We start from the raw sequence: 144,179 nt of genomic DNA, 5'->3' as shown, positions 1-144,179 counted from the left end.
TGTACAGGGATCAGAAGTTTTTCTTCTCTGTATCCACCTATGCGAAAAAAAGTCAACTTTTAATGCCTTTGTAAACTCTGGGTAGGTGAAGTTCTGAGGTCCCCAGCCATGGGTCGCAAAGCTGGGGTGGCAATAATTTTTCATAAATCATTTCCATATATGCCATTTGCTCAGTCGACACTGATCAAAGGGAGTGAAAATGTACAATTCACCTGACTGTGGCCTCTCTGGAGCAGGCTATAAGAAATTTGCTGTGCAAATGTCTAAAATATTTGCCCAGCTGTCATGTACATTCCTTTATTTTGCCCAATACGTTTATTTTCTAACAATATCAGTCTAGTGGCCATAATGCATTATTTTCCTGATTAAGATATTTCAGGAAGACACTGCATTATGCATTAACTAGATAGAGCTAACAATAAAAGCAGATACACATATTAAGCAAACAATGGGATTATTTGTGAAAGCTGAGTGAATGCATGAAACATTCTCACTGAGATTGTATGTTGTAAGGCTGGCCGCAGGCCAGCCTGTATTTATAGGAGGAGCCTGAGAGGGCTATTTAAACCTCCTCCTCTGTCAGGGCCAGTGTCGTTAGGTTTTCTGGGTTCCCACTCACCCATTCCCCAGTTTCATACATTCTCATAGTATTTTGTTCTTATTCTTACATTCAGGGTATGCCCTCTTCTCAGGCATACTGACTAGCTAGGCCAAGGCACACCTCAGGCCTTGGTTCTTAGGAGTATCGCATTTCCCGCTTGAAGACTCTGACTACAAATATATATATATAAATATATATATATATATATATATATATATATATATATATATATATATATATATATAAATGTATATGGTTATTAAATAAAACAATGCAACCAGGTTAGTGCATCAACTTCTATACATCACAGACAGGGCAGGACTAGGACCCAATCAGGTGAGCTGCATGCAAATGTGTTGGAAAGGAACATGCTGAGCAGAGGGATGACCTCATCTGCCTACTGCTGCTCTTTCAATACTCAACAGGATGTGGGCAGAGAGAAAACACCACTGTATTCCTCAACTGTAAGTGGTGTCATCCACCTAGTTGTGCTGTGTGAGGGGGTTGTATAATGCCACGTACACACAACCGGACTTTCCGGCAGGCTAGGACCTAGAAATAGAACATGTTTCAAATCTGTCCGACAGACTCAATTCCTATCAGGAAAACCGTTCATCTGTATGCTGGTCCGACGAACCAAATACGACGCAAGGGAAGCTATTGGCTACTGGCTATTGAACTTCCTTTTTTAGTCCCATCTTATGTCATCACATTCAAAACGAACTGACTTTCGAACGGACTTAGTCCATTTGTGTGTGGGCAAGTCCGTTAGTTTAGGAAGGTCTGTCAGAACTCCTCTGAAAGTCCATTGGGAAGACTGTCGGACCTAGTCTGCTGGAAAGTCTGTTTGTACGTGGCATAAATCTCACAAACAAATCTTTTGGCAGATAAGACAGTTCCCTTATACATATTTCAACTGTGTATTTGACCGGTTGCCTGGAATGCAGCTTAAAGCAGGCAAAACTGTTTTGTATATGTGATTCAAACACTAAATTATGTAAAGGTCTATTAATTTTTTTCATATTATCTAGCACATTGTCCTATCCGACTATGATAAAATATGTTAGTTGTAATCATTTATTAATATTCCAGAAACATAAATTGTGTCTCTTTGTAAGCGCTTGAAATAAGATCTAGGCAGCCTTCCCTAGGACTAGGTGCCATCATTCCTCATAAATTAAATGGCCAAATGAAAACCTGGCAGGGGAATCAGAAATAAACGGCAATTAATGTCCAATTTTCATTGTACCTGGCAGCAATTTTCATAGCAGAGGAGAATATAATAGGTCTAATTATTGTTGGGAGCAGAACTAAAAAACCTGTTCACGAATATGGAACATCATTTCTCATAGGCAGACTGAGACTCTATAACATTGGATGTGGACTACAGCAAGCTAAACCAATAGTCCAAAGGAGGGCAGAGCTATAGGGTTAGAGAAGGAAGATGTTTAGCATTTGCTTTAAATGGTAATTCTGATCCTTTATTCAAATAATTGGCAAGCCATGTTCTGAACAGTTCTAAAATCTTTGAATGGATTTGTCGGTTTAGACACAAAACCAAAACGTAGTTCTGCCACTGTAACAGCAAAAAAAGCTGCTGACAGGTATAAAGTGCAGACACATAGAGGCGCAGCAGTTTTTAGTATCCCCGCTCTGCCTATTGATATTTCAGCATCCAGTAGTGTCAATGCTTGCCCGCTCACTAGGGAGAATACAGTTATTTTTAACCACTTAAAGCGGATTTTCATCCAAAAATTTAACTTCCGCTTTTCTGATTCCTCCCCCCCTCCGGTGTCACATATGGTACCTTTCAGGGGCGAGCCGATACCTGCCTAATACAGGTATTTTGCTCACACTACCAGGCACCCGAGCCACCCATGAGTATCTATGCCCCCCCCCCCCCCCGCTGTATTCTGGGAGACACACGGGTCCCAGAAAACAGCAAGGTCCAGTGGGATAACACAGCACTATAGGGAAATAGGGAATAGATGTATGGCATTTTATTATTTATTAATTTTTTTTACTACTAACGACAGTGATCTGTGTTTTTTGGCACAACTGCGACGTTGTGGCGGACTGATCGGACACTTTTGACACTTTTTGAAGACCATTGACATTTATACAGCGATCAGAGCTAAAAATAGCAACTGATTATTGTATAAATTCCACTGACAGGGAAGGGGTTAACACTTTTTATTGTAAGGATGGCTTCTTGGCGTGTAGGGTCCTATGGATCCCTGCTAGAGCCATGTACAGCAGTGGTCATCAACGCTGTGCTCAGGGCCCACTAACAGGCCAGGTTTTATGTATTACCTTGGTAAGATACAGACTAGAATACTGCAATCACTGAGCAGCAAATGATATCACCTGTGATGTATTTAAGTTATCTTGCCAACCTGGCCTGTTAGTGGGCCCTGAGGACAGGGTTGATGACCACTGATGTACAGTATTTATTTGTGTTCCGTGGAAGAGGACTATGGCCCTAAGTAAAAAAGTGGCCTGCACTGACACCCACAGGCAGCCAAAGAGGACAGCAAACAAAAGGCATTTCTCTTTTCCTTCGCAAACAGAAGGCATGCCTTACCTCTTACCAGCTGTTATTTTAGGCTACCTGTGGGTGTCAGTGTCCTCACATTGGTTAACATGGAGTGTATGCACAGTAAGGATGAGGTTTGGTCCAATGCAGGTTTCAACCCAAAATCAGTGCTTCGACTGAACAGTTCTGATAGTTAACCAGCTCAAACATCCTGCTGCTTTTGCAGCAGAAAGTCATTCATTTATTGGTGGCACTATTACCACCAATAAGTGAATACTTCCTGCTGTACAGGCTGCACAGTGTAGTTGGTTTCTAAGATGCCCGCAGCAACCAACGTCTTAGCAACCACAATTCCACGGCTTACTGGCTTGTAGACAAGACAGCCGGCATCTCAAGAGATGTCATTGAACAATTATGGTCATAACTATATTTTATCAATGATGTCAGATAGCTCCCGGCCACTTTGTTTACATCGGGGGCTGTCAGTTGCCAGATAGATGACTTCTCTAGGCGGACTTTTGTGTATTCTTCACAGACCAATCCACATTCCTTCTCATGGGAGTAGGAATTGGGCACATACTCATGGGCATTCACATGCAAATACACATGTGCACATCTGTGCGCATACACATGCACATTGGTGTGCTGACGCACGCTAGTGACAGATGGCAGCAACAAATGGGTTACTTAAACTGAGCCAGTGCTCAGGTTCAGTACTGCTTTGTCTTCAGCCTTCTGTGTGCCCTGGGAACCTGTGATCCTGTATCCTGACTCCAGTTGCTCACCCAGCTCATCTTGATTACTCCCTGAACCCTGCCTGTATTGACCTCGGCCTGCCTTCTGACCACCGCTTATGCCTTCTCCATTTACTACTGCTCTGTTGATTGGCTCCTGACCCGGATTGTACCTTGACCAAGTTTTCACCTGTGCCTCTGTGCCTGATCTGCCTTACCAGTGTATGACCTGGTCTGCTTGACTCTGCTATTTCTCCTGCTGTCACCAGTATCTGCCTGCCATCCAGCAGTGTCTGCTTATCTACAGTCTGCTACTAGTATATGCCTCTCGTGCCCGCTGTCGCTAGAACTAGCCTGCCTCAGTTTTATTCTCACCAGCTATCACCCAGTTTGTCTGCTTAAAAATACATTGGAAAGAAGGCGCTCCCATGCTAAAGTAGGTATGGTGGAAAGAAAAAATCTGCTGCCACAATACTCAGATGGAGTATCACAATATATAACCCAGGAAAAGTGCAGCACTGATATATCAAAAATCATATGTGAGCTAAACCCAATTGGTAATCACCATTGGGCTCACTATGCCATCCTCATGCCTCACTGTGCCATGTGCATGCCCCACTATGCCATCTCCATGCCCCACTGTGCCATCTTCATGCCCCACTGTACCATCTGCATGCCTCACTGTACCATCTGCATGCCCCACTGTGCCATCTCCTTGAAGCCTCATATACCTGATCTCCTGGTGCTGTGACATGCAGTCTAGTCGGCGACCCTGCAGTGTAACAAAGTCCGGCCTCCTCCTCATTCTCGTCCGCGATGGAACACTGATTCAGTTTCCCAGCAGTGAGTCAGTGTTCTGCCTATCACAGACGAGAATGAGGAGAAGGTGGGGCTTTGTTGCACTGCATGGCCGCTGACTAGACTGCATGTCACAGTGCCAGGAGATCAGGTGCATGAGGCTGCAGATGGGCACAGTGACTCAAGTATAAGCCGAGGGGGCTTTTTCAGCACAAAAAATTGTGCTGAAAAACTCAGCTTATACTCGAGTATATATGTTTTTTTTTCTTGTTTTTTTTTTAATGGGTCTCCTGATTTGTCATTCATCATAATTGACAAGGAACTGTATTGCTGGAAAATGTGATTAAATAAAAAAACTTTCTCAAAGTTGGTGTGTATTTATTTATTTTTTGTGAATGGGGAACCAATTGTACTATGTATCCTGTACTCATTCAGGCAGCAAGTGAATATCTGTGAGATCCCTTATTTGCAAGACCCCATCTCCAGACTCCCACTGACTAAGCCAGTGTTGTGGTTAAGAGGCCTTTGTCCTTATTAAGACTGGGACAGGGTGCTTTGCCAGGGGGGGCCCCCTTGTAAGGTACCCTTTCTATGTTGAGGGCATGTGGCCCGGTATGATAAAGGAATCTCCACTGAGAGTGGAAGCATCAGTGGGTTGGCACATTTTTTATTTTGGATGGTCAGCAGATATCATTCATCATCATTGGCATGGATCCACATTGCTGGATGACGTGAGTAATGGTGGACTTTGTCAAAAGTCTGTATTTTTGGAGTCTCTTGAAATAGGATCCAGGCAGCCTTTCTTCATCTGGAGTTGACAACGGAGGTTACATAGATGGGTCTGTGCAACCACCTTGGAGAGGAACAGATTGTTTCCCTACAGAACTTTGCAGGCCAGTTGCCCTTGGTATTCTCACTTTCTCTCCTGGACAGTCATACTTTCTCCAGTACAGAGTAAGTCCACATGGCAGTTTCTATCCAGAGTTGTCACTCTCTATGTGGCAAATTTAATCTTCTTGAGTGGCAGTAGCTTCATATGGTAGACACATTTCTCCATGGTATGCTTTATATAGTCCTATGCTGCTTACTCTTTGCTCTAAGTTTCTGAGCTGCAAGCAAAGGAACATCAAAGTTTTGCCATGGGACTCCATTAATTATGCTTGAACCTTTGCTAATCAGACTGGCAGTGGATAAGTGCCACTTTAATGAACAAGAGGACCTGTCAAAGAGCAGTTAACAAGATCATTTTATTATCTTTCCATTTAAAAATGTGAACTCTTAAGTATATTTAGAAAATGGCTTGAAAGTATGATTGATCTCAGTAATAAGTCCAGCTTCAATCCAATTCAACTGAAGGATCTCAAAACATTTTTATTAATTTTTCAATTTACCTCCCGAGACATAAAATGCAGTATTCCTGCTTCGAGTGTTATTAAGCCCCTATTACCAATCGTGAAATTTGCCATAATTTTTCTCTTGCAGCCTTAACCACACTTTCCTATCCAAGCGGGGCTAAGTGTATGTTTAAATGCAAACATTATTTAAGATCACCAAGCTGACGTTGCTTACAAAGCTATCCCTGTGATTTACAGGCAACTCGATGGATAGTTTATTCACTGAAAGGATAAACAGTCACCAGCTTAAAAATGTTGCTTAGCTGGCCTTGGGAATAGTGAGATCCTCAGGGGAACATATTGACAAGCAGTAAAGCATTCATTACAATTACTAAGGCACCTCTGTGACAATATTGGCCCTGAAGGCTATTTCTTATCTTAAAAAAAAAGAATAAAAGGAAAAAAAAACAAGGAAAGGATGAATTGTCACAGTCAGGCTGCTAAATTATTGCTAGGCAGCAGATTGTACTATGACAGGTAATGCTTGTTTCTTTACAGCTCAGGAAAGTTAGCTCTAGAATAAAATTGTAAAGCAAATTCGTTAGAGTGGAATTGTGATCTACCAATAGTCATGTTCATAGAGAATGCCAAATCCCAGGCATTTTTTTGTCTATTGAAGGGGGCCTCCAGATCAATTAAAAAGAAATACAAAAATGTCAGGCTGCGATACTCACCGCAGTTCCAAAGCTTTAAGTAGAACTTTTTTTTTGGGGGGGGGATAGAGCAAGGAGGGTTATAACCACAGTCAGATTTTTTTTTCACTTCCTGTTCCATAGCCAACCAGGAAGTGAGAGTAAATCCCTGCAAATTAGAGGAATTCCTTGGGGACCCCCAGGTCACCAGAACTAGTGTCCCCATTGGAAGATTTCCCCTTTATTAATTTTCTGGGGATAACCCAAAATTGGCAGTTTTCTGTACTTTCACTTTGAATGAGGAAAAAATAGAGAGGGTGAATCTCGTTAATGGGGGCACAGGCAGCATTAGAGAGTGACAAGCTTTCCAATCCCTCTGCACTCTATCCAAACTGAAAAAAAACATTTTGCCTTTCGTTATACTTTAATAATACCCGGCATCATTCAGACCAGAAGACTGAGGACACACTATACTATGAATGAATGGGCATTATGGCCGTAATCCCTGAAGAAAAGGTGAAGGGGAACAAGACCAACTTAGTCCTGTGACTGTCCTGAAGACATCCAGTGGTGGCTGGTGAAGTTTTAGGATGGGGGGGCGCCACACTCCACCCCTCCTTTTTGAGCTATCCCACTTCTCATAAGCCCCACCCCTTATATAATCCACCCACTCCGTCCCCTGTATTCCACTAGCTTCCACCCATTGGGGGTTATTTACGAAAGGCAAATCCACTTTGCACTGAAAGTGCACTTGGAAGTGCAGTCGCTCTAAATCTAAGGGGTAGATCTGAAATGAGTGGAAGCTCTGCTGATTTTATCATCCAATCATGTGCAAGCTATAATGCTGAGGGGTTTTTTCCTTGCATGTCGCCCTTGGATCTACAGCGACTTTACTTCCAAGTGCACTTGCAGTGCAAAGTGGATTTTCCTTTAGTAAATAGCCCCCATTGTGTCAGGAGTATTTAGCGAGAGAAAAAAATCAATGCAATTAAAAATTAAGACATTTCTACATTGCTTTAAATAGCTTTACAAAACAATGATCTAACATCATAAGTGACAGAATCAAAGACTGCAAATAAAAATGTCAATATAAAACATCATACTCAAATTAAAGAAGAATTTTTAAATATTTTAAAATCAAATATAATTTAAATCCAATTGGTTAGGAAACAAGTGGGGTTTCATAATACAAACAGCAATGTGCAAAATACTGTAGCCCATAGCAACTAATCAATAAACACCTTTAATTTTTCTGGTATAAATTATGCATTACATATTGTATGTGCTCCTTTAAATGCCCATATATTCATTGGTAAAAGTGATGTATGGCGGTGGGTGGTACATGTAAGAGAGGGGTGCAGAGTGTATGGCGCTGAGTGGTACATGTAGGAGAGAGGTGCGGAGCGTATGGCAGTGGGTGGTACATATAGGAGAGGGGTGCGGAGAGTATGGCAGTGGGTGGTACATGTAGGAGAGGAGTGCGGAGTGTATGGCGGTGGGTGGTACATGTAGGAGAGGGGTGCAGAGTTTATGGCGGTGGGTGGTACAGGTAGGAGAGGGGTGCGGAGTGTATGGCGGTGGGTGGTACATGTAGGAGAGGGGTGCAGAGTGTATGGTGGGGGGTGGTACATGTAGGAGAGGAGTGCGGAGTGTATGGCGGTGAGTGGTACATGTAGGAGAGCGATGCGGAGTGTGTGGCGGTGGGGGTACATGTAGGAGAGGGGAGTGGAGTGTATGGCGGTGGGTGGTACATGTAGGAGAGGGGTTCGGAGTGTATGGTGGGGGTGGTACATGTAGGAGAGGGGTGTGGAGTGTGTGGCAGTGGGTGGTACATGTAGGAGAGGGGTGCGGAGTATATGACGGTGGGTGGTATATGTAGGAGAGAGGTGTGGAGTGTATGGCGGTGGGTGGTACATGTAGGAGAGGGTTGTGGAGTGTGTGGCAGTGGGTGGTACATGTAGGAGAAGGGTGCGGAGTGTATGGCGGTGGGTGGTACATGTAGGAGAGGGGTGCGGAGTGTATGGTGGGGGGTGGTACATGTAGGAGAGGAGTGCGGAGTGTATGGCGGTGGGTGGTGCATGAAGGAGAGGGGTGCAGAGTGTATGGCGGTGGGTGGTACATGTAGGAGAGGGATGTGGAGTGTATGGCGGTGGGGGTACATGTAGGAGAGGGGTGTGGAGTGTATGGCGGTGGGTGGTACATGTAGGAGAGGGGTGCGGAGTGTATGGTGGTGGGTCGTACATGTAGGAGAGGAGTGCGGAGTGTATGGCGGTGGGTGGTACATGTAGGAGAGGGTGCGGAGTGTATGGCGATGGGTGGTATATGTAGGAGAGAGGTGTGGAGTGTATGGCGGTGGGTGGTACATGTAGGAGAGGGGTGTGGAGTGTGTGGCAGTGGGTGGTACATGTAGGAGAGGGGTGCAGAGTGTATGGCGGTGGGTGGTACATGTAGGAGAGGAGTGCGGAGTGTATGGTGGGGGGTGGTACATGTAGGGGGAGAGAGCATATAATATATATTCTGAGCAGTTGGAACGTTGGGATCGGCAGAGAGATAGGATGGTCTGATAAGAGGGGGAGTACAGGGGTGAAGGACTGCAGGGAATGGGAGACTAAGCCAGTACAATCAGTGGGACTGAGAAGAGCAGAGGATCGGAGCAGCTTTGCAGAGACAGAGGGTCTTTAACGCAGGCCGAACAGGGCATCTGCCCAGGGCCTAGCCATTGTAGGGGGGCCCCAAAGCAGCTGAGCTACCCCTGGAGTCCGCGCTGTCTTACGGGTTTTTTTTCAATCGGAGTTCTGCTCCGATGCTTGTCACTTTGCTAGATCAGCTGCTCGTTACTTTCACTTGTTAATACAGAAGCGCTGCTTCCCTATTTACAAGTGACAGTGCTCCTCTCCCGGCTGCCGTTAACATCCCTCTCTGCTCTACACACATTACCACTCAACTTTGCACTCCATACAAAGCGCACCCCTCAATCCTGCACTCTATATGTAGCGCACCCCTCAATCCTGCACTCTGTATGTACCGCACCTGTCAACCATGCACTCTGTACGTAGCTCACCTCTTAGGCCTGCATTCTGTACATAGAGTACCACTCAACCTTGCACTCCATACAAAGCGCACTCCTCAATCCTGCACTCTGTACGTAGCTCATCCCTCAACCCTGCTCTACTGCAGGCGGCATGACTAGTCATTTATTTCTGAGAGCCTGTAGTTAAGGATACTGCTCACATTGGACTCTGTGCCTATCTGCAGTCAGTTAACCTTCATAGTTGTGTTCTCTGCTCTGCTCATTGCTAATAGCAAGTTCTAGGAGTTTTCTGTCTATTGGTGTGTCCCCTCACCTCCCCAATCTATGGTGTGCAGGCAGTGGGGAGATGTGCTGTAACCTCTAGCAACCAATAAGTGGTAATGATGCACAGTAACCTCTAGTAACCAATGAGTGAGCAGTAAGCATGTAACCTCTAGCACCCAATCGATTAGCAGTAATGATGTGCAGTACCTTCTAGCAACCAATCAGCAAGCAGAAATGATGTGCTGTAACAAAACATTCAGTCAGTGAATGGTAATGATATGCTATAACCTCTGGCAACCAATCACAATCACTGCCTGATCTGCTACAGTAAATTGATTTTGAGTGGGGGGAGGAAGCTGGGGTGCCCAAAGAAAATGTTTGCCCAGGGTCCAATCAATATTAAAGACAGAGGGGAGATATATGACAGGGAGCACGAGTGGAGAAGCATTTGGAGGTAGGAGGGGAGTGGGGTGAGAAATTAAGTTAGAGAAACAGAGCAGGTGGAGTCAGACTGAGCATAGCAGAGCCACGCTGCGAGGGAATGACAGGAGGAATGAAATCTCTCTCAGCTGGAGAGATAGACAGAACCTCCGATCCCCGCACTCACCTTCAGGCTCTTGTTCACTGAACTCGGGCTCAGCACTGTCAGCTCTGCGCCCATCCACTGCATCAGCAATCCGCTCCCCACCTGACACCAGGTCCTGGTGTCATCACACTCAACGCTGTCTCCACAACACTGGAAGTGATGCCATGGTGCCGAAAAAGCACCGTCTTGTTGTCCACCGGCAATTAAAATAAGGGACAGGAGTCAGAAACAAATGAGTGGGGAGTGGGAGTGTTTGCGGGCGCAGAGTTTAACCACTTCAGCCCCGGACCAATAAACACCTTAAGGACCAGAGGTCTTTTTCCAATTTCGCACTGCGTTGCTTTAACTGGTAATTGCGCGGTCATGCAATATTGCACCCAAACGAAATTTGCGTCCTTTTCTTCCCACAAATAGAGCTTTCTTTTGATGGTATTTGATTGCCTCTGCGATTTTTTTTTTTTGCGATATAAATGGAAAAAGAGCGAAAATTTTGAAAAAAAATGATATTTTCTTCTTTTTGTTATAAGAAAAATCGAATAAACTAAATTTTAGTCATACATTGAGGGCAAAATTTATTCAGCCACATGTCTTTAGTAAAAAAAATGTCAATAAGCGTATATTTTTTGGTTTGCGCAAAAGTTATAGCGTCTACAAACTAGAGTACATTTTCTGGAATTTACACAGCTTTTAATTTATGACTGCCGATCTCATTTCTTGAGGTGCTAAAATGGCAGGGCAGTACAAATCCCCCCCAAATGACCCCATTTTGGAAAGTAGACACCCCAAGGAAATTGCTGATGGGTATGTTGAGCCCATTGAATATTTATTTTTTTTGTCCTAAGGGATTGAATAATGACACGGCACCCCGAAAACCAATCACCACCTTCAGGATTTCTAAGGGTGCAAATTTTTGATTTAACTCCTCACTACCTATCACAGTTTCAAAGGCCATAAAATGCCAAAATAGCACAAAACCCCCCAAAATGACCCCATTTTGGAAAGTAGACACCCCAAGCTATTTACTGAGAGGCATGTTGAGTCCATGGAATATTTTATATTTTGCCACAAGTTGCGGGAATATTACAAACTTTTTTTTTTTTGCACAAAGTTGTCACTAAATGATATATTGCTCACACATGCTATGGGCATATGTGAAATGACACCCCAAAATACATTCTGCTGCTTCTCCTGAGTACGGGGATACCACATGTGTGGGACTTTTTGGGAGTCTAGTCGCGCACGGCACCCCGAAAACCAATCACCACCTTCAGGATTTCTAAGGGTGCAAATTTTCGATTTAACTCCTCACTACCTATCACAGTTTCGAAGGCCATAAAATGCCAAAATAGCACAAAACCCCCCCAAATGACCCCATTTTGGAAAGTAGACACCCCAAGCTATTTACTGAGAGGCATGTTGAGTCCATGGAATATTTTATATTTTGCCAAAAGTTGCGGGAAGATTACAAACTTTTTTTTTTTTGCACAAAGTTGTCACTAAATGATATATTGCTCACACATGCTATGGGCAGAAGTCATATTACACCCCAAAATAAATTCTGCTGCTTCTCCCGAGTACGGGGATACCACATGTGGGGGACTTTTTGGGAGCCTAGCCACGTACGGGACCCCGAAAACCAAGCACTGCCTTCCGGATTTAAATATAAAATGCTACCAAAAAACCTGTTAGCGATGGCAGGGATCAGGCCTGACTCTGCGATCGCTGCAGTTATGTGTTTAGTGTTTTGTAAGTGACAGTAATCGATCGATACTGCACTTGGGTGGGCTGGGCAGAGGGGCAAAACGCAGGTCCTAGCAGGTATCTGGGCTGATCCTGCTAACAATGCGTTTTTTTGGAACCCTAAACTGCTGGGGACGCTAGTATAGATCTGATCAGATCAGATATTGATCTGTTCAGATTCTATAGCACTACGGGAGGTGTATGCTTTGCGTGTGGGTGTTAGCGGTACTGGCACTAACCTAGCGCTGCCTGGGGCGACGCAGACCCTGACCCTAAAACCTAATTGATATCACCCGCCGGGTGATCAGGGGGTTAAACCTTTATTGGGTAATAAATGGTGGGTGCCCTGATGCTATAAAAAACAAACTAACCAGAGTCACCCGTAACACTTATACGGTGATCAGTGGTGAAAGGGTTAACTAGGGGCAATCAGGGGGTTCAAATTTTTATTAGGTAGTATATGGGGGTCCCTGGCGCTATATAAAAACCTGACGGGGAACCTAAATAACTAACTGGCTAACCAGCGTCACCAGTGACACTTATACTGTGATCGCTGGCAAAAGGGGGTGAAAGGGTTAACTAGTGGCAATCAGGGGGTTAAAACCATTATTGGGTAGTATATCGGGGTACCTAGCGCTATAAAAACCTGGCGGTGAACCTAAAAAAATAACTAGCTACCTAGCGACACATGCAGCGATCAGAAAAATGATCGCTTAGTGACACTGGCAAAAGGGGGTGAAAGGGTTAACTAGCGGCAATCAGGGGGTTAAAACCATTATTGGGTAGTATATCGGGGTACCTAGCGCTATAAAAACCTGGCGGTGAACCTAAAAAAATAACTAGCTACCTAGCGACACTAGCGACACTGATGCAGCGATCAGAAAAATGATCGCTTAGTGACACTGGCAAAAGGGGGTGAAAGGGTTAACTAGCGGCAATCAGGGGGTTAAAACCATTATTGGGTAGTATATCGGGGTACCTAGCGCTATAAAAACCTGGCGGTGAACCTAAAAAAATAACTAGCTACCTAGCGACACATGCAGCGATCAGAAAAATGATCGCTTAGTGACACTGGCAAAAGGGGGTGAAAGGGTTAACTAGCGGCAATCAGGGGGTTAAAAACATTATTGGGTAGTATATCGGGGTACCTAGCGATATAAAAACCTGGCGGTGAACCTAAAAAAATAACTAGCTACCTAGCGACACATGCAGCGATCAGAAAAATGATCGCTTAGTGACACTGGCAAAAGGGGGTGAAAGGGTTAACTCTAGGGGCAATCAGGGGGTTAAATCTTTATTGGGGGGTGATAGGGGGCTACCCTGGACCTAACACTAACTGTCCTGACAGTTTTTACTGTCACAACTGACACTGAATGCATTGATCAGTAAAGAAATGATCAATGCAATCAGTGACACTGTGACTGGGGGGGGAGGGGGGGCGGGGGGGGATCGGGGGGCGATCGGGGGGGGGATGGGGGGGGGATGGGGGGGGGGGTTTGTGTGCCTGTGTGTACCTACATGTCAGTGTAGTGTTGGTGCACACTTACTATTAGTCTTCTCCTCGTAGTCCGGTCAAAAAGACCGCCCCGAGGAGAATGACATCACTTCCTCCTTCCTGTGTAAACAATACACAGTGGGAGGAAGCTTCTCATTGGCCAGGAGCGATCCAGAGGGGGTGGCCGAAAACCAACGGCCATCCCCTCATCACGGAGCGCTCCTGGAGCGAACCGGACCGTCGTATCCAACGGGAGGGGGTCCGATCGGACCCCCCACCCGCTGGAAGGCAATCACGTACATCTACGTGATTGTGCCTGCCTGTGCCATTGTGCTGACGTACATTGGCAATACGGCGGTCCTGAAGTGGTTAAACATGGGCAAATCAGCTTCCCAGCTTGCAATCAGCTGATTGCAAGCTGGAAAGCTTCCCATAGACCACTGTGTGAGTGGGCTTGGTCACTCTTATGCCGCGTACCTGACCTTTTGACAGCAAAGGTCCGACAGAACGAGTTTCCGTCCGACAATTTGATCGTGTGTGGGCTCCATCGGACCTTTGCTTGCCAAAAATCTGGCGGACTTTAGAAATAGAACATGTTTTAAATTTTCCCACTGGAACTCCGCCGGACCGAGAAATACTTTTGTGTGTATGCTAATCCGACGGACAAAAAACTACGCTAGGTCAGCTATTGGCTACTGGCTATGAACTTCCTTTTTCTAGTTCGGTTGTACGTCATCATGTTCGAATCCGTTGGACTTTGGTGTGATTGTGTGTGTTCAAGTCCGTTCATTCAGAAAGTCCGCTGGAACTCTGTCGAAAGTCCGTCAGGAAGACTGTCGGACCTAGTCCATCGAAAAGTCCAGTCTTGTGTACACAGCATAAAAGTGAAGTGAAGTTTTTTTAGAACAGCTTGGGGGGGGGTTGGGGGGTGTCAGCGTCCTGACGCCCCCTATGGATGGGCCCCACTGAGACATCTGAAAAAGGTAAGTATAAAAAAACAAAGCAAATAACACCATGGATGGCAGGGAAGTGGGGTTGTTCGGGGTGGGAGGCAGAGCCCAAAGTTTGGTTTTAAAGTATATCTAAATAAAAAAAAAAATCTTAGTTTAGAATACTGTAAGCAATGTTTTACTGTGTATGTGTTCCTTTAAGGAGAATGTCCTACACTACCTGTCTTGAGACAGAACAAGTGAAAATAGATTTCCTATTAGGAAAAATTATCACTTTCAGCCATTGCAACAATGGTCACCAAGACAAATAATGGGTGAATGTCCCCAGTGGGAACACAGAGATCAGTAAAAACCTGACAGGGGCTATTTTAAAGATTTTTCTGTAGCTGGACCATGCTTGATCAGAGAATCAGATCAAGAATGTACCCTGTTTCCCCTAAAATAAGACCTAGCGTGATTGTCGGTGTTGGCTGCAATATAAGCCCTACCACCCAAATAAGCCCTACTCTGTTTCCTCAAAAATAAGCCCTACCCTGAAAAGAAGACCTACAAAGACTTTAACTAGGGCTTATTTGGGGGGTAGGGCTTTTATTGCAGCTATCACCGACAATCACACTAGGTCTTATTTTGGGGGAAACAGGGTATGTGCCTTATGTACTGTATGTCTGTGCTTTAAGTCATACATATTTACCATTTAAGATATGTTTTTTTTTGCTAGTATATGCAAAATACAAGGAATGGAAAAGTGAAATGCTTGTTAATGCAAACGATGATGGTTCTAGCCATATTTCTACTACAGCCTTCATTTGTCCAGTAAATGTGGATACATTCACCTTTCCTATCCCACTATTTTTTATATATCTTCTAGCTTGCAAACATTAGACCTTATTCGATCCAGAACTTCTTTTGTTTCCCAGCTACCTAAATCTGATTAAGCGAAGTTTGGGACAAAGAATAGATGGTCAATAGAGAAATAGAGAAAGGTGTACACCCTTTAAGGAATACGTGGTTTCTATTGTGTATTTGGTGATTTTATAGGCTAGAAGTAGTACACACGATCGGAAATCCTGCCAGAAAAAGTCAGATGAGAGCTTTTGGTCGGAAATTTCCACCAGCAAAAGATTGAGAGCAGGTTCTCTATTTTTCCAACGGAAAAAGTTCCGATCAGAAATTCCGATCATCTGTAGCAATTGCGACACACAAAATTCCTGCGCATTCTCGGAAACAATTGGATGCATGCTCAGAAGCATTAAACTTAATTTTATCGGCTCGTCGTAGTGTTGTACGTCACTGCGTTCTTGAAGGTCGAAAGTTCAGAGAACTTTTGTGTGACTGTGTGTATGCAAGACAAGCTTGAGCAGAATTCCATCGGAAAAACTATCCAAGATATTTCAGATGAAAACTCTAAGCGTGTGTACGCGGCATTAGTGTTAGGGTTGAGTCACAGGGAGAGTTAGATTGAGAGTTTGAGTTACAGGACATGTTAGTGTTGGGTAACAGGAAATGTAACTGTTTGGGATTACAAGTAGGATTTATGTAAAAACTGGAGTTACAGTGAGGGTTAAAGGGGTTGTAAAGCTTTGTTTTTTATTTTCTAAATAGGTTCCCTTTAAGCTAGTGCATTGTTGGTTCACTTACCCTTTCCTTCAATTTCCTTTCTAAATCTTTTTTTTCTTTGTCTGAATTTCTCACTTCCTGTTTCTCCTCAGTAAACTTCACACCATCATCCAAGCGGTGTTTAGTCAGCCAGAACAGCTTACTGAACAGCTTACTGAGGAGGAACAGGAAGTAAGAAATTCAGACAAAGAAAACAAAGAAAAAAAAACAGAAGGGAAATCGAAGGAAAAGGTAAGTGAACCAACAACGCACTAGCTTAAAGGAACCTATTTAGAAAATAAAAAAACAAACCTTTACAACCCCTTTAATGACAGAGTTTTGGTTACAGGGATGGTTTAGTGATGTGACTGGTGATGTGTTACAGAGAGAATTATGCCCCGTACACACGAGCGGATCAAAGTTTTTTCAGACGGAATTCCACTCAAGCTTGGCTTGCATACACATGGTAAGCCTTATAAAAAACAAACCTTTACAACCCCTTTAATGACAGAGTTTTGGTTACAGGGATGGTTTAGTGATGTGACTGGTGATGTGTTACAGAGAGAATTATGCCCCGTACACACACGTCATACTTAGCACAGCATTTACAATTACTGTAGGGTCTGTAAATTATTTATTTCCTAGGGGGTTATTTACGAAAGGCAAATCCACTTTGCACTCCAAGTGTACTAGGAAGTGCAGTCGCTCTAAATCTAAGGGATAGATCTGAAATGATGGGAAGCTCTGCTGATTTTATCATCCAATCATGTGCAAGCTAAAATGCTGTTTTTTATTTTCCTTGCATATCCCTCTCGGGTCTGCAGTGACTTTACTTCCAAGTAAAGAGGCGATTCAGTTCGCATTGTGCGCTATACAAGTATTTCATTCATTCATTCATTCAAGTGCACTTGCAGTGCAAAGTGGATTTGCCTTTAGTAAATAACCTCCATAGAGTTATATATTTAGCCAAATGAGAGGTATCGTATATTATTCATTTTCAAGGAGAAGAAGGCTGAAGGCAAAACATTTCATCTGAGTTTTAAAATCATGGTTACATTACCAGACCCTCGAAAACACAATACTTTTTATGTAAATGTATGAATGTTTTATTCTTTTTATCCTTCTACTTCATTTTAAGTATACCTTCTCTGTATGTAATAACTGACCTGTACTTATTAAAACCTTTTTTCAAGATAATTAATCCTATTCTTTTTCTCCTATAGCAGGCTATACATGTACTGTATTATTTCCATTTTTTTTTTCTTTTGTATTTTTCTTTTAAATGCTTAAACAGAAGAAGGCACATTTTATGTTCTCTCTGCACAAACAATGATTGTAACTTATTTTGAACATTACTATGCAGATTTTTTTCTCTACTTGCTTCGGGACAAATAAAAGCTGTATAACGTCCTGATTTAATTGGAACAGTAGAAAAAAGAGAGAAGATATATAATTTTTTTTTACTACTTAACCCTTCTTATCTTATATTCTAATGCAGAAAAATTACATAAGTACTTTTGCCATTTTTCCTTTTACCCGAGAATTGTAGCTACGTGGTACATAACTAAATCTCTGAAGCAACATGGCTAATTAATTAGATCTGTGCATCTCCCAGAATCCCCTGGGCCTGAAGGAGAGAAAATGCGCTCAAGTATGTTTTGCTAATGAATTATTTGTTTTGTAGGAATTACATATTTTTCTTGAATTATCGATTAGTTGTTGCTGTACATCCTTCACCTGGTTCTGGAAAGAAAAAAAAATGGTTTTGTTTTATCCGGGTACGTGCTTTTCATTTGAATTTGTTCATGGTCTCTAAAGCCCCGATTTGCCGCGGTTGATGTTACAGTTGGAGATTCAGATGAATGGCTGGGCTTAGCTGGAGGGTCTAACTTCAACAAAAAAAAAAAGAATATCCTAATATGTCACTCGCTTTAAAATCTCCTTGTTAGCAGCTGCACAAAAGGCCAATTTATGTGGGTCCGAGTTCATCCAATTACATTAATAGAAGGGTGCATCAGAGAGTATGCCAAATGTAGGAGTTACTTCAAAGCCATAGCCTTTAGTAAAGTTTTCTTTCGATTTTATAGAACAACAAAGTCACACTTCAAATAATTTATTTCTCTAGTAAGAGCCTGCCATCCTGAAAACAAATGTACATACTGCGTGATTTAAGATACTCCACAGTTCTTGAAGTCTTTCTATTCATTGATAGTCATGGTTTGTAAAAAATGAATGAACATATTCATTTACTTTGCTGATGCAATGCAAACTTGCTGCGTATTAGACTACTAAGCCTTAGGCAAATGATCAACAAAGTCATCAGTATTCGTTTTTAAAGGAAAAACATTGGGAAATCTGAAGTGAAAAAATATATACGCCGAAGGAAAAAAAATATATTTTAGGCTGGGTTCACACCATTGCGAATTGGCTGCGGTTCACTGCATGCAATTCGCAAGAGTGGGAGATTTTGACCGGCTCTCTATGGAGCCGGTTCACATATCTCTGCAGTGGGTCCGGTGCGTTTTGCACCAAAAAATTGGGCGTCTTTTGGTCCATTTCAGGTCCGAATTCAGCCCAAAATTCAGGCTGAAATCGGACCTGAAATGATGAACCAGCACGCATCGGACCCCTGTTGTGAGCTGCACGTGGCTCATATGTGAACCGAGCCTTAACATTTGTTTTCTTTAAAAAAGTAGTCACAGTCTGTGACAAAAATCTGGTCCTCTACCAGTATGCTGCAGATTGGGATATTTCCTCTCTGTGGGGAAGCTGTTGTCTCTCTAAAGAGGTCCAACAACCCCCCCTGTTGAGTCAGAACCTAAGCTGTTCAATCAGCAAGAAATATGAGCTTTGCTAATCGTAGAACTATTGGTCTGATTCAACAAGGGGTATGTTGGACCTCTAAAGAGAGACCACTACTTCCCCATAGAGAATCTTAGCCCTTGTACACACGGTCGGAGATTCCGACGGAATGTGTCCTATCGGACCGTTTTGTCGGATATTCTGACTGTGTGTGGTCTCCATCGGACTGTTTCCGTCGGGATATCCAACGGACCAACTTTTCCAACTTGCCGGTAAAATTTTCCGACAAAATGCTCCGATCGGACATACTCCGATCATGTGTAGCCTACTCCGACGGACAAAGTGCCACGTATACTCAGATCAAATTCCTAGACCAAAGCTATTGGCTACTAGCCTGAATGTAGTCCCGTTGTAACAAAATAACGTCATCACGTTATGTAGAATCGGATTTTCCGACAACTTAGTCCGACCGTGTGTATGCAACATCACTTCCGAACCTCTTCCGGAATTAATCCGTCGGAATTACTCAGACGGATTTGGTTGTCGGAATCTCCAACCGTGTGTACAAGGGCTTACTTTTCTGCTGCTGGCAGGAGGCAAGTTCTTCTACTTGGGTTGTAGCTGTTTTAAACTGAAATTCAAGCCCAACACTCTTAAAAAGGTTTCTCCACCCCTCTCCCCTCCCCACCTATCCTGCCAACCCTGTGTAAAAAAAATGCATATACTTATCTTTTTTTTTTCAGTCCGGCCATGTGATCCTGAAGTTCTGGCTCCCCTGTGTCAGTGAGCTGCTGCTGTGAGGGAGGAGTTGTGCTATGTAAACCTATGAGTGATGCTAAGTCTCCGAAAATTAGTTAGTCAGTAGTCCATAGTTGAGCGTTTCATGACACAGGTGTCCAGAGCTGGACCAGACTATAAAAAGTTAAATTAAATACAGATCTTTTTTGCAAAGGGTATGCAGAATAGGTAGGAGATGGGGAAGAGGGAACAATTTTAAGAATAGTTAGTGCTAAACTGGCCATAGATGGACCGAAACTGGGCCAGTTCAGCAGTGACCAGACACATTTTGATTCATCTATGGCTGGTCTCACTCAACAGAAGTCAATCTATTGATCAACATTTGTCGAACAGGATTGTTGGTAAATGGTCATTCGATCAGTGGCTGATCAGTGTATTCTAACAGGGGGAGTCTCCGCTGTCAGAATACAACAACACAGTGGGGGGGGGGGGGGGGGTCCTCCATCCATTCCTTTTGTGTGGATGGGGGAAATCTTCTACTCTCAGCCTTGGGCTTGAATTCCACATTAAGTTTAATTGAGCTTTATCATTTCAGCTTATTAGGCCTGTAGCAGTTAAAGTGGGATTAAACCCAGTATTTAACAAGATTGAGAAGCATACAACAACAATACAGTACCAGGGCCGGATTAACATAGGGGCTATTGGAGCTGAAGCTCCAGGCCCCTTTCTCCAGATAGGCCCATTTGCCCAAAAAAAAAAAAAAAAAAGATCGACTTCGAGGATTTTAGCTCGGTGATCAGGAGTCACAGAGACCCCATATTTGGGGGGTAGGTAGCCGAAGACCCACCCCAGCCCTGGTTAAAATATGGGGCTGCTATCATCTATGGTTCCAGAGATACAGGGCTCCTTGCACAGCCTGTCAGAAGCTACATACAGAGCGGCAGTATATATACAAGCTGGAACACTCTGCAGCAGACTGAGAGGATGACCTCACAGTGCTTATAATAATTATTTGTATATTACTTATGATAATTAACCCCTTGCCACCCAGGCCCATTCTGAGACTTCTCTCCTACATGTAAAAATCATCATTTTTTTTATGCTAGAAAATTACTCAGAACCCTCAAGCATTATATATTGTTTTAGCAGACACCCTATGGAATAAAATGGTGGTCTTTGCAACTTTTTATGTTGGAAAGAAACTGTTTCATTCATAAAAAAAAAAAAAACACTAAAGTTAGGACGATTTTTTGTTGTGTACTAAGCGATGCTTTAAATTTTTTTATAGGTTACATGTTTAGAGTTACAGAGGAGGTCTAGTGCTAGAATTATTGCTCTTGCTCTAACGATCATGGCGTATGTAACCTGTGTGTATCTGGCTCTGATACTAACCAGTGCCTACCCAGGGACTGACTAGTATCTCTCCCCAGCCTGTCCCCACACACCCTCTCACCTGCTGACCTGTGAATGGGGCAATCACTCCCACAGTGTTATTGTGTTCTGCCAGTGAATACAATGATTAGTGTTGCTAATTATAGCTGGCAGCACTGATTATTTTGAGGAAAACCTGACAGGCTGGTTGTACTCAAGTCGGTTAATAGGTTGACTTGTGTAAAACCAGCTAGCCCATACATAGATCGACTATGGCTGGTCTCTGCTTAATTGGTGTAATTTCAGTCCATATCTGGCCCGCTTAACCACTACGCAGTCCCTAAACATCCTTCCACAAACCTTTACATTTTTCCTTCCCAGATTACTTCATCCTCCTCTCCTATACATAGTGCCCACTGTCATACTCTCCACACTTCTCTCCTGTACATAGTGCCCACTGTCATACTCTCCACAGTTCTCTCCTGTACATACTGCTCACTGTCATACCCTCCACACTTCTCTCCTATACATAATGCCCGCTGTCATATCCTACACACTCCTCACCTGTACATAGTGCCCGCTGCCATACACTTCTCTCCTGTACATAGTGTCCACTGTTGTACCCTCCACACTCCTCTCCTATACATAGTGCCCACCGCCATACCCTCCACACTCCTCTCCTATACATAGTGCACACCGCCATACCCTCCATACTCCTCTCCTGTACATACTACTCACTGTCATACCCTCTACACTCCTCTCATATACATAGTGCCCACTGTCATACCTCCACCACTTCTCTCCTATACATAGTGCCCACTGTTATACCCTCCACACTCCTCTCCTGTACATACTACTCACTGTCATACCCTCCATACTCCTCTCCTATACATAATGCCCACTGTCATACCCTCCACACTCCTCTCCTATACCTAGTGCCCACTGTCATACCCTCCACACTCCTCTCCTGTACATACTACTAACTGTCATACCCTCCATACTCCTCTCCTATACATAGTGCCCACCGTCATACCCTCCCTCCACACTCCTCTCCTGTAATTACTGCTTACTGTCCTACTCTCCACACTTCTCTCCCGTACATAGTGCCCACTGTCATACCCTCCACACTCTTCTCTTATACATAGTGCCCAATGTCATACCCTCTACACTCCTCTGCTGTGCATACTGCCCACTGTCTTACCCTTCACACTCCTCTCCTGTACATAGTGCCTTCTGCCATACCCTCTGCACTCCTCTCATGTACATAGTGCCCACTGTTAGACGCTCCACATTCCTCTCCCTCACCTGCACATGCTTCCCACTTTTATACCATCCATACTCCTCCCCTATGCCTCTTACCCACAAAAACTGTTCTTTAAAATTATACTGAATATCCTCAATGTTACCAGCTCTAGAATGGGCACTTTTGTCAGTTCAACTAAAGGAAATCTCACAGTCCTCATATTTGTTCTGCCCCATTATTAGTACTTATTTAATTCCTCTATACATCACTATTGTGATGTATAGAGGAACACGGGGGATGTCAGCTACTCTAAATATAGCACTTGTAAAAAAAGCGTCCCTGAAAATATTTTTGAAATGTTGACAACCATGTACTTAGGCACTGCCCAAGGGCCACAGGGTCAGTAGAGGCCCCATGAGAGGCTCCGGTGATAGTAAAGCGGTAGTAAACTTTTCTAACAGTACTACTTTTTAGAGGCCCTGGGGTAGGTTATGCCATAATGTACAAGTATGCCCAGCATATTAGCACATTAGGGTACACTTAAATTGTCAGACTGAGCCCTCCAGTGCTGTGCTGTGATCAGTCCGGCGGGGCCCGGGCACTTCCATCTTCACCCGGTCTTACTTCTGGGCTCTGTGCCTTCCATCATTTGCCTTGGCCAGGCTGCGTTGATGTCATTCCCACACATGCTCTTGCGCATCCTCTCTCACCCCCCCCCCCTTCTCTCTCATTCTCCCTCCCTTACCCCTCACACCTCTTTCATCCCCTTTCTCTCTCTCTCTCTCATCCTCCCTCTCTCTCTTTAATTTAATTTGTTATAACAAAAAATGGTTAGCATTTTTATTTATTTATTGTTTATAAAAGGCCCCACCAAAATCCTCAGCACCAGGCCCACGATGTTCTTAATCTGGCCCTGTACAGTACGCACTACAGAATCAATAAAAAAAATGTATAAAGTCATGTAATTATCCTTACTGGTGTTCTAGATGTCCTTTAATTTTTTGCCTGCTGCTCGGGTTTCTTCAGCGGCCAGTGCCCTTTTACGCCTTCACCAAGAACCTTTTTCAGTGGGACAATATGCTCTTGAGTTTTGTATCCTCACAGCTGAGTTGAGCTGGAACAATGAGGCCCTGGTTGCAACCTTTTTACATGGCCTCTCTGACCGAGTGAAATACGAATTAGCAGAAAGAGCCATTCCCACCGGTCTGGACGATGTCATTTCCTTGTGTAACCAGATAGACATTCGTTTTCAGGAGAGTTCGCTAGAAAAAAGATGCCAGCACTCCCTGAGTCCTAGCCAGTCTGAGCTTTCCTCCCTTCATCCTGTGGAGCATCTTCTGCCTGCTGAGATACCTATGCAGCTGGGCCGGACCAGGCTAACCTCCAAAGAACATGCTAGGCACAGGACTCTGGGCTTAAATCTCTATTGTGGGGGCAAGGGTCATTTTTGTGACTCCTGCTCGCTTCGGAAATGTTTGGGTCTAATACATCTGGAATGTGGAGTATTGGACTCAGAAACATCACTTTCTCATCTTCTTCTTCCGGTGTTCCTTCATGTAGGCGCTTCTCTTCAATCGATCTTTGCATATCTGGATTCCAGGGCTGCTGGCAATTTTATGGATTGGAGAACTGCTTCTTCCATGAAGCTTACCCTTTTGCCCCTCACTATGCCACTGGTAGTCTCGGCAATTGATGGCACTGTTATACCCCTAACATATATATATATTTGTTTTACATACTGTTCTTGGATGGTTGGGAGAAGTTCCTCTCTGGGGATGTTTTTGTACCATTCTGTATCCATGGCTGTGTTCTTAGGCAAAATTGTGAGTGAGCCCACTCCCTTGGCTGAGAGGCAACCCCACACATGACTGGTCTCAGGATGCTTTACTGTTGGCATAACACAGGACTGATGGTAGCACTCACCTTTTCTTATCAAGACAAGGTTTTTTCCAGATGCCCCAAACAAAAGGGGATTTATCAGAAAAAATTACTTTCTCCCAGTCCTCAGATGACCAATCCCTGTACCTTTTGCAGACTATCAGTCTGCCCCTGATGTTTTTTTCTGGGGAGATGACATCAGGCCATCCTCCAAAAGTCTTTGCCTCACTGTACATGCAGATGCATTCACACCTGCCTGATGCCATTCTTGATCAAGCTCTGCACTGGTGGTGCCCCAATCCGCAGCTGAATCAACTGTATGAGACGGTCCGGGCACTTGCTGGACTTTCTTGGGCGCCCCTAAAGCCTTCTTCACAAATGCAGTGGAAATGTTTTTTATGGGATTGAGTACATTTTCATGGCAAAGAGGGACTTTTCAATTAATTGTAGTTCATCTGATCATTCTTCATAACATTCTGGAGTATATGCAAATTACCATAATAAACACTGAGGCAGCAGACTTTGTGAAAACTATTATTTTATTCTCAAAACTTTTGTCCACAGCTGTACATTAGGCAGTTGTTCCATGCATTAACCTGCAGGCAATTCTATTCATAACAATTGAGACACAGAGGCTGCACAGACACAGCAGCTGCTCCTAATTTGATATCCATGTAGGTGCAGGTGCATGCAGGTGTTGGTCACAGTGGGGAGTTGCGTACGTTCAACTTATTAATGTTTAGTCTCTGGAAGGAGGTTATTTTTCATGTGTGGGCTAGTACCACAAATGGCCAAAGGCCACATCACTACACCAGGTCCTGGCAGTGACTGCAAAGCTGATGTCGATGGTAGTAACATTAAACACTTACGTTACTCCACCAGTTCTTTAACACATGTTATACTTTATACTCTGCCTGAAGGCATGGAGGGGAACTGCTGTATAATTTGAGGTCTCACACACTTGTGGTCCAGGCTCAGTCCACAGAAGAGCTTTGCTATGCAGCGGGCCCAAACATAGGGTCCCTGTTGCTAGATGGGTACGTACACCGCCACCATTGCACTCATCTTATAGAACCACCAACACCTCCTCTCTCGAACTGGCTGCTTCTCCTTCCTTAGTACTCATCACTCTTCATTACCCAGAAAGTTAACACAAGACATGTACTCCATTCCCTGTTCCCATACACTGTAAGATTTCACTCTTTTGTCACTTCCAATAATCAGACCACACAATTCACGTAATTAGCAACTCCATTTACTGACACATTTACAGTGAGCAATCATGTGTACACCTGACAGTTCCTAAAGCAATACATTATGAAAACTAATATCACATTTGAAAATTTCAAAGCAAAGGCATCATGATTTATGTAGAAAAGAATCAAATGACCACGTTTTAAAAAAAAACTACTGGAACTGGGTAATGGAAAATAGAGTTACAAGCGGAGCTTTCTTTATGCTCAATGCAAATTCACATTACAAAATAGCATGCACAGTTAAAGCAAATTGTAGCCTGGCATCTATTTGGCTCCTGACACTCTGATTAATGGCCCCTTCCATGGATTAAGAGCTTCAACAAGAATGCACGGAGTTACAAGTGCGTCCCAGGCTACAGTTTGTGTATCACTGCTGTAATGAATCATAAGAGTCTAATCAATACTATAAGTAATAGAAAGCTTTGTGTTAAATCATTTGTTTTGCTGTTGCAACAGATCTGGAAATACCACTAAGAGCAATGAGGCAAGACGTTCCCAGACAACTATGTTAGTTCTTCATTTCTCTGCACACAGAGTTGCTGGGGCCGCACAAATAAAGTTGATCGATTAAAGAGCACTAAATCAGTGAGTCAACAGCTTCTAAGTGGGCTGAAATATTTGCACTACACAAACTAAAATAGCCATACACCATTTAGAGCTGATGTCATGAATTAAAGTTAGCCTGGAATAAGTTTGTAAAAAGCAAACTGACACCGAAGAGCAGGTACATTAATGCACACAAAACAAATCTCCTAAGAATAGGTTCGCCCTCCAGGTGACTACACTTGTGCCTGATGATAGGTTGTTCAGACTTGGAGTACTGCATTATGGAAGACCAGGGGTAATGTGCATGAGGAAGCCTTACCCAGAAGCTTAGATCCGGTTCTTTAGGGATTTGGTGGAACTGGGCACTTGGGCAGCATTGTTTGGGTACATGCATTGCAGAATCTGTCAGCAAGATCCTGCAAAAAAAAGTTATTTGTCTGTTGTACGCATGTAATGTTTGAGCAACATTTACATGAGTGCAACATCACAGAATAAATGATCTTCTGTTGCTAGGATGCAGATGGCTTTTGCTGCTTTGAGTCCTTTTGTTACAAGGATAATGGTAGGTTCTGAAGGAAACTGCCTAGCATCCTCCTGTTGCAAAGACACTCTAGAGTACATTTGCACTGTACACCTAGGTGTGTGCAGGGGGTGTGTCAAGTGGGGGCTCCCAATTAAAAAGTAAAAAAAAAAAGACAAAAAAAAAAAGATGATATTGTAAAAAAATATATATATAGATACACAAACACACACATATGTGTTTGAGCTTTGGGGTGCACACCCTAATGCCATAGGCTGCACACAGTACACTATGCATGTAAACAATATCACAAAAGTTTACACGCATGTGGTGTAACATAAGATCCTTATGCAGGTGCAGTATTTTTTTTTTTAATCTAAACACAGCATGAGTTTACTGATCTTTAAACTGTGTTAGTGTTCACTTTTTATATATCAATTTTTTTCATTAAAAGTAATACAATTCCAATGGTAAAAAATGTCACATAAAAGAACCCATAGGAGGTTATTTACTAAAGGAAAATCCACTTTGCACTGCAAGTGCACTTGAAAGTGCACTGAAAGTGCAGTTGGAAGTAGAGATCCAAGCGAGACATGCAAGGAAAATAAAAAACAGCATTTTAGCTTGCGCACGATTGGATTATAAAATCATCAGAGCTTCCAATCATTTCAGATCTACCCCTTAGATTTAGAGCAACTGAACTTCCAAGTGCACTTTTGCTGCACTTCCAAGTGCACTTGCAGTGCAAAGTGGATTTGCCTTTTGTAAATAACCCCCATAGATTTATCAGGTATACATAGCAATAAGAACACTGGTACATTAATGGTGCTTGGAATAAGGATTTAAAAAATCAACTATAGAACACTTAATACCAGGGAGCCCTCTGGTAAACACCATTATGCCACGTACACACGATCGGAATTCCGGCCAGAAAAGGACAGATGAGAGCTTTTCATTGGAAAATGCGACCGTGTGTATGCTCTATCAGAATTTAGCTGCTCGAATTCGAATTCCCACCAGCAAAAAATTTATAGCATGTTCTCAATTTTCCTGACAGAAAAACTTTCTATTGGAAATTCTGATCGTGTGTATGCAATTCCAGCACGCCAAAAATCATGCATACTCAGATTCAACTATGAGATGGAAGCTAATAGCTACTGGATATTGACCTTCCTTTTTCTAGTCCCGTTGTACGTGTTGTAAGTCAACGCTTTCTAAAGGATCGGAATTTGGTGTGACCGTGTGTAGGCAAGACAGCTTGAGTGGAATTCCTTCAGAATTCCGTCGGGAAAACAATCAGAACTGTAAGAACAGTGAACAATCATCAATGCAAAAGTTGGTAAATATACAAACTAGGTCCATAGTGAACCAAAATAGCATTAAAAAGTATAACGTGCTGCGGGGAATGCATTGTAAATAGCCATTTCACAATAGGGTTTAGTAGGAAGGGAAATTAAGGGAGGAAGAGGGAGATTGGATAGGAGAATATAGGGAACTCTCACTAGTCAAATTCCTGAGAATAAAACCACAATAATGGTGAAGCAACAATATTTGAGTCGACAAAGAACAAATAAGGAGAGAAAAAAGAAAAAAAAGGGTGAAAAAAAGAGAAAAGATCAAAATTAAGAGAGCCTGCTATGATGTTAAGGGACAGAAAGGTATTGAATCCACGGGTTCCACGTTTTATCAAATTTTTTATAAAAGGTAAGTTTGTCATTAATCATGACCCAATTAAGCTTATTTTTTGTGTAATCAAGAGGTATTGCTGACTGTTTCCAATATTTGCCAATGGTAATTGCCACTGTCAAGAATATGTATGAAACAGGAGAGAACTGACCCATCAGGCCCTCAGGCACTGTCCGGGGGCATTAGGGTGCCCCATGAGAGGCTCTGCAATATAGGCAGTGTAGGACAGGAAGCAGCTGTAATACCTCTCGCAGTGCACTGCTCCCTGCCGGCCCCATCCTTCCCTCCCGTCCACCCCAGGTGTATGTACATGACATCACCTGGGACAGACGAAAAGAGAGGAGGGGCTGGGGAGGAGAAGCCCGCTGTGAGAGGTATTATTACAGGCATCGGGTGAGGGGGGAGGCAGGCAGCCAGAAAATGCAGATGTAGGGGGCCCGGGCTTTGCTTACCTGTGTCCTCCCTCCCGCCCCCCAGACGTCCCCCTGTGTCTTCTGTGCCCCCTATGGCATCCCCATGTCCTCTCCCCCCCACAGCGTCCTTATATCCCCCCCACAGCATCCCTGTGTCCTCCCGCCCACAGCATCCCCATGTCCTCTCCCCCCACAGCATCCCCATGTTCTCCTCCCTCCCCACAGCATCCCCATGTCCTCCCCCCCCCCACAGCATCCCCATGTTCTCCTCCCTCCCCACAGCATCCCCATGTCCTCCCCCCCCCACAGCATCCCCATGTCCCCCCCTTGGCATCCCTGTTTCGTCTCACCCCCACTGCATCCCTCTCTGTCCTCATCACACTGCATTCCTCTCTGTCCTTGTCACACTGTATCCCTCTCTGTCCTCGTCCTGACCTCAACCCTATAGAACACCTTTGGGATGAATTTGAGCAGAGACTGCGAGCCAGGCCTTCTTGTCCACATCAGTGCCTGACCTCACAAATGTGCTTCTGGAAGAATGGTCAAACATTCCCATAGACACACTCCTTTAGCTGCAAATGATGGGCCAACTCCATATTGAACCCTATGGACTAAGACTGGGCTGCCATGTAAAGACAGACATTCCAATACTTTTGGTATTAGTGTATTTTTCAGTGTGGTCATGGGGGTTGATTTACTGAATTCAAATATTTTTGCAAGAGAAGTGAATGTGGTGAAATTTCACTTTGGAAAGGAAAATCCCAATCATGTGCAAGGTAAATGAAAAAAAAAAAAAAACTTTTTTGACTGCACATGATTGGATAATGGAAGTCAGCAGGGCCTTACCTCATGTGCTAAATTCTGGGGAAAATTCCATAGCAAAGTGCAACTACACTTGTAAAGTGAGCAGTCTATTTGCCTTTAGTAAACTAACCCCATTGCATTATTTTTGTATTGATTGATGCATACATGTTGTAAGATGCAAGTCCTCTTTACACCACTTATCACATAAAGTAACTTATTTTTGTTGGTCCCTTAACCACTAGGCGTCCACACTATAGCGTGGCACTCAATTGCCGGGAGGGCGCCCCTGGATGTCCTCCTGTTTACTTCCTCCCTGCGCGCTTCCGTGGCCGCGCATCAGGGGAAATCTGTGTTGGCCGTGTCCCTTGGACACAGCCAATCACAGATCGTGCTAAATGGCCAATCACGGTGGCCATTTAGCACTCTGTCTGAGTGCCCAATAAGAGATGATCTCATATGTAAACATATGACAGCATAGGATGTTACATATGAGATCATCTCTCATTGCTGGCTCTCCCTCCTCACACAGAGACCACGTGTGAGGAGGGAGAGCTTCTGTGCTGCACCGTGTGTGAAAAAATCATAAATTACAGTGCCACACTAACACAACACAGTGCCCACACTACCTATCAGTGCCATCTGTCCCCAGTGCCACCTGTCCCCAGTGCCACCTATCAGTGCAATCTGTCCCCAGTGCCACCTATCAGTGCCATCTGTCCCCAGTGCCACCTGTCAGTGTCACGTGCCATCTGTCATCAGTGTCACATGTCATCAGTGCTATGTATCAGTGCCATCTGTCATCAGTGCTACCTGTCAGTGTCACGTGCCATCTGTTATCAGTGTCACTTGTCATCAGTGCCACGTATCAGTGCCATCTGTCATCAGTGCCATGTATCAGAGCCACGTATTAGTGCCATCTGTCATCAGTGCCATGTCAGTGTCACGTGTTATCAGTGCCACATATTAGTGCCATCTGTCATCAGTGTCACATGTCATCAGTGCCACATATTAGTGCCATCTGTTATCAGTGCCACATCAGTGTCATGTGCCATCAGTGCCATGTATCAGTGCCATCTGTCATCAGTTCCACATCAGTGTCACGTGTCATTGTCCTGGTGCTCTAGGGCCTTCAATAGTGTAATAGGTAGTCAACAAGTTAGATGTGTAATTTATGCCCCTAGAACACATGATGGTGCTCCCTGCATGTTGGGCCTCTTTATGTGGCCAGGCTGTGAAAAAGTCCCACACATGTGGTATCGTAATACTTAGGAGAAGTAGCAGAATATATTTTGGGGTGTCATTTATGGTATACACATGCCATGTGAGAGAAATAACCTATTACAAAGACAATTTTGTGGGGGGGAAAAAAATCTTCATTCTGCAAAGAATTGTGGGAAAAAATGACAACATCAAAATTTTTCAAAATGTTTGTTCTTTTTTCATTTATAGCGCAAAAAATAAAAAACTCAGAGGTGATCAAATACCACCAAAAGAAAGCTCTATTTGTATGAAAAAAAGGATAAAAAATAAATTTGGGTACAGTATTATATGACTGAGTAATTGTCATTCAAAGTGTGAGAGCACTGAAAGCTGAAAATTGGTCTGGGCAGGAGGGGGGTTTAAGTGCCCCGTAGGCAAGTGGTTAATAAGGCAGAATCAAAAGTAATATAATTTTTTTTTTAAAGGCAATTTGTGCTACCCTTATAGTTGGAATGGCTGTCTGTGGATTCTTGAGCTGCTATGAACCTAACTTCATACCATCCAAACTGCTGAAACCAATTAATCTCACAGTATAAAATAATAAAATATCTTCAGTGCAAGATTACCACAGGGAACCACTTCTTGATTTAATATCCACTTGACCATTATTTTTTTATTGAGACCATTGTAAGATTTAATTACATACGCTGTGTATTTCTTAAGGATTCTATAATTATTTCACTCTGAATACTTTTGATGGCGTTTCTTACAGAAATCTATTTAATTATGACTACTGTGGACATGCAACATAAAAATGGAAAAACATGAAAATGTACCAATCATAATAGAGGGTACAGCAAATGTAACTGGCACAACCTTGTGTATGAAGATAACAAAGTACTGCATTAAACCCATTATTATCAATTATATTAGCTTCCTACATAGATCAGTGGTTATCAGCGGTCAAAAGCTTGGAACTGTTTTGTCTTGGAGTGGATCTGGTAGCTTTTGATGCTGATAGCACAAGTGTAGGATAAAATCAACACACTCGCAGGGTTTAATTGTGTGTTAAATTTTAACATTAGGACTAAAATGCATTTACATGTTAAAGGGGAAATATATAAACCATATAAAATCGTCAACACAAGCCATTTTGTATTTTAACCACTTGAGCCCCGGAAGGATTTACCCCCTTCCTGACCAGAGCACTTTTTGCGATTCGGCACTGTGTTGCTTTAACTGACAATTGTGCGGTCGTGCGACGGGGCTCCCAAACGAAATTGACGTCCTTTTTGCACACAAATAGAGCTTTCTTTTGGTGGTATTTGATCACCCCTACGGTTTTTATTTTTTGCGCTATAAACAAAAAAATAGCCACAATTTTGAAAAAAAAGCATTATTTTTTACTTTTTGCTATAATAAATATCCCCCAAAAATATATAAAAAAAACATTTTTTTCCTCAGTTTAGGCCAATACGTATTCTTTTACATATTTTTGGTAAAACAAAATCACAATAAGCATTTTTATTAATAATTTTTTTTCTACTAGTAATGGCGTCGATCAGCGATTTTTATCATGATTGCGACATTATGACGGACATATCGGACATTTTTGACACATTTTTGGGATCGTTGGCATTGATACAGCGATCAATGCTTTAAAATTGCATTGATTACTGTAAAAATGTCACTGGTAGTGAAGGGGTTAACCACTAGGGGGCAGGGAGGGGTTAAGTGTGTCCCAGGGGAGTGATTCTAACTGTAGGGAGGATGGGCTTGTGTGACATGGACACTGATCGCTGCTCCCAATGACAGGGAGCAGACGATCAGTGTGCTGTCATTAGGCAGAACGAGTAGATGCTGTTTACATCTCCCTGTTCCTGAGCTCCTTGACACGATTGCGGGTATCCCTGCAGCGATTGAGTCTGCGGGTCCCGCGGGCACGGTCACGGAGCTTGCGGCAGGCACGCGCATGGCAGGAATTTCAAAGTAACACACGCGTAAGTTACTTTGCCCAGCCGTGCCATTCTGCCGACATACATATGCCGACAGCGGTCGGCAAGTGGTTAAAGAGGAAGTAAACTTCCCTCTATTGTTTGCCCCTATAGGTATATATAATAAGGCTTACCTATAGGAACTGTAAATATCTCCTAAACTTGCACCATTTAGGAGTAGACGTGCAGTTCGTTTTGTTCCAAATTCATTTTTAAACAAATTTCGACAAATGTGTTAGTTCGGAAATATCTGAATTAATGAAAACCCGTTTAATTAATTTTTCCCAAATATTCGTAAATTCTAATGTTTGTAAATTCTAAATTTGAAAATCCGAAAACCCGAAAATTTGAAAATCTGAAATAATAACTAACTAATAGTAACTTAACTATTACTAAATAATAAATTATAGGTATTGGAATTATTTGGAAATTTGGCTGTTAGTGAGCGTAACGAATACGAATTTATCCAAAGTTAAAGTTAAATTATCCGAAATAATGAATGCTGCATCTAAACAAATGGAACGGAACTAATTAATAACAAATAATAATAATAATACAAACGTTTTTATTATTCTTATTGTTACTTATTATTATTAATTTGTTATGTTCCATTCGTTTAGATACGGCATTTGTTATTTTGTAAAATTCGTAACTTCGGATAAATTTGCATTCGTTACGTTCACTAACAGCCAAATTTGAAAGGAAATTCCAATTTCTATAATTTTATAGTTAATTGTTATCAGTTACTCTTTCGATTTTTCGGATTTTCTTTCTTATTTTCAAATTTTTAAATTTATGAATTTTCAAGTTTACAAATGTTTTAATTTACAAATTTTTCCAATTTACGAATTTACAAATTGCGTCCATAACGAATAACCAGAAAACTGGTAAAAAAAATTTATGAAACGAAAACGAATACATGTTTCAGCAGTGTACATGTCTATTTAGGAGATACTTACTGTACACTGTGCCAATTACATAATCGGTGCATGCGCTCTAAAGGAACAGCCGCTGGTGCCGTTTTTTAAGAGCCCTGTGCCGTGACCGTTGGCTCCCAAGCGCAATGCTAGTCACAGAGCTGGAGTCCGCGGACATTATGTATTATACATTATGTATTCTGCTATGCACATTAGTATTCTGAGAAATATTGATGGGCTCATCCCTATGTCACTCTGATTTCTCCTTCTAGCAGCATGCTTTTTGTCAGCACATGCACTGATTCACTCTTACTTCTTCATCTCATCCTCCAGCCCTGATGTACAGGAACTGCAGGAGGCTTATACCAGGTCAAATTCAGGTACATATGCTGCTTGTATTTAAAAAATAAATGTCATTGATGTATTCAAATATTACAGAGCTCTGTATCTTTTATATCCACCTAGGGTTTCGGTTTTAATCTCTCTCATTAACTAAACTAGTAAAGGCTCTTTGGGCTAATGTTCAGGTCAAGTCAACATTAAAGTGACATTAACCACTTAAGGACCGCCTTACGCCAATATATGTTGGCAGAATCTCACAGCTGGGCACAAGCACGTACAGGTACGTTGCCCTTTAAGTGGCCAGCTGTGGGTCGCATGCGCGCCGCTGGCGGCGCACTCGCAACCCGGTCCTGAGCTCCGTGACCGTGGCCGCGGGACCCAGAGCTGAAGAACCGGGAGAGGTAAGTGTAAACAAACCTCTCCTCGTGCTTCCTAGTGAGCCTGTCACTGATCGTCTGTTCCCTGTTATAGGGAAAGACGATCAGTGACGTCACACGCCAAGTGTATGTATATATATATATATATATTACACATTGCTTTAAGATGTTGCCAGATTATAGTTTTAGATCTGCTCACAAGAAAAAAAAACATTTAGGTTCTTCCTGTTTTATAAATATAATATAGATATTTTATAAATATAGTATAAATGCCAATCTGGCAGAGTGCACCAATGTAATAATGTACGGTAGTTTACGCTGCTGCTATGAGGTTCAACATATAAATCTCAGAAAGGTCCACAACAGAGCAAATATGATGAGAATGAAAGGGACGAAGCTTAGTCATGCATGCATACGCAGCAGAGATCAAGGTAAAGAACACAGCATCTACAAGACCGAGGACAGCCCTCTCTGCTGGCTACGGCTGCATAACATGTGAAGGGGCGATCTGAAGCTACCCTTACCCTCATCATCAAACCAGCACCAGATGGGGTGGGCTGGACCTGGGATTGTGCCAACATTCTTAGTTGGAACCACACAGCTACAGTATTCCTGCTTTATATGAACCAAACTATTCAGACACTGAGGTTAAGAACAAAGTATGTTATCCCACAACCTGCCAATAAAAGTCATCTCGGATTTCAAAAAAAAGTCACTTGTTGGAAAATTTCACATGGTATATTTTTGCTGCTATTTATAATGTCATCATATGTTTTTTAATGTATAAAAAAAGTATATTTCATTGGTAACGATTGTTATTGTAGGCCATATTTATAAGGCACCCAAGAATGATGTAAATGATATGGGTAGGTGAGTGGTTTCAGAAAATATAAAGTGCTGTGTGTGTGTGTGTGTATATATATATATATATATATATATATATATATATATATATATATATATATATATATATATATAAATTTAAAATGCCTTCACATAGCAGCTATTAGCTTCTTTTTATAGATCTCTAATTTAGCCAATATACTGGTTCATTGTTAAAGCTGAACTGCAAACAAACAGAATAAGGGATCTTTCACACAGAGCTGTAATGGCTCTATTGGAGAGCTGGTGTAGCGGAGTCATGTCCATTTGGATCAGGCTAGCTCTGATCCATCACCTTTAGGTCTGGAATAATGGAAAAGGATATTTTTTTGCAGACTTGTATGGATTCGGACGTAGGTGGGTGTAAACACACACACACGTCTATTTACATCAGCATGCCCATAGATCTGCAAGGAACTTCCGATCAGGTCCACACATCAAAGTCGAATGATGAAACTAGTCGATAGAATGACAGCATCAGCAGATGCACCCAGAAGTGCTATACTATCATCCTAAAGGGGATTTTCTCATTTACTTTATGAGTAGTATTTTATGAATAAAGCACTTTTGGTTTTAAAAAATTGCTACCCCATGGGTATATTTTATTCTGTAATGCCGGCCCTGCACAGTTGCCTCAAAGTGGAGTTGTATCTGGGCCATATATGGAGATAGGGAGGAGAGGATATTGAAAGGTGGTTCCTACCTATCTGCTGAAGAAGGGAATAACCTGGATGTCTTGAGAAATACTCTCATTTGCAAAAAAAAGTCTGGTGAGCCTTTAATTCATCAAGTATTTGAGGTTCTTTAAGCTTTAAAGGGGTCTGCACAATTTTTATTGTTATGTGAGTATAATACCTTATGAAAAAAACATTTACATTTTTGGAACATACTTCACTATGGTGCTGCTTGTGTTTTAATACTAGTCCTGAGTTTAGGACTGTAAGATGTGAATTTGATCTACAGCTGGAGAAGTGGAGGAGAGTAACTGGAGTCTGTGGCAAATTTCATGTTTACCTACAAGGAAGAAAAAGCTTTAGTGGACAAGGAAATAGCTTGGATGTCCTGGCCTTATTGGTGGAAAAAGTTTTAAGAACGTAAGGAGGAAAAAAGTGCAGAAATATAAATAAATGAATGAAAAACAAGCTAGCTGCACACCCCTAAGTATTCTAGAGAGAATAAAAAGAAGAGTTCCCCTTGGGGTTTTCAGGCAGCAACAAGAAGCAGAGATAGATCCGTAAAAAGTTATATTTATTTTATTGATCCAATGGCTTATTTGCCATCATAGATTAAAAATACAGGCTCTGGTATATAATATTATAGCATATCAGTGGATAAACAGTATATGCAACATTTTTTATTTTTTTTTTGAAAAGGAACGTTTATTGAGCATGAGAAAAAATACAGAGGATTGCAGAAACACATGTGGGGTGCAACAAGCACCAAATATACGGATAAAACAGCTGTTAACAATAGCATGGGCTGAGAAAACAGTTCGTTGTTTACAAGTTTAATAGTACATTAACAAGTAGTGCGATGTGTTCAGGGAGGGGGAGAAGAGAGGACCTCAGAGATTGGGAGTCGCAGGCAAATTTACAGCCCAGGTTGCGTAAGGTTGTTCAGAGGGGGGGGACATGGAACCATCATCTTGGGGCGGGAGCCCCTCCTTCAGCTACGGGGGTCAACAGGTCTCATCAGGCCAGTCCTTAGTAGGTTAGGGGGCATACTAGCTACTGGTTGCACTGGGCTGTACACGTATCCGGATCCCCCACCCACTTATCCCATATCTTAGCAAACTTGCCCGGGCAGCCCCTATGTGTATACAACTTTTTATAGGAGAGAGTGACGTTAACAGCCGCCTTCCATTGCCAGGCAGTGGGGGATGTTGAGCTCAACCAGGTGCGGGCTACCTGCAGCCTGGCAAGATATAGAGTCTCTTGCAGGAAGGTAGTCAGAATTCTTGTCTCTTCGGGTACAAGGAGAATCCAGTATATGCAACATTTAATACAAAATAGGTTACAGGAACAATTTACAAGTACAACACTTTTTCAAAAGTTGCAAATAGCACCCGGGCTGCCCCAATGCATTTCGACCTTCAGGGAGTCAGGGTCTTCTTCAGGGGGTAAAAAGCAACAAAGCCCTGGTGAAAGGAGTAGTTATATTGTATATTCTGCAGGTAATCAAGGAAAAAAGACTTTCAATATAATAGGTTTTAACCGAAAAATTAATGTAATATCAAAACTTGTTTCGATAATATTTACCAGTTCCACCGAACCAATGCTTTTCAACCAGAGACTTCTAATAAAATCTGAAAGACGGAACCAGGGCCGGATTAACATAGGGGCTATTGGAGCTGCAGCTCCAGGCCCCTTTCTCAAGATAGGCCCATTTGTCCAAAAAAAAAAAAAAATCAAAAAAAAAAAAGATCGACTTCGAGGATTGTAGCTCAGCGATCAGGAGTCACAGTGACTCCATATTTGGGGGGTAGGTAGCTAAAGACCCACCCCAGCACTGGTTAAAATGGGGCTGCTATCATCTATGGTTCCGGAGATACGGGGCTCCTTGCACAGCCTATCAGAAGCTACATACAGAGCGGCCAGTTTAAATACAAGCTGGAACACTCTGCAGCAGACTGAAAGGATGAACTCACAGTGCTCATAATAATTATTTGTATATTACTTATGATAATTAACCCCTTGCCACCCAGGCCCATTCTGAGACTTCTCTCCTACATGTAAAAATCATCATTTTTTTATGCTAGAAAACTACTCAGAACCCCCAAACATTATATATTGTTTTAGCAGAGACCCTATGGAATAAAATGGTGGTCTTTGCAACTTTTTATGTTACAGGATATTTGCGCAGCAATTTTTCAAACTTTTTTTTTAAAAGAAACTGTTTCATTCATAAAAAATAACACTAAAGTTAGCACAATTTTTTGTTGTGTACTATGCGATGCTTTACATTTTTTTACAGATTACATGTTTAGAGTTACAGAGGAGGCCTAGTGCTAGAATTATTGCTCTCGCTCTAACGATTGTGGCGTATGTAACCTGTGTGTATCTGGCCCTGATACTAGTCAGTCCCTGGGTAGGCACTGGTTAGTATCTCTCCCCAGCCTGTCCCCACACACCCTCTCACCTGCTGACCTGTGAATGGGGCAATCACTCCCGCAGTGTTATTGTGTTCTGCCAGTGAATACAATGATCAGTGTTGCTAACTATAGGTGGCAGCACTGATTGTTTTGGGGAAAACCTGACAGGCTGGTTGTACTCAAGTCGGTTAATAGGTTGACTTGTGTAAAACCAGCTAGCCCATACATAGATCGACTATGGCTGGTCTCTGCTTAATTGGTGTAATTTCAACCCATGTATGGCCCGCTTAACCACTACGCAGTCCCTAAACATCTTTCCACAAACCTTTACATTTTTCCTTCCCAGATTACTTCATCCTCCTCTCCTATACATAGTGCCCACTGTCATACCCTCCACACTTCTCCTATACATAGTGCCCACTGTCATACCCTCCACACTTCAATCCTATACATAGTGCCCACTGTAATACCCTCAACACTCCTCTCCTGTACATAATACTCACGGTCATACCCTCCATACTCCTCTCCTGTGCATAGTGCCCACGTCATACCCTTCCTCTACACTCCTCTCCTGTAATTACTGCTTACTGTCCTACTCTCCACACTTCTCTTCTGTACATATTGCTCACTGTCATACCCTCCACACTCTTCTCTTATACATAGTGCCCAATGTCATAACCTCTACACTCCTCTCATGTACATAGTGCCCACTGTCTTACCCTTCACATTCCTCTACCTCCCCTGCACATACTTCCCACTTTTATACCATCCATACTCCTCCCCTATGCCTCTTACCTACAAAAACTGTTCTTTAAAATTATACTAAATATCCTCAATGTTACCAGCTCTAGAATGGGCACTTTTTGATAGTTCAACTAAAGGAAATCTCACAGTCCTCATATTTGTTCTGCCCCATTATTAGTACTTATTTAATTTTGTAATTACTATTGTGATGTATAGAGGAACACGGGGGATGTCAGCTACTCCAAATATAGCACTTGTAAAAAAAGCGTCCCTGAAAATATTTTTGAAATGTTGACAACTATGCACTTAGGCACTGCCCAAGGGCCACAGGGTCAGTAGGGGGCCCCATGAGAGGCTCCTGTGATATTAAAGTGGTAGTAAACTTTTCTAACATTACTACTTTTTAGAGGCCCATGGGTAGGTTATGCCATAATGTACAAGTATGCCCAGCATATTAGCACATTAGGGTACACTTACCTGTCAGACTGAGCCCTCCAGTGCTGTGCTGTGATCAATCCGGCAGGGCCCGGACACTTCCAACTTCACCCGGACTTCCTTCTGGGTTCTGTGCCTTCTGTCACTTGCCTTGGCCAGGCTGCGTTGATGTCATTCCCACACATGCTCATGTGCATCCTCTCTCTCCCATCCCCCCTTTCTCTCTCATCCTCCCTCCCTTACCCCTCACACCTCTTTCATCCCCTTTCTCTCTCTCTCTCTTTTTCTCTCTCACATCCTCCCTCTCTCTCTAATTTAATTTGCTATAACAAAAAAATAGTTTGCATTTTTATTTATTTATTGTTTATAAAAGGCCCCACCAAAATCCTCAGCACCAGGCCCATGATGTTCTTAATCTGGCCCTGGACGGAACAGTGCCTTCCCTCAAAGGGTCATCCTGGATCCGCTGCCCCACTATTTTGACCCACCTCAGCCACCCACCAAGATGGACACAAGAGGGGGGGGGGGACAAAAAGGAGGGGAGGGAAAAAAGACGAAACACGACTTCACGGGGGCACCAAACGCTAGCTTACAAGAATTGACAGTGTCTGGAGTTTCCCCAGGGAGATCAGAGGAACAGAGGAGGAGGTTGTTGGCACACCCAAGGTGGCCACACCTAAAAATAATGAAATACAATATGATATGGAGCAAATACATCACAAAAAATGTATTTTATAACTAGTTATTTGACTGGAGTATTGCGTATATTGTGCTAATCTACAAGACCATAGATAAGTGGGAATAGTGAAATGAGAAGGCAATGCCACTTTGTTTCCCAAGTAATGTTTAAACAAATAATAAACAGGTGTGATATTCCATACTGTGACAATCAGTATTATGCTGAATAATGTGAAAGTAGTTAAAAAATAATAACAATAATAATAATAATAATAATAATAAACTAGTGATGCAAATTAACCAAAATATGTGACTGTGTATGAGAGGGAAATAAAAAAATCTATTTCTTCTTCTTGTTGCTGCCTGAAAACCCCAAGGGGAACTCTTCTTTTTATTCTCTCTAAAGTTTTAAGAACTGCCTATTTATAAAGAGTCATTTGAATCTGGTGAGCCTTTCATTTATCTATCGTGTTGAGATTCTGGATTATAATACCACTTGAACTAGACATTTTGGATCATATACATATCACACTATAGAGTTACTTGTGTTTTAAACGTGGTCTGACCTGAGGAGCCTTGGACGTGATCTGAAACCAGAGCCAGGTGATTAGAGGAGTGGGAGATAGTGTGTAACCCTGTTTATACTGTAAATATTTATCTGATATAAGTGTTTCATGGGTCACTTAGTTATAAGGGGTCATGGGAATCCAGTAAGCCTCTCATCTATTTATATCACATTAGATCATGAAGGTGCAAACACAGTTTTGGAGGTGAACACAGACTATTTGGATACTTTTTTTTTACTGATTTTGTATTTTTGTTTTTGGAATTAATATTGCAAATTGCTGGCCCTTTATTAGGTTTAGAGTTGATATAGCGCTGGTATATATAATATTTTGATGTTATTTCTGATCAGATCCACCCGCAAAACAGACAAGCAGAACTGATCGCAATGCCCATGTGAAAGGAGCCTAAAGCCGAAATGTACATCTGTGAACTGTTTTATCTGCCAAAGGTTTGTTCAGATATTTTCATAAGCCAGGCAGCCTATTGGTGACCTAATTTTTCTCTATTACAGTTCAGCATTGCTGCTTGGTCACTGACCCACCTAAGACCTGCTATTTGGACAATGTTGAAGCAACCACACATGGATGAGGATATCTCCTCCCTCACTTTTCTCTCTGCATATGTCATTGAGTTCCCACTGTAAGGTTGGTAGCTCTGCGCAATGCTGAAGAGCCCAGCTGGCACACACTAGTGACCTTTCTTCTACCACTATGAACCCACCTGTGACAAGATAATAGTGAAATATTAAGGTACTTATGCTAGATGCATTTAAAAATATATATATATATTTTTAAGCTGAATTAAAACCTAGCTTAAAGTAGTTAGCACTGAGATCCTCGTATAATAAATAATAGCTCCTTGGTTTGAATCTCAGGTAGAACACTAAATTCATGGAGTTTGCATGTTCTCCCTGTGAAGGCAAGGGTTTCCTCTGAGTATTCTGGTTTCCTTTCACACTCCAAAAACTTTCTAGTAAGTTATTTGGCTCCTGTCTATTTGGCCAATATATATACATTCTGTATACCAGTCCCAAAAATTGTTTGCCAAAAAAATTACACAGAACGTTTTTCAAATTTATCAGATATAAAGAGATGGTCAATGGAAGTGGCGAGTGTTGGATATGACTAAATAGATGTATACATATACAAATGGATTATAGAGGATTCGCTCCCATCATTCTATAAACATGCCAATATTTAAAGGGGAGGGGCAAGTATAATTACCTATGTCCTTGTAACTTTTTCCTCATTTTTACCAATTTTCGGTCTGCATTTGTGCTGCCTGGGTCCCTGTTCCCATTTTAAAACTTTACTTCATACCATACGACTGCAATATAAAGCACATAATGTCAATATTGGTAAGTATCTAACTAATAAGAATTTTTAATATTTTTAGTTTAAATAAATAATTCTTAAAAATATAAAATATAACAAAAAGATAATATTCCCTGTAAACCCACTTTACAGTTCCTTTAATTATAAGTAGGCCTAGAAATAAAATAATAAAATCTTTTTTTGGAGAGAAAATATGGAAATATGGTATCTGAAAATGTATTATAAATTATTATTATTATAAATTTGTGAACATATTTTTTTAGGATTCCCAGATTGCAGATCTGAAACTAGATGCTTGCTAGATTAAACTTAGCTTCTGTTAATAAAAAAATAAAGAGTATGTTACACCAGCATTTTATATTCCTGCTACGTGCCTGTTGTACTATGTACTTGTATTAAAAAGTATAGTATTCTCTTTGTATTGCTTGCTTGTGTGAAATACCTGGTGATCCTGCTAGTCCCCTTGCTTCCTTGTCCCAAACTGACCACACTAGGCATAGAAACTCATTTATTAAAGAGTGGTCAGTTTTCTTGCTGTGCTTTGAGAATAGCTTGCCTTCCCTCTAATGATCAGACTTGTGCTAACCACCCCCCCCCCCCCCCAGCACAGCCATTCAAGATCAGTGTGTTGCTATTTCTCCACCCACTCCTCTCTAAGCCCTTATGCAGCTTTGAACTTAAATGCTTTATTGAAAAAAAAATGGTTGTTTACAAAAGCTAAGGTTATACACACAGCTAAATAAGTCAAAGTGAGTCACACCCGCTGTAACCCCCCCCCCCCCCCCCTTTCCCCCATTCTCCCTTCTAGATCTCCAAACACAGTTTAATATAGATAAAAGTAAAAATTTTATATAAACAGTTAAAACATAGAAAATGCATAAAACATAAAAGAAAATAAAGCTGTCCAAAAAACAATATAATTTCTCTCAGCTATTTTAGTACCTTTGGAACTCCAGTCTGTTAAGAAAGTTTTCCCTTCGTCACTTAATGATCTTGCTTATGCATTCCCTCATCGGTATAGGCTTTTTTCTGCTTTGTATGGAAGTGAGAGCCTTCCATCTATATTATAAATGACTCCTCTTACAAACAAATGACAAAGCATGCCTGCTACTGGACAATTTACACGTGTCGGTATTAGCACTAAATGATTGTTAATTGCTTTTGCAGCGGTTTGTGAAATAAAAGGATAAACAGCTGCTATTCCCCGTTGTGGATGAGAATTGAAGATTATCAGCAGTGCAGCTCTGAATAGAATACCTAATTGGTGTGGTGATAGAGAGGACAATTAGAAGGAAATATGGATTTTACTTGCAGGCGTAGGCATTCTGAAGGAACTTAGTTTCAATACTTTTTCATGTTTTAAGTTTCTTAACTTTATTTATCCACTAAAATAGACTTATCACCACCCATGATAAAAAAAAAAAAATATATATATATATATATATATATATATACTATTTTCTTAGTCTTCCTGCATAATTGTACAAATACTTGTTGATCCTGCCAGTGAAGTCCATCTAATGCAGCTTTCTGTGATGGGGTAACAACATTGCTGCATTGCTCCTGAAGTCAGACCAAAATGTGTCATTCTTGTGTAGGCTGTTCCTGTTTGTGATGTTTCCACCAATATCTTAAATGCTCACTGGTTTGTAAGACCCCTCTTGTGTAATAGATCAAATCACACTTGCGCTCAACAACAATCCAGTGTCACTCTCTCTTCTTCTCTCCTCTGCATGTCATGCCTTCTGTTCAATAATTAGATAGATACTATCAAACCAAAACATGGTCCACACACTTATTTTATTGTGCTCATAGAAATATATAGTGATCTCACACTATACCACCAAACAATCTTCCACCACCAGTTGTCCCCTCATGCAATGGAGCCTCATCTGAACCTTGTGACCACAGTCTGTCTAGAATACACCCAATCTCCCATCTCCTCTTCTCCACTACCTTCAGCAGAGTCAAACCACATCATAAAGAAGAGCTTCCAATATCGTAGTATTTTTAGGTAAAAATATATATTTATTTTCTGATATGCTTACATATACAAGGGAAAGAGCACAAATCCATTCAGTGATAACCACAACGTAACTTGCAGTTTCTGTGATGTGCTTCCGGTTCCTGTAATTACATTATATCCTCAAAATGTTTTGTCTCGTTAGACTTTACCCTCTTGATAAAGTCCACTGGGATGAAACATGTTGAGGAGGTGATGTTATCACAAGAACTGGAAGTTGCAGTGCAGTCATTTTTGATTGAATGTGTGATCTTTCTCTTGTAAGCATATTGGAAAATACATGTATGTAAATATATATAAAAACATATGTTTTTACTTACAAATACTACAATGCAACTAGAAAACAACAAACTACAAAAATACTACTAATGGAAGCTCTTTTTTATGAGGTGGATTGCAGAGTCTGGAGAAGGTAGCCGAGAAGAAGAGAGGGAAGATCGGGTGCATTCTAGACCGATTAGGGTCGCTAGGCTCTGGTGAGGCTCCATTGGAAGAGAGAGTGACACTGTTGAGCACAAATTTTATTTGACCCATAATAAAAGAGGGGTCCTACTATCTGGTGAGCATTTAAGATATTGGTGATTACTTGAAGAGAGCTGTTGATTAAGGAACTTTGCACATCCCACCATGGGATTTTTAGAACACCAAGCACTATTAGGATGCGATCACATTGTACGATTCTGTGAAGAGTCTTTTGATCAGATTGTTATGTATATGGTCACCTGGCTGTGATATTATATTGGAGCTTATTGGGATGGTCTAGTGGAGGAAACCTACAATTGGAGAAGTTACTCTTGGCTATGGTATTAATGCATGAAAGCAGGAAAAGGATGCCGTTGAGAGTCCCGTCAATTCAGTAATGTGTTTTTCTTCTATTAATGAGGTGGGAGTTTTGTGAGGCTGTTATTCTGGGAGGCAACTTGTGGAGCTGATTGTGGACAATATATTGCCATCTATTGATAAGAGAAAAGGGGGTAGGTGCGCTATGAACCCTAAATGTGAAATAAAATTAAGATACTATATATGAACAACTGAAAAATGGAATTAGAACCCTAAAATTGAAAAGGGGCTGCCACTACCATGTAAATTCACCCGGAAGGTGAAAAAAGTGAATATGTGCCCAAAGTGGTAGTCACGGCGCTCACCTACTATTAATTGCACATAATGCAGGCTCACCTGCTATTAATTTGCACTTTGTTTAAAAAATATATAAAGGTGTAACTGAAAAGTGCCTACGTGACAATATCTCATAAGATGTCTCACATAAAATGATATACAAACATGAAAATGAAAAGAAACTAATATTATATGAGAAACATCAAGTGGGTATAATACATGTATAAATCCCTAGCCATATGCATAGAAAAAATTTTTGTGAAAAAAACGACTTCACATATAAACATTAAATTCACTTATTGCGATTTACCAGAAGTGCAAAAATGATAAAGTGCTAAACATGCAAGAAAGTGCCTTATAGACAATAATGACAAAAGCCACTGCAAAAAAGTGCTGCATGCTGCTTAAAGTGCCATAGTATATAAATAATCTGTCCTTGTGCGATTATAAAGTCGCTAAATTATAACGTGCAATTTTTAATTGATATAAAAGTCCAACAGCAAAAAGGCAAGAAAGACAAAAAAGACAGTACAGCTCCAATAAAGTTCTTCTCTAGCAAAGGTGACTGTGTGCTTTGATTTGCAATGGATTCCTGGATTACGACCGGTGCGATTTTTCGTGTAAAAAGACAATAATCCGCACTCACCAGCTCCCTCTCCCCTTAAGGGGTTAATACGCCTCCACAGTGTAAGCCCCTGTGTCGCTGTGCAGAGCTGGTCCAGTTAAAATCCAGTAGTAATCCAAAAATTTCCAACTCCCTCTCCCCTTAAGGGGTTAATACGCCTCCACAGTTCCTCATTAAAAGTAAGATAGGGCAAACATAGTGTAATCCAGTTTTTTTAAACTTTATTAAGGTAAAAAGTAAACTACTCACACATTAGAGGTTTAAAATATCATTTCAATGGATGTGAGTGTCAGCATATTTTGAATTCACCGCCACCGCCGCCGCTATACGAGAGTGTGTTCACCTTAGGCCACGCCCTACGCGTTTTGTCATCGGACGTCTTCTGGAGCCCAGGCAAAACCGAATTTTCACAAGGACTCTGGAGTCAGAGAACAGTCCATGACTTTGTTTTTGTTATTTATTGAGTATTATTAACTTGGGCAGGAATGGGAGGATACGGGATGCTAACTTGACTTAGCAGAACTTCAGCAACAACTTCAGGGACATCTTCCTATATACAGTCTATACACAGTCTCCTCACTTTCCTCCTGCACACAGGCTGGTACCAGCTGAATAACTGTTGGTTAATCTGACAGGCTCAGTTAGATTTAAGCAAAAGCCCTTTGCAGGCAGGAATTTGAAGCCCCTTGTTGTATAGCAGAATACAGTGAGCTTGTACTTTTCTTCCTGTGGCTACTGGTCTGCAGCTGCCCCTTTCGTTAACCCTCCAGGCTAACTTTCTTCTCCAGTCCTCCAGACTGACTCTTCACCAGCCCACCTGGCTGATTCTGAAGGAGATCTCCTGGGGAAGGATGAAGACATAAACACTATGCTCTCTTCAGGGAGAAATGGCTACATGTGGCCGTCTCCCCCCTTGTAAATCCCCAGTAGTGCTGATCAACTCCCGCCGCTTGTTGTGGCAGGATCCTTCCAGCACCCAAGCCCTGGCCCACGGTCAATCCCCCTTCCCAGACTAGGGGGCACCCCTGAGAGCCATTGACAGCCTCCTTAGTACTATATCTCCATCTTCCAACCGACTACTCCTGCTGGCTATTTATGAGGCAAGGCCTGCCGCCTGCCAGCCCACTACAGGGGATTGGCCGACGCTTCATAAATAGTCCAGGCAGCTCCTCCTATCCTCCTGCCCACTAGCTCTAGAACACTCTACAATGCTCCAGAAACAGGGGGAGGCACCAGAGGAGCTGTCAGGATGAGTCATCCAGTCCTGACTCACTGAACCCAGACCCAGATTCAACAGCTCAGGTTTAGCCCTGAACTAACTAAATTTACGTACACTAACAGATCTACATTAACAACTAGAGTGCGCTACACTTATCAGAGTTATCTAATGCTTAACGTTTGTACTAGAAAAAAACATATGAAAAAGTTTTAACTATTTTGTGTGATTTTGTACAAATGTTTTGCATCTTTATTGAAAAATTTAGAGGCAAGTGTTTCCCATTGTGCAACTGTTAATATGGATCTAGAGGGAAAGTTTGAGAAAGTACCCTGAGCACTATCACTTTATGACTTAAAGGGGTTGTAAAGGTAAATGTTTTTTCACCTTAATGCATTCAATGCATTAAGGTGAAAAAACATCTGACAGTGCCTGTGCCCCCAGCCCCCCGTTTTACTTACCTCACCCCTCGAAAGTCCCGCGCTCGTCCCCCGATGTCCTTTCCACCGCTCAGCCTGGCTGCTGATTGGCTGGAGTGGATGGATGGAAAGCAGCGGAGCCATTGGCTCGCGCTGCTGTCAATCACATCCACTGACGCGGAGCGCCGGGGGGGGGGGGCAGTGTGATACAGCGAGCGGCTATAGCCGCCGGCTGTATCACGGGAGCGCGCCCGCAGATGCTTCTCACCATGCGAGGGAGCTCGCATGAACGTGAGAAGCACCTGCGGGAGGAAGCCGAGACAGTCGCCGAGGGACCCCAGAAGAGCAGGTTCGGGGCCACTCTGTGCAAAACGAGCTGCACAGTGAAGGTAAGTATAACATGTTTGTTATTTTTAAAAAATAAAAAAAAATCACTTTACAATCCCTTTAAGCACAGCTGCGTATTTAGTGGCAAAACATGGGTTGGATTTTAGGAGTTGTTGAAGACTAGCAATGTGTTTCAGGAGTCATAGACTGGAGACTAGGGATGAGCTTCGTGTTCGAGTCGAACATACGTTTGACTCGAACATCGGCTGTTCGTCCGTTCGGCGAAGTCCGAACGTTTTGGTCCGTTCGCGCCAAATTTGTGTGGCGCTCACGGCCCACAATGCACTGCGATGGCACAGTGCATTGCTGGCTCATGATTGGCCAAGCATGCACTGTGACCCTGCATGCTTGGCCAATCGCAGCGCCAGCAGCGAGGAGAGCCATGATTGGCCACAGGCAGGATGCCTGTGGCCAATCATAGCTCAGGCTGTGTAATGCACGCCCCACACTATATAAGGCCGCCAGCGCAGCAGCCTTGTGTAGTGTGTTGGCGTCTGAAGCAGTTAGTGGGTGTTCTGTGAACCTTCAACACAGTACACACCGATCATTTTCGGACGATTTTCGATCTTGCTGTTGTGTAGTGGTTGTTGTCTGCATGCCCTGACCGCAGTATACACCGCTATATTCACCTCACCTATATAGCTAATGATCTATCTTTTATAATAGAGCTTGCAGTCAGTAGTGTTAGGAGCTTGTGCGTGCTGTCTGCGTGCTCTGTACCCAGTACATACCGCTATATCCACCTACATAGCTCTTCTCTATTTGAGCCCACTTGCCATCTGCAGGAGTTATTGGAAGTTGTGTGTGCCTCCAGCACAGCACAGTATACATCTGTATATACCCCTTTATCTCTGGTGTTCTATAATAAAGGCATCTGCAGGAGTTAGTGGGTGTTTTGTGCCTCCAGCACAATATACACCTGTATCTACCCTTTATTGCTGTTCTCTAATAGAGCCATCTGCAGGGCTTAGTGGGTGTTGTGTGACTCCATTACAGTATACCCCTTTATCTCTGGTGTTCTATAATAAAGGCATCTGCAGGAGTTAGTGGGTGTTGTGTGCCTCCAGCACAATATACACTACCCAACTGCTTTTTTACCCAACTCCCTTCAGGCCATTACCATGTCTGGAAGGCCAGCAAGGAGAGGCAGACAGGCGCGAGCCGATAAAAGAGGGCAAGCAGGCTCTGTGTCTAGAGACAACAGTGCTGGTCGTGGACGCGGTGCATTGTCATCAGCATGTGGCCATGGGACACGCTTGTCCTTCTTTTCGGCAGCTGGACATGTTGAGCCGCAACATGCCAACGACTTGGTAGAGTGGATGACCAAGCCCTCTTCATCCTCCTCATCCTCTCTCACCCAGTCTCAGGGTACTAGCAAAGCAGCTGCCAACGCATCGTCTTCCCTCGTCTCAATGTCATCATCAGTGACTCCTTCCCTAGACCCACCACGTCCTCCTGAGGAGTCTCCTGAACTCTTTGAGCACAGTGTTGGGTACATGCTCCAGGAGGATGCCCAGTGTTTTGTAGCCTCTGATGATGACACTCAGCTAGAGGAAGGCAGTAGCGTGAATGCAGAGAGAGGGGATGCTCAAGAAGGACAGCAATCTGGCAGTCATGTTCCAGAAGCTGCAGCATACTGCCAGGTTTGCTACAGCGATGAAGAGGGAGGGGATGATGAGGGCACTGACTCCACGTGGGTGCCTGGTAGGAGAGAGGAGCAGGAGGAGGAGGAGGCACATGTCCAACGAGGCAGGATGCCCTCCGGGGGCCAGCTTAGGGGCAGCACACCGACTGAATCACACCGCAGAGCTCCGCCTGTGCAGGGCGCTGCCTCTGCATGTTATTCTAAAAGTTCTTTGATGTGGGCCTTTTTTGAGACGAGTGCATCAGATCGCACCGCTGCTATTTGCAACATATGTCTCAAGCGTATCTCGCGTGGCCAAAACATCAGCCGCTTGGGCACCACATGCTTGACCAGACATATGTTGACCTGCCATGCAGCTCGTTGGCAAGCGTACCTCAAAGACCCACACCAAAGAACAAAGCGGACCTCTCCTTGCTCCTCATCAGCTGGCATCTCCAACCCCACTAGACCTTCAGTCCTCTCTGAAACCTGCTCTGAGAGGAATGAAGGTGTAGAATTAGGTGTGTTACAGCCAAGTGCTTCCGGGCACTCTGCTAGCAGTACACCCACGTCCGATTATAGCAGGCAAATGTCCCTGCCCCAGCTGCTGGACCGGCGAAAGAAGTTCACTCCCAGCCATCCACATGCCCAGCGGTTGAATGCTAGCTTGGCTAAATTGCTAGCACTTCAACTGCTGCCTTTTCAGTTGGTAGACTCGGCCCCCTTCCGTGAGTTTGTACAATGTGCGGTTCCTCAGTGGCAGGTCCCCAAACGCCACTTTTTCTCACGGAAGGCGATTCCGGCTCTCTACCGGCATGTGGAAGGCAATGTCCTTGCCTCGCTGGACAGGGCGGTCAGTGGTAAGGTGCATATTACCGCTGACTCATGGTCCAGCAGGCATGGACAGGGACATTACCTGTCTTTCACGGCCCATTGGGTCACTCTTCTGGCAGCTGGGAAGGATGCAGGACAAGGTGCAGTAGTGTTGGAGGTTGTTCCGCCACCACGCCTCCAAAATGCTACTATTGGTTGTGACACACCTCTCTCCTCCACCCCCTCCGCGTCTTCTTCCTTCATGGCCTCTTCCAGTGCTCTGTCCTCAGAACCAGCGGTGCTCCGTAGGCGTTTCAGGGGCTACGCAAGTACGCAGGCAAAATGATGCCATGCCGTGCTTGGGCTGGTTTGTTTGGGGGACATGAGCCACACTGGGGCGGATGTTTTGTCAGGTCTGCAGGGGCAGGCCGAGAGGTGGTTGACGCCACGCCAGCTTAAGCCAGGAATGGTGGTTTGCGACAATGGCACCAACCTCCTCTCCGCCCTCCGTCAGGGACAACTGACCCATGTGCCCTGTGTAGCTCCCGTCCTTAACCTGGTGGTGCAGCGGTTCTTGGGCAGGTACCCCGGCTTACAGGATGTCCTGAAGCAGGCCAGGAAAGTCTGTGTGCATTTCCGCCGATCATTTAATGCCTGTGCTCGGCTGACTGAGCTCCAAAAGGAGATGAACCTGCCCAAGAACCGCCTTATATGTGACATGCCCACCAGGTGGAACTCAACGCTGGCCATGCTGCAGCAGCTGCACACGCAGCAGAGGGCCATCAATGAGTACCTGTGCGACTATGGCACCAGGACAGGGTCAGGGGAGCACGGTTTTTTCTCACCACGCTAGTGGGGCATGATCAGGGATGCATGCACTGTCCTGTCACCGTTTGAGGAGGCCACAAGGATGGTGAGCAGTGACAGTGCATGCATCAGTGACACTGTACCTCTTGTCCACCTCTTGGAGCATACGCTGCGTGGAATAATGGACAGGGCACTTGAGGCAGAACAGAGGCAGGAAGAGGAGGACTTCCTTGCCTCTCAAGGCCCCCTTTATCCAGACAGTGTTCCTGCTGTGCCACCCATCACACAGGAAGAGGATGAGGAGGAGGAAGAGGAGGAGGAGGATGATTGTGTCAGCATGGAGGTGGAGGCTGGCACTCAGCATCAGCAGCAGTCTTGTAGGGATGATTTACAGTCCCAAGAAACCCATGGACTTGTACGTGGCTGGGAGGAGGTAGCTGCGGATCATGTTGTCCTTAGTGACCCAGAGGACTCTGGACCGAATGCCTCAGCTAACCTACGCTGCATGGCCTCCCTGATCCTGCAAAGCTTGCGGAAGGATCCTCGTATTCTTCTGATCAAGGAGAGGGACCATTAATGGCTGGCCACTCTCCTTGATCCACGGTACAAGGGTAAGGTTGCCGACCTTATCTTGCCATCGCAGAGGGAGCAGAGGATGAGACATCTCCGGAAGGCCTTGCAGAAAGGTCTGTGCAACGCGTTTCCAGAGACTGGGAGGTTACAAACTCCTGGTCCTGGACAACGTGTTGCTGAGGCATCGGTCAGAAGGAGCGGTGGAGAAGGTGGCCGTCTGACTGATGCTTTCAGACAATTTTTTAGTCCGCAGCCCCAAGGTATGATCGGTTCCAGCAACCATCGCCAGCTTCTGATTTACATGGTGCAGGAATACCTAGGGGGCAAGGTCAGACTTGGACACCTTTCCCACCGAAAATCCTCTGGCTTACTGGGTCTTGAGGATGGATCACTGGCCAGAGCTTGCACAGTATGCAATTGAGCTACTGGCCTGTCCTGCATCCAGCGTTCTTTCGGAACACACCTTCAGTGCTGCTGGTGGCTTTGTTACCGATCACAGGGTGCGGCTGTCCACCGAATCAGTTGATCGACTGACCTTCATCAAGATGAATCAGTCTTGGATCACCCACAGCTACCAAGCACCTGAAGCTGATGTAACCGAATAATTTTTTTTGAAACATCACATCGCTTCAAGACTGCCTATGCTGATGCTGAGTGACTGTCCTGTTATTTTGATTGTCTATCCTCTTCCTCCTCCGCTGATATGTTGGAAGAACATTTCTGGTTCTGGGTGATGCCATCAGCCCAATTTTTCTGCCCCTGTTTAACAGGGGCGTTTAAGTACAATTTTTGATGCAATGCTTTGCAGCAGGGCTAATTCCTGCAATAAAACAAGAGTATATGGGAGAGTTTGCAGTGTGGGGGCACCAGCACCAGTGCCTAAGGCCCAATTTTTCTGCCCCTGTTTAACAGGGGCGTTTAAGTACAATTTTTGATGCAATGCTTTGCAGCAGGGCTAATTCCTGCAATAAAACAAGAGTATATGGGAGAGGTTGCAGTGTCGTGGCACCAGCACCAGTGCCTAAGGCCCAATTTTTCTGCCCCTGTTTAACAGGGGCGTTTAAGTACAATTTTTGATGCAATGCTTTTCAGCAGGGCTAATTCCTGCAATAAAACAAGAGTATATGGGAGAGGTTGCAGTGTCGTGGCACCAGCACCAGTGCCTAAGGCCCAATTTTTCTGCCCCTGTTTAACAGGGGCGTTTAAGTACAATTTTTGATGCAATGCTTTGCAGCAGGGCTAATTCCTGCAATAAAACAAGAGTATATGGGAGAGGTTGCAGTGTCGTGGCACCAGCACCAGTGCCTAAGGCCCAATTTTTCTGCCCCTGTTTAACAGGGGCGTTTAAGTACAATTTTTGATGCAATGCTTTTCAGCAGGGCTAATTCCTGCAATAAAACAAGAGTATATGGGAGAGGTTGCAGTGTCGTGGCACCAGCACCAGTGCCTAAGGCCCAATTTTTCTGCCCCTGTTTAACAGGGGCGTTTAAGTACAATTTTTGATGCAATGCTTTGCAGCAGGGCTAATTCCTGCAATAAAACAAGAGTATATGGGAGAGGTTGCAGTGTCGTGGCACCAGCACCAGTGCCTAAGGCCCAATTTTTCTGCCCCTGTTTAACAGGGGCGTTTAAGTACAATTTTTGATGCAATGCTTTTCAGCAGGGCTAATTCCTGCAATAAAACAAGAGTATATGGGAGAGGTTGCAGTGTCGTGGCACCAGCACCAGTGCCTAAGGCCCAATTTTTCTGCCCCTGTTTAACAGGGGCGTTTAAGTACAATTTTTGATGCAATGCTTTGCAGCAGGGCTAATTCTTGCAATAAAACAAGAGTGTATGGGAGAGGTTGCAGTGTGGGGGCACCAGCACCAGTGCCTAAGGCCCAATTTTTCTGCCCCTGTTTAACAGGGGCGTTTAAGTACAATTTTTGATGCAATGCTTTGCAGCAGGGCTAATTCCTGCAATAAAACTAGAGTATATGGGAGAGGTTGCAGTGTCGTGGCACCAGCACCAGTGCCTAAGGCCCAATTTTTCTGCCCCTGTTTAACAGGGGCGTTTAAGTACAATTTTTGATGCAATGCTTTGCAGCAGGGCTAATTCCTGCAATAAAACTAGAGTATATGGGAGAGGTTGCAGTGTGGTGGCACCAGCACCAGTGCCTAAGGCCCAATTTTTCTGCCCCTGTTTAACAGGGGTGTTTAAGTACAATTTTTGATGCAATGCTTTGCAGCAGGGCTAATTCCTGCAATAAAACTAGAGTATATGGGAGAGGTTGCAGTGTCGTGGCACCAGCACCAGTGCCTAAGGCCCAATTTTTGGGCTGATGGCATCACCCAGAACCAGAAATGTTCTTCCAACATATCAGCGGAGGAGGAAGAGGATAGACAATCAACATAACAGGACAGTCACTCAGCATCAGCATAGGCAGTCTTGAAGCGATGTGATATTTCAAAAAAAATTATTCGGTTATATCAGCTTCAGGTGCTTGGTAGCTGTGGGTGATCCAAGACTGATTCATCTTGATGAAGGTCAGTCGATCAACTGATTCGGTGGACAGCCGCACCCTGTGATCGGTAACAAAGCCACCAGCAGCACTGAAGGTGCGTTCCGAAAGAACGCTGGATGCAGGACAGGCATCCTCACAGTTACTTAGGAGCGTCAGGAGCCTGAACCAGCACCTGGGATTATCATTGTGTCACTGCATAGAGGATTGGTGAGAGGGTGCAAACCCAACATCCTTCTTGACACTATACTGACACTGCATGCAGACACCAATTTCCCTTTTTAGTGTTACGGGATGCTTGTTTGGACCTGCCATCTCTAGTAGTTTGCCCTTTTAAATCTCTAGAACATTCTAGAGGATTACTGCTCCATGCAAGCTTGTTTAAACCTACTCTTTTGAAACAAGGGCCCCACCGTTTGCTAGCAGAAGACACTAATATTCTTCACCTCAGGACCTGCAACATTACAGAACTGTGTTTACTGTACTTGTGTAACCCTTTTCTTTTCATTATGTGTTTGCCTCTCCAAAGGTGTTTGCGGCCCAGAAGGAGCTGAGAAGTTGACAAATCTTCTCTCCTCCCTCTCAGCGCCTATGTTAAGGGCATATTGATTACTGCCCTTTCTATACCTGCAGTTGCTAAATATTGAAGGTTGTCTTTTCTAATGTATTAGGTATTTGTAGCAAGGTTTAACTGTGTTGTAAGTTTCCATATACTTTAAACCATGCTAATATATTCAAGTTGTTTATCCCTACCAGGTGCGTGTCTATTTTTGGTGATAATCCACAGCCAGGATAACGGTATTTACCGCATGGGTCTTGAAATGTGTTTGCAGTAATTTTATTTAACCAGGTGTGTCAGAGGGGCTTAGGTCATTTTTTGGAGTTGAGGCGAAGATCAGAGAATCCATATTCCCCATCGGGGATAGAGCTACAGTAAAAAAGCAAACCACACACATAGTAAGACCCCCCCAGGTCCGCCCGCACTCACCCCTCCACGGTGACGCCTCCCCCCCGCCCGCACACTCACCCCTCCACAAATACCTCAGCTTCTCCTCCCGGCCAACCCAATCCGTCCTGATCAGCCAGGAGGAGAAGATGAAAGCGAATATTAATTCGTTATTGTCAAAAGTGGGTGGGTTTGGTGTGCAATGCTGAATTGAGAAAATGGAAAGTGTTTTCTGAATGGCACCCATGTCGAACGTTCAAACGCCTATATTCAGTAAGCAGGAGGACAGCCTCTAGGCATGGGACCCAGAGGCCAAAGGCAATCATTGTAGCAGCAATGCCTACATACTTACAAGGTACATTGGTCCAAGCTGGGTCAATATAACTATGTAAAAATAGAATACCTGAACTTCAGCCTTAGGTTAATTTGCAACCTTACTAAATATTCAGTGCATGGAACAAAGCACACTTTGGAGTAATGCATAGGAACCAATAAGAATTCACTCCAGACCAATACAAGATGAATTCTGACTGTTTGCTATCAGTATGGTACTTAGGACTCAACACATTACTCATGGCCTTTTTTTATATATAATAAGCTTGCTGGTGAGCAGTAACACATTTAAAATAGTTAAGTAGCAGCTTTTGTAAAGGTACCAATACCAAGTTGCCATAAACTAAAACTACTATCTGATTGGCTGCCATAGATTCCAACTTCATGTTATTTAACCACTTTCAGACCGGACCATTTTGCTGGTAAATGACCAGAGGTCTTTTTACACTTTGGCACTGCGCTGCTTTAACTGGTAATTGCGCGGTCATGCAATGTTGTACCCAAACAAAATTTGCGTCCTTTTCTTCCCACAAATAGAGCTTTCTTTTGATGGTATTTGATTGCCTCTGCGATTTTTATTTTTTGCGATATAAACGTAAAAAGACCGCAAATTTTGAAAAAAAATGATATTTTCTACTTTTTGTTATTAGAAAAATCCAATAAACTCAATTTTAGTCATACATTTAGGCCAAAATGTATTCAGCCACATGTCTTTGGTAAAAAAAAAGTCAATAATTGTATATTTATTGGTTTGCGCAAAAGTTGTCACATCTACAAACTAAGGTACGTTTTCTGGAATTTACGCAGCTTTTAGTTTACGACTGCCTATCTCATTTCTTGAGGTGCTAAAATGGCAGGGCAGTACAAAACCCCCCCAAATGACCCCATTTTGGAAAGTAGACCCCCTAAGGAAATTGATAAGAGGCATGTTGAGCCCATTGAATATTTTATTTTTTTGCCTCAAGCGATTGAATAATGACAAAAAAAAAAATATTTTTTTTTTTTTACACAAAGTTGTCACTAAATGATATATTGCTCACACATGCTATGGGCGTATGTGAAATGACACCCCAAAATAAATTCTGCTGCTTCTCCTGAGTACGGGGATACCACATATGTGGGACTTTTTGGGAGCCTAGCCGCGTACGGGGCCCCGAAAACCAAGCACCGCCTTCAGGCTTTCTAAGGGCGTAAATTTTTGAGTTCACTTCTCACTACCTATTACAGTTTTGAAGGCCATAAAATGCCAAGATGGCACAAAACCCCCACAAATGACCCCATTTTAGAAAGTAGACACCCCAAGCTATTTGCTGAGAGGCATGTTGAGTTCATGGAATATTTTATATTTTGCCACAAGTTGCGGGAAAATTACAAACTTTTTTTTTTTTTTTTTTTTTTTCACAAAGTTGTCACTAAATGATATATTGCTCATGCATGCCATGGGCATATGTGAAATGACACCCCAAAATAAATTCTGCTGCTTCTCCTGAGTACGGGGATACCCCATATGTGGGACTTTTTGGGAGCCTAGCCGCGTACGGGGCCCCGAAAACCAAGCACCGCCTTCAGGCTTTCTAAGGGCGTAAATTTTTGAGTTCACTTCTCACTACCTATTACAGTTTTGAAGGCCATAAAATGCCAAGATGGCACAAAACCCCCACAAATGACCCCATTTTAGAAAGTAGACACCCCAAGCTATTTGCTGAGAGGCATGTTGAGTCCATGGAATATTTTATATTTTGCCACAAGTTGCGGGAAAATTACAAACTTTTTTTTTTTTTCACAAAGTTGTCACTAAATGATATATTGCTCACGCATGCCATGGGCATATGTGAAATGACACCCCAAAATAAATTCTGCTGCTTCTCCTGAGTACGGGGATACCACATATGTGGGACTTTTTGGGAGCCTAGCCGCGTACGGGGCCCCGAAAACCAAGCACCACCTTCAGGCTTTCTAAGGGCGTTACAGTTTTGAAGGCCATAAAATGCCAAGATGGCACAAACCCCCCCCAAATGACCCCATTTTGGAAAGTAGACACCCCTAAATTTAGGGGTACACTAGTGAGACTAGGTAATAAATGGCGGGTGCCCTGAAACTATAAAAAAATAACTAACCAACCAGCGTCACCTGTAACAGTTATATGGTGATCACTGGTGAAAGGGTTAACTAGGGGGCAATCAGGGGGCTTTATGCGGTAGTATATGGGGGTCCCTGGCGCTATAAAAAGCTGCGGCGAACCTAAATACCTACCTGCCTAACTAGCGTCACCTGTGACACTAATACAGCGATCAGAAAAACGATCGCTTATTAGGCTGGGTTCACACTGGAGCGATGCGGGAACGCCACGAATGCGCGGCGGGTTCCCGCATCGCATGCCTCCCGGCGGCAGTTCACACTGCCCTATGCGAACTGCTGGGAGTGTCAGTGAAATGTTACTGACACTCCCAGATCAGTTCGCATATCGCAGTGCGATCTGCAAACTCGGATCACATGGTGTGAACACCCATGCGATCCGATTCTGCTGCGGGCCAAAAAAAGGGTCCCGTGCGAATTTGCGGCGGGTGCGGCGGGTGTGGCGGGTGCGGCGGGTGCGGCGAATGGCTGAACTCGAATCGCACAGAGATCGGATGTGATTTGCACTGCAGTGCGGTGCGAATCACATCCGTTCTCATAAACCGCTGCAATGTGAACCCAGCCTTAGTGACACTGGCGACGGGGGGTGATCACGGGGTTAAACCTTTATTGGGGGGGTTAGGGGGGTACCTTAGAACTAAAGGGGGCTAACCCTAACTGCCCTAACAGTTATTAGTCACAAATGACACCCGCCGGGTGATCAGGGGGTTAAACCTTTATTAGGTAATAAATGGCGGGTGCCCTGAAACTATAAAAAAATAACTAACCAACCAGCGTCACCTGTAACAGTTATATGGTGATCACAGGTGAAAGGGTTAACTAGGGGGCAATCAGGGGGCTTTATGCGGTAGTATATGGGGGTCCCTGGCGCTATAAAAAGCTGCGGCGAACCTAAATACCTACCTGCCTAACTAGCGTCACCTGTGACACTAATACGGCGATCAGAAAAATGATCGCTTATTAGGCTGGGTTCACACTGGAGCGATGCGGAAACGCCGCGAATCCGCGGCGGGTTCCCGCATCGCATGCCTCCCGGCGGCAGTTCACACTGCCCTATGCGAACTGCTGGGAGTGTCAGTGAAATGTTACTGACACCCCCAGATCAGTTCGCATATCGCAGTGCGATCTGCAAACTCGGATCGCATGGTGTGAACACCCATGCGATCCGATTCTGCTGCGGGCCAAAAAAAGGGTCCCGTGCGAATTTGCGGCGGGTGCGGCGGGTGTGGCAGGTGCGGCGGGTGCGGCGAATGGCTGAACTCGAATCGCACAGAGATCGGATGTGATTTGCACTGCAGTGCGGTGCGAATCACATTCGTTCTCATAAACCGCTGAAATGTGAACCCAGCCTTAGTGACACTGGCGACGGGGGGTGATCACGGGGTTAAACCTTTATTGGGGGGGTTAGGGGGGTACATTAGAACTAAAGGGGGCTAACTCTAACTGCCCTAACAGTTATTACAGTCACAAATGACACCAATGCAAAAAAAAAAAAAAATGACATTGGTGTCACTGTGACTGGGGGGCAGGGGTAATTGGGGGGGTGATCGGGGGGTAAAGGGGGGGTGTGAGTGTGCCTGGCATGTTCTACTGTGTGTGTAGAGTGTTGGTGCAACTCACCGATCCGCTCTCCTCCGTGTCGGAACGAAAAATACCGACACGGAGGAGAGAATACATCACTTCCTCTCCTGTGTTTACATTACAGGAGAGGAAGTGATGTCACGGGGGATTTCTATTCGTCGGGAGCGATCGCGAGGGGGTGGCCATGAATGAATGGCCGCCCCCTCATCCCGGATCGCTCTCGAAGGAATGCCGACTGCCGCAGGCACCGGGGGGGGGCCCGATCGGGCCCCCCACCCGCGGGCAGGCAGGGACTTATATATACGCCCATATGCCTGCCCGTGCCATTCTGCCGACGTATATCGTCGTGCGGCGGTCGGCAAGTGGTTAATAAGCCCTCTTGTCTTTTCAATTCAGTCTAGGCCACATCTTTACTTACTCCCCTCCGACCTCTCTTATTTCAACACTAAATTCAACTTGCATCCCAAATCTCTTCTCCAATTAGAGGTTAATACAACGTGTCGTTTGCCCTGATTAACTTTGTGTATAAGAAGAGAAGTGGCTATTGATTTTAAAGACCTGCTATTTTTTTCCTAAGCGGCTGAATGAAAATGAAGCCGGCTCTGCAGTAGAAAACTTTTGTACTTTCATAGCAGGTGAAAGGGAGGACCTACATTGTTGCTGGGATTGCGAGGCCAAGAAAATGTCACTCTGCGCTAGACGACCAACATTCGAGACATCGCAGAGCAGAATGTGTAATTAGTTAATACTTTGGGGATGAAAAAAATGCAGTGTTTTGGCAGAATCATAAAATATATAATAATTTGTCATCTTCTTATAAATTTTCTCTTATTTTTCCTCTTGATTCAAGTCAATATCCTCTTTGTTGCATGCACTCTCAAGGTCAATGACTTGCATTTTGGACCTGTTTTCATTTATTGTCATAGAAGTTTGAACATGAGGTTGAGATTTTCAATAGAAGTCTTTTATAGAAAATAATACAGCTGTCCATGGAGGGAGCTTTTATATATAAGAAAAGCATAACTGTGTATCTGCTGTTGCTTATCCACCAAATTTATTACATGATAATAAAATGTAACTCCGGGGCCAGGCAATGGTTAAAATCAGTCAATGAACTGCTGAAGTTATGCAATCAAGTATGAACCTAAAGGGCATCTCCACGTTAAAAAAAAAAAATAATTACTTATAATTACTACTAAAGCCTTTTTTGTCATTTACTGCAAAAAAATGTGTAGTCATTGTTGCACATTTTATCAATTTAAAAACTGATCATTTGACTGTATAAGCAAGGCCCTTCACTGAGCATTCGAAAAGTGGGAAGCCACTGCTGGAAGAAGGAAGTGGATGGAATTCATGTTCTGGTTTTAATACAAATAAACCCTGACCCCTGGAGGATTGTTTTATTTTTCTCATGGTGGAGTTATACTTAAAATAGATGTAAACCCTAAATAAAGAATATTTCATTTCCTAAAGCATTGTGTATGCCCCCATACTGAGTGAACAACCCCTGTGGTCTTGGTGCAGCAGGGCAGACATTCGCAACAGGACCCAGAAGACAGTGGTATTCGTTGTAGTAACGGCAACTACTACAGTGATTTCCAGCTTCGACAGCCATCCAATGGGAATGGCATATGCATACTCACATTGATCAAAGCTGGAACAATGTAACTATGCAATTAAATTATTATCTGGAGTTCAACTTTAAAGAAGAACAAGAAAGCAGGTAAACCCACCAGGAGATTCTGTGCGCTTATCAATGTAGCGGGGACATATTCGTTTATTAACGTGGTTATGTATATGTCAATGGTAAATCTGTGGACATTGAGATGGCTCAGTGTTTGGAGCCATCTATTGACAAAATCTGGTAATGCACAAGATATGGTGATTATAAACACTTAGCCCTTGTACACACGTCGGATATTCCAACAACAAAATCCGTCGGATTTTGTCCGACGTATTTTGTCCGAAACTGGTGTTGCATACACATGGTCGGACAAAGTTGTCTGGAAAATCCGATCGTTCGTAACGTGATGACGTTATTTCGTTACAACGGGACTATGTTCAGGCTAGTAGCCAATAGCTTTGGTCTCGTAATTTGATCTGAGCATGCGTGGCACTTTGTCCGATTGGAATTCTCTACAAACGATCGGACAAAGTCGGATCGGATCATGTTGTTGGAAAACTTTATAGCCCAGCTCTAAAACTTTGTCGGTTGGACATTCCGACGGAAACAGTCCGATGGAGCCCACACGCGGTCAGACATTTTCCGTCGGAATGTCTGACCGTGTGTACAAGGGCAAAGACTTTCATAGGAAGTACTGTTTGTTTTGTTAAAAGATTTGACCCTTGTTACCCAGGAGTCTGTGTGACCTACCCATGAACACTCTGATATGCAGTGCATGCTGGGTAGGGTAGAAAAGGGACTGTGGCAGCCATATTTGGTCTCTTGGGACCACACTGCCTGCCTGTGCGGAACTGTGAGGAGGATCCTCGGACACATAGGCAGAAAGTCACCGCGGACTGCAAACTGGACTGTTTGCGAGGTGACTTTACGGAGCCTGAGAGCTGGTGATTGGATTGCCGAGGTTTGGAGATGCTTGTCGAAGTAGCGGAAGACCGGATCCGGTCAGCGGAGCGACACAGATCATCTGGCCCAGTCTAAGCTGAAGCAAGCTGCAGTTGCCGGACTCAAGCCATCATCCAGAACACTGATCCAGTTGGTGAGCGGGTTGCGGCCCACCGTTTGTTACTATTGCACGCAGTTAGATTCACTCGCAGGCCTTGCTGGAACCTGTTGTTCCATGGAAGCGTAATTGAGCAACTGACACTGAGTAGGCTTGAGGTCCAGTTCATTCTAGCGCCCAAGTGCGATTACAAGTTCTTTTTGGATCCTTTGGATTACAAATATTTGAGGAACTACTCAAGCTAACGAAGATAAAGGAGAAAGTACTTTAAGTGAGGCCTCACGTAAAACTTTAAGTGGCGGGAGCTCCCAGGTCTAGATAATAACACACTTGTATATTGCTTATTGTATTTGACTGTTGATTCATGCTGTATTGACGTTCTACGTTCGGACGACAGTGCAATTCAAGTAACCATTTACTTGTTATACTTTCAGTAAAAGTATTTCTGGTTAAGAGTACAATTGTGTGGCATACTGTCTTTCCCCACTAGGTGGAGCCAGAGGATCCTGAGGGATCAATACAGGTATCTTATACTGTTTATATTGTACTGTATTATTGCACCACAGCTGTGCGAAGGGGACAGAGTTACGCTAAAGGGGGATTACTCTGAATAGTGCAGGTCCAATTCAAATTAGCAGCTCCTTCGGGGGTAAGTGCTACATCAATTTTCTCTGTGTCTATCTATGCAAAGGTTGCCAAACTGTAGTGTTGGACAGTGTCCCTGTGCCTTTAAGGAAAGGTGGGCTCCCTCCAAGCACTTCTGCCCTTAATTTATCCACTGATATATGTCCTCCAACTTGGGAGACTGAAAATGATAGCGTTAGAACTGCAGCGCACAGAGGAGCCTTGATATAGGCATGGCAGCTTATACATATATTTGCAAATATATTTGCAAATGTGTGCAAACAAAACCCTCTGTTTTTAATGTGATTAGCATTGGCAGAGGATGTTTCTGCAGTCAGCATTGGCTCAACGTCTCTGCTTACCAAAGTGTATGAAGTGAAGAAGGATGCTTCCCTGAGCTATCTTTCCTTGTCTGAAACCTTACCCTGGTAAACACTGTCCCTCATAGGCAGGTTTCTTTTCAAACTAGCCAGAAGTATGTCAAAATGATGTGGGGTTCCTTAGTTAAAAAGTTCCCTCACCCAAGATGACTGGTGTTCATTAAAGCCCCATACACACTATCAGTTTTTCTGCTAAGTTTTTCCTTCAGATTTACCAAAACCATATAATATGAGGGCAAACCTTAGGAGTTTCAATGTTTATGCAACCAGGCAGGCCCTTGCATTACGTGGTTTTGGTAAATCTGAAGGAAAAACTCAGCAGAAAAACTGATAGTGTGTATGAGGCTTTAGACTACCTTCCTCTGGAAAAAGGATGATCCGAACACCCCCCGGTTCGGTTCTCACCAGTACATACGAACAGACAAAAAATGGTTGCAAACATGCAAACACCGTTAAAAGGGTTGTAAAGGTAAATATTTTTTCACCTTAATGCATTCTGAAAAAATATCTGACAGTGCCGACTCCCCCCCGTTTTTGTTGTTTCAGTTGTAGTTGTTGTTGTTTCAGTTGTAGTTGTTGTAATTGTTGTTTCAGTTGTTGTTTTTGTAGTTGATGTTTTCAATTGTTGTTGTTTCAGTAGTAGTTGTTTTCATTTGTTGTTGCTTTTGTTGTTGTTTCAGTAGTAGTTGCGTCAGTAGTTGTTTTCAGTTGTTGTTATGGTTGTTTCAGTTGTTGTTTATTGATTGTTCGAAAATTTGTACATTTGCGAATTTGAAGACTTAAATATTCAGTAGTCGTTGCAGTTGTTGTTTCAGTTGTTTTTGTATTCAGTTGTTGTTGTTTCAGTTGTTGTTGTTGTTGGTGTTTCTGTTGTTGTTTCAGTAGTAGTTGCTTCAGTAGTTGTTTTTGGTTGTTGTAGTTGTTTTCAGTTGTTGTTGTTGTTTCAGTTGTTGCTGTTTCAGGTGTAGTTGTTGTTTTCAGTTGTAGTTGTTTCAGCTGTAAATTCGTAAATTTGAATATTTTCAAAAAATCATACATTTAAGTATTCAGAGATTTGAAAATTCAGTAGTTGTGGTTGTTGTTTCAGTTGTTACTGTTGTTTCAGTTGTTGTTTCAATAGCTTTTGTTTCAGTAGTTGTTTCAGTAGTTGTTGTTTCAGTAGTTGTTTTCAGTTATTGTAGTTATTTTCAGTTGTTGTAGTTGTTTTCAATTGTTGTTGTTGTTTCAGTTGTTAAGGAATTCCTAATTTCCGTATTTTGGAATTTTCAAAATTATGAATTTACGAATTTCGATCATAACGAATGACCTGAAAAAAAAAAAAATGAAAACTAACAAATGTTTCGATAGTGCACATGTCTAACAATCAGGAATGTATTTCTGCTGATAAGTCTCTGTTTTGTACCATTCTCTTACACTTCAAAGGGGTGCTTTTACCCTGAAGTATTAGTGTGGAGTTAATGTCCTCATTTGCGAATTCTAGAGTCATTGAAGCATCCCCAGGCTCACCCTCATGCTATCCAAGTTCATACCCCAAAATAAAAAATAAAAATATGCACAGCCTGTTCTCTGATTCAAGTTATTGGAAAATACTGTCTGCCTGGCTGCTATGTGCCTATCAGGGAATTGAACCTGGGATTAAACAGCCAGACCGATCCCATCTGTGTGCTACAGAAGTATATAAGAATGAAGTGGCTGCACACACATGTGACAGGCGCATGGGTGTTTGCAAGCAGCCCCAAACACAGACAGCATACAATATTTTTATGCAGAATTTTAGGGAGGGAGGAGGGCACCATAACACCCCCCCATCTGGCCTATAGCAGATTCATGGCCAGCTGGTGGCCTTACCATTCTGACTCATTCTGGTACCATGTGTTCCTCAGACGTATGGCATCTCTGATCATGGTAAAGAGCCTATGATGTAGGCTCTTTTCCATGTGATCAATTGTGTCCAATCACAGTTGATTACAGTGTAAATAGGAAATGCCGATTATCGCCGATAAGTGGCTTTTTTCAGTGGGGACATCTGCACCGATAATCAGTGCAATGATTATCAGTGCAGCCCCATCAGTGATGCCAATCAGTGATGTCCACAAGTTCCCATCAATGCTGCCAATCAGTGCCTATCAATGATGCCAATTAGTGCCCATCGGTGCTGCCTTTCAGTGCCCATCAGTGATGCCTGTTAGTGCCCATCAGTGCCTACTCATCAGTGCCACCAATCAGTGCCATCTATCAGTGCCCATCAGTCCCGCCCATCAGTGTCACCTATCAGTGCCTATCATTGCTGCCTATCATTGCCCATCAGTGCCACCTATTAGTGCACTAAAGTGCTGCCTATCAGTGCCCATCAGTGCTGCATATTAGTGCCTCCTCATCAGTGCCATCTCATCAGTGCCCCCTCATCAGTGCAGCCTTTCAGTACCTGTCAGTGAAGCCTCAACAGCGCACATCAGTGAAGGAGAAAAATGACTTATTTACAAAATGTTATAACAGAAACTAAAAAAAATGTTTTTCTTTTTTCAACATTTTTGGTATTTTTTTGTGTTTCCAAAAAATAATCTAGTGGCAAATAAATACCACAAAAGGAAAGCTCTATCTGTTTCAAAAAAATGATAACATTTTTATTTGGGTACAGAGTTGCATGACCGCTCAATTGTCATTCAAAGTGCGACCTCGCTGAAAGCTGAAAATTGGCCTGGGCAGGAAAGGGGGTGAAAGTGCCCAGTATTGAATTGGTTAAATAAGCAGACCTACCCACTAAGTTTGCGGGTGCACTTTAACTGCATCACATTTATATAAAATATGTTAAAAATGATATGCTCTGTTTAATTATTCCAGGCAGTCTTTTTGATTCAGACTTTCCTGCAAAATATTCGTAGGATTAGAAATATCAGAAGTAACACTTGTATTTATTTAGCATCCTCCTAATCTGCCTTTCAGTATCTGTTCTGCACGTTGCATTACATCAAAGTACAATCACATTCCGTTGATTAGATTTGAATAGCCATTTATGTTATAAAAGCGTGGTACACATGCATCAAGCTTTTACGGTTTTATCTGGTGTTACCGTTGGGAATAAGCCGGCATCGAGAAAGAAGGCAAGGGAGAGGAAAAAAAAAATAGAGCAACTGTAAAATGATATAACAAAAGCAGCATATCATTATGTCTCCTAAAGCAGCAGCTTGCTGGAAAATTGTGATTAAAGCTGGACTTGAAACGTCGAGATGAGCTACTTGTCGGATGACTGGCAGCTCCTGCTCTCGCGGCTCTTGTGAAGAGGATGCTGCTACCATCATTATTGCTGATTGGAAGCTGTTCTGACAAGTCTGGTGCAGTCAGGAATTGCTGCCACTTCTTTCAAGAAAGGTTACCAGAAATCCATATCTATTTATCTTTGCCAATTGCTTCTCAGACGTATTTTCGCAGCCGATATTTGAAGGGTTTATTTCATTTGGAAACAGGAAATCTGGAAAGGAGTGACCTGTTAAGATAAAGCTGACACGACATCTCAGAGCCGAGGCTTCAGATAAGATTTTGCTGAAAATGAAATTCCCTTGTGAGTCCAGTGGAGGGAAGCCAAAGATATGAAAAAATAAAAAATAAAAAAAATCGTAGATCTAGAGAAACATTTGCTGCAGTTCCATAACGGTCTAAAACCTGTGGCCAGGTTTACAGGACAGCTATTTGGTGACAACAATGCCTATTTTAACTAAAGCTCTGGTTTTGCTGAGAAAAAAAAATGATGAGGGATGGTTTTATATACTATTTATATAAAGAGACTAACCAAAGTTATTGTGTCTGTTCTGTAGATAATGAGATAGGCCATTTCGATGACTTTATCAAAGATTGTATGGCTCGGAGCAGTGGGAAACAAAGTCTTATGCCACGTACACACGACCGGACTTTTCGAGGGACTAGGTCCGATGGTTTTTCCGACGGACTTTCGGTGGAGTTCCGACTGACTTTCTGAGTGAACGGACTTGGCCACACCCAATCATACCAAAGTCCGACGGATTCGAACATGATGAGTTACGACCGGACTAGAATAAGGAAGTTCATAGCCAGTAGCCAATAGCTGCCCTAGCGTCCGTTTTTGTCCGTCGGACCAGCATACACACGAACAGATTTCTCGGTCCGGCGGAGTTCCTGTGGGAAAATTTAAAACATGTTCTATTTCTAAAGTCCACTGGATTTTTGGCAAGCAAAGGTCCAATGGAGCCCACACACAATCGAATTGTCCAGTGGACTCGTTCCATCGGACCTTTGCTGTCAAAAAGTCCGGTTGTGTGTACATGGCATTACTTTGGAAGTTTGCAGTCAGGGTGTCCAAGCTGAGGTGTCCTCCCACACACCAATAGACAAACGGTCATCGAATAAAAGCAGCCGGCAACTCCATACCATCAAGCGTATTTATTTTCAAGCCTTCACAGTGAGTGAAGCAGCAGACTAGTTTCAGCGATAAGCCTTGTTCACAGCCATTTTGATTACTTTCTCGGACCAAATTAAGTAGTAGTGCTAAGTGAGGGCTTATCTGCAATAATTACATGATTGGTTTAAGCTGGCCCACAGCTGAATGAAATAAATTTCATGCCCCATACACACGATCAGAAATTCGGCCAGCAAAAGTCCGATGTGAGCTTTTGGTCAGAAATTCCGACCGTGTGTGTGCTCCATCGGACTTTTGCTGGCAGAATTCTTACGGAAATTCCGAAAAACTTTGTTGGTCAGACTGTCCGCTGAAGCCCACACACGAGCGGACTGTCCGCTGAAACACTGTTTTTCGGAATTTCCGTAAGACAGTCTGCTGAAACTTGGTTTCAGCGGACAGTCCGCTCGTGTGTAGGCTTGTTCGACAAACTAAGTTTCGCGCATGCTCAGAAAGGATTTACACGGCGAAGGTTGCATTGCAGTGTATTGGACGTCGTATTTCTCGTCCCGACGTACGTGCCGTTCAAGTCATCGCGCACGCTTTCAGCGGACTGTTCGTTCATCGTGTGTGGTCAAGTCCGTTCATGCAAATTTTGAGCGGACTGTTTGTCGGATTGTTTGACGAACAAAGTTGGGCGAACAGTCCGCCCGTGTGTACGCGGCCTGAGAGCCAGCAGGTGTTCACCAGAGCCTCGAGTGGTGAGGATGGACTTGGCTGCAACTGGCTCCAGGTCGCAACCCCCAGGGTCCCCCAGCTCACACCCACAGTAGGCAACAGGAGGATAGGGATGGTGAGGGACAAAGCCAAGGTCGGGGCCACAAGCAGACAGGAATAGTCGGGGACACGCCAAAAGGTCAGGATCACAGGCAAACAGGGATGGTCAAGGACACGCCAAAGTCGGTAATGGAATAACAGCAGAGCACACCGCAGGTAACAGGAAGCTAACACACAAAGGTTGATCAGCAGGGCTGGCCTGCAGTGCACAGGTTAATATAGAGTTCTCTGATAGGAGCTAGGGTGGAACCATGCCAGAGGATGGATATAAAAGCAGTCAGGTGAGGCTCGGCTGGTCTCTAGAAATGAACACATGGAGACAGGTAAGCAGATGAATTCTATTGCATAACCATGACAACTAGTACATTATGACATTAACATGGAGGGGGCCAGGAAGTTGTTTTTTTTTTCTATATTTACTACCATATTTACTACCACTTTAACCAAGTCCTCATCCACCTATGCAGCTACAAATATTGTAGAGTAATTAATCTTTAAAATTAACAACAGAAAAAAAAATCTCAGTTCCTTTCCCCTATACTTTCTATGGAGAGCAGAACTTTGGCAGCCTACAAGTCTACTAGTGTAAACTATCAACATGTGTTTTTAGGCTACGTGCACACTAGCTTAAAAAATGCTCCTAGCAGCAGTTTTAGAGCGTTTTTTTCTGCTTCTAGAAGCAAATAGTGTTATGCTACAGTATCTCACAAAAGTCAGTACACTCCTCACATTTTTGTAAATATTTTATTATATATTTTTATGTGACAACACTGAAGAATGGGAAGCAAGTGTGTTCAATTTGGTGTTATCGTTCTCACTCATACTGGTCACTGGAAGTTCAACATGGCACTTCATGGCAAAGAACTCTCTGAGGATATGAAAAAAAGAATTGTTGCTCTACATGAAGATGGCCAAGGCTATAAGAAGATTGCCAAGACCCTGAAACTGAGCTGCAGCATGGTGGCCAAGACCATACAGCAATTTAACAAGGATAGGTTCCACTTAGAACAGGCCTCGCCATGGTTGACCAAAGAATCTGAGTTCACGTACTTAGCGTCATATCCAGAGGTTGTCTTTGGGAAATAGTTGTATGAGTGCTGCCAGCATTGCTGCAGAGGTTGAAGGGGTGGGGGAATCAGCCTGTCGGTGCTCAGACCATCCGCCGCACACTGCATCAAAATGGTCTACATGGCTGTCATCCCAGAAGGAAGCCTCTGCTAAAGATGATGCACAAGAAAGCCTGCAAACAGTTTGCTGAAGACATGGTCTTGGATTACTGTAACCATGTCCTGTGGTCTGATGAGACCAAGATAAACTTTTTTGGTTCAGATGGTGTTGTGTGTGATGGCAACCAGGTGAAGGTACAAAGACAAACGTGTCTTGCTTACAGTCAAAAATTGTGGTGGGAGTGTCATGGTCTGGGGCAGCATGAGTGCTGCTGGCACTGGGGAGCTACAGTTCATTGAGGGAACCATGAATGCTAACATGTACTGTAACATATTGAAGCAGAGCATGATCCTCTCCCTTCAGAGACTGGGCCGCAGGTTAGCATTCCAACATAAATACAACCCCAAACACACCTTCAAGATGGCCACTGCCTTGCTAAAGAAGCTGAGGGTAAATGTGATGGACTGACAAAGCTTGTCTTCAGACCTAAACCCTATTGAGCATCTGTGGGGCATCCTCAAACGGAAGGTGGAGGAGCGCAAGGTCTCTAACAGCCACCAGCTCCATGATGTTGTCATGGAGAAGTGGAAGAGGACTCCAGTGGCAACCTGTGAAGCTCTAGTGAACTCCGTGACCAAGAGGGTTAAGGCGGTGCTGGAAAATAATGGCGGCCACGCAAAAATTTGACACTTTGGGCCAAATTTAGACATTTTCACTTAGGGGTGTACTCACTGTTTTTGCCAGTAGTTTAAACATTAACCACTTGGGATAACATTTTGCAGTTTATTAATTTGTTTTCATAAATTTTGGCCACAATTTATACTGCTACATATCTTTGGTAAAAAATAACCCAAATTAGTGGATATTATTTGGTCTGTGTGAAAGTTAGAGAGTCTACAAGCTGTGGTGCAAATCATAAAAAAAATTATCACATCTGATGTACTGGTGGCCTATCTCATTTCTTGCGACCCGAACAAGCCAGGAAAGTACAAATACCCCCCAAATGACCCCTTTTTTGAAAGTAGACATTCCAGGGTATTTAGTAAGATGCATGGTGAGGTTTTTGCTGATGTCATTTTTCCCCACAATTCTTTGCAAAATGAAGATTGTTTTTCCACAAAAATGTCATAGATTATTTCTCTCACATGGCATGTGTATACCACAAATGACGCCCCAAAATACATTCTGCTCCTCCTCCTGAGTATTACCATAGCAAATGTGTGGGACTTTTTCACAGCCTAACCACATAGAGAGGCCCAACATACAGGGAGCACCATCATGTGTTCTAAGGGCATAAATTACACGTCTAACTTGTTGACTACCTATTACACTTTTGAAGGCCCTAGAGCACCAGGACAATGACACCTGACACTGATGTGGCATTGATGACAGATGGCACTGATACATGGCACTGATGGCACATGACACTGATGTGGCACTGATGATAGATGGCACTAATACGTGGCACTGATGACAGATGACAGTAATACGTTGCACTGATGACACGTAACACTGATGTGGCACTGATGACATATGGCACTGATACGTGGCACTGATGACACGGGACACTGATAACAGATGGCACATGACACTGACAGGTGGCACTGATGACAGATGGCACTGATATGTGGCACTGATGACACGTGACACTGATAAAAGATGGTTTGTGACACTGACAGGTGGCACTGGGGACAGGTGGCACTGATAGGTGACACTGGGGACAGATGGCACTGATAAGTGGCACTGGGAACAGGTGGCACTGGGGACAGATGGCACTGATAGGTGGCACTGGGGACAGATGGCACTGACAGATGGCACTGGGGACAGATGACACTGATAGGTACTGATACTGATAGGTAGGCACTGTGTTGTGTTAGTGTGGCACTGTAATTTATGATTTTTTCCCTCATTCTGCAGCACGGAAGCTCTCCCTCCTCACACGTGGTCTCTGTAAGGCGGCAATGAGAGATGTTTACATATAAGATCATCTCTCATTGGACACTTCAATCAAGTGCTAAATGGCCGCTGTGATTGGCCATTTAGCATGATCTGTGATTGGCTGTGTCCAAAGGAACACGGCCAACACAGATTTCCCCCAATGCGTGCCCGCGGTGGCGCGCAATGGAGGAAGTAAACAGGAGGACGTGCAGGGATGCCCTCCTGGCAATTGAGCTCCGTGCTGTAGACGTCTTTCGTCTATAGCGTGGCGCGAACTGGTTAATGGCTGTGTGTTGAGTTATTTTGAGGGGACAGAAAATGTACACGCTGTACACTAATACTTTCAATTGTAACAAAGTGTCCTTTCTTCAGTGTTGTCACATGAAAAGATATAACAAAATATTTACAAAAACGTGAGTGGTGTAATCACTTTTGTGAGATACTGTAGGTCTATGCATACTATTTTAGTGTTGAAGCGTTTTTGAAGCTTTAGTTTCTAAGAGCAGAAAAAATAAAACCTTTTATTTATTTATTTGCATTTTTTGGAGCGATTTGCTGGCAGAAAAAAAAACACTGACAGCTCCTTCAAGCTCCTAAACACTGCTAACCACTGCTAAGAACAGCTTTCCGATTTTTTTTTTCTCAGGGGTGGCTACTGGAATCCTTGAGAACCAGTGAATAGCTGATTGTTAAGGAGCGGGCTGGCATGCTGGCCACCTCATCCTTAATAACCAATGGCTCAACAGCTGTCAGCAGGTTTCCCCACTTACACCTGAATGTAAACAAATCCTGGCAATGGAAACTTGAAAAAAAACAGCGTTGTGCACCCCCCCCCCCAATCCATACCAGGCCCTTAGGGGACTTGTCAAAAACTTGTCCTGTCTATATTTACACTACCCTATGTACCCCATACTGATTAACATAGGGGTGGGGGCCGGGATCTGGGGCACAGATGCCAAATTCCGATAAGCCTCCTACCTGCAAGCCCCCAAAACCACCAGCCAGGGATGGAGGGAAGAGGCCCCTTTCCCCATCAGCATGGGGACAAGGTGCTTTGGGGGGACGCTTTTGTTCCGGTGTTTTTTTTTTCAGCTGCTAGTGTGCATGGAGCCTTAAGCTGCAAGAAAGCTGCTATTTACTTCACAGTGCAAGCAAATACTGTTGAGGTCAGTGATGGCTTGTTTTAAAGCTCTTCGAATGCTTGTTATTGAATATAAATTATTATAATTAATATCCATTGTTCTGGCGCAGGTGCACGTTAAACTGTGGGTAACCCCTTTGAATTATTCCCAAACATATACAACTCTTTAACCACATGCTGACCGGGCCATAGCCGAAAGACGGCTACAGCGCAGTTGGCTTATTCTGGGAGGGCGTCCATGGACGTCCTCCCAGAATCTTGCTCCCGCATGCCCCCTGGGGCACGCACCCGGGAACATCCGTGACCCACGGGTCCGGAAGACCTGGCGCATCACAGATCACGGTAAACGGCCGTTCACCACGTGATCGCTCCATCAAATGACGGAGCGATCACTTGTAAACAAACCGGCTTCACATCATGACGCTGGTTCCTCCCTTCCCTCTCTGTACCGATCAGTACAGTGAGAGGGGAGAGATGGCAGCAGCGCTGTGGGCTGGATGTCAAGTGCCCACAGCGCTGCTCAGTGCCAATAAAATCTGCCAATACTCTGTAACACTGTGCAGTACTCTGCCAATACTATGCAACGCTGTGCAATACTCTGCCAATACTCTGCAACACTGCAATACTCTGCAATAATCTAACAATACTCTGCAACATTGCAATACTCTGCAGTACTCTGCCAATACTTGTCAATACTCGCCAATACTCACCAATAATCTGCAATAAATTTTAAAAGAAACAAAGATTTTTTTTTTTTACCGATTTTTCGTCTTTTTTGATTAATAGCACAAAAAATAAAAAACACAGCGGTGATTAAATACCACCAAAAGAAAGTTCTATTTGTGTAAAAAAAAAGGGCAAAATTTTCATATGGGTACAGTGTTGCATGACCGAGCAATTGTCATTCAAAATGTGAGAGCGCTGAAAGCTGAAAATTGGTCTGGTGGCTTAAGTGCCCAGTGGTCAAGTGGTTAAAGAAATTTGTTACATAATTTTTTGCTAGCATTTCCAATCTTATGACATTTGTTTTGAAATCTTCAAACATTCCTCCAGAGCTTTTCGCCATTCATCCTTCCAGGCATGACCTCTTGTTCCAGCAATCCTTCACAGAATAGAAATATTGCCTGTACTGTTGAGCCATATTTAAAAGTTATGACTGAATCTCCCATCTATCTCCTCATCTAAACTGTACACATTGATTTTGTGAAGTTTCTACACCTCTTTAGCACCTTCAGAAAATCCTGAATACAAACAAAAAAAAAAAAAAAAAAAGATGTTCTCCTAAGGGGCTGGAAGCTGAACATGTATTATCTTGTCTTCTCCTGTTACAATATTGGAACAGTTTTGATGTACTGTGTAAAGTGAACACTGAATCCTGTTCTTTCACATAAAAAAAAAGGTGTACTTATACTTTTATTCTCAGCGTAGTCTTTCTAATGTCAACCTTCTTATCTTGCAAAAATGTAACACTGTAATCACTATCTGTAAATTTGTTACTGCTTTGTGTTTAAAGTACTACAATAATAAAAAAAACCCTTCTGCTATTGATTGAAAATGTAGTTTTAAAGGCAATAAAACTAGGGATGAGTGAATGTGTCTAGGTTTGTCAAACCCCGTATGAAGTCTGAAAATGGTGTTCTTAAACTTAAAAAGGAATGAGCTTCTGTTCAAATTTTGTCATATTTTTGGGGTTGTGTTCAATATGTGCAAAGAGAGATCACACAAATACTTAAAAGTATAACATTTATTAAAGATAATGACTGATACAGATAAGGATAAAGAAAATATGACAAGAATACTTAACTAGAGACGCTGTTTTGCCATAGAGTCCCCCTGCTTTTCATACAGCATGGCCAGATGATCAGATCAGATGCTTGCATAATGCATGATACGGGACTAGCCTATTCCAGTTCGGGCTGTGGTATTTAGACTTGTGTATAAGAAATAGACAACCCCCAAGCCCTTTCCCTTTGTAGTATGACCCATCAAGGACTTGGTCAGCCTACAATCACACATTCCCATAAGATGAATCATTCAAGGTAACCAGAATAACCAGGATATTAGAGGCTTTATTATATATTTGTGAGGCCAACATTAATAAGGAATATGAAATATGCAATTTCCCTATCAACCCATAAGTTGGCCACCAATGCCTGGCCAAGAGCTGATGGCAGGAAATTCCCTGCACTGCAGTTTCAAGTATACGAAGGGCCAGGGATGCTCATGACATTTTTAAACTAATATGGTCACATGGCCATACTGGGTCAGTGACATTGGTCTAATATGGCCACATGCCCATATAATGAGCATCACCATCCCTTTGTGTAGGCCAGCTATGGGGCATAGAATCTGTCACCAATAGCTTATTGGCTCAGCAATGACAGCTAACTTCTGGGTTTGGACTGACTTGGGTTCAGAATAACCCAGCCCAAACCAAAGCTCCTCACTAAAATCAAACCACACTGAAGTTTCTTGGGGCAAATCATCATAATCAATTCTGGCCATTTTAAGCATAATAGGTAAGAGATTGTCAAAAAAGGCATGGAGAACTGTGTACTGCCATGGGGGAATAACCAATGCAAAAAACAGGTTTTTGGAATTCCAATAGTGGGAAGGGGTCTTCCTCTTAAACAACTTTAAGAGCATCATGGGAAAACACCAGCTCTTTAAATTACATGCTTGGGAGGTGCCTTTAAAGTGTAAGTTCACCTTTATGCTGCGTACACACGACCGGACTTTTCGAGGGACTAGGTCCAAAAGTCTTTCCGAATGAACGGACTTGGCCACACACAATCACACCAAAGTCTGACGGATTTGAACGTGATGACGTATGACCAGACTAGAATAAGGAAGTTCATAGCCAGTAGCCAATAGCTGCCCTAGCATCGGTTTTTGTCCGTCGGACTAGCATACACACGAACGGATTTCTTGGTCCGGCGGAGTTCTAGTGGAAAAATTTAAAACATGTTCTATTTCTAAAGTCCGCCGGATTTTTGGCAAGCAAAGGTCCGATGGAGCCCACACATGATCGAATTGTCCGACGGACTCGTTCCGTCTGACCTTTGCTGTCAAAAAGTCCGGTCATGTGTACGCGGCATTACAGAAAATCTCTAAGGTGAAATTACACTGGATCCCCTTCCCATCAAACCTTGTCCCGCTAATCTGGAGTCCAGGTCAGTGGGACTGGGGGGGGGGGGGGTGAAGAGGGGGTTCAGTGTAAGTTCACCTTACAGATTTCTCTGTAAAGGTGAACTTACCCTTTAAGCTGTAGAAGTCTTGTAGAATAGTATAATTTTCATGGTCAGTGTCAGTAACACCATATTCTTGCATGATATATTTTGAATGTATAATAGATTTTTTTAACTTTCACTTCTAGATTGGTTTAAAACAACAGTGGCACCCCAATCTGATTAATTTGAACTTCAGTGAAAAAGTTTCTATAGGTAGTTTTGGCTGCAACAGCTGATTTTTTTCATCTAGTGGCAACAGGCCTGAGCTGGCCAGTGAAAGTAGGAGCTACAACAGATCTAAAAGCTATACTAAAGTTTAATCTTACAAAGCAAATAACTTTAAATGGTTGTAAACTTCAGTCACGAAATCACATATACAGTATCTGCAGTGTTTTCTTATCTCTCTCCAAAGCCCCCTTTCACACTGAGGCAGTTTTAAGGCGGTTTAGCGCTAGAAATAGCCTCTAAAAAGCCTTAAAACTGTTGCTAGATGTTAGAAAATGTCCTGCAAGCAGCATTTTTGGGGCAGCTTGGGAGCACTATAAATAGAGCTCCCAAAACACCCCTGCTCATTGAAATGAATGGGCAGCGCTTTCAAAGCACCTTAAAAGCATTTTGAAAGAGTTGCAAATCGTGACTTTTTTCCTTTTTGTTAAGGTCACGTCAAAAGCACCGCTAAAAGGCCACTAAAGCACCGCAAACATGACTGGCGCTTTAGCAGAGCTGCAGTGTGAAAGGGGTCTAAGTGTGGTTTCCCTCTGTTGCTCCTTTCTCTGTTATCAGCATGAGTCACTTCTGAGAAGTTTTACAGACACATGAGATAAATTTGTGATGAAGGAGGGAGCTCAGCACACAACTTGTCTATTCACAACACAGCTCTCGATCCTTCCTTCGACCCCTCCTCTGTGATACTAACAGATGTAGAAGGATTTTAACACAATTCTGAGAATACTGCAGATAAACAAGAAATAGTAAAACGTATGTAGGACGGTTTCTTTTATCTCTATGAATAACTTCAGGCCAGTCACTTCACTGGGTATATGAGAGGGTTTACCACCACTTTAACTGATTCAAGACCAGGCCTTTTCTGACACTATCTGTTTACAAGTTTAAAGCAGTAGACCACTTGCAAACCACAACTTTTTACAAAACAGTTCACCAGTATAGTTTGTTAGCTTATTTTTGTTGCTGTACCCCACTGCATTGTGCCAAATGTTTATTTAACCACTTGGGTACCGCGCTATTGCAAAATGACGGCAATAGCGCGGACCCACATTTCCGGGACTACGTCTATTGACGTAGTGTCGGTTACGAGCGGCCTGCGCGCCCCCTGAGGGGCGCGCGCGGCGCGCTCTGTGATCGGCGAGTCCGTGAGACTCGCCTGATCACCGATCCGTGTAAGGGGTCGATCCCGACCCCTTATCACGTGATCAGCTGTCAGCCAATGACAGCTGATCATGTGATAAAACGGAGCCGGTAATCGGCTAGTATTCCTCCTCGCGCTGACAGCGCGAGGAGAAAAAAAAAAAGCCGATCGCCGGCGGCCGTGTTCGGGACATCAGTCCCGATCACGGCCAGCAATTTAAACGGACACCTGCCCCCTGCCAGTGCCCACCTGCCACCCGCAGTGCCATCCTGAAATAAAGTAAGTGCCCCCCTGTCAGTGCCACCCAGCAGTGCCCATAGTGCCCACAGTGCCACCCAGCAGTGCCCACAGTGCCACCCAGCAGTGCCCACAGTGCCACCCACAGTGCCACCCAGCAGTGCCACCCACAGTGCCACCCAAAATCTGCCTCAAAGGTGCTGCACCCCAGTGCCGTCCATCAGTGCCCAGCAGTGCCGCCCATCAGTGCCCAGCAGTGCCGCCCATCAGTGCCGCCCATCAGTGCCCAGCAGTGCCACCTATCAGAGCCACCTATCAGTGCCACCTATCAGTGCCCATCAGTCCCATCTATCTGTGGTACCTATCAGTGCCCATCCGTGCCACCCATCCGTGCCACTTATCCGTGCCACCCATCCGTGCCATCTTATCTGTGCCCATCTTTGCCCATCAGTGCCGCCTTATCTGTGCCCATCGGTGCCGCCTTATCTGTGCCTATTAGTGCCGCCTTAACTATGCCTATCAGTGCCCACCAGTGCAGCCTATCAGTGCCCACCAATGCAGCCCATCAGTGCCCACCAATGCAGCCCATCAGTGCCCACCAATGCAGCCTATCAGTGCCGCCTGATCAGCGCACTTCAATGAAGGAGAAAAATGACCCGTTTGCAAAATTTTATAACAAACTATTAAAACATGATTTTTTTTTTTTTTTTTTTTGCATCTTTTTTTGTTTGTTTAGCAAAAAATAAAACTCCGAGCTGTAACTAAATACCACCAAAAGAAAGCTCTATTTGTGGGAAAAAAATGATAAAAATTTCATTTGGGTACAGTGTTGTATGCCCGCGCAATTGTCATTCAAAGTGCATCAGCGCTGAAAGCTGAAAATTGGTCTGGGACTGAGGGGGGTTTAAGTGCCCAGTAAGCAAGTGGTTAAAGGTCAAAACAGAGTTTACAAAAACACTTGAAAACCACAACCCTAAATTCTTTGAACCCCTTTCCATTCTGGTATCCCCATTTATTCTCAAAAAATTCACAACACAGAATTCAGGTATGAATCCCAGTAGTTTTAAAACATATCTTCAGATAACAGCCCTGTTGTGGCCTGCAGCATATGTGAGTGTGAAAATCAAAGTGTCACACCAAAGGTTAGAGTCCAATAAGTGATCTTATTCCAAACCGCGAGTGCTACAGTCAATGAGATTTGGGAACCACACATTGTTCCCTTCATCAGTAATAAAGATATACAAAGTATCCACTGGTAAGGACAAAACGAAAATTTTAACTCTGTGTTGTAAGAACTTGCCACTGTTTTAGTAGGTGATGGTTTACCATAGCAGACACATTTTTTTGACTGCTAATGAGCCCTTTTTCTTCCCAAGTATGATTTTCACGTGCATTTCAGAATGATGATGAAGATGAAGATGAAAACCTCTACCATTCGTCTGAAAGACATGTGAAGAACATATTTGCTTAGAAGTGTGAATAAACAGCCCAAAAAGAAACTACCTGGTACTTACAGTATTTATCACCACATTTTTCAAAAAAACGTGATGGGGTATGGGGGGTTGTATGGCTGCCAAAACACATTGGCTGTTCCACGTAATATATGTTTGGATTAAAATCCTACTTTATTGACTTGAAAACTCTACTGTCAGATTTTGCGATGGGAAATGTTGGATGTGAGCTTGCTGGCGGAAAGTCCAACCATGTGTCTGCTCCATCGAACATTTGTTGTCGGACTTTCTGCCAACATATGTTGGCTGGCAGGTTATCAAATTTTCCGCCAACAAAACTTTGTCAGACTTTCCGATCGTGTGTACACGAGTCCATGACACAAAAGTTCATGCATGCTCAGAATCAAGTATTCGGAATGGAGATATCACTTGACTATTGAACTTCCTTTTTATCAGCTCGTCATATGTCTTGTACGTCACTACGTTCCTACGTTCATAATTGTTGGCCAACATTTGTGTGACCGTGTGTATGCAAGACAAGTTGGACAACCTTTGAACAAAATCCCACGGTTTTGTTGTCGGAATGTCCAATCGTGTGTGTACGGGGCATTAGACTTATGCATTGCATTCCCACCCCAAGGTTTGGAGGTTCCTCTGTGTATGGAAAAAGCCCACATATCACTTTCTTGCCTCATTGGGCCACCATCAATGCAGTTGTGATAAAATTAAAGCAGTGGTAAATCGCATGCGTATGGGAGTCACGGCCGTGGCATGGAGTTCTGAATGGATGGCACAGTCCATTCAGAGTCCAGTGCGCATGAGCCGGTGATGTCACTGGCTGCTTCTACAGTAAATATCTCCTTACTGGTGCACGTTTAGGAAATATTTAAGTAAGCCTTATTATAGGCGTATCTACTGTATAGGTAAAAATCAACAAAAGGAATTTACTCCCACTTTAATTTCAAACACAAAAGCTCTATTCACGCAAGGTTCCAGCACCATCAATTCACCATTTTATGTAAAGGAGAAGTAGCAGACTGTGGAGCCTGTCTCTCTTTCTCTTTCAAACATTAATGGCTCCTTGTGCTGCTAATCCCTCTTCAAATCTAAGTTCTGCTGTACAAGGATTGTAAGAGGCTGATACCAAGTCAAAATCAGGTATTGCTTACATTAAAAAACAGGTTAGGTATTAGGCATTAACCAATTAGGTATTACTATAGTGCTGCATTCATTTATGTCTTTATATCTGCCTGATGTTTATCGCTAAAGTTTAATTTGTGCTTTACGCTTGAAAAAAAAGCATGTCATGAGAGAAACAGTCTGGCCTTTCCTCCAAGTTACCTGGCTGTTATACTGTACTGACCCTCTGGGTTCAGTACTTTCAATACAATACTTCTAATATGCACATATTTAAATGTGAAAAATCCAAGTTTTCTTCCCAGAATTTACTAAAAGGGTCCTTCTGTAGCGTCTCTTATCCTCTAAATAGTTTACCAGGGAAGATCTCTCTTTGTAGTTGCTATTTGTTTTCTGATCCCTCTATGTACATGCTATATATTCACATACAGTATCTCACAAAAGTGAGTACACCCCTCACATTTTTGTAAATATTTTATTATATTTTTTCATGTGACAACACTGAAGAATTGACACTTTTCTACAATGTAAAGTAGTGAGTGTACAGCTTGTATAACAGTGTACATTTGCTGTCCCTTCAAAATAACTCAACACAGCCCTTAAAGTGTAAGTGAAAATGTCCATATTGGGCCCAAAGTGTCAATATTTTGTGTGGCCACCATTAATTTCCAGCCTTGCCTTAACCCTCTCGGGCATGGAGTTCACCAGAGCTTCACAGGTTGCCACTGGTGTCCTCTTCCACTCCTCCATGACAACATCATGGAGCTGGTGGATGTTAGAGACCTTGTGTTCCTCCACCTTCCATTTGAGGATGCCCTACAGATGCTCAATAGGGTTTAGGTCTGGAGACATGCTTGGCCAGTCCATCACCTTTACTCTGAGCTTCTTTAGCAAGGCAGTGGTTGTCTTGAAAGTGTGTGTTGGGGTCGTTATCATGTTGGAATACTGCCCTGCGGCCCTGTTCCCTGAAGGGAGGGGATCGTGCTCTGCCTCAGTATGTCACAGTACATGTTGGCATTCATGGTTCCCTCAATGAACTGTAGCTCCCCGGTGCAAACAGCACTCATGCAGCAGGTTTTCAGAACGAGGCTTGACTATGCTGCATGCTGGTGTTTGGATAGCCAGGCCTCAGAACGAGGCTTGGTTACGACACAGGACGGATGCTAATATGAGGCCTGGCCTCATAATCAGAGCGAGGCTTGGTTTTCAGAACGAGGCTTGAATATGCTGTATGCTGGTGTTTGGATGGCCAGGCCTCATAAACAGAACGAGGCTTGGTTATGACACAGGATGGATGCAAATTTATGCACAAGATGTGGAAAATCTTTCATATCCAAATATTCACAGTCCTGTTTATATTTTGGATATTTGGCGGACATCTCTGATGGGGATGATGCTATATGTAAGGATAATAAATATATATGGATGAGTTTTTAATATATACACTTCCGGAACATGTGACCGGAAGTGCCAAGTGCTTCTGGGGTCATTGGTTATTTTGGGGTCATTTTGTACTTATAAGCGATGCTGTTTTGGGGGTCCACACCCCAGAGGGCGACTGTTTAGTTGAAACGCGTCGGGTTGACCCCTTTACAGACATCGCTACTTTCTGACTATGTTATTACGATTGAACCAAATGTGAGTGTAAACAAAGAGGTCAGGGTAGAAAGGAACATTATAACAACTACAGCAACTACTGGTGCAAGCTTCACTTTTTTCCGCATGAGAACACTGTGCATAGCGGCTCCCCACACGGGACCCTGTATGAGAAGGGAAAGCAGCATAGCCTGAGTGCCCGAAAGCCACTGGGAGGACATTAGGGCAGTCTGGGCCGGGTCTTCCAAGGGAGGATATGGCTAGAGGCGGTGCCCAGTGAACTTTTGGGGAAAAGATAAGGCACAAATCTAAAGTAGACCACAACAAAAACTGTATGGCATAACATAACAAGAGAAAACCTTATAACGAGAACTCTAACAACATGGTAGATGGATACGGTGGACAAGGGGCCATGTGGTTGAGTCTAGAGATACGGACTGGGTTGGCTACCATGTGGGGTTAGCGGCTGTACCCAGGGGGGCCCGGACCAGGGTAGTGCAGACCCCATTAGTCCGGCAGGGGGCCAAAACTAAAACGTCAGTTCCACGCTGCAGCAGGGGGGCCCCAGTTTCAAAGTGAGGCATTCCAGCTGCTCTGGAAGAAGAAAATAAGGAGAAAACACAGGAGAAAAACAAGTCATACGACCTGAGGTAGAGAGGTAGAATTCCAATGGGCGAGCTGGGGGATTTCAGCGCAGGGAGTTGCAATTTCGATGGTCTGGAGCTGAAGGCCTTAAACTTTTAGGAGAGTCCTTGTGTGGACTACGCTGTTCCAGAGAGCGGAGGTTGGTTCCAGATTTGGAAGGCGTGTGGGGGTGTAGGTCCGGCCTAAGCGAGTGAAGATAGGATTCCGCTTCCGATGGGTCATGGAAGGAAAGTTGGTCTCCTTTAGGCGACTTTATCCGTAAGATGGCTGGGAAGGCCAGAGTGAACTTAACCCCCCTGACGGTATTCCCGAGTCTGACTCGGGGTGGATTTTTTATACCAAGAGCGGTATCCCCGAGTCAGACTCGGGACTGCATCGCTGGATCCAGGAGGAGGTTTACTTACCTTCTCCCTCGGATCCAGCGTTGTCTCCCCGCTGTACGAGCGAGCCGTGTCTCGCTCGATGCATTACATCGCCGATCTCCGTGCCCTGCGAGCGTTGCGACGCACGGGGACGGAGATCGGCGCCAAATTCAAAAAGTGAAACAAACAGTAAACATACAGTATAATGTAATCTTACAGATTACATTGCTGTATGTAAATATTTCACATCCCCGTTGTCCCTAGTGGTCTGCCCAGTGTCCTGCATGCAGTTTTATATAATAAAAACTGTTCTTTATGCCTGGAAACTGGAGATTGCCCATAGCAACCAAAACTGTCACTGTACATCAAAAATGATTTTAGACCAGCTAGAAAACAGCGATAATAAATTAGAATCACTCGCAGAATTGAGCGATAGCGATTTGTGGGGAGATCCGTCATCAAATACTGAAAAGTAATGACAGTGACAATTCTGCAACTGAGCAAATTTCAGTGTTTTTGATTTGATTACATTATTGAATAATTTTTATTATTGTTATATTATTATTTGGTACAATTATTTATAATTATTTATTATATTATAATTTATGATTTAATTTTTCAAACTTTATCATACCCGGGATGTCTGCTAGACTCTGGTTTGGACAGATTTAAGAGAGTTATTCCTAAGAATTGCAGGACTACAATATAAAACGCCAAATTTTCATGCAAAATAATGGTACCGCTTTTAGCACCTAAAATCCGAAATAATCGTACCGCCAGGGAGGTTAATTTGCTGCTTGAACAGTTCAAAACATATCGGTTGGAAGGCTTTCCTCTTCTTGGAGACATCAAAAGAATAATCAGCAAAAGGAGTATTTTAACCCCATCAATGTAGAGGTCAGGGGACTGCCTAAATTTCTGGAGAAGGAGCGACTTGTCGGCATAGTTGAGATATTTTGCAATGATGGGTCGTGGGGACTTACGTTCGGCATTGAAGGATCCCATACGGTGAGCACGTTCTACCGTAAAAGGGCCTGGCAGGCCCATGGCTTCTGGAATGCGTTTTGAGCAAAATTACGTTAAGGCGGCTGCAGGGAGTGACTCAGGGACGCCTACAAAATGCAGGTTGCTCCATCTGGACCTATTTTCCAGGTCTTCCAATTTTTGGAGGATGTACTGGTTAGTTTTATCTTGGGATTGTTCTGTGGCCTGTGCTTGGTAGAGTTCATCTTCTACCTCTGATACACGGTGTTCCAGTTAGTTTAGTCTGGTGGTGTGTTCAGTAAGTTGCGTATTTAGCTGTTGCATGCCAGCATTAACTGCCTTCTCCACAGAGGATGCAATCATGGGGGTTAGGAGAGCTGCCACAGCCTGTGCAATGCGATGCGTGTGGCCTTCATCCCCGGTGGGGCTGTGGGAGAGGGTGGCCGCTGACGGGGTCTGGTGCTGGGCTAGTGACTGAGTTTGTCCCTGGGGCGGAGCGGTGTGTGAGGAGGGGGGAGCCGGAGCAGCAGTGCCACTAACCTCCATATCTGACACCTGAACGTTCGTTCCAGCATTAGTGTAGGCCGAAGCCGCGGGCTCGATTTGCGGCCTGTCCGACGAAGCTGCCACGGCCACGTACGAACGGGCGCCGGTTTTCTCAACGAATCGGTCCATCTGTGCCCGGATGGTGAGGAGGAACACCCGGTAGTGGTGCCTGGGCTGGGGGGCCAACCAGGCCGATATTGTAGGCCGATTTAGGGTGCCCGGAGCGGGAGCTGTAGGAAGGCGAAGCTACCACATGCGGCGCTGGAACCGGAAGTCGTGAATTGGATGTTAAAACGGTATCACGCTATGCTAGTTTTCTACTTCCATGGTCTTTGATACCTGAGCCCCCTATTTTCGTGGGATGAGGACTATAGGAGGATCGCTACGGATGATTTCATGACCTGAAGACTTGCGGGAGATTACACACTAGATGTATAATTATCTGGTTTGCTAACCTACAGGCCCATATGACTCGAGAGACGTAAGCCTTCCTCTGAGTCCACGTCATTTGGTAAGCCTCCTCTCCCCTTCTTTATCACGTGGTGGTGGTATTATTCTACACATCAGAAGTTGAATTTCACCTTTTTTACGTCACCTCAAGTTTGGAATTGTGATTGATATTACACATTTCATGGACTGTTAGACGTTTACTTGATGGACTGTATATGTTAAATTAATTTCATTTACTTTAACCTTTTGTGTGCATGAGGTTCATGCACTCTTCCACATGGGAGTAAGATTTCTTGATATATAACGTAATTTACACATATTTTCTTTTTTTGAAGTGTATGTAATTTTCTTTGCTTGAATTAGTACCTTACTGGTTCATGTGGTTTGTTGCCACCTAAGCGCCACACTTTTTTGTTTTAATTTTTGCATGTTACTGTGTAGTCTTCAGTAGTGTTGGCAGCTGGGTAGAGCACATCTTTTCACAGCGCAGTATTTTTTTTTACACCTTTACACCTTTAATGAGTCACATGATGCCAGGGAGGGAAAATGGGACCAGTTTGGACATTTTCACTTAGTAGTGTTCTCACTGTTGTTGCCAGCGGTTTAGACAATAATGGCTGTGTGTTGCGTTATTTTTAGGGGACAGCAAATTTACATTGTTATACAAACTGTACACTCACTACTTTACATGGTAGCAAAGTGTAATTTCTTCAGTGTTGTCACATGAAAAGATATAATAAAATATTTACAAAAATGTGAGGGGTGTACTCACTTTTGTTAGATACTGTATGTGAATGTAAAAAAAAATCCAAGTTTTCTTCCTTTGAATTTTCTAGAGGATTCCTTCTGTAATGTCTTTTATCTTCTGAATTGCCAGAGAACATCTCTCTTCTAGATGCTTTTTGTTGTTTTTTCCTCCCCCCGTGTACATGGTATTTATTCCATTATATAAAGTACACCAAGCATGTGTTTTCTCTTGCATGTGGGTGCACTGGAAAAAAAAGTTTTGCCTTTAGTTATACTTTATTTAGCAAAGAGATATATTTTTTTCTGAAATTTGATGGCCCTTGGGAAACATAACGTGGCCCCTTGATGAATATTTTCACTCAATTCAGCCAACTGTTTTATTTATTGTGCTTGTTTTACACAGAGAGAGCAGAATGTATAACTAATCAGTTTTAAATATCCTCTGTAAAGAACAGAGATAGTTTTTTTTTTACTTTATTCTTTATATAAAGCATAATGTTTTTATACAATTTTTTTATATACAGTTTTTCTTTCTTTATGTATTATGATCAAAAACTAAAATATATATTTTTTTAAATATAGTTTATTTTACTTTAAAGAATATGTAAACTCAAGAATTTAATATATATTTAGTTTACTAGTGATTTTTATGTGATGGACACATTCAGTTTTTCTTTTAGGATAAGTGCAGTTTCTGCAAGTACAGAAAATACTTGTTATCCCCCCTAGAAATCCAGTGCTGCAACTTCCTGTTCACTGATCCGAAATGTAAAATGTTATCAGCCTTCCCAATTGTCTTCTGTAAACTACAGAAGACATCACTATGCAATGGAGATAAGGAGGAGGTGTTTGTAGTCCAAATCAGGAAAGCAACAAGGGATGTTAATGCTGCTCATCCATAAATGCAAAACAGATAGCCCTTGTACACACGGTCGGAGATTCCGTCGGAATATGTCCGATCGGAGCGTTTTGCCGGATATTCCGACTGTGTGTAGTCTGCATCGGACTGTTTCCGTCGGAATATCCGTCGGACCAACTTTTCCAACTTGCCGGAAATATTTTCCGACAACATGCTCCGATCGGACAAAGTGATGATACTCCGATCATGTGTAGAGAATTCCGATCGGACAAAGTGCCACGCATGATCAGATCAAATTCCTACACCAAAGCTATTGGCTACTAGCGTGAACATAGTCCCGTCGTAACGAAATAACGTTATCACGTCGGATTTTCCGACAACTTTGTCCGACCATGTGTATAGAACTGTTTCGGACAAAATCCGTCAGACAAAATCTGATGGATTTGGTTGTCGGAATCTCCGACCGTGTATACAAGGGCTTAGTAAGCATTGATGCCCTAGAACAGGAATTTTTATTGGCATGTTTAGCAGGTGAAAATAAAGTAAAAGAAGCCTAAAAAACTCAAAGCAGCCATCCCACCTGAGGACTGAGAAGCTGCATTATATTATATTTTTGTTTAGGGGGTTAGATATGCTTTAAGTCAAATAAATATAAAAAAATATTTCATTCATTCATTTAATTATTTATTCTTTCAGCCTACAGATGGAATTCTAGGCTCCTTTCCACATGTTTACTTTACTGATCTTAGCTGCTCTGTTGAAAATAAAACCAGTTGTTGGCATATCTCAATAGCTCAAGTGCACATCTTCCTGCAAACTCTAAATTAAGTGGTACCAGATGGAGATTCAATTTTAGAGTGAAAGAAATAAACTTCTTCTGTACTTTTAACCTTAGAAATTCACAAACTGCTCTGGGACACCAGTGTCTTAAAGGCAGCCCCGGGAACTCTGATGCCAGGTCCATATCTCCGCTGGCGTGACTTAAGTCTGCTATCCTGATCTTGGATCCCAGTGGAGGTTTGGATGTCCCAGACTGCAGGAAGCAACCCACTGCTTGCCACCAATGTCACGGAACCGATCCCACACTCCGATTGAGTGCTTCCGTCAGTATACCGCTTCCGAAGTCTGAATTTAGATATCAGATATTCCAACCACTCACAAGCACAAAACAAGACGAGACTTGCTTAGCTGCTCAACATGGACTGATTTATTAGAACCAAAATGCCAAGTATTTATAATACAGTAGAAGACTAAAACCTAACCTAATTAGCATGAGCTAATTATCTAAATCAACACAGACTAGTTGACTGAGGGATAAGACTTTTCGGCTCCTAGCTCACTAACAATTCAATAAACATTACCATAAACATAAACACAGGGTTAATTAGCACAAACAACAATGCGTGAATACTCAATACTCAGACTAGACTCATTTACACAACAGACAGGTGGCTAGAGTTGATGACACTAGCATCTAACAATTTGTGTCCCAACAGCATGAGGCAACACATATTATATATACATATGTATAGCATTGAATCTGACTAGTACAGATTATAGTGGGGTTCTCATTCACCCTGTGCCCCTTAAAATCCAGGACCCATAATCAGTCGGCAAGAGGCTCGGATTCAGTCCTCTCAAAAAGCCTGTGTCCCAGCTAGGTCTGTCACAGCACCCTATATGAAATATTTGTCTGTAAAGTACATTTTTTTACATAAGTAGGGTGCACTTTAATCCGATGAACTAGGGTCACTTTAATTCCACTCTATTTCCCCCTTAAGAGTGGACTATGACACCACATACATGAGAAAACCGCCTCACTTCCAGTTCTAGGCATGTGCGATGAAGTTACCTAGCCCCGCCACTGGGGCATTTCATGACTTCCTCAAATGATCAAATATTTAATCTACTCAGGATTGTATATGAGGGACAAATCACAGTACCTATTCATATATAGCTACACTATGTTACCAAAGGTATTGGGACACCTGCCTTTACATGAACATGAACTTTAATGGCATCCCAGTCTTAGTCTATAAGGTTCAATATTGAGTTGGCCAACCCTTTGCAGCTATAACAGCTTCAACTCTTCTGGGAAGGCTGTCCACAAGGTTTAGGAGTGTGTCTATGGGAAAGTTTGACCATTCTTTCAGAAGCGCATTTGTGAGGTCAGACACTGGTGTTGACGAGAAGGCCTGACTCGCAGACTCTGCTCTAATTCATCCCAAAGGTATTCTATTGGGTTGAGGTCAGGCAGGACTCTGTGCAGGCCAGTCAAGTTCCTCTACCCCAGACTCGCTCATTAATGTCTTTATGGACATTGTTTGTGCACTGGTGTGCAGTTGGAACAGGAAGGGACCGAACTCTTCCCACAAAGTTGGGAGCATGAAATTGCTCAAAATGTTTTGGTATGCTGACACCTTAATGCCCTGTACACACGACCGTTTTTCCCGTCGGAATAAACTCTGAAGGTGTTTTCAGAAGGAATTCCGCTGAAACTGCCTACACACGATTACACCAAAGTCTGATCGTACAGCACGTACGACGGGACTAGAAAAAGGAAGTTCAATAGGCAGGAGCTTCAGTCTCGTACTTGCTTCAGACCATGCATCGTTTTTGGTCCGTCGGAGCAGCATACAGACGAGCGGTTTTCCCAATAGGAATTTGTTCTGTGGGAAATATTTAGAACATATTCTATTTCTAGGTCCGTCAAAATTTTCAGAAAGAAAAGTCTAATGAGGCATATACACGATCAGAATATACAATGAAAAGCTTTTTCTGTCAGACATTCCACTTGTGTGCATGAGTTCCCTTCACTGGAACTAAGTTGTCAAGCCCAAGCCCTGAAAAACAACCCCACACCATAATCCCCCCTCCGCCAAATGATTTGGACCAGTGCACAAAGCAAGGTCCAAAAAGACATGGAAGAGTGAGGTTAGTGTGGAGGAACTTCATTGGCCTGCACCTGAACTCAACCCCATAGAACACCTTTGGGATGAATTAGAGTGGAGACTGCGAGCCTGGTCTTCTCGTCCACATCAGTGCCTGACCTCACAAATTATGGAACCTGGAAGAATGGTCAAACATTCCCCTAGACACACTTCTAAACCTTGTGGTCAGCCTTCCCAGAAGAGTTGAAGCTGTTATAGCTGCAAAGGTTGGGCCTACTCAATATTGAACTCTACGGACTAAGACTGGGATGGCATTAAAGTTCATGTGCGTGTCCCAGTACTTTTGGTAATATAGTTGTCAGGGAACCTCCTCACCAAGCAGGTGAATCCCGGATCCAATATGCGCATTTGCGCACCTTTTCCGAACATATGTGTGCATCGGCGCATCATATGTAATAGATATGTGCATCGGCGCATCATATGTAATAGATATGTGCATCGGCACACTGATGTGCGCATTGGTGCACAGATGTGCGCATCAGCGCATTTTTTGTGGAACGGACATGCGCAATGTGCACGTTCTTGTGTGTATGCCAGCGAATCACAGCGCACGACGCCCTATTTAAACGAGCAGCCACTTAGCATCAGTGCTGGATTGTCTCAGCTCGTTTCTGTATACCTGCTACTACTTGTCTGACTTCCCTGGATCTTGAACACCCGGCTCTTCCTGACCCCCCTCTTGGAATACCTTTGCAACCTTGTCTGTCTTGTTTACCTGCACCGACCCCGGCTTGAACTTCTGACTTCGGCTTCATCTCCTGATTCTGTGCTCCGCTGCCTGTCCTGTTGCCGACCTCTGCCTGTCCCCGACCACGAGCCTGCCTGGTGTCTGCGTACCTCTCTGCCAACCCGTTGCTGACTCCTGCTTGACCTTTGACCTGCTATCTGCTTGCCTTCAGGCACTTGCACCGGCCCCCTGCCCTAGCAGTTCCTGTCTCCATCTCCAGGGGTGCTAGGAGCGGGACCATGCAAGAGGCCACCCTCGTCATTTCGGACTCCGCTGTAAGGTACGTGACAATAGTGTATTTTTACTGTGCTGCACTTTTATTTCGTATAAACCCCCTTTATAATCTTTAACTTCTTATGCAGGATGTGACAGCTCTTTTCTTCCCAAACTATCCAACCCATACCAAAAAAAAAGAGTATGACCTTTTCTATAGCATATTAACTTGTGTTCAAGGAACTGTCACCTTAAAAATTCTCCAAGTATTAATTAACAATACTTTCTGCAAGCAGCCTCCATTTTTGTTTTCATTGTACTAATAAAAACAATATTTCAATGAAATGGCTTCACAGCTAAACACAACTTAAAGGAACGTCTTTGTCTCATGTTCAAAATCGCAGTCAAAAACTGCTGAACCAAAGCAATAGATGGGCATTATAATTCAGCAGAGAGCTCAGATACAGGCTCAATTCTTGATGAAAGGGACCAGCATGACAGTTTTACTATCAGAAAGCTTCTTCCAGATTTAGATTTTTTAAGTCCTAAGTAAGCAAAAGAGAATGAGAAAAATGGAGAGGGGAAGAGAGAGTAAAAAACAGACAGGGAGAGAGAGAGAGAGAGACTAAAGTACTAAAGGAATATGCTTAAATATTAAAGGGTAACTCTACTTTTGTGGGGTGAAAAAATAGCAAATAAAGAAAAAATGATATATCTCATATAATTCTGACACTAATAATATTGTAAGTAAATTCAAAACAGGTATGGGAAGCAGCAATTATCAAAAGTAACGTATTAACATCCCTAATGATAATAAGGCACAAAGAGTTGAGGAACTGGGATTTTAAAGGTACACCATATACACAAATGGACAACAATGTAAAAAAGAAATATATAAATCATTTATTAAACATAAACAAGATAAAAGTAAGGACCACAGTTACAGTCAACATTCTGGGTATAACACACATCTCAACCCTAACTGCCGAGAGAACTGGGGTCACATACAGGTTTATTCTCTTGTCCTACAATTTCAACATGTTTCGCCAGGTTAGCTTCATCAGGAAAAGGATGAGAATATCCAATAGACATAACATGACAAGATATGCCATATTTTTTTTTTTTTATTGCTGTAGGCCATATTTGTATATTTATTGTATTTAATATTTGAATTGTTATTCATTAATTGTTATGTTTTTCTCTTCCTTTTTCCTTCTACACACCTAAGGCTTTGCATATCTTGTCATTTTATGTCTATTGGATATTCTCATCCTTTTCCTGATGAAGCTGACCTGGCGAAACATGTTTAAATAGTAGGAAAAAATAATAAACCTGTATGTGACCCCAGTTCTCTTGGCAGTTAGGGCTGAGATGTGTGTTATACCCAGAATATTGACTGTAACTGTGGTCCTTACTTTTATCTTGTTTATGTTTAACAAATTATTTATATATTGCGTTTTTACATTGTTGTCCATTTGTGTATATGGTGTACCTTTAAAATCCCAGTTCCTCAACTCTTTGTGCCTTATATTGTAATTAGCTGTTATTAAAAATTGCCTTTCTTTTTCAATCGGCAGCCACTGTCATTTTTTGAGAATGCATTGCTCAACTGAGCAATAAAAACACCACTTTAAATATATAGCATATTTGAATTGAGCACAAAATCTTATGTAGCACTGACCCCCGAAGGAGCGGCTGGTTTTCTTGGGCTTACCCTTTACCTCCTCCGCCTTGTAACTCGTTGTTCTTGTCTAGGGGTTCCCGAGGTTGATGGCCCAATAACTGCAGAGACCGAAAACTTGAATTCCTTTAGGAATTTTTATTTGCTTAAAACGTTGAACAGAAATACAGTCTCTCAGTTGGGAATAGAGGGTATAGATATGGAAGCTCAGGCACTTTGAAACTGCTGACACTTAATGTCTCTCTCTAGGTCAGGGATATGCAATTAGCGGACCTCCAGCTGTTGCAGAACTACAAATCCCATGAGGCATAGCAAGACTCTGACAGCCACAAGCATGACACCCAGAGGCAGAGGCATGATGGGACTTGTAGTTTTGCAACAGCTGTAGGTCCGCTAATTGCATATCCCTGCTCTAGGTAATCCAGGGAATAGCCACTCGCAACTGGATATTTCCACTGTCGGATAAATCCTGATTTATGGACTTAGCAGCCGACAAATGACTCAAAATGAGCAAAGTCTCTGCCACAGACTTGGTTGCAAACTTTCAGAGGAATAAAGAAAGTCTCTCACAGGAACTTAGTTGTAACAGAAGGATGGAAATAGGAACCTTCTTACGGTACCAGTATCTTGCAGCCAGTCTGGTGACACCGTAAAAAATGTGGATTCAATTAGTGTCCATACAGTTCAACATCCAGGCTCTTACCGAGCAGCCAGCCTCGTGCATGGCCCTCTTCCGAAGAGTCCTCCCCTGGTTGCATGACGAGTTGCTGGGCCTCTCCAAAACCCGAGATGGCACCGGACCACTTTAGAATCCTCCTTCCAGTTACTGTGCCTCGGACTAGCCAGTTCCGACACTCGTAAATGGATGGATTCGCACCCCAGGCCATTAGGGCCTCTGGGGGCTGGTCAGGTGGACCAGGACCATGGAGTCAGAACATACTTTTGAAATGGAACCCAGAAACACCTGACTTCAGCAGTTTAAGTACCCTCTCCCTGAATAGACCGCGAGACAAGGCACCCACTGATTGGCTCAGAGAGAGAGATTGGTACCCAATGCGTCCAACCAGACTGTGTTCCAATGCCTGTCTAAGGTGCTACCTACACCCATGACCAGGCAGAACATTAGTACAGCCCAGCCAAACTGATGCCAAAACCACAATTTAGAACAATTAACCCCAAGACTCAACTATAATCTTGGTAAAAAACTAAATTTACAGACATAGCGCATACTCTTCAGGAGTACCGGCGCTACACTTAGAAAATGATTTTGTTATTAAATTGAAGAGAGAAAGCACAAAATAAAGTGTATATAAATCCAAACTTTTCTTTTAAATTTTTGGATAGAATGTGAAAGGGTTAGAATCCCTGTCAGATTTTCTTTGCTGTCTATTTACCCATTGGACATTTTCACTCTCACCATTGCTCAGAAAGTAATGTGGAAAATCCAACATTTTTGAGTCATCAGAGGTGGGGAGGAGAAATCTTCCAATGGGGACCCCTGCTCTTGTGACAATTGAGAATTCTCTTACTTTGGAAAGATCTTCTCTTACTTCCTGTGTTGTCCCATGAATAGGAAGTAAAGAAAATGTTCCATGAATAGGAAGTAAAGAAAATTTCCCTGAAGGGATGCAGCCACTAAATACATACATACATAAATAAATGACAAGTAGCAAAATCATTCCCTAACCTATCCAAAATGATTGAAAAAAAAGTCTTGGCTTGACACACACTTTGATAAAGAAGTATATTTTAATGTATTAGGTATTCACATAAAATACCCAACTAAAACAACAATAACCCCTGAAATGTATTTAACATGTGACATGAATACAGCCTTTTTAGAGGGTACATTCTTTCTTTAATTAAAAAAGACCCTCTTGCCAGACTATTCATTTCATATAAGATTATGTAGGTATTTAACATATTTTAGACATGTAATTTACCTGTAAAGGCCTCTTTTGTGAAAATATACAAAAGCCCTGGCTGTGATGTCAACAGCCCCAGCAGACTCAGAACTATCATTCAAGTGAGACTCTATAGCAGTGGTCTCCAAGCTGTGGCCCTTTGTTTGCCTTTATCCAGCGCTTGGAGCACTATTCCTCCCACTGATGCAAGACACTATTCTACCATCTAACATCAAAAATGGGGCACCATTTATACCTCCGTCACCAATAATGGGGGCACTATTCTTCCCTAGGATACCAAAAATTGGGCACTATTCATCCCCCCAATAGCAAATGTGGCAATGTTTACTCCCATTGATGCTAGTACACTTTCTAATCCTGCTGGCCACAATCCGGCCTTCCTAAAGGCTCCTGGTGAACATTTTGTGAAAATCCCGGTATCCCACGTTCATGTGGATTCCCTCTGCTACAGAAAGGGCCTGGACCCTTACCAATTCAACCTGCATGGTCACTGAAGAGTCACAGGGGAACATTAATCTACAACATTGAACATTGATCTACAGTGAATATTACCATTCCTCAGGGCGAGACAAATCCCTTCACTCTATGACTCTAGTGTCAGAAAACAGTCCAATTACAAACTGTTCCTTCAGCCATCCGGTTGCACCCCCCCTCCAGCTAGGCCATCCTTCTCAGACCCTTTCCCTAAGGCATATCGCTGCTGCTATGCTTTACAGTTCCAGTGCATATTGCAGAATTCATTCTTCCAGTCTCTGCTTTCTGCTGATGAAGTGGAATATGAGGCCCCTTAAAGGGGAGAGCCAGCCGGGATTTTTTTTTTTTAAAGTCAGCAGCTACAAACACTGTACTCATGCACAGCACACTTACCAGTCCTGGGTGCCTGCGATGTCGGCCACCCGAGGTCGACCATCCCTCGGCTCTCGGGTCCTGACACCGCCATTCCAACTAAGGGAAACAGGCAGTGGAGCCTTGCGGCTTCATTGCCCATTTCCTACTGCGCATGCGCGAGTTGCGCAGCGCTTTGTGAATGGGGCGCGCTGTGTTATGGAACACACACAGTTCCCAGAACACACCGCACCCCATTCACTAGAAGACAACGTGAGGAGGAGAAGACTGAAGATTACCGCGTAATAGGAAGAGACAGATTAGGACGATCTTCCTAGCAACAGGCATTTCTGGTAAGTTAAAAATGATTTTATTTTTTTTCCTCCAATTTTTTAAAATATTTTTAGGCAACTTTTTTTTTTTGAGTGGCCCTCCACTTTAATGTTGCTATTTTGCTTCTAAGTGGTTAACTATCTTCTTAAAGTGATATTAAAGTCTTATTTCTTTTTGTTTCAAAATAACGAACATGATATTTTCACTTGCGCTGTGCAGTGGTTTTGCACAGAGCAGCCCAGATCCCCCTCTTCGTGGGTCCCCCGCCAGTTCTTTTGGCCCCTCCCTCCAGCCAAGTGCCCCCACAGCAAGCAGCTGGGGGCACCCAAGCTGAGTCACTGCTCTGTATGTCCCTGCCCTCTCTCCCTCCTCATTGGCTCACTGACTTTGATTGATAGCAATGGCACACGCTGCTGTGTCTCAGCCAATTAGGATGAAGAGTCCTGGACAGCCAAGGCTTTCCTGCAACTTCGTTGGATTGAGATGGGGCATAGGTAAGTATTAAGGGGCTGCTGCACACAGAAGGTTTTTGTTATCTTAACCGGTTCCCGACCAGCGCGCGCCGATGTACGTCGGCAGAATGGCATGGGCAGGCAAATGGGCGTACCTGTACGTCCCTTTAAATTTGCCGCCATCGCTCCCGTGCTGCCGGCGGCGTGCTCGCGTGCTGGTCGGGACCCCCGTGAGTCCGGTCGCGGGTCCCGCGGACTCGATCGCCGCGGGGGTACCCGCGATCATCTCACAGGGTAGCTGAACGGAGGGATGCCATTGTAAACAGCATCTCCCCGTTCTGCCTAGCAACTAGTGATGCTGATCTCTGCTCCATGTGATTGGAGCAGAGATCAGTGTTCACTAAATTAAAGCCCAGCCCCACACAGTTAGTAACACACCCCTAGGGACACTTAACCCCTACGCTGCCACCCACTGGTTAACCCCTTCACTGCCAGTGTCATTTACACAGGAATCACTGCATTTATATAGCAGTGATTGCTGTATAAATGACAATGGTCCCAAAAATGTGTCAAAAATGAAATGTCCGATGTGTCCGCCATAATGACGCAGTCACAATAAAAATCCCTGATCGCTGCCATTACTAGTAAAAAAAAAAAAATATTAATAAAAATGCCATAAAACTATCCCCTATTTTGTAAACGCTATAACTTTTGCGCAAACCAATCAATAATCGCTTATTGCGATTTTTTTTACCAAAAATATGATGAAGAATACGTATCGGCCTAAACTGAGGGAAAAAAACGTTTTTTTATATATTTTTGGGGGATATTTATTATAACAAAAAGTAAAAAATAATGAGTTTTTTTCAAAATTGTTGCTTTATTTTTGTTTATAGCGCAAAAAATAAAAAACGCAGGGGTGATCAAATACCACCAAAAGAAAGCTCTATTTGTGGGAAAAAAAGGACGTCAATTTTGTTTGGGAGCCACGTCACATGACCGCGCAATTGTCAGTTAAAGCGACGCAGTGTCGAATCACAAAAAGTGGTCTGGTCTTTGGCCAGCAAAATGGTCCGGGGCTGAAGTGGTTAATGCATTAAGATAAAAAAAACTTCTGCCTTTAGAACCACTTTAAGAGAATCCTGGAGATGCAGGATTACCTTCTTTCTTCTGCCTCCAAGCAATTGATAAACAGTTCTGCCTGCTGAACAGGCAGGGTCCCATATGATCGAATGAGACTCCACAATGTTTTGGCTTATTCACCTGACCTGGCCCTGTGTACTTGGGTAATTGTTGTGGCAGGGATCCTTCCAGGAATAAGGGGGTCATTTTTTCAGATGCTGTGGGTTGCCTGCTTCCATCTAGAATAGTAGTAATGGTCATTCCCATCACTATTGTGTGACATGGCCAGTCCTGTTTGTAGACACAGGCATCTTTTATGGTACAAGAATACATTTAAATTTGGACTTTGTATGTTCTGCTATTGGTACTTTCCTCTTTGCATCCCCCACTATAAAAAAATGAGATGGGTTGTGCTCATACCTTAACCGTTTGCCAAGAAGCCGCCGTTACTATACTGTGGCAGGTTGGCACAATTCTACAAGCCGTCGTAGCTATACGTCGGCTCCTTTAAGAGGGATAGCAAGCACGCACGCGCCCGCTGCATTACGGGGATGCCGATGCTAGTGGCCAATGATTGCGGTGACCACTGGCCACGAGCGATCGTGGGCACGAGAGGCAGAACAGGGACATGTGTGTGTAAACACACAAATCCCTGTTCTGTTCTGTGAGGAGAGACAGATCGTGAGTTCCTCACAGCTAGGAACCACAATCTGTCATTTCATCTAGGTCAGTCCCATCCCCCAACAGTTAGAAACACACACAGGGAATACAGTTAACCCCTTGTTCGCCCCTTAGTGTTAACCCCTTCCCTGCCAGTGAAATATTTACAGTAATCAGTGCATTTTTATAGCAGTGATCGCTGTATAAATGCCAATGGTCCCAAAAATGTGTCAAAAGTGTCCAATGTGTCAGCCATAATGTCGCAGTCCTGATAAAAATCACAGATCGCCAACATTACCAGTAAAAAAAAAAAATAATAATAAAAATGCTATAAATCTACCCCCTATTTTGTAGACGCTATAACTTTAGCGCAAACCAATCAATATACGCTTATATTGCGATTTTGAAAATATGTAGAAGAATACATATCGGCCTAACCTGAGAATTTTTTTTTTTTTTTTTTTTTTAAATGGGGGTATTTATTATATTAAAAAGTTCAAAATATTGGAGGTTATTTACGAAAGGCAAATCCACTTTGCACTGCAAGTGCACTTGAAAGTGCAGTCGCTCCATATCTAGGGGGTAGATCTGAAATGAGGGGAAGCTCTGCTGATTTTATCATCCAATCATGTGCAAGCTAAAATGCTGTTTTTTATTTTGCTTGCATGTCCCCCTCGGATCTACAGCGACTTTACTTCCAGGTGCACTTTCAAGTGCACTTGCAGTGCAAAGTGGATTTTCCTTTAGTAAATAACCCCCATTGTGTTTTTTTTATTTTTTTTTTAATTTATGCTCTTTTTTTGTTTATAGCACAAAAAATAAAAACCGCAGAGATGATCAAATACCACCAAAAAAAAAGCTCTATTTGTAGGAAAAAAAGGACGTAAATTTTGTTTGGGTGCAGCGTCGCACGACCGCACAATTGTCAGTTAAAGTGACGCAGTGCTGAATCACAAAAAAATGGCCCGATCATTCAACAGCCAAATCTTCCAGGGCTGAAGTGGTTAATCTATCTATAACAAAAAAATGTTTTTGGGCTAGAGATACACTTTAAATCTGTTGCATATGTTTCTAAAACAATAGGCAGTCTAAGATTGTTGGTCTACGGGTTGCAAAACTAGAAAATCCATTGCTGAACGATAGGCAGACTGATTTGCACTAGAAAGGCCCCTGATTCTGTCAGTACCTTTGCGTGATAAATCCCCTTCAAGATGTAAGTGAATCATGCAACAACAATGCCGTCTATTAAACCAAGAAAATAATAACTTCTGAAGTACTTCTGTAGCGTCACTCATATCTAATATATAAACGGTAAATGTCAAGAATGGCGGCGTGGAACCGCCAAGGTCATACGTACTGAAAAAAGTAGAATTTCCAGTAATCTTGGCTTGACTTATTCATCTCCGCTATGGTTTTCTTTCAACGTGCGTGTTGCAGTCTCAGGTCTGGTTCTCTCCTACTATAGAATAAATGACTTCAATACCATGGCTTATTTCAAATTATTCAATGCTGACGGTGAAAATAAATTCTCCTTTCTTTATTAGGAGCACTCAGGGCTTGGTCTGAATTAATACAGATAATTTGTTTTAATGCACCTGTTAAAAGGAACATAGGGAGTCATCTTTCCTGACGAGTGCCGTGAATTGAAAATGATTCCAAGGGCACAGTCTTTTATTGTGTAGCAGTTGAGTATACATGCGCTCAACTTCTAAAGAACAGCAGGGATTTAATATTTGTGAGCCAAGGGATGTTTGAAATAAGCACCGAAAGTACCATTTACATTTTTTTTAAGCATGCGTTCAACGTGGATCGAGATCTAGATAGGAAGAATTTCAAAAGAGCTATAGTGGGGGCCTATTTACTTATATAGAACCAATTGTTTCCAGGTCAAGACTGTCAAATATACCTTTTCAAGGCATGTCAAATACTAAGCCAATAAAACACAGTTTTTTGATTGGTTGCTGTTAGAGATGACTGATTCAGAAATATTAAAGTGATGCAATAAATGTAGAAGGCACTTTGGGGTTGATTTAATAAAATTGGAGAGGCCAAAATCTGATGCAGCTCTCCATAGAAACCAATCTGCTTCCAGGTATTTTTATCAAAACGTAAACCACCTCAATACTGGGCACTTACACCCCCTTCCTGCCCAGACCATTTTTCAGCTTTCATCGCAGTCGGACTTTGAATGACAATTGCGCGGTCATGTTACACTGTAACCATGTGAAATTTTTATAATTTTCTTCACACAAACAGAGCTTTCATTTGGTGGTATTTAATCACTCCTGGATTTGTTTCTTTTTTTTTAAAAAAAAGACCAAAAACGTTGAAAAAATAAAAAGTTTTTCTTAGTTTCTGTCAGTAAATTTTGTAAATAAGTAATTTTTCTCCTTCACTGATGGGAGCTGATGAGGCAACACTGTAGGGCACTGATAGGCTGCACTGATGGGCACTGATGAGGTGGCACTTATTGGCACTGATTAGGTGGCACCGATGAAGAGGCACGAATACGCTGCACTTATGGGCACAGATAGGGGACACTGATGAACACTGATAGGCGTCATTGATGGGTGGCACTGGTGAGCACTGGGCACAGATAGGCGGCACTGGTGGGCACAGATAGGTGGCACTGGTGGGCACAGATAGGCGGCACGGATAGGGGCACTGATGGGCATTGATGGGTGGCATTGATGGACAGCAGTGATGAGCATTGATGGGTAGCAGTGATGGGCATTGATGGGCAGCACTCATAGCCAGCACTGACTGGCATCACTGATGGCCACTGATTGCTGGCACTTGTGGGCACTGATTGCTGGCACTTGTGGACACAGATTGGTGCCAATTGTGGGCACTGGTTGGCACTGATTGCTGGCAATGGCATTGCTGGTACTGGTGGGCACTTAATTGCAATCAGGGCACTGATGATCAGTGCCCTGATTACATCCCTAGATGTCTTCTGTGAGGAGATGCCGCTGATCGGCTCTCCTCCCCTTACACTCTGTCAGTGTGAGGCAAAGAGCTCTGATTACCGGCATCTCCATGTTTACATGTGACCGGCTGTGATCAGACACAACCGATCACATGCTTAAAGAGCCGGGGTCGTACTGTGGCCTAGTAACAGGTTACAGGTTGCCACGATTGCCGTGCTGCATGCCCCCGGGGGCGTGCAAGATAGGGTTGCCGCATCATGCCTTTAATCCAGAACACATATTAATTACACAGATTCTTTGGCTGATTAAGGTGGTAATTAAACTCACTTGGTGCCTTATCTGCATTAAATCAGCCCCAGAAACTGTGTAATTATTATGTGTCCTGGATTAAAGGGATGATGTGGCAACCCTAGCGCAAGAGCGGTCATTCTGGATGGCCGTCATATGACGTCCACCCAGAACGAGAGCAGCACCGCCCAGCCGTCATTTGGCGGTGGGCGGGCGCCAAGTGGTTAATTGAGCAAGCTTAACTTAGAAGCTGATTGGCTGCCATGCAGAGCTGCACCAGATTTTGCACTCTCCAGTTTTAGTAACTGAAACCCTGTGTATGCAAAAGTCAAAATGTTATGACCTTTTACACCTTTATATTGCGGTGTGGTGTATTAACATTAAGCATTGAATGAACTGGCAATGCACAAGAATGATCAGCACCAATTTTTTTTTGTGCAGGTGTATTACTGTTACTTCCAATACACTGCAACTAAGGTGTGTTGCCTTAGGCTTAGAGCATTGGGGTGTCCTGAAGGGTTCCTGAGATAGAGTAGGTTAGGGAGAAAGCGCCTACCAGGTTATTTTTTGATGCCTCTATCCTGATGGAAAATGTCTCTTCACTTCCTGTCCTGGAAAAGCAACAGGAAATTAAAGGAACATAATTTGCATCATTGGAACAGGTGTTCACATTGAAGGATTTTTCTCATAACCTTTTGCTTGTTGACAACTCGGAATTTCCTTTTTCTTTCTGTCTTGGTGACAATGGTCACCAGGACAATTAGAAAAGTCAATCTCAAAAAACAGCAGCAAAACCCTATTTATAGGGATCTTCAGTGAGCATCCTGTATATTCTCTACAGCTGTGAAGCACAGGAAACCTGGCAGGAGTACTTTGTTATAGAAATATGCAATTCGTTTCAGTACGAATATAAATAAATTATGTTTCAATTAATTTCATTCCTTTTTGTTTTGTTTATTTATTTATTTTCTAATTATTTCCAAATTTTCGGAACGATTTGAATTCAAGTAGGTCGAAAAATGATCAACGAATTTGAATTCTGTGTGAAGAATAGCTGGTTGTTAATAAGTGGGTTGGGAAGCTGGCAGCCACGTCCTTCACAGCCGATAAGTCATCTGCTGTCAAGCGGCTTCCCCACTGAGAGCTGAATTATAAATACAGTAATGCCAGCAATGAAACATTATGAAAAAAAAACAGCATGAGGTTCCCCCCAATCCATACCAAGCCTTTCGGGCATGTGGCCTATTATGGTTCAGGAAGGAAGGGGGCACTTGCTCCTCCTCCCCCTCATGAACCTCACCGGGCCACATGTCATCAACATGAGGAGATGCTTTGAGGGAGGGGGGTTTGGTATGGATTTTAGGGGGTCCCATGCCAGAATAAAAAAAAGGGTGTGGATCCCTCCCCACAATCCATACCAGACCCTTATCCAAGCATGCAGCCCGACAGGCCAGGAAAGAGGGGGTGAGTGAGCACCCCCTTACTGAACCATACCAGGCCACATGCCCTCAACATGGGGGGGTGCTTTGGACTTTGCCCCCCCAAAGCACCTTGTTCCCATGTTGACCTCTGCCCCACAAGCCTGGCCGGTTGTGGGGATCTGTGGGTGGGGAGCTTAACAGAATCTGGAAGCCCCCTTTAACAAGGGAGCCCCCAGATCCCACCCCTTACTCATTCACCAAACAAGTGTAAAAAATAAATAAAAACACAACACAGTCCTTGATTGAAAAATCAAAAATATAAAAATGTCAAAAATCATGACACCTGCCGTCCCAAAACCCCCCCCCCCCAAAAAACCTCTGGTCTCGTCGAAGGCTCCCACCGTCTTCTAGCTCCACCATCTGACAGTTCTTGAATAGCTACGGGGCAGAGCCACCCGGCAATATGACCGGGTGGCCCCACTCCTTGTGATGTCATCAACCAGGGCATGCTGGGTTGATGACATCACAAGGGTGTGAGGGTCACTTCATTGGGAGACTCCGCCTCTTAGTTATTTAGGAAATGTCAGACGGCGGAGGCCTTCAACAACACCGGAGGTTTTTTTTTAATTTTTTCAGGTCCGGTAGTGCAGCGGGCATCATGATTGATGATGGATCTATAATGAAGGACTTGTCAAAAACTTGAGTTGGGTCTTTGCTCCATTTTTTGGTGAATGGGTAGGTACTATGTACCGCATAATCATTCACATGGGGGGTATCTGGGATCCCCCTTATTAATGAGGGCTTCCAAATTCCGATAAGCCCCCACACACAAACCCCCACAACCACTGGCCAGGGTTGTGGGGAAGCGCTCCTTGTCCCCATCTACAAAGCACCCCCTATTTTGAAGGCACGTGGCCTGGTTCAGGAGGGGGAAGGGGCGCTCGCTGCATGCTCAGATAAGGGTATAGTATGGATTGTGGGGGGACCCCACGTTGTTTTTAAAAAAAAATTTGGCATGGGGTTCCCCTTAAAATCCATACCAGATCTGAAGGGCCTGGTATATCTGGGGGAAGGACTCCATGCTGGTTTTTTTTCTGAATTTTTCATTGTCAGCATTCTTTTGTTTACAGATAAATCATAAGTCATCGGTTGTTAAGGACGTGGTGGCTGGCTTCACGGCCCGCTCCTAAACAACCAGCTATTCTTCACACAGAATTCTGAATCGGTTGATCAATTTTCAACTGATCCAAATTCAAATCGTTCCGAAAATTTGGAATTCCTTAGAAAATGAGTATACAAAACTAAATGAAACCAATCAAAACTAAACTAAATGAATTCTGAAACGAATCAACGAAACAAAATTAGTACCATTACGATTCTATCCGAAACTGAAATTAAACGAATATTTCCGTTCTGCACTTGTCTACTCTGTTAGAACTGAGAAAGAGATTGGGTTTTTAGGATTTAAACAGTTATTGTTTAGCTTCACTTATGCAGGCCATACACGGTCGAATTTCGAACGAATTTTCTTTTCAAAATCAGAAAATTCGTTTTTTTTGTGATCCGATGATGCCACCATTGATTTTCGAAATTCGGCCGACCAAGCCTTCAATTTCACCTCATGTTGCTACAGAAAATAATTTTCTTGGCTGGGAATCTTCTTTTCTCTCCGTACATTTTCTTTTATCTCCGTACATTTTCGTTTATCTCCGTACATTTTCTTACGTTTCTCGCACGATTCTCCCATCATTGATTAGAAAATCGTTCGTTTTTCTAAAAATTTCCAACATGTCCGATTCCTCAAATTTTATTTCTGCACGAAAATCGGCTGTTGCTGCAGCCCACTAATGGTGCGAAATTCATACGAAAATTCTTAGATACGATTTTCGAAAGAAAATTCTTTCGAAATTCGAACCGTGTATGGCCGGCATTAGAAGCATTGCTTTATATTGGATCTACATATGAGATTATTTTACTGTCATCGGCACATTTATGGAGTTAAGATCTACACATGAGACATACAGTATATGTAAATATTCAACAAGAATCTCACACAGTGCTTATATTGAAAGCACCAGATGGAACTTTATGTAATTCTTTCCTGAGGGGGAAATGGATTATATGCATGGACATAAGTTGTTGTTGTAGTTTTTGTGACTTAAGAGCGTGCAGGTTTTATATTCCTAAAGCAGTTTTTCCAATCTTCTTCTTTTTATATGTCACCTAATGGTGAGTTTTTAATATATTACATTAAGAAAAGGTGTAAATCACATTAATAAATTACATTATTAAAAATTGTCCTGACAGGTTGTTTTGGACGTTGCTATGGGGCGCAGGGGCGCCACTCCCCCCCCCCCAATCCATGCACCCAGCCACTAATCTACATGCAGGGCGCCGGACGCATAGATTTAAACTGGGTTTTTTATTGTATTTTTTTATTTTTTGAAGCACGTGATTAGAGCCTGAGGCTCTAATTGGCTTGAAAAAAAGGTGGGATTGGGGCTGATCGCCTCCTTTACGTCCACCCTCCATGGGGGTGTGTTGGGTTTGGGAATTGCCATCTTCCTGTAATCTAGGATGGAAAAGTACCTGGGAGTCCTAGGAGATGATAGGCTCAGCAATGGCATGCGATGCCAAGCTGCTGCTAACAAAGCAAGCAGAATATTGGCATGCATTAAAAAGGGGATCAACTCCAGAAATAAAGTGATAATTCTACCGCTCTACAAGACTCTGGTCCGGCCGCACCTAGAGTATGCTGTCCAGTTCTGGGCACTAGTCCTCAGGAAGGATGTTCTGGAAATGGAGTGAGTACAAAGAAGGGCAACAAAACGAATAAAGGGTCTGGAGGATATTTATTAGGAGGAAAGGTTGCGAGCACTGAACTTATTCTCTCTGGAGAAGAGACGCTTGAGAGGGGATATGATTTCAATTTACAAATACCATACTGGTGACCCCACAATAGGGATAAAACTTTTTCACAGAAGGGAGTTTAAGAAGACACGTGGCCACTCATTAAAATTAGAAGAAAAGAGGTTTAACCTTAAACTACGTAGAGGGTTCTTTACTGTAAGAGCGGTTAAGATGTGGAATTCCCTTTCACTGGAGATAGTTTCAGTGGGGAGCATCGATAGTTTAAAAAAAGGATTAGATAAGCACTTAAATGACCGCAACATACAGGGATATACAATGTAATACTGACATATAGACCCCTTTCACACCACACCGCCCATAGAGTGGGCGGTAAAATGCCGCTATTTTTAGTTGCGCTTTACCGCCGGATTTGAGGCACATTCCGGCCGCTAGCGGGACACTTTTACCCCCCGCTAGCGGCCGAGAAAGGGTTAAAACTTCCGGCAATACGCCGCAACAGTGGCGTTTTGCCGGCGGTATTACAGCGCTGCCCCATTGATTTCAATGGGGAGCAGCGGTGGAGGAGCGATAAACACACCACTCCTTCACCGCTCCAAAGAAGCTGCTGGCAGGACTTTTCCCTGACGTCCTGCCAGCGCACCGCTGTAGTGTGAAAGCCCTCGGCTTTCACTCTACAAACAATGATGCAGCTTTTTTAGGGCAGATTGCAGGTGCTATTTCTAACCCTATAGCGCCTGCAAAACGCCCTAGTGTGAAAGGGGTCATAATCACACATACGTTGGACTTGATGGACTTTATGTCTTTTTTCAACCTCACCTACTATGTAACTATGTCTCCTGGGGGGGGGGGGTTGTTGGTTTGCCGCCCACCCAAAATATTGAGAACCAGCCACCACTGGTTGCTACATGGTTCTGTTGATCTGAGAGAGGAGATAGGCGGTGGGTCAACGAGCGCATATCAGCGCTCTGTAAAAAAAAGGTATATTCAGCATTTTTTTTTACAGCACAGTCACAGGGGACCATTACAGTAAAAAACTGAGATTGTATTGCAAATAAACAGTAATTTCAGCAGCAGGATGGGAGGGGGTGACGCAAACACGGAGCTGAAAGGCAGAGATGGCGGGAGGAGGACGGAGGAGAGCACACAGGAGACATAGAGCAGGCTGCGGTTGATGGAGGGACATACACTGACAACGGTGTCAGAGCTTAGCAGCCCTGATAAATTGTGGTCAGTGTACTGGGGGGAGGGTAGAAGCAGGCAGGATCAGACAGGTATTACAGGTGATACAGGGGACCAAATTACACAGCACAAGAACTGTCCTGTATATAATGTTTTATAGGAACAGGATCTTTATTTTTTGGGGGTTAACAAATGTTTTAATGTCTCATTTCGGGGTGGGGGGGGGGGAGAATATGGGTATGTGGAATCACAAAGGTGGTTGGATTAGAGTAATAAGATGTTGACACTTTGATCTACCCCTGGTCATGCTATCCTGGCTTACATTGATTTTAAAATGTAGTTTTTAACAAAACTGCAAGTTTTAATTTCCTTGTAATTTTAGCAAAATGGAAAGAGTGAAATAAGCTATTTGGTGATTATTAAAGGTGCAATAGGCTTTAAATGACTCCTGAATTTTACACAAGCTAAGCTACCTATCCTTGGCCTGTTCTTGTTCCACAAAACAAACCCTTGTTAGACTCGATATTAAAAAAACAATCACTAAGAGAAAGGCCATGAAAAATATCAAATAAATTAAAGTGCACAAATAAGATCAAATAAGCAAAAAAATAAAATAAATACATTTTAAAAAATGAAATAGGTTAAACTAACCTAAACACAACTCAAAAAACAGACTCTTTAGATGAGTTTTTTCATGCATATTTTTTGCAAGTTCAATGAACAAAATTGAAAGTTTTCTCTTTTTTGTAAACATCAAAATCATTATTTCATGGTGAAATCAATGTTGCCATAATCAACCCTATTGTTCCCTTATTATCACGTGAAAATCACCCCTATTGTTCCCATATTATCATGGAAAAAATCACCCCTATTATTCCCTTATTATCATGGGAAAATCCAATCTACAGTGAGCATGTGTGTATAAAGCCCATGATAAACAGTATTTATGGCTGTCTTTGATAATGGCCCATTCATACCTATGCACTTTAAAAACACATTTGCTTTCGTTAAAAGTAGAATTGAATTGCTTTCCACTTCTGTTGTTTCCACGGATACTTTAGGTCAAATGATCATGGCCAGAAAATATTTAATAGATCTGGTGAAATGTGCTTTAAAGTGAGTATGTCGGGGTTTGTAATGATTCAGAACTAACATTACTGCCTGAAAGTACTCAATCTCTTATCAAACCTCTTCTGTGCACCCAGGGAGCTTGGACTTCTACAACGGTAGGGTTGGCCCTCGTCTTCCACCTCCTTCTTTATAGTGTTGACGGAGCATCCAGTAATGGCAGGGGCTCTCTCAGAATACATAAGAGGATCCAAATTTACTCAAAGTGCTTGCAGGTGCCTTGCTAGTTATCATATGTCATCTATATACTTTCCTCAGTACTGGCTTCCTTTAATTGTATTTCTAAAAGCAACTGCTTGGTTGTTTCTTTTCTATTCCAGGAACAGCAGAATTCTGAGAAAGGTACTGTAGGAGCAGCAATAGCAGCCACTCAGAATTTGCTGGAGCATGCTGAGTTATTGGTCTAACACAGGTAGCAAGCTTTCAGGAGGAGAGGGTGAGTTGATCAGAGTGATGACTCATTGGTGTGATGCTGTCCAGTCAGCATGCTGGGGGTTTTGCCCTGGACCAAGCAGTACTGCTTAAAGCTGATGTGTGGCCATATGATAAAAACCCTATACTGCCTCCCACCTCCTTCAGTAATCTACAGAATTTATTTTTAAGCTTCAAGCACAGCAATTATTTTCTCAACCCCCCACCTTGCTTATTCCCATTGTGGTGGACAATAGGTGCTGGTCCCTAACTAATCTTGTTACTGCCCCTCTAGCGGAGGTCCTCATAAATGCACTGTGCCTCAGTGCAGAGCCAGTGACTATGATCAGGATAGGACATGGGTGCTTCTTAAAGTTCTTGCAAACATTCCATCATTGATACAGGGATGACTAGGAAAGTGGCAAGATCTGCTTAAGAGGAACCCTCTAGTGCCATATTGTACCTTTCATCCAGTTCCATAATCCTTGTCGAAAGTTCTTTCAAAAAAAAAAGTGCTATTCAGTTCAGTATATGACATAGGTGTAGCCTCAGCAGGGCCGTCTTTAACACAGGGGATACGGGGCACCTGCCCTGGGCCCAATCTTTGTTGGGGGGCCTGAACCAATGAGCCCACGCTACCCGCAAATTGGCCCCCCATGACGGCTTTGCAGAGTGCACAGAGGACATGGGAGGCTGTATTCCTGAACTAGCCAGCAGAGAAGAGGGAGGGCCAGGAGCTCCACTGACGCTCTGACCCTGCCCCATGCAGCCTGTATGCTCGGAATAGAGCGGCTGTAGTGAGAGCAGTGATTGCAGTGGGAGAGTCAGTGGAGCTCCCGACCTCGCCCCCTCTATACTGGCTGGGGACTACAGAGGTCCGGGGATGGGGGCCGGGAGCTCCACTGATGCTCTAACCCCACCATATGCCTCTATGATCAGGGGGAACAGTTGTAGTGAGAGCAGAGAGTGGAAGCCCCGCCCCCGGATCTCTGGCTGTATGCATTTTGCTTGGATAGCCAGGTATATCCTTACACCCATAAAATGCCTGACTGCTGAAACTCTGAGCTGTGTTATTTAACTGTAAAGCTGCGCATTGCTGAAAGTTCTCTGACCTTCTCCTGTATAATGTCCGCAGTCTGATTGTCTCCTCTAGTATGTCTGTAGTCTCTTAGTGTCACCTGTAGTATGTCCGCAGTATCTGATTTCACCTGTAGCATGTCTGCAGTCTCTGATTGTCGCCAGTAGTATGTTTGCAGTTTCAGATTGTTACCCGTAGCATGTCCGCAGTCTCTGATTGTCATCTGTAGTATGTCTGCAGTCTCTGATTGTCACCTGTAGTATGTCCACAGTCTCTGATTATCTCCTATAGTATGTTCGCAGTCTCTGATTGTCACCTGTAGCATTTCTGCAGTCTTTGATTGTCACCTGTAGGATGTCCACACTCTCTGATTGTCTCCTGTAGTATGTCCGCAGTTTATGATTGTCACCTGCAGTATATTTGCAGTCTCTGACTCTTTCCTGTAGTATGTGTATTAATGTGCCGCTTTACTTGCTCAATTATTTGGGATTGCTCCAGTGCTCAGTGAGTGGCGATGATCTGCATTAACTTGTAGCAACCAATCAGTGAACAGTAGTAATCTGCTGTAATTTCTACCAACAAATCAGTGAGTGGTAATGATGTGCTGTAACCCCTAGCAACCAATAAGTGAGCGCTAATAATGAGCAGTAACCTCTAGCAACCAAATGGCAAGCAGAAATTATTAGAGGTCGACTGATATGGGTTCTTCTCTGGCCGATGCTGATATTTAGAAAAATGTTCCCTTCATCTCATATAATCTAGGGTGGAGTGGTCAGTTAATGTTTAGGGTGGAGAGGTGAGGAGGGGGATTATGGTTTAGGGTGGAGAGGCAGGGAGGGGTTATTGTTTAGGGTGGAGAGGTAGGGAAGAGGTTATTGTTTAGGGTGGAGAGGTGGAGAGAAGGTTATTGTTTAGGGTGGAGAGGTGGGGAGGCGGTTATTGTTTAGGGTGGAGAAGTGGGGAGAAGGTTATTGTTTAGGGTAGAGAGGTGGGGACGGTGTTATTGTTTAGGATGGAGAGGTGGGGAGGAGGTTATTGTTTAGGATGGAGAGGTGGGGAGGAGGTTATTGTTTAGGATGGAGAATTGGGGAGGAGGTTATTGATTACGGTGGAGAGGTGAGGTGCAGCCTATGAATGTCCATCAGTACCACCTCATTAGTGCCAACCAGCGCAGCCCATCAATTCCGCCTCATCAGTGCAGCCTATCAGTGCCTACCAGTGCAGCTCATCAGTGCCACTTCATCAGTGCCCACCAGTGCAGCCTAACAGTGTTCATTAGTGCCACCTCATCAGTACCTACCAGTGCAGTCCACCAGTACCACCTCATCAGTGCCCACCAGTGCAGCCCATCAGCATCCATCAGTGCCACCTCATCAGTGCCAACCAGTGCAGCCCATCAGTGTCCACCAGTGCAGCCTATCAGTGTCCATCAGTGCCACCTCATCAGTGCCCGCCAGTGCAACTGCAGCCTATCAGTGCCCACCAGTGCAGCCCATCAGTGCCCACCAGTTCAGCCTAACAATGTCCACCAATTCAGACTACTAATATCCTTCACTGCCACCTCATTAGTGCCCACCAGCAGAGCGCTCCCGGCTCCATTCTGGCCCCTCCCCTGGCCACAGACATTCGTCCCCTGACGCTCTGTGCACCCTGCCTCTGCTTCCAGACTACAACTCCCAGAATGCAGCCCAGCTGATAGCAGCTACAACTCAGCCAATCTGCTGCCGACTTCCTCCACCAAAAAATAAGTAAAAATGCAAGCAGACAAGCAGCTGTGATAGCGGCCATTTTGAATAGAAGGTAGGCGGCCTGAGGGGAAATTTCCACCCTGCCCCCTGGAACAGCCCGCCCCTGTTTCCGATCCCCGCACACTCACCTTCTGGTTCTGGTATACTGCGCCGCTGTGTTAATTGGCCTAATTTGCATAATAATCGGTCAGTGCCAATTTCTTAAAAAAGGCCAAATATCTGCCGATATATCGGTTGACCTCTAGAAATTATGTGGTGTACCTTCTAGCAACCAGCCAGTGAGCGGTAAGGATATGCTGTAACCTCTGGCAACCAATTGCAATCGCTGCGTCATCTGCTGCAGTAAATAGATTTTGAGTCCACCTGCTATTTTTTGCATGTCTCAGAATGAAGGGGGGGGGGGGTCAAGAAAATGTTTGCCAGGGCCCAATCCATATCAAAGACTGCCCTGAGCCCCAGTAAACTGTAATTGATTTGTTTCCCTGTACACTAACGGGAAGGATGGGAATCAATTACAGCCCATGTAGCAGTAATATGAAGAGAATGTCTCAGTGCTCACGTTTATATGGAAATCCAATTGCTGGCTTGCTAAACACAGTACAGCGGCTTCTCTAAAAACAATATAAAGCCCGGGTAGCTAATATATTTTGTGAACAATCTTGCACTTATTCTTTAACCACATCTAAACTTTAACTAACCTTAAAGTGTTACTAAACCCAGGACCCTGCAGTCACTATATCGGGCCTCCCACCATACACAGAACATGGAAATGCAATTATTTTAGTAAATATAATATAATCGTTTCTGGCGCATGGGAAGTATGCGACCATAAAGAGCAAAAGTGCATGTGAGAACGTAGCTCTGTAATAAATACCCCAGTCCATGAAATAGTACATAAATTCTAAGTACATGAAGGAAGTGGTGGTAGCTTTTCTCAGAGTATAGCCGGCTCTGTATGAATGAAAACAAGGGAAAAGAAGGAAGCGCCACCTGCGGTAGTGTGTAGCAATTAAAAATTGGTTTTATTCACAATGGTTTTAAAAACTGACAAGATCGAGTAGTAAAACAGTCATCAAAAGCAGGGAGATGCAGCTCTGATCTTTCCTGCAGGCACTTCACTGTGATGGGGAACCGTTGGAGATGGAAGAGATGGATAGAGGGTCCTGTGGGGAGCTACAGTTCCTTGAGGGAACCATGAATGCCAACATGTACTGTGACATACTGAAGCAGAGCATTATCCCCCTCCCTTTGGAGACTGGGCCACAGGGCAGTATTCTGACATGATAACGACCCCAAACACATCTCCAAGATGACCACTGCCTTGCTAAAGAAACTGAGGGTAAAGTTGATGGACTGGCCAAGCATGTCTTCAGACCTAAACCCTATTAAGCATCTGTGGGGCATCCTCAAACAGAAGGTGAGGAGTGCAAGGTCTCTAACATCCACCAGCTCCTTGTTGTCGACATGGAGAGTGGAAAAGGACTCCAGTGGCAACCTGTGAAGCTCTAAAGAACTCCATGCCCAAGAGGGTTAAGGCAGTGCTGGAAAATAATGGTGACCACACAAAATATTGACACTTTGGGCTCAATTTTGACATTTTAACTTAGGGGTGTATTCACTTTTGTTGCCAGCCTTTAAGACATTAATGGCTGTGTGTTGAGTTCTTTTGAGGGGACAGCAAATTTACACTGTTATACAAGCTGTACACTCACTACTTTACATTGTAGCAAAGTGTCATTTCTTCAGTGTTGTCACAGGAAAAGATATAATAAAATATTTACAAAAATGTGAGGGGTGTACTCACTTTTGTGAGATATTGTATATCATTTTACTTTTTTTTGTCCCCTGCAGCTTCTTTGCAGCCACTTCCTCTTTATATGACCTACAGTTATGGGCCCAGGGCATTTCTCAGAGCAGGTTTTCTAATGGTGACAAGAGTGAACCATGCCTGTGTAACATGGAGTAACTTAGCTCCTTTTAATCTCCATTGTAAGAGTGAGCGACAGAGTAAAAACTCGGGAATACAGTTAGATGACAGGGATGGTGGCATTATCCTATAAAAGGAAGTGCCTTCATGTTAGGATCATCAGATATTATTATTTTTTTTTTTTTATAAAACAGATTTAAAAATATAAAATAGTTGAAAATTACCTATGAAATTGTATTACTGTATTAAAGCTTATTATTTTTCATTTAGTGATTGGGTTTACATCTACTTTAAGTTATTTCTACTCAATATCTTCCACTCTACTCTGCACAGAGAGCTGTTGTACATTACCAAACAATCAAAAGTGAATTCTTTAGTTAAATTTAGACTTCTGTTGTAATTGACCAAAATGGTTGTCCTCTGGCTTAACTCAAGAATTCCATATTTTTTGCCCGAGGCACCATTTTGTTTCATTTCATTCCCCGCACGTAGCCAAAGCAACTGCATCACCTCCTTAGACTGGAAGAGAGGACATTAGTTACTGCAGTGTAAAATGGCTTTGATACATGCGCTATTGCAAAATAAGGATTTATGAGCTAGATTCTGCCAAAGCATGGCCCAGGGTGGAATAATTACAGGCCTGTTAAAATTGATGCAGCCGCTACCTCCCTTTATTGTTTGCGTTTATGAAAAGGTTTAAGCTAACATCCTGCTGTACACGAAGGCTAATTTACTGATAAGCTCTTAAGCGGATATGATATAATATTATAAGACAAAGAATAAAAAAAAATTAAATTTTTGCTTACTTTTTTTTTTCTGCTTGGACAAGTTTCATTGGAGCAGTTTTTCTAAAGCATTTTTTTATTTGTTGGTATAACAGTCAAACATCGGTGTACAGAAAAAAACATAATTTAATTATTCTTTCTTCATTACCTTACAGTTTGCCATCTGTAGTTATTTAGCTATTAGCATAAAAAAAGCTTTCTTTTGCCTATTGTATACCATGATATCACTCAATGACACCATTGAATTATCTATTGCTATCCATGTCTCTTTTTTCACTTGGCTTGGAAATATTGCCCATGATTGTTTGTATAATACCCTATACCTACTTGTTTTTTTAGCTATATACCCTGTATCTATTGTCATACATTGTACCTGTGATCAAGTATTTTTTTTAATGCAAACTACTTTTTGAATCACATATTTGTTGATGTATAGACTTTAACCTCTTATATTTGCCCCATGAGACCCATGGCTTGTCCCTCTGAACTAGCCTAGCATACAAGTCGATGTGGTAGGTGTCACATGAGGCACACAACTAATTTCTCCTAAAATATCAAAGTTTCCTTCCAATTTTTCCAGAAATGCTGGCAACCATACTGTCCTTGACAAATTATTGCAGGCCCTGTGTTTTAACTCAACCCTGCTGCTATCCTAGAACAGCGGTTTCTAAACTGTAAACTGTGGGTCAGATGTGGCCCTTTGATTGCCTTCATCCTTTATTTTACACTATTCCTCCAACCGATACAAGGCTTAATTCCACTGACACCAACGGAGCATAATTCCCCTATGGGGCATAATTCCTGAATGATGGAATACTATTCCTCCCATTTTCACCAAAGACAGTTTACTATTACCCCCCCCCCCCCCGTACCACCAATGGTGCACCATTCCTCCCACTGACACCAATGATGAGGCACTATTCCTTCCACTAACACCAATGATAAGGTACTTGACTATGGTATTAACCATGGCTTGTAACTGGCTATGCCAATGAGCCACCCCCCTTTACCTCTAATGACCATGCCACACATAATTGTGTTGAAGCCAATTGAAGCCACATAAAAGCTGTTTTTATTAACCAAATATATAAATATCCATTAATTAACATATCAATAACCTTTTTTAAACATAACATATCGTTTTTAACGATAATGGAGCCCAAGATCCCAATGGCATAAGTCAGAACCGTACCTGCTAGTCACTTCTAAGGCCACCAGTCGCAAACCACTGACTCAGAAACAACTAGCAGGTACCCGTACCACCTGGGAGCCATACCTCAGACGGGTTCCTACACCATACCTTTGGTGACCCAAATGAACCTTGCACCCCCCCAAGTGCACCACTTTTTTCTTGGGAATGCTCCAGTCCCCAATCCCAATAGGAAAATTACCACAACATGTAGGGCAGGAGGGTGGGAAATTGCTCTTCTCTCTCCCGTTCCTGACTGAGACCACCTCCCTCCTCGTACCACGTCACTTCCCCTTCCAAGGTCCTGCCCCCATCTCCGTCCCCCCACCCCACTCCTCCTTCTCGTCCTTTGTTACTGACGCCCAATTAATCCCTGTCATGTCTGGCCCTCCGTTATGTTTTGGGGTTTCACTCCGGGCCTCTCTTTTCCTTCCACTGACACCAATGATAAGGTATTATTCCTTCCACTGACACCAATGATAAGGCACTATTTCTTCCAACAGCACCAATGATGGGGCACAGACACTATTCCTTCCACTGACCCCAAAATGGGGTGCCATTCCTCCTCCTACTGACCACAGGTGCTCTGTAATTTATAATTACTCCCACTAACCACCAAGTATGAGGAACAGTTTACACTCACTAATATAAGGGCATTTTTACCCCAACTGACCACAGTCCAAACCTCCTAAAGTCTGAAGGATGGTAAACTAGCCCTCTGTTTAGAAAGTTTGAAGACCCCTGTTTTAGAAGAAGTAATTGTTAGGCATTCTGTAAAAAAGATTAGACTAAACACTTACCTGGCCTATGAGTGGTTCGGGAACTCCTCAACTGCTTAAAAAGCTTTGGCTGCCGCTGCTCTCAGATACTTTGGCAGCACTGTCGCACAGCATTTCTTCCCACCATGGTTTCTCACTCTTCCCACTGTGTTCTGTATTGTAAGAGTCAGTGGGAGGAAATACAGTTGGTAGCAGGTCAGACATGTTGGATAGTAGTAACCAAAATGATTGAAACAAGCAAAAATGTTCCATGCCACTTGCAAGACAGGTAGGTATGTAGCCTATTGCTCTACAATGTGCATGTTAATGATTTATTTTAGAGAAGCAACAGGGTTTTGCTTCAATATATATTCCTTAAAGGTACACTCTGCTCAAAATGGAACATTCATCACTCAAAATCAGGAACACAGTTGAACTGCTCAGAACTTCAACTTCTTTATGCAATTTCGTTATTTATTTTATGAGTATACTGGGAACCCCTTTGCTAAACTGTAAGCAGTGCAGGAGATGTATTCCATAACACACCCACTACGGGTTCTTTGTTATCTGTATTTTCCAGAAAATCTGATGCATAGGTGTGTCAGAATTTTAATTATCTCAGGGCCACCAATTAGTTTCAACCCTACCTTGAGGGTTTGAATCTGAGTGGTGATGCAGCAAACCGATAACAGCAAAAGGGAGAATATGTTGTACACACAGATTTAAGGGATAAACCTTCTATTTCACATGCAGGGCATTCTGTGAAATCTGAGTACAGTGGATGATAGACAGCTCAGACTAAGGTAAACGGACTGAGAGGACCGTCTGAGTTATAGTGTGTGCTAGCAATATTGTTTTATGAACTGGTTTTAACTGTTGCCAGGATTTGTCCTTTAAAGAGCACCTGGGCATTAAACAATTTACATATTCTTAAGGAGGAACTTCACTTTCGAGTTAAAAAATACATAAAAAGCATATTTAGAACCTTTTAGCAATGTAAATCTACAGATACTTATAGTTAATTGCAAGTGTTTGATTCTTTGCATACCTTATTTTTCCTCTTCACCATATTTCTATTTTCACTATGGTAGATAAATCCATTTCCCTTAAAGAGGAAGTAAACCCTCATGAGTTTACTTCCTCTTTCATTCCCTGCAAAGGCAAAGCATAATGGACTACTATGCATCGCATAGTAGTCCATTATGTGTCACTTACCTGACAGAGGAGCCAGCGAAGTCACCGCTGTCCCCTGTAGTCCGGCGCATCCATCTTCTCGGTGGGGTCTCGCAGCTCCGCCGCTGTCATTCGACAAAGCCGCAATGATTTCACTCCCACGCATGCGCACGGGAGCCGACACGTACGGCAGCTCCGTAGTTTAAAATGCCGCGCTCAGTGTGCCTGCGTGCCGCTGTCTACGGCGCATGTGCCGTAGACAGCGCTGCCTGTCTTCGGGCAAATATCTCCTAAACCATATAGGTTTAGGAGATATTTCTTGGACCTACAGGTAAGCCTTAATCTGTAAGGGTTTACAACCACTTAAACCACTTGAGATCCGCGCTATAGTCAAATGACGGCTACAGCGCGGATCTCAATTTCCGGGATGACGTCTATTGACGTCGTCCCCTTTAAGAGCTCCCCGCGCGCTCCCGGGAGCGCACATCGGGGAAAATCTGTGTTGGCCGTGTCCCCTGGACACAGCCAATCACAGATCGCTGTAAACGGCCAATCACAGCGGCCGTTTACAGCGCGATCGCCGCCTCCAATGGGTGATGATCTCAAATGTAAACAAATGAGATCATCACCCATTGCCGAATCTGTCTCCTCACACAGCGATAGCGTGTGAGGAGAGAGATAGAGAGATAGTGTGAGTTCAAAGTGTTTTGTGCCATCTGTTGCCAAATATACCCTGCCAGTGCCCAGATCTACCCTGCCAGTGCCCAGATCTACCCTGCCAGTGCCCATCTCTACCCCACCTGTGCCCACCTGTGGCCACCTGTGCCCACCTGTGCCCACCTGTGCACCACCAGTACCCACCTGTACACCGCCAGTGCCCCATCTGTGCACCGCCAGTGCCCGCCAGTGCCTGCCAGTGCCCATCTGTGCACCGCCAGTGCCCGCCAGTGCTAATCGGTGCCCGCCAGTGCCAAACGGTGCCCATCTGTGCCGCCTCAGCAGTGCCCATCTGTGCCGCCTCAGCAGTGCCCATCTGTGCCGCCTCAGCAGTGCCCATGTGCCGACTCAGCAGTGCCCATCTGTGCCGACTCAGCAGTGCCCATCTGCCGCCTCAGCAGTGCCCACCTGCCGCCTCATCAGTGCACATCTGTGCAATAAATCAGTGCACATCTGTGCCGACCCATCAGTGCCCATTTGTGCCACCTCAAAAGCGCCCATCTATGCCACCTCAAAAGCGCCCATCTGTGCCACCTCAAAAGCACCCATCTGTATAATCAGTGCACATCTGTGCCACCTCATCAGTGCACATATGTGCCACCTCATCAGTGCCCATCAGTGCTACCATGGCTAAACGTGTCTTTTCCGCTGAGGAGGCGTACCAAATTATTTCCACGGCCGACGAGAGCAACGGGGAGCTCTCCCCTCAGATTCCTTTTCAGATTCGGATTCTGAAGCCGACGTAAATTATGAGCCAGTCCTCAGCAGTGAAACACTGACTGAATCCGAGGAGGAAGATATCCGGCACATCAAGCGAAGGCGTTCTAGTGAGGCAGTGCCGTCCACCAGCACCGAAGTGCCGTCCACCAGCACCGCAGTGCCGTCCACCAGCACCGCAGTGCCATCCACCAGCACCGCAGTGCCGTCCACCAGCACCGCAGTGCCCCAGCAAGAAAGGCCAAGTACCAGTGGGGTGTCATCTCAGCCCCAAAGGGTTAGGAGCCATGCTGGCCTTCCCTATGCCCTTCAGAACCCCTTGTGGCTTCCTCCTAATTCAGGAGAGGCCAATGTTCCCCCTTTCACCGCCCAGCCAGGAGTCCAGGTGGACACGGAGAATTTTACCCCAATAGATTTTTTTAATTTAATTTTTACGGAGGATATGTTGTCGTCAATTGTGGCCCAGTGCAACCTGTATGCACAACAATTTATTTTTCAAAATCCGACCTCTTATTATGCCTGTCCCTACGAATGGAGAGACCTAACGGTGGAGGAGTTCAAGGTTTTTTTAGGCCTCACATTTAATATGGGACTCAACAAAAAAAATCAATTACGTACCTACTGGTCAACCCACCCCCTCCACCACTCACCGCTCTTCTCCGCGGTAATGCCCAGAACCAGGTATCAGATCATCCTGAGGTTCTTACATTTCAGTGACAATTCCCAGTGCCTTCCACGAAATGATCCAAATTATGACCGGCTTTACAAAATTAGACCAATACTGAATTATTTTTCAGAAATATTCCCCAAATTGTTTACCCCGGACCAACACATATGTGTGGATGAGTCCCTTATTAAATTTAGCGGCAGGCTTAGAATGAAGCAATTTATGCCCAGCAAAAGGGCCCGCTATGGGGTGAAGGTCTACAAATTATGCGACCGAGCCACAGGGTACACATATTCATTCATGGTGTACGAAGGGAAGGACACCCAGCTGCAGCCCCCTAATTGTCCGGACTACTTGGGATCCAGCGGAAAAATTGTTTGGGACCTCATATACCCCCTACTGGATAAAGGCTATCACCTGTATGTAGATAACTTCTACACATCTCTGACCATCTCTGAAATATCCGATCAGACGTTGTTAGTCGACTCCCCGAGCGCCACTTTCCCGATAAAATCCCCCCCAAACCAACAGGCAAAAGACGTCAAAAAAGATGTAAGGTGTGTACCAGAGCAGGAGTCAGAAGAGACACATCTTATTATTGTGCACAATGTCCTTCCCAACCAGGCCTCTGCATAGGCGACTGTTTTCGGCGTTACCATACTTCAATACATTTTTAGTGAAGTATGGTAAACATAATCCTCAGTTCCTGCCTTCATACACCTTCACACCCCTTATGCCACTGCCTGCTCTGTAACTGACCCTGGCTTGTTATTTGACCACTCTTATGCCTGACGATTCTGTACATATCGCTGCCTGATCTGGAACTGACCCTGGACTGTTATTCGACCATGCTTCTGCCTAACGATTCTGTACATACCTCTGCCTGATCTGGAACTGACCCTGGACTGTTATTCGACCATGCTTCTGCCTAACGATTCTGTACATATCTCTGCCTGATCTGGAAGTGACCTTGGACTGTTTGACCACGATATTTGCCTGCCTCTTGGACTGATCTTGTATTCTGCAACTGGACTAGTGGGATTCAACACGGGGTCTCACATATGTGAGGTGCTCCAGTATAGTTTTTCTGGAAAAAGAAAACAATTTTCTTTGTTTTCTTATTCCTAGATTAGGGTCTGGAGACTCGGAGGCTTCAAAGAGATTTGGGAGGGAGAAGCCTCTACCCCTATCCCCATTCTGTCCTGAACGAGGCTCTACTTCTGTCTGCTGCCTGTAGGACTTACTGCCATCATGCCGCACTGATCACACCACAAGGACCTGCCTACTACCAGGACCAATATTTTTTGCACTGCTGACATCTCTGCACTGACCCTGGACTCTAATATGGACAGTATCCCTGCCTGCTGCCTGAAAAACTGTGTTCGCTGTTGCTGACCAAGTCCCTGCCTGCTACCTGGACCAGTGATATCCTCCTGTGGACAACTGCGCTTCTAAAACCACAGGTAATCTTTTCTTTACCCTTTGCTCAGCATAATGTATTTGGGGGTGTAATTCTTGGTATGTGCAGGCTATGTGTCCCTGGAACGCCGACGGTGTTTCTTGCATGTTGCGCCTCTGTATGTGGCCAGGCTGTGTAAACGTCTCACACATGTGGTATTGCCATACTCAGGAGGAGTAGTAGAATGTATTTTGGGGTGTTATTTTTGCTATGTAAATGCAATGCGTTGGAAATATCTTATAAACGGACAACTTTGTGTAAAAAAAAAATGCGTTTTCATTTTTTTCCACATTTTCCAAAAACTTCTGGAAAAAAATGAACCATTGAAAAGACTCATTATGCCTCATAGATTATACGTTGGGGTGTTAGCTTTCCAAAATGGGGTCATTTTCTGGACGTTTCCATTGCCCTGGTGTTCCAGGGCCTTCAAAACTGTAATAGGTGGTTGAGAAATGAAATGTGTAATTTATGCTCCTAGAATGCCTGAAGGTGCTACTTCAAAATTAGGCCTCTGTATGTGGTCAGGCTGTGTAAAAGTCTCACACATATGGTATCGTTATACTCAGGAGGAGTAGGAGAATGTATTTTGGGGTGTTATTTGTGGTATGCACATTCCGTGTGGGAGAAATAAGCTATTACAATGAAAATTTTGTGGAAAAAAAAAAATCGTAATTTTGCAAAGAATTGTGGGAAAAAATGACAACTTAACCACTTTCAGACCGGACCATTTTGCTGGTAAATGACCAGAGGTCTTTTTACACTTTGGCACTGCGCTGCTTTAACTGGTAATTGCGCGGTCATGCAATGTTGTACCCAAACAAAATTTGCGTCCTTTTCTTCCCACAAATAGAGCTTTCTTTTGATGGTATTTGATTGCCTCTGCGATTTTTATTTTTTGCGATATAAACGTAAAAAGACCGCAAATTTTGAAAAAAAATGATATTTTCTACTTTTTGTTATTAGAAAAATCCAATAAACTCAATTTTAGTCATACATTTAGGCCAAAATGTATTCAGCCACATGTCTTTGGTAAAAAAAAAGTCAATAATTGTATATTTATTGGTTTGCGCAAAAGTTGTCACATCTACAAACTAAGGTACGTTTTCTGCAATTTACGCAGCTTTTAGTTTACGACTGCCTATCTCATTTCTTGAGGTGCTAAAATGGCAGGGCAGTACAAAACCCCCCCAAATGACCCCATTTTGGAAAGTAGACCCCCTAAGGAAATTGATAAGAGGCATGTTGAGCCCATTGAATATTTTATTTTTTTGCCTCAAGCGATTGAATAATGACAAAAAAAAAAAATTTTTTTTTTTTTTTACACAAAGTTGTCACTAAATGATATATTGCTCACACATGCTATGGGCGTATGTGAAATAACACCCCAAAATAAATTCTGCTGCTTCTCCTGAGTACGGGGATACCACATATGTGGGACTTTTTGGGAGCCTAGCCGCGTACGGGGCCCCGAAAACCAAGCACCGCCTTCAGGCTTTCTAAGGGCGTAAATTTTTGAGTTCACTTCTCACTACCTATTACAGTTTTGAAGGCCATAAAATGCCAAGATGGCACAAAACCCCCACAAATGACCTCATTTTAGAAAGTAGACACCCCAAGCTATTTGCTGAGAGGCATGTTGAGTTCATGGAATATTTTATATTTTGCCACAAGTTGCGGGAAAATTACAAACTTTTTTTTTTTTTTTTTTTTTCACAAAGTTGTCACTAAATGATATATTGCTCACACATGCCATGGGCATATGTGAAATGACACCCCAAAATAAATTCTGCTGCTTCTCCTGAGTACGGGGATACCACATATGTGGGACTTTTTGGGAGCCTAGCCGCGTACGGGGCCCCGAAAACCAAGCACCGCCTTCAGGCTTTCTAAGGGCGTAAATTTTTGAGTTCACTTCTCACTACCTATTACAGTTTTGAAGGCCATAAAATGCCAAGATGGCACAAAACCCCCACAAATGACCCCATTTTAGAAAGTAGACACCCCAAGCTATTTGCTGAGAGGCATGTTGAGTCCATGGAATATTTTATATTTTGCCACAAGTTGCGGGAAAATTACAAACTTTTTTTTTTTTTTTTTTTTTTCACAAAGTTGTCACTAAATGATATATTGCTCACGCATGCCATGGGCATATGTGAAATGACACCCCAAAATAAATTCTGCTGCTTCTCCTGAGTACGGGGATACCACATATGTGGGACTTTTTGGGAGCCTAGCCGCGTACGGGGCCCCGAAAACCAAGCACCGCCTTCAGGCTTTCTAAGGGCGTTACAGTTTTGAAGGCCATAAAATGCCAAGATGGCACAAACCCCCCCCAAATGACCCCATTTTGGAAAGTAGACACCCCTAAATTTAGGGGTACACTAGTGAGACTAGGTAATAAATGGCGGGTGCCCTGAAACTATAAAAAAATAACTAACCAACCAGCGTCACCTGTAACAGTTATATGGTGATCACTGGTGAAAGGGTTAACTAGGGGGCAATCAGGGGGCTTTATGCGGTAGTATATGGGGGTCCCTGGCGCTATAAAAAGCTGCGGCGAACCTAAATACCTACCTGCCTAACTAGCGTCACCTGTGACACTAATACAGCGATCAGAAAAACGATCGCTTATTAGGCTGGGTTCACACTGGAGCGATGCGGGAACGCCACGAATGCGCGGCGGGTTCCCGCATCGCATGCCTCCCGGCGGCAGTTCACACTGCCCTATGCGAACTGCTGGGAGTGTCAGTGAAATGTTACTGACACCCCCAGATCAGTTCGCATATCGCAATGTGATCTGCAAACTCGGATCGCATGGTGTGAACACCCATGCGATCCGATTCTGCTGCGGGCCAAAAAAAGGGTCCCGTGCGAATTTGCGGCGGGTGCGGCGGGTGTGGCGGGTGCGGCGGGTGCGGCGAATGGCTGAACTCGAATCGCACAGAGATCGGATGTGATTTGCACTGCAGTGCGGTGCGAATCACATCCGTTCTCATAAACCGCTGCAATGTGAACCCAGCCTTAGTGACACTGGCGACGGGGGGTGATCACGGGGTTAAACCTTTATTGGGGGGGTTAGGGGGGTACCTTAGAACTAAAGGGGGCTAACCCTAACTGCCCTAACAGTTATTAGTCACAAATGACACCCGCCGGGTGATCAGGGGGTTAAACCTTTATTAGGTAATAAATGGCGGGTGCCCTGAAACTATAAAAAATAACTAACCAACCAGCGTCACCTGTAACAGTTATATGGTGATCACTGGTGAAAGGGTTAACTAGGGGGCAATCAGGGGGCTTTATGCGGTAGTATATGGGGGTCCCTGGTGCTATAAAAAGCTGCGGCTAACCTAAATACCTACCTGCCTAACTAGCGTCACCTGTGACACTAATACGGCGATCAGAAAAATGATCGCTTATTAGGCTGGGTTCACACTGGAGCGATGCGGAAACGCCGCAAATCCGCGGCGGGTTCCCGCATCGCATGCCTCCCGGCGGCAGTTCACACTGCCCTATGCGAACTGCTGGGAGTGTCAGTGAAATGTTACTGACACCCCCAGATCAGTTCGCATATCGCAGTGCGATCTGCAAACTCGGATCGCATGGTGTGAACACCCATGCGATCCGATTCTGCTGCGGGCCAAAAAAAGGGTCCCGTGCGAATTTGCGGTGGGTGCGGCGGGTGTGGCGGGTGCGGCGGGTGCGGCGAATGGCTGAACTCGAATCGCACAGAGATCGGATGTGATTTGCACTGCAGTGCGGTGCGAATCACATTCGTTCTCATAAACCGCTGCAATGTGAACCCAGCCTTAGTGACACTGGCGACGGGGGGTGATCACGGGGTTAAACCTTTATTGGGGGGGTTAGGGGGGTACATTAGAACTAAAGGGGGCTAACTCTAACTGCCCTAACAGTTATTACAGTCACAAATGACACCAATGCAAAAAAAAAAAAAAAAAATGACATTGGTGTCACTGTGACTGGGGGGCAGGGGTAATTGGGGGGGTGATCGGGGGGTAAAGGGGGGGTGTGAGTGTGCCTGGCATGTTCTACTGTGTGTGTAGAGTGTTGGTGCAACTCACCGATCCGCTCTCCTCCGTGTCGGAACGAAAAATACCGACACGGAGGAGAGAATACATCACTTCCTCTCCTGTGTTTACATTACAGGAGAGGAAGTGATGTCACGGGGGATTCCTATTCGTCGGGAGCGATCGCGAGGGGGTGGCCATGAACGAATGGCCGTCCCCTCGTCCGGGATCGCTCCCGCACGAATACCGACCGCCGCAGGCACCGGGCGGGGGCCCGATCGGGCCCCCGACCCGCGGGAGGCAAGGGACGTACATGTACGCCAATATGCCTGCCCGTGCCATGCTATCGACGTACATCGTCGTGCGGCGGTCGGCAACTGGTTAAAATAACTCACCATGCCTCTTACTAAATACATTGGAATGTCTACTTTCCAAAAAGGGGTCATTTGGGGGCATTTGTACTTTCCTGGCTTGTTAGGGTCTCAAGAATGGAGATAGGCCTTAGTACATCAGAATTGATCTTTTTTTGCAAATCTTTATGATTTGCACCATAGCTTGTAGACTCTATAAATTTCACACAGATCATATAATATGCAAAAATTTGGGTTATTTTTACCAAAGATGTGTAGTAGTATAAATTGTGGCCAAAATTTATGAAGAAAAATTGCTAATTTGCTAAATTTTGTCACAGAAACGAAGAAAAATTCATTTTTTTTCAAAATTTTTGGTCTTTTTTCATTTATAGCGCAGAAAATAAAAAACCGAGAGGTGATCAAATACCACCAAAAGAAAGCTCTATTGGTATGAAGAAAAGGAAAAAAAAATCATTTGGTTACAGTGTTGCATGACTGAGTAATTGTCATTCAAAATTTGAGAGCACTGAAAGCTGAAAATTGGTCTGGGACTGAGGGGGGTTTAAGTGCCCAGTAAGCAAGTGGTTAAAGGATAAGTTCACCTTTCTCAACATGTCACATGTTACATTCATATGTAGGGTGTAACATGTAACATGTTGAGCATGCACCACCTCACCCCCTCCCCAATCCCCCCTTTCCTGGGACAGCTGGCGGGGGACCTTTTCCAGCACCCACTGTCACAATTTGAAAAAAGCACGTCTCCGCCCACAAGGCCATGTCATTCATTCACAGAGTTCTGTGAATGAATGAACTACAACTATTAGTTCGGCTAGTACGGCTTGTAGTTTTCAATGAACTATGAGAGTACTCTCATTTATTGGTCTTTGTGGACTTCAGTAACTACTTGCCTGTATCAAAGGTAGTGGTGGACAGCTATACCGACAGTCTGCAAGAGCTTGACTTTGCACCTGTGATCTGCTGATCACAGGTGCAATGCTTTACAGACTCCTATGAAACCGGCAAAAAAAATAGCATTTTCTTTTTTTTAAAGGTGAACTTCCTGGAACCCTTGGTTTGCCTCCTGCGATATGTGACAGTGCACATCATTTGAGGGGGGGAATGCACTGATGATGTAACCTGATGCATCTGTGAGGCCAGGTACCAGTGAGGGGAAGCATTGACACCTTTGCTGCCATTGTGCTATATGCTGGGTGTTCCAGGCTCACGTGCCCTCTGCCTATTCATTATAATGCTTGTGCTTCCACTGTAGAGGCTCTCAAAATTTAACGTTAGGAGGACAGATAATTTTGGGGTGCCATGATGTGGCTCTGCAGCTTACGCACGTATTTGCAAATGTGTGTAAAACAAAACCCCTGTTTTTAATGCATAATGTTAGACAGGATAATTTGGTTGGTTGCAGACTGGTTGGTAAGTGGAGCTGGGAATTTTGTTTGAAATGTGTCGCCTTTCCATGTGCTCCTTGTTACAAAAAGCCAGTTATAGGTGGGGCAGTGGCTATTTGTTTGTATCTGTGAGGCCAGAACCACAACCAGTGCCTGATACAACCAGGAAGTGGACAAACGGTAGTTGTAAGTAAAAACAAACATTTTTTGTTTATTAATCACTTGCCGATATACGTCGGCACAATGGCAGCGGTGGGCAAATGGTCATACCTGTACGTCCCTTTTAACTGGCGGGGTTAGCGTGCATGCGCACCCGCCACGTACAGCCTGTCAATGTCCATGGGTCTCCCGGTGATAGTGTCATGGGGCCGCAAAACTGGGAAATGCATTTCTGCCTTGTGTCACGACAGAGATCACTGCTCCCTGTCATCGGGAGCGGTGATCATTGTCATGTGTGTTGAAGCCCACCCCCCCCCCCCCACAGTTAGAATCACTCCCTAGGACACACTTAACCCCTTTATTGCCCCCTAGTGTTTAACACCTTCCCTGCCAGTGTCATTTATACAGTAATCAGTGCATTTTTATAGCACTGATCGCTGTATAAATGACAGTGGTCCCAAAACAGTGTCTGATGTGTCTGCCATAATGTTGCATTCACGATAAAAATTGCAGATCGCCACCATTACTAATAAAAAAAAAAATAAACATGCCATAAAAAATCTCCTATTTTGTAGACGCTATAACTTTTGCGCAAACCAATCAGTATATGCTTATTGCAATTTTGTTTTTTTACCAAAAATATGTAGAAGAAAAGATATCGGCATAAACTGAGGAAACAATTAGTTTTTTATATATATTTATGGGATATTCATTATAGCAAAAAGTAAAAAATATTGTTTTTTTTTCAAAATTGTCGCTCTTTTCTTGTTTATAGTGCAAAAAATTAAAATCGCGCTAATATAAAATCATTTCATATCAGCATGCAGAGCTGCATGCTAATGTGATGTTTAATAAAAGGGAACAAGACTACTTTAACCAGCAGTAAAAATACTTTAAAACAAGTCATCATGACCTTTCCAGATGCTTTTTATATAAAATAATTAATTCTCAAAGATCCTCAAAATCACAATTGCTCAAGCTGCTTTTAGGTCTTGTTTACACTGGCAACCTGAGGGGTGGTAAAAAGCAGAGGTTAAGTCGTGCTTTTACTACCCCCAGGCTGCCTGACTAACGTCATGACAGCAGGAGAAGGTGGTACGCATGCCATAGCAAAAGTTATGCTTCACGCTGCATTTGGCAGGCAGTACCACTGCCACATGGAAAACCAAGTGAATGTGACAGCTTTGTAACTGAATCTAATGTGTGCAGTTGCAAAGCAGTTCAACAGCCTTTCAATAATTAAAATATTATAAAAAATAAAGTATAGCGCTTAATGAATAAAGTGCAATCTGTGTTTTACACAGTGTATGTGGGTAATGAAAAATTATGCAATTTATAATCACAAATATTAATTAAAGTGCAATAAGTGCTATCAAATGTGCATAACAGAAAAGATATAAAACGTTGCATATGAGTCTTAAACATTTATAACTGTTTGATATAAAAAAGAAAGAACTGAAGTTCCCTGCAAAAATTCATATAAAACTAAAGTCTATGTGCAAAGTCCATAGAGAAAAAAGTGTGCTGAAATGATGATCAAACACCCAACCATGGGCGTAGCATAAGGGGTTGCAGGGGTCACAATTGCAACCCTGCCTCTAGCTCCAGGGGGCCCCTGCAGCCTCCCTGTCATATTATCACATCCTTCACAAAGTCCAGCTCCGATCTGCCCTAGGGCCCCACAGCCACGTTCCAATACTGGGCTTCCACTTTGCCTTCCACAGTCCACACCCCTCTGTTCTCGTTGGCTGGAGAGAAGCTGTGAGCCATTTCCTGAATGGAGAAGAGCAGAGGGGTGAGAACAGTCCAGGATGGGGACGTGTCTGTGCTGTGTGTTGGCAACATGGAATGGTACCCAAGCTCAGCAAGTTAAGAGGAGAAGAGTGCCGTCCTGTAGCCAGGATGGGACGGATGTTACTGGTGAGGTAAGACACCACTCAGTGTCTTCTAGCCACCAGCTGGGATTCTTTGTATGCCCCCCACCCAGAGATGTCTGCTTACCCCACTTTCCAACTGGGGAAAGGCACACACCTTCCCCCAGCACCTGCCAACACTGACAAAGAAACCTTCAGAAATTGCTAAAACAAATCCCTTAACACCTCCTGAGGAGCTGCAGGCTCCAGATTTTGTGCCACATGGCTTTGCCTCCCCGATCTAAGTTGCGCCCCGCCCCCCCAAGCCCCCTGACCACCCCCTCCCCCCTGTATGCTTTGCCTGGCTGCTGAGCTCCTTTCCCATTACAGCACTCTATAATGCTCCTCCTCCGCAGGGCAGAAATCACATTCCTTTACAACACAGCCAGTCAGCCATGATTTGCACAGGGTGTATCTACCTACTGCAACTACACTGCCGTTCAAACCAGAGAATTTCACAGGTCAGAACGACAACATAAAAGCCATATACACCCTGTGAAGACTCACAGACTGTGTGTAAAGGAATGTCATTCCAGCGCTGTGTAGTATGGGGGGAGGAGCTGTATACAATGCTGCGATAGGAAAGAAGTTCTGCCAAATGACCTGCTAGGGGTCCCTGTCCTCTGTTTCTCCAGCGGTGATCCATGTCCGCTGATGTAAGGAAGAACTCTGGGAACTCAAAACTCTTAAGCCACTTTCAATATCTTGGCGTATGGTGGGTGTATCTGCATGCACGGTGGAAGTAGTGGGGACCATGTTAACTTTTGTATCTGGACCCACAAGCTTCAAGCTACGCCTCTGCACCCAACTGTTGACACCCATCACCAAAAGGCTGAGATGGAGGCTTACCAGAAAGCAGGTGACCCCCCTTACTCAGGGAGGTCATATAACGCTTCACTGGATCTGTGATCCACTGAAGAGAAGCCCAGATGTTCTCTCATGTGTCCTTGGTTGGTATCCAGAAAGGCTCTCAACAGATTAGGAAGCGGTACCAAAAAAACGTCAATAGATCACAATGATGCCATTAGTATCCATTGACTGCTGTTATGTCTCAAGAGGCCCTGTTTAACCTGCTGTCCACATGGCAACTAAAACATGCATCTTGAAGGCAACATGTCTCCTTTGAGCTGCCTGTCAACTACCCTCTAAAATGCAATCCACTGCATAAGGCTTTTTGTAGGGTACCTCAAGTGTTAACAAGACCTTAGTTCAGTGATTCTCAACCAGGGTTCTGTGGAACCCTAGGGTTCCTCCAGAGGATGCTAGGGGTTCCTTCAGCATTGGGCAATTTCTGCCTCTCAGATAAGTTCCCACTGACACCATTGATCTTTTTAGCTATCTGCAAGGAGGCAATTCTTCCCAATGACCACAAGTGTAAGGACCATTCTTCCCACTGACCATCACACTAATGTATCATGAGTTGTAGATTTCTAATTTTTAGCAGGGGTTCCCTGAGACCGGCGAACTATTTCAAGGGTTCATCTGTTTTGAAAATGTTGAGAAAGGCTGCCTTAGTTGGTTTCTAACAGCTATGAAACACCTGTTAGTTGTGCACATTACCTGGCTGGCAGGCTTCCAAGATTGTATTGTAATAGAAAAAAACAGACTTTAGTAAAATTTGAAAACAAATGTATCAGTAGCCAGGCAGGGGACTACGGTGTTATGAGACAAAGACTCTGCTATGAATACATTTCCTTTCTGCTCCCTTCTGCTGAGTTGTTAATGCTGCTGCACAGTTCTCCTCCAGCCAGCAGGGGAGAGTAAAGTTACATCAAGCATATAGACCTTACTGCAGAACTCCTGGAATCCTGGAAGGTTTAGTTCAAGGTGGCGGCCATGTAATAAAACAACTTTATTTCTGAACTACTAATCCCAACGGCCTGTGTGTTGCAGAAGGAGCCTAAGGGGCTTTTGATTCTTTTGTTAGAAAATAAACAATCTCTTGGCATCGTAAGAACCAGGGCCGTCTTTAAGCCCCTGTACACACGGTCGGAGATTTCGACAACCAAATCCATCGGATTTTGTCTGTCGGATCTTGTCCGAAACTGTTGCATACACACGGTCGGACTAAGTTGTCGAAAAATCCGATCATTCAGAACGTGATGACGTTATTTTGTTACGATGGGACTACGTTCAGGCTAGTAGCCAATAGCTTTGATGTAGGAATTTGATCTGAGCATCCGTGGCACTTGGTCCGATCAAAATTCTCTACACATGATCGGAGTATGTCCGATCAAACCAGTTGGTCGGGAAATATTTCCAACATGTTGGAAAATTGGGTCCAACAGATATTCCGACGGAATCAGTCCGATGCATACCACACACAGTCGGATTATCCAACAACACGGTCCGATAGGACACATTCCAACAGATTCTCCGACCGTGTGTACATGGGCTAATAGTGATTGAACACTAAAATTCAAAAAAATTCTTGCCCCCCCCCCATGCAATTTCACTCTCCACCTGCTCCGAGACATACAATAAATAGCAGCTAGACTTAAAATAAGTTTACTGGATAAGATCAGGAAGCAATTGTGATTGGTTGCCAGCGGTTACAGCATTTAATTACTGCTTACTGACTGGTTAGTAGAGGTTACAGCACATATTACGGCTCACTGATTAGTTGCTAGAGCTTACAGCAAAAGATTGCTGCCTGTTAATTGGTTGCTGGAAATTACTGCTCACTGATTGGTTGCTAGAGGTTACAGCACATCATCTCCTCATTGCAGGGTGGCATGATATACATATGATCTCCACCTTTATTTACATATCAATGCCGCCGGCCGCAACTATTTACTTATGAATGCTACTGCTATTTACATATCAATGCCGGTTATTTACATGTAAACACAAGGTCTGCAGGTGAGTCATCTGTACACAACAATAGGGCAGAGCATTAGTACCAGCACTTCACACCGAGATATCGGGACACAGCACAGGACTAAAATTTCAAAGGACAAGGGAATTTAAATTGGGATAGTTAGCAAGTATGAGGCAGCTGCTTTGGGCCCCACAACAATGTCAGGGCCCAGGGCAGCTGCCCTTTTTGCCCTGCCTAAAAGACGGCCCTGGTGAGAACCGGAGTATCCAGACCTGTAGGAATAAGCTAGTCAGTACCTAATCCAGCCATCAGCCTGCTAACTTTACTTTGTCTGCAGTTTGCTCTAGCATTCTGTCTAAAGCAGGGGTCTCAAACTGGCGGCCCTCCAGCTGTTGCCAAACTACAAATCCCATAATGCCTCTGCTTGTGGGAGTCATGCTTGTAACTATCAGCCCTGCAATGCCTCATGGAAGTTGTAGTTTCGCATAAAAGCTGGAGGGCCGCCAGTTTGAGACCCCTGGTCTAAAATCTTCCATCATTCTAGCACCTGCCCTGTTTCTTAGTTGGTAATCAGACACAGTGGGTCCCCTGAACTCTGTGATGTTAAAAAAATTAAAATGTGTTCTCTGCATAGAAATTTGTTTGCTAATAAATGTTTTGCTTTTTCTCTAGAATAATCACTTTTTGGGTGTGCTGGGGTAATTCATCACCTTGATTTTCCTGAATATCTGCATGTATATTTGTTTGATTTGCAAAAACCCTTTATTTAGGAATCCAGACCATCATAATTATTGAATTGTATGACTTTATATTAGACGAGATTGGATAAACCTACATGCCTCTACTAAGAGATGCACAGAATGAGCAGAAGTATTGATTGATTCCATTGGTTTTCTAACCAATTCGTTCATCGCTGTTGGCAAACATGTCTCTGTCCAGCTTTGCAAGCCTAGGAGTAGCTCCACCCCCTGAACCTTTATTATCCCCGCCCCTGCACTTAAGTGATATTTCTCCAGTAATAATCACACTATCACTTAGATATCACTCAATGTCTTTACTCTTTTTTCCTCAGCCGCTGTATTCCACCTCCTCAATTTTATGCACTCTGTTTCCTGCATCGATCACAATCTTCTCATTTTCCGCACATGATTTTTATGAATTAAGCCTTTCCTGGTGTAACAGTTAAGTGAAATATTCAGGTCTTTAAGAGATAACATTATTTTGTGATGCTTAGAGCATTACCACAGATTAGATTCAATGTGGAAAGTTATTGCCTTCTGAAGCATAAAAATGCTTTACTTCTCGGCTAGTCTCCTTCCCAAGGAGCAAATCGTATCTGCAAATGGGGTTTTGAAGTGCGTATTTCACTCGCACTGACAGGAACCTACCTTTGCCGCCTTGGAGACAGGTCTAAGCTCTAAGCATTTAAGAAGTAAACATTTAAAGAACAGGGCATTGAAGATTTACCACCAGTTATTGTGTCACATTATGTAAATTGGTTTGCCTTTTGCACAAGCTGGATAGGTAGATGTCCCAAGTTGTAAATTTGGTTACTGTCAGCATTCTGTTTTTGCTCAGTTATAACATTTTCCAGGCTCCAATGTCTTGAGGAAAGACAGATGTTGGGTTGTAGTTTTGAAAAAGAACTTCAGGATAAACATAAAATCCTATAATAAATATATATGCCGACATATCAATTACCAAAGTAAGTTTTCTGTTTTTGGATGCAAGAAAAGGTTATCTAAGCAAAATTTGGGGCCTATAACACGAATTTCTATTTCTGGTAATGTCCAATTTTTAGAGGTTCGGGACAAGTGGATGTTGCACAAAATGCAATTTTGGCCAACAGCGGTTCCTTCTCTTACGTGACGTTATTGTAAATTCTGGCTGAATTTGAGAGAATATAGTACCAAAACATGGCTAATCAAAAAAATTGCATAATTCCCACTGTTATTTTTTTTTTTAAGAATTTTTGTCTGATTGTTACCAAATATGAAAGGGTTCAAAGTACTGTCACCATCATTTTTAATGCCATCTTGTCCTAAATGGGAAGATTGCTCTACAATTTCAAAGCCAGACATGACGTGGGCAGTGAACTTCTCAAAGCAAGGAGTAATCCAAATTTTGACAGCTGTCACCATTGACATATTCCTCCTCAACTTTTGTTTAAAATGTTGGATTTGCCCTCAGTTTCTGTCACAGTAACAATTACCACTAATGCCATGTACACACGATCGAATTGTCCGCCTGACTTAGTCCGCCGGACCACAATAGGCCAGACAATGCGATTGTGTGTGGGCTCCAGCGGACTTTTTCATCGTAAAAGTCCGGCGGACTTAGAAAGTAGTTTTGACTCAAAATATGTCTGCCGGACTTGGCTTTCAGTGGACAATCCGTTCGTCAGTGTGCTAGTCCGGCGGACTAAGAATGACGCATGCCCTGAAGCAAGTACAAGAAGGAAGCTATTGGCTACTGGCTATTGAACTTCCTTTTTCTAGTCCTGTCGTACGTGCTATACGTCATGGCGTTAGCAATCGCCGGACATTCGGAGTGTCCGCGTGTGGCCAAGTCCGTCCGTTATAAAGTCCGGCGGATTGTTTGCCGGATTGTTTGCCGGACCAAGTCCGCCAGACAATTCGATCGTGTGTACGCGGCATTAGACAAAAAGTAAGGGTTAAAGTGTATCTAAGGCTAACCCGAAGGTCTCCTTCCCATGGAAGTTTAGCAGCATATACCAAGTTCCAGCGTTAAGAGTTCCTGTTCACGTATAGCAAAATGGTTGCTTAAAGTTTGGGACAGGTCCCTGAGCCTAGACACATCTGACTGTGCCCAGGCCTGGACAGCCATCCCTAAACATGCATAACCGTTGGTGTGTGACTACATGCAAACATTGATGGCTGCTGTCTGCCTGCAGCTGAGCGGCTGCTACTATGTGCATGCATCTGTCATTCCAGACGAAAGAATTCAGTGTGAAGAATGCCTTATTTTTTTTTCGTATACACAGCTCATTGGTTTCTATGCAGACGTGATCCTGATTTTGCACTTTACAGCTTTAGTAAATAAACCCCATTGTGTACTTACAAGTGGGTACTTGGTGACATTATCAGCAGCCCCTGACCATGTCCGCAGCCTCGCAGCCCCTGACCATGTCCGCAGCCTCGCAGCTCCTGACCATGTCCGCAGCCTCGCAGCCCCTGACCATGTCCGTAGCCCCTAACCATGTCCGCAGCCCTTAACCATGTCTGCAGCTCCGCAGCCCCTTACAAGGTCAGCCGCTGCGGACATGGTCAGGGGCTGCGGACATGGTCAGGGGCTGCGGACATAGTCAGGGGCTGCGGACATGGTCAGGGGCTGCTGATATGGTCAGGGGCTGCAGACATGGTCAAGGGCTGCGGACATGATCAGGAGCTGCAGACAGGGTCATCATCCTTCTTCTAATACATTTGCTGGTTATCATTACTTACATGATACATCCCTGTGACCGTTCCCTCTGCCGGGCCCAGCCAAGCCAAAGTGAGTCAAGACCGCCTGCCTGAGCATAGCTGAGCATAGCCGATCATAGCCAAGCACAGCCGAGGTGAGCTGAGCTGGGACCGCCCCCCCCCCCCCCCCGCCTGAGCATAGCTGAGCTGAGCTGAGTGGGGACCGCCCCCCCCTCCCGAGCAGAGCCACGGTGAGCTGAGCAGGGACTGCCCCCCCGCCCAAGCACAGCCGAGCACAGCCAAGGTGAGCTGAGACCGCCCCTCTGCTCGAGCCCCATGGAGCAGAGACTGACCCCCCCCCCCCACCCGAGCACAGCCGAGCAGAGACCGCAGCTGCCATTCACTTTATGCCACTTTATGGGGGACTGTATTTGTATAGACGTTGTGACTCGTGGGGGGGATGTTTTCATGCGGGGGGCAGCTTTCTTGCCGCCCTCCGCAAAGTGCCGCCCTAGGCCTGGGCCTTGTCAGCCTAGGCCAAGACACAGCACTGCTTGTACCCCAAAACATCATAATTTTTTACCTCTTCTGCTTCATCATGTGCTATTATCTGGGGTAATACCACTTTATACTTTGTATGTCTATGTGACACTTTGCTTTATGTTGCATCTGTGTATATTTATCTGATATATGAACAGCATTATATATGTATGATATGGTCACTTTGCTATACACTGATCAGTTATAGCTTTATACCTACCTACCTAATATTGAGGAGGTCCCCGTTTTTGAAAAAAAGCCCTGATCTATCGAGCCAAGGATGTCACTAGACCTCTGAAGGTATGCTGTGGTATCTGGCACCGAACTGTCAATAGCAAATCCTTTAAATCCTGTAAGTTGCAAGGTGGGGCCTCCATGGATTGGACTTGTTTTTCTACCACATCCCACAGATGCTCAATTGATTCGAGATCTGGAGAATTTGGAGGCCAGGTCAACACTTTGAACTTGCTATGTTCCTCAGACCATTCTTGAACCATTTTTGCAGTGTGGCAGGGCACATTAACTTACTGAAAGAGATTAATGCTATCAGGGAATAAAGTTTCCATAACGTTATGTACTTGGTCACCAACAATGTTTAGGTTGGTGGTACATGTCAAAGTAACATCCACTTGAATGGCAGGACTCAAGGATTCCCAGCAGAATATTGCGCAAAATATCACACTGCCTCCACCAGCTTGCCTTCTTTCCATACTCCTGGTGCCATCTCTTCCCAGGTAAACGACACACATACACCCAGCTATTAACATGATGTTAAATAAAATGTGATTCATCAGACCAGGCCACCTTCTTCCATTCCTCTGTGGTTTTGTTCTGATGATCATGTGCTCACTGTAGGCACTTTTGGACACAGGTCAGCATGGGCACCCTGACTGGTCTTTGGCTATGCAGCCCCATACACAGCAAACTGCGATGTCTATTTTTGCTGCCTAATATCTCCCACCAACTTTCAGATGCCATTGTAACAAGATAATCAACGTTATTCACTTAACCTATCAGTGGTCATAAAGTTATTGTTGATCAGTGTATATTTAGCATTAGATAACCCCTTCAGCCCCGGAAGATTTTACCCCTTTCCTGACCAGAGCACTTTTTGCGATTTGGCACTGCGTCACTTTAACTGACAATAGAGCAGTCATGCGACGTTGCACCCAAGCAAAATCCTTGTCATCCTTTTTTTCCCACAAATAGAGCTTTCTTTTGGTGGTATTTGATCACCTCTGCTTTTTTTTTTTTTTGCGCTTTAAACAAAAAAAGAGCGTCAAATTTGAAAAAAATATATATATTTTTTACTATTGGCTATAATAAATATCCTCCAAAAATTTATAAAAAAACAAATGTTTTCCTCAGTTTTGGCCAATATGTATTCTTCTACATATTTTTGGTAAAAATATCACTATAAGTGTATATTGATTGGTTTGCGCAAAAGTTATAGCGTCAACAAAATAGGGGATTGTTTTATGGCATTTTTATTATAATTTTTTTTATTAGTAATGGCAGTGATCTGCGATTTCTATCATGACTGCGACATTATGGTGGACACATGGGACACGTTTGACACATTTTTGGGACCACTGTCATTTATACAGCGATCAGTGCTATAAAAATGCACTGATTACTGTGTAAATGACACTGGCCGGGAAGCGGTTAAACACTAGGGGGCGATCAAGGGGTTAAGTGTGTCCTAGGGAGTGATTCTAACTGTGGAGGGGGGCGCTACATAGGACATGACAGTGATCACTGCTCCTGATGACAGGGAGCAGTAGATCTCTATCATGACAAGGCAGAACAGAAAAATACCTTGTTTACATAGGCATCTCCCTATTCTACCTCTCCCCACCACAATCGTGGGCCGCGAGAGAACATCGAGTCCCCGGGACCTGCGGGCACGTTCCCGCGGCGTGTGGCGTGCGCGCACGGGAGCCCCCGAAAGGTGGTAAGTTTAAAGGGACTTACCTGTACGGCCATTTGCCTGCCTGTGCCATTCTGCTGATTTACATCTTGTGCGGCGGTCAGCAAGCGGTTAAAAAATGTAATATAACTTTTCATTTACCTGTATTTTGGAGCAATAGGGAGAACTCCTCTTCTGAATATTTAGAAGTTGATCCCCTTCCCTTTTTTCCTTTATGTTACTGTTACATATGGGAATGCAAAAGTTTTATTCAATTATTGTATCATATGGTAGGCTGACAACACTGCTGAATTGTGAGGTAGTGGCTTAACATTGTCGGGATGCAAGGTGCTGTTAGGCCCCCTCAACATGTACATTTTTCAGACGGATTCACACTGAACCACAATGTATGTCTATGTGTGGAAGGATGTAAACAGATGATCATCAATTTCAGGTCAATTTTTTAAAAAGTAACAAGGCAGCGTCCTTTTCAATTTAGACAAATGTCAATGGAAGTAAACCATTTACATCCATTCCATTTATGTCCCTTTTTAGGCAAGAAACATTTTTGTTTAGGCCCCGTTTAGACCTGAGTGATTTTCTGCCTGAAGCTTGTAGCTCTAATATGCTCCACAAACCAAATCCTATTCATTTTAATAGCCCCTTTTCACATCTGAGTGTTTTGTCATCTGTAGCAAAACGGCTGCTGCGCAAAAAAATCCATGAGTTTTTTTTAGGCAGATTGCAGGCAGATTGGCCCCATAGACTTCAGTGGGAACACCTGAAAAACGCATTCCACCCCTAATCCCATGCCCTTAGTGCTTTCTATTGGCTAAAATAAAAACAGCAGAAGCTTGAATACACTTGTAAAATGCATGTAATACACTTCTAAAACCCCCTAAAAATGTGTTCGCTTTAGTTTCATTAGTTTCTTGTGTTTTGTTTTAGTTTTTCGGGTCATTCGTTATGATCGCAATTCATAAATTCGTACATTTGTAAATTCATACATTCGTACATTCGTAAATGTGAAAATTCATAAATTCGTACATTTGTAAATTCGTACATTCATACATTCGTAAATTTGAAAATTCGTATATTCGTAAATTCATACATTCGGAAATTCGAAAATCTGAAATAGTAACTAACTACAGTGTTCAATTATAAGTATTGTAATTTCCGTTTCAAATTTGGCTGTTAGTGAACATAACGAATACAGATTTATCTGAAGTTACGAATTATCCAAAATAAAGAATGCTGCATCTAAACAAATGGAACAGAATAAATTAATAATAATAAAAGTTTTTATTCTTATTATTATTGTTATTTATTATTATTAAGTCATTATGTTCCATTCGTTTGGATACAGCATTCGTTATTTCGGATAATTTGTAACTTCGGATAAATTTGTATTCCTTATGTTCACTAACAGCCAAATTTGAAAGAAAATTATAATACCTATAATTTAATAGTTAGTAATAGTTAAAGCGGGAGTCCACCCGGACTCCGCGTTTTTTTTTTTTTTTTTTAAAAGCCAGCAGCTACAAATACTGCAGCTGCTGACTTTTAAATAGTGACACTTACCTGTCCAGCGCGCCCGCGATGTCGGCACCCGAAGCCGATCGCTCGCTCGGCTGCCGGGTCCCGCCGCCATCTTGGGTATGGGAATCAGGAAATGGAGCCTTTCGGCTTCATTTCCCGGTTCCCTACTGCGCATGCGCGAGCCGCGCGGCGCAATCCGGACGGTCCCCGCTGCCTCTGGGAGCTGTGTGTTTCCCAGCAGGCAGCGGGGCACTTGCTGAAGGGGGCGGGCGCTTGCGGAACGGGGCGTAACGTACGGCCCGTTCCGCAGAGAGCTAGCCCGGAAGTGGGTGCAGTTACCTGGATTATCCAGGTAACTGCACCCCCCTCCCCCCTGAAAGGTGCCGATTGTGGCGCCGGAGGGGGGGGGGATTCCGATGAGCGGAGGTCCATTTTAGGGTTTTTAAGTAATTATTAGTTGGTAATAGTTAAGTTATTATTAGTTAATTATTATTTCAAATTGATATATGATATGATTTCCGAATTTACTCATTTACAAATGTACGAATGTACAAATTTACGAATGTGCAAATGCATGACTTTATGAATGTACAAATTTACGAATGTGCAAATGTACAAATTTACAAATTTTCGAATATTCAAATTTACGAATATTCAGAAAAATGTTTTAAATGGGTTTTCGTTAATTAGGATATTTCCGAATTAACGAATTTGTCGAAATTTGTTAAAAAACTAATTTGGAACTAAACTAATTGCACATGTCTACATAATACGCTTGAAAATTTTTAAAATAAAAATGCCTGAAAATCGCTCTGCTCAGGTGTGAACGGGGCCTTATACTTTTGTTACCTCTAATTAGTTTCTGCAACAACTAAAAAAACACATGGAAAAACAGATGGAGACTGATGTACATTGAACAGAACTGAACTGAAGTGCAAACTGATATAAACTGAACTGAACTGAAGACGGATAAGCAAACTGATGCAATCTGAACCCGTATTCATCAGTGTTTTCTGAAGTTGACTAAACTGATGACGTCTGTGTGAAAGGTCCCTAACTAGAAGGTTTTAGACCCCTTTCACACCAGCAGACCAATTAGGCTTTTCAAGCAGACACGATCAGACCACCCTTTGTTCTCTATGAGGACATGTGTCCGCTGTCACCCACAGGCATCCGATCCAATCTGGTCCGTTAAAAACAGATGGATGGGGATATGTTCGCCATCTATCCGGTTGATCAGAATGGATGATCATGCGATCTGTTTCCATCCGATGGTCCCATAGAGAACAGCGGGCTGTTTCCATGTCCACTCTGCATAGTGGAGCAGACACAGACCTGTCATCCAGCTGCTCAGCAGGCAACAGAGGAGAGATCCCCTGTTGAGCAGGCAGATTCACTTGGGTGGATTCCCCCTCGCTTGAAAGGGGCCTTGGGGCAGAATCAGTTCTGATCGTCAGGGGATCAACTCACAGATCTCCTGCTAATCAGAGCAGAGCGTGCGGATAATACATCTGTGCCCACTCAGTTTCTGCAGAGCAGACATGGACAGAGCCCACTCTGCTCTATAGGCAATTGGAAGTAAATGGGCCCCACTGTCCTTTTACAACCGACTACCCCCTGATCCGATCTACCTAAACGGACAAAGACAGATTCGCTTTGTTTTTTTTTTGTTTTTTTAGCAGACCAGATTGGACAGGTGTAAGCGGACCATTTATATGCAGGAATATTCCGATCAGGTCCATCTGAAAAAAGGGTCCGCCGCAATGTCGTAGTCCTGATAAAAAAAAAACTGATTACCGTCATTACTAGTGAAAAAAAAAAAAATAAAAAAAAAATGCCATTAATCTTTCCCCTATTTTGTAGATGCTATAACTTTTGCGCAAACCAATCAATATATGCTTATTAAGATTTTTATTACCAAAAATATGTAGAAGAATATATATCGGTCTTAACTGAGGAAAACATTTGCTTTTTTTTTTGGGATATTTATTATAGCAAAAAATACAAATTATAGTTTTTCTTCAAAATTGTCGCTCTTTTTGTGTTTATAGCGCAAAAAATAAAAACCGCAGAGATGATCAAATACCACCAAAAGAAAGCTCTATTTGTGGGGAAAAAATGACGTGAATTTTCTTTAGGTACAATGTCTCATGATCGCACAATTGTCAGTTAAAGCAACCCAGTGCCGTATTGCAAAAAAATGGCCTGGTCATTGAGCAGCCAAATCTTCCGGGGCTGAAGTGGTTAAAGAGAAGTTCCAGCCTGCAAAAAAAATGTTTGTAGATTGCCACACAACGGTTGCAATCATACTCAGGAAGTGGCAGTGAGTACCTGATTTTGACAGGTATCCGCACCCTCAACCCCCCACCCCCCACCCCCCAAAGGTGGCAAATGTGGCAGGGTGGAGTAACATAAGATTTTAGCTTAAAGGATAAGTTCACCTTTTTTTCTAAATTCCAGCTCCCCTATGTACCAATAAACCATTAATGTACTTCTTTTGCAGGAATAAAAAAAGCTTCCCAAATATCTTACACACCCCTAAGGCCCCTTTTACACGGGACGGATCAGTAATGATCCACCCCGTGAAGATCCGCTTGCTCAGCGGGGATCGCTCCGTTGTCCCCGCTGAGCCGGCAGCGGACAGGGCGGTCTCCGCACACAGTGCAGGGACCGCCCTGTCAGCTCTCCGCTCTCCTCTATGGGGATCGGATGAGCATGGACCATCTGTCCGTGTTCATCTGATCCGCTCTGCAGACGGATAGAAAAATAGGATCTTCCTCTGTCTGCAGAATCGGACAATAGCGGATGCGGACGATAGCGGGTGTCTGTGGATGTTCATCAGCAGACACCCGCTATCCCATAGGAATGCATGTATGTCCGTATTTCATCCACAAACGGATGGATGAAATACGGACATAATGTCCGCATGTGTGAAAGGGGCCTTACCTAACTGCCCAGCTGGCTGTATGAACAAAGTCTCCATTAGTTCCTGGACAGGCCCTGGGATATGACATAGGAAGGAATTTACCAGCTGACCCCATTAGCACACACCCTGCCTTTGCCCTCCCCCTTCCAGCAGATCACTACCACACCACATCAGTTGCACATTTTCTGAATGCAATCAAAGTATACCGTTTACATACAGCTGCTACTAAATAAAGTGCTAAAACTTCAAATATGGTAAACAGATAAGAGTAGCACTAGCAAATGCAAAAAAAACATATATGTGAAAATAAGTGAACAACTCACACCAATAAACACATATCTGGCGATAATTAAATAATTAAATATCATTTGAATAAGTCTGAAAAAGTGCATAAAGTGTATCCCCCTTCTGAGACCACACTCACCAGGCAAGCAAACTTTCCAGTCCAAAAATCAGGCAAATGGATGAACTGATGATGTGAAAAGTTCCAAATGGAGACATTAAATGCACACTGGATCACAGAGGAAGTGTCACGTTCAACCGGTAAGAAAGAGAAAGAAATTGTATGGTGAAGTACTGTTGAGCTCAATCAATGTTGCGCGCTAGGCTTATAGGATAAGCAGAGAGAAGCAAACTTTCAGACAAAAACTTCCGCAATTGTGGCTCGTATAGTGTGCGCTCCACGGAGTCAGGAAATGGTGTCACTGGTTAAGCCGTAGGCCGGAAATTATGTTGACGCATTTCGCCCCTCCTCCAGGGAGTAATCTAAGACTCGCAGAGCCCAGCCACCCACCTTGCTCCCTCCCCTGATTTCCAACTGGCAGGAGGAGAAGAGGCAATCAGCAAGTACTGTAGGAGTAACAAAGGACCATGGGACATGTAGTCCCAAGCACCAGCGGCCCCATACCAATCCCTGGGGCAGAGACTACACACCCCAGCCTGCACCACAAGGAAAATACTAGAGGCTGCCTGGGAGCTGACCAGAGCACCTTCTACCACATGTTTGTGATCCACCACATGGCTTCTCACAAACGGGACTTCTTATGGCTTTCTTGATTTGTGAAGTGCACGACTTTTAGTTGACCCGTGGACAGATTCTCTCACCTGAGCTGTGGATCTCTGCAGCTCCTCCAGAGTTACCATGGGCCTCTTGGCTGCTTCTCTGATTATTGCTCTCCTAGCCCAGCCTGTCAGCTTAGGTGGATGGCCATGTCTTGGTAGGTTTGCAGTTATGCCATACTCTTTCCATTTTCAGATGATGGATTGAACTGTGCTCTGTGAGATGTTCAAAGCTTGGGATATTTTTTTTTATAACCTAACCCTGCTTTAAACTTCCCCACAACTTTATCCCTGACCTGTCTGGTGTGTTCCTTGGCCTTCATGATGCTGTTTGTTCACGAAGGTTCTCTAACAAACCTCTGAGGGTTTCACAGAACAGTTGTATTTATACTGAGATTAAATGACACACAGGTGAACTATATTTACTAATTAGGTGACTCTTGAAGGCAATTGGTTCCACTAGATTTTAGTTAGGGGTATCAGAGTAAAGAGGCTGAATACAAATGCACGCCACACTTTTCACAGATTTATTTGTAAAACAGTTTGAAAACCATTTATCATTTTCCTCCCACTTCACAATTATGTGGCACTTTGTGTTGGTCTATCACATAAAATCCCAACAAAGTACATTCACGTTTTGGGTGGTAACATGACAAAATGTATAAAATTTCAAGGGGTGTGAATACTTTTTCAAGGCACTGTATAATGGATTAAAATCAGAATAATGCATTGCATACATTTGAGAGAATAAAGTGAACAACGAGAGTAACCTAATTAATGGCTCTTATATGGAGTTGCTTGAACTGAGACTGTTGAAAAATATATCTGAAAGAAAATAAAAAGACAAATTGACCCAGTGTTCTTATTTGAATGCAGTTCTGTCATACTAATCAGATTGTTTATTGCGATTTTTTTTAAATGTTGCACAATGTCCTTTTCCTAATAATGAGGCAGTACGTTAACTGGTACCAATTAACATTTTTTTGTTTGTAGATAGGTCTTTTTATATTCATTATTTCGTGGCTTTTACATGGGGATGAACCGCGAACCTTATAATGATCAGAAGTTGTTCCATTAAGATCTTCAGAAAAAGAGACTGCAGCAATGTCACTGTACAAATTATTCTACAACGCTGGCATCTAAAAATTGGGGTGATCTGATTACTTATTTATAAATGCAAATGCAAAAAACAATGTTCTCTTGTTGTGTATGCCCTCTTGTTAACCACATTTGTCTTCTCTTTTTTTTGGCTTTTGCAGTATACTATCTTAAAGTGATATTAAACCCAAACACACAAATGTAATATATAGCAGTTTATCTATCTGTCGATTTGGTGGCTGCATAACCTTTTTTTTAGGCTTTTCTTCCTTTAGACCTAATGCACACAGGATGTTTTAAACTCCGCTTTTAGAGGCGTTTTGCGGTTTCGTGCCTCTAAATACCCCTCATTGCTAGCCTATGTGTCACTGTCCATGTACACACAGGCATTTAAAGGCAGAAAAAAAAGTAAGTTTTCTGCTTCACTAATGGACACTGATGGGGCTGCACTGATGGGCACCGATGAAGTGGCACCAATGAGGTGGCACTGATGAGGTGGCCCTGATGATGGGTACTAATATGCGGCACTGATGGGGCACTGATATGTGGCATGGATGGGGCACTGATAGGCAGCACTGAAAGGCGGCATGGATGGGCATTGAAAGGCAGCACGGATGGGCACTGATAGGCGGCACAGATGGGCATTGATAGGCGGCACGGAGGGCATTGATAGATGGCACAGATGGACATGGATGGGCACTGATAGGTGGCACTGATGTGCACTAATTGATGGTACAGATGGAAGCCAATCAGTGTCAAACAATAATGCCTGCCAATCAGTGATGCAGTGTGGGCACTGATTGGCATCCACTGTGAGCACTGATTGGCATCCCTGGTGGTCTAGGGTGGCATAACTGGTGGTGACATCCCTGGTGGTCCTAGTGGCGTCCCTGGTGGTCCAGTGTGGGCATCAGCACAGACCATCCCCCGTCAGAGAAGCAGCCAGTCAGCTCTCCTCTACTCGCATCTGACAGACGCGAGTGAGGAAAAGCCGATCAACGGCTCTTCCTGTTTACAATGTGATCAGCCGTGATTGGACACGGCTGATCACGTGGTAAAGAGTCTCGGTCAGAAACTCTTTACCTAAATCGGTGTTGTGGTGTGTCAGACTGACACACCGCAATACCGATTGCCGCGATGCACGCACCCAAGGGCGCGCAGCGGCTTGATATCCTGGCGATGTCATATGAGGTCTGGTCAGGATATTGAAAGCACTTTGCCGCCATAATTTTGCTATACGGTGGGCGGCAAATGGTTAAACACATGTAAATGCACTTTAGAGGTAGGCGTGTCAAACTCTTGGGCATTCATTTATTCCAGTTGGCTAGAATAAAATACTATTCTGACCAATGGAATAAATGAAGTGCTCGATGCTCCAAAATGTGTCTCTACGCACTTTTTCAATGCTGCTTTTTTCCTCCCCTGGAGCATAGGTGTCCAGGGAAGTAAAAAAATGTCATGTGTGCATGGCCTGGTAATCTGGCCAGTAGACAGGCCATACACAGTGCAAATTTCTCTCTTGCAACCGCAGGTGCCTGCCTATTAATGGTAGGAATCTCAGCTAGTTCCTTGGGGTGTCTCCGCTCTGGATGGAGAACCAACACAGTCACCTTTAACCACTTGCCGACCGCCGCACGACGATATACGTCGGC

This window comes from Lithobates pipiens, unplaced genomic scaffold (assembly GCF_037356315.1).
Source record: "Lithobates pipiens isolate NorthernLeopardFrog02 unplaced genomic scaffold, aLitPip1_a1.2 Scaffold_22, whole genome shotgun sequence".
In the NCBI taxonomy this organism is placed as follows: domain Eukaryota; kingdom Metazoa; phylum Chordata; class Amphibia; order Anura; family Ranidae; genus Lithobates; species Lithobates pipiens.
Note: the sequence above shows the minus strand (reverse complement) of the source record.